The sequence below is a fragment of the Artibeus jamaicensis genome, unplaced genomic scaffold (assembly GCF_021234435.1).
Source record: "Artibeus jamaicensis isolate MK-2021 breed Jamaican fruit bat unplaced genomic scaffold, CSHL_Jam_final contig_241, whole genome shotgun sequence".
NCBI classification, from domain to species: Eukaryota; Metazoa; Chordata; class Mammalia; order Chiroptera; family Phyllostomidae; genus Artibeus; species Artibeus jamaicensis.
The window spans coordinates 7,678,317-7,822,495 of record NW_026521509.1 but is presented as its reverse complement, the minus strand read 5'-3'; the positions used below and the strand labels follow the sequence as shown (position 1 = coordinate 7,822,495).

The 144,179-nt window shown below is 36.5% G+C and overlaps 2 protein-coding genes and 1 pseudogene across 19 annotated transcripts; 2 read left to right on the top strand and 1 right to left on the bottom strand.

Moving 5' to 3' along the window:
- The first annotated feature begins 47,795 nt into the window (after positions 1 to 47,795).
- Positions 47,796 to 70,200, top strand: P2RY10 (P2Y receptor family member 10). 3 transcript variants are annotated; one of them, XM_053662424.1, is made up of 3 exons: positions 47,796 to 47,884; positions 66,153 to 66,354; positions 66,862 to 70,200. In XM_053662424.1, exon 3 carries the CDS (start codon positions 66,911 to 66,913, stop codon positions 67,883 to 67,885), a length of 975 nt encoding a protein of 324 aa, XP_053518399.1. In that variant the 5' UTR covers positions 47,796 to 47,884; positions 66,153 to 66,354; positions 66,862 to 66,910; the 3' UTR covers positions 67,886 to 70,200. The 3 variants fall into 3 exon arrangements, with proteins under 3 accessions (XP_053518399.1, XP_036988107.1, XP_053518400.1); XM_037132212.2 differs by lacking the exon at positions 66,153 to 66,354 and having other exon boundaries at positions 47,800 to 47,884; positions 66,862 to 70,199; XM_053662425.1 differs by lacking the exons at positions 47,796 to 47,884; positions 66,153 to 66,354 and adding an exon at positions 59,537 to 59,594.
- Positions 47,796 to 104,485, top strand: LOC119039446 (putative P2Y purinoceptor 10). 16 transcript variants are annotated; one of them, XM_053662418.1, is made up of 7 exons: positions 47,796 to 47,884; positions 70,440 to 70,497; positions 83,291 to 83,334; positions 83,472 to 83,506; positions 90,816 to 90,941; positions 97,942 to 98,099; positions 100,263 to 104,485. In XM_053662418.1, exon 7 carries the CDS (start codon positions 100,315 to 100,317, stop codon positions 101,356 to 101,358), a length of 1,044 nt encoding a protein of 347 aa, XP_053518393.1. In that variant the 5' UTR covers positions 47,796 to 47,884; positions 70,440 to 70,497; positions 83,291 to 83,334; positions 83,472 to 83,506; positions 90,816 to 90,941; positions 97,942 to 98,099; positions 100,263 to 100,314; the 3' UTR covers positions 101,359 to 104,485. The 16 variants fall into 16 exon arrangements, with proteins under 16 accessions (XP_053518393.1, XP_053518388.1, XP_036988087.2 ...); XM_053662413.1 differs by lacking the exon at positions 90,816 to 90,941 and adding an exon at positions 84,716 to 85,960; XM_053662415.1 differs by lacking the exons at positions 47,796 to 47,884; positions 70,440 to 70,497; positions 83,291 to 83,334; positions 90,816 to 90,941 and adding exons at positions 84,716 to 84,900; positions 85,824 to 85,960 and having other exon boundaries at positions 83,346 to 83,506.
- LOC119039473 (SPARC-like protein 1) lies at positions 54,495 to 58,090 on the bottom strand (annotated as a pseudogene).
- Positions 104,486 to 144,179: the final 39,694 nt, after the last annotated feature.

Below are 144,179 nucleotides of genomic sequence, written 5' to 3'. Positions count from 1 at the left end.
CTGGATTTACCTCTGGTGATGCCAGGTAGTGTCCCAGTCTGGACTTAGGCAGCCTGTTTGTGACTACTAGGGATTCACCATCTGTGGCTGACTCCTTCAGTTGTTAATCTAGTCACTCTGTAATCAGCAATCAGGTAAATACCACGGGGTGAAGCAGAGTAATTCCTGTAGGTGCAGCTATCGCTTCCCCTCAAGCTGATGCCACTGGGGGGAGTGCCTTGCCTGAGCAAGTTGGCTCCTGCAGTATAGGGGATGACTCACCATCAGGATCCTGGTGGCTGTTCCCTCAGTTCTCTCCCCAAAGCCTCCATCCCTGGTCTCTCCTCAAGCATTTCTAGTCCACTCTGCTCCTCCTTTGCTGGAGCCCAGGATAAGTGACTACAAATTAAAATTTATGGGTTGTCCCTTTAAAAGGCTCTCTGTGTCTCCAGCCACCTGTCCCTGGCAGAGAGAAACCCTGCTGCTTTTCACAGCTGATGTTATCTGGGTACTTTTTGGGCTCTGGTGCTCTGTAGGCTGGGGAGCCCAGCTTGGGGTACAGACCCAATACTTCTCAGGGGGAAACCTGTAGTCCCTGAAATATCCCTCCAGCACTTCAGCTGCCACCTCTGAGAGCCCAGCCAGCCCTCTTGGGTCTTGTCTGCACTCTGTACCAGTCAAGTTGTGGTGAAGTTGTTTCTTCTGTCCATGGTCATAAGGCTTCTTTCCCACTCTTGTTCAGTTGTTTATTCTGGATTATTTTTCCACAGTTTAGTTATAATTCCAGATTGGTCCTGGGAGGAGGTTAATGTAGCTTCCACTCCTCTGACATCTTGCATCTCTCTATAATGTTTCTACTGAAACATATAATGGTATTTATGTTGTAGATTACAGTCCAGCCCCCCCCAGCTGCCTTGAACATTCTTTGTCATTACTTTATGCCAGGTTGAATAATATGTGTCTTGGAAAAGGTCTTCTTGTTTTGATATAATTAGGTGTTAGCTTCCTCTATTCTTAAGTATATTTTTCTCCATAGGCTTGGGATGTTTTTATCAATTCCTGTATCCTTCTCCATCTCTTCTTCTGGGATGCCTAATATTTTCATGTTGTTCTTTCTAATGGAGTCAGATAATTATCACAGAATTCTTTTTTAAAAAACTCTTAGTTCTCTCTCTTCCTTCCTCTTGGCCATTTCTACATTTCTTTCTTCAAACTATCTAATTCTCTCTTCCATCTGGTCTGTTTTGTTTCCAGTGCTTTCTAATGCATTTCTTATCCTATTTATTGACTTATTCATCTCCAGAAATTCTGTTTGATTCTTTTTTATTTTTTTTAAGATTTTATTTATTTATCTTCAGAGGGGAGGGGAAAGGAAGAAGAGAGGGAGAGAAACATCAATGTATGGATGCCTCTTGTGCATCCCCTGCTCAGAACTGGCCTGCAACCCAGGCATGTGCCCTGATTGAGAATCAAACTGTGATCTTCTGGTTCACAGGCCCGCGCTCAATCCACTGAGGTGCACTAGCCAGGGCATGATTCTTTTTTATAGTTTCAATCTCTTTGGTGAAGTACTCATTTTATTAAGTGACTTTATACCTGAACTCATTAAACTGCCTTTCTCAGGTCTCTTGTATCCTTTTATGCTTCTTCATAACTGCATTCTTAAATTCTCTGTCACTTAAATTGCAGTCTTCCATGACTTTCAGTTTGATTTCTGGAGACTTTTCATTTTGTGTCTGTGCTTCCATGTTTCCTTACTTGTTTGTGCCATTTGATGAAATTTTTTTTTGCCTGAACATTTGAGGTAGCAAACTCTTTTCTTATTTAGACACTATTTGCTCTGAACAATTCAGCAGGTAATAGGTAGGGTACTTTCTTTTATTTTCCAGTAGATGGTGTTATAGCACCAGTTTTTGTTTTCTCTTTTGTGTGCTATTTGCAACCCTGAGATTGTGGTACAGTGCCCTCACTTTGGTTAAAGTTTGTGGACATCCCCTCTGTAACTTGCTCATATCAGTTATGAGGAACCACCACTGTGGTTGAGAACAATAAAACATAAAACTCTGTTTCTAACAGAAGAGCTGAAAAAATCTAAAGCACAAAGGATTTTGTAAAGCAACCTGGTATGTGGGATGAGAGAGCAATATTGTTTAGTTAAAGAGGGCATATATCTCATAAACTTATTTTTGTCAGTCTGATTCTATAACATCTTACCCTGAAATGCTTTTCTCTGGCCTACCTAGGAACTTGATGGTAGTTTAGTGACCTCCTTATGACTTCTTCCTCTTCATGCTAGCTTTCGACTGGCCACTTGGCTGTGACCCTTCTGGAGAAATGATTCTCCTCACTGCCTAGCCTAGCACCTGACCTTCATTAAGCAGTCATTTATTGTTTGGAGTCTCTGCTGAGAAACTCTTCCACACTGGCCTGACATTTATTTGTACTTTGGAAAGCACCCAAAGGCTTAGCTCTGGGAGATGATCTTATAGTTCAGTATGCAAAACTCCTGTAAACTGTTTCTCTATTTTCCAGTGAACTGATTCTCCATTTCCAGCTACTGATTCATAGTGACATAACACTGCTAAATCTGCAGCCTTATTGTTCTCAGACTGGTCTCTGAGACTAAAGCCCAGTATATAACCAGTGTGAAAGAAAGAAATGTAATGCTACTAGACCAAAATAAAGACATAATGACTCAGGAGCCCTATTGTTTTCTCAGGCTGAGTATTCATAGCCTGCTTGGAGTTAGTAGGGTTTTCCTCTGTGTTAGAAAGATACAGCGGAAATGATTGTGACATTCAGTCCAGACTTTAAACTTCATAAGCTACCTGCTTTTGGCTACCATATGATGAATACAAGCATCATCACCAAAGCTTAAAAGAGGTCATGTAAGGGTATATAGCATCTGGTATGGGAACTAGGAATTTGTTAGCCAAACTCCCAACAGGATTTGTTCAGAGCCCTTTTCCAATGCTGATGTAATACTAAAGTTCTACAACTTTCTTTTCTGCAAGCCTACTGCAGAAATACTTCTCCAGTTCTGAGTCAAACAAAAAGTTTTTGTGCATATTAATCCATTCATATATACATTGTGTGTGTCAAGGAGAGAAGCCATTCTTATTAGTTCTAGAAAAAGATAAACTCTAGATTTCTGTTGGAGCTCCACATTATCAATACCATTAAGGATTTTGCAGTTTAAGAAACAACATGCATGTGAACTTTAATACAAAGCATGCTTGGAGAGGCCCATATTGGATTTATTAACCAGGTTTCTCAGGGTCAATTAATTATCCTGAAAAATTTAGGAATGCTTCACGAAAGAAATAGCCTTTGTTCTAGATTTTTAAATATGAGATTCAGATAAGCTCAAAATGAAAAAATGAAAAACAGACAGGAGGAAGAGCATTCAAAATTAAGGGGAAAGCATAACCTGAAAACTTAAAATATCATTCTTGCAAACAACTTTTCTATACCATAGTAACTGACTTTCAGGAAATTTGTATTTATGACTTGTAAAATACATCTCTGTGGGTCAGACTACCTGCTTTTTGTCTGAATTAAACATGGAACCCTTACCATATGTCCTTTGAACCAAGGTCCAGAGATATGATTGACTGTGTTCTATCATTGCAGAGGGAAAATTAGGCTAAGATGAAATTGGAAAGTTAGAACAGAGCAAGAATATGGAGGAAACTGAAGATCAACTTAGCATTGGATCTGAGTTAGCAGCAAATTAGAAACTACTAAAAGATTTTTTAAGTGGGGGAAAAACTCGATTAGGCTTGCATTAGAGGAAGATGAATTTGGTAGCATTGAAGGGGGAAAGCAAACATTTCCAGGGCAGTTGCAATATAAAGAAAGGAGAAGAAGGTGAACATATATTGTAATAGTAGAAATAGAGAAGAGATGAATCTGAGAGATATTTTGAAGATAAAGTCAACAGGACTTGGAGGTTGCTTTGGTATGATGAATAATAAAGCTGAAAGCATTAAAGACAGCTCTTGGATTTCTGATATGTATGGCTGGATGATCATAATGATTGTGATGTATTGTGAATCTATTATGTACCAGGTACATTCATTTTCCATAAGCTTTAAAGTAGATATTTATTTTCTTCTGTATATTACATATGAATAAACTGAGATTCAAAGAGGCTAAGTGATTTGCCCAAGTTTTGTATTCAGTAAAATTGGCTTATTTGTGTTCTGCATTCATTATTTTCAGTAATAATTTTTTTACAAAAGAAATATTTATGAAGTCCCTGGTAAATTTGAATGTTTGAAGAAAAAAGAGAAATAAAATTTTATGCAAAACTGACTTTTAGGAGAAATTGGTTTCCATATCTTTCAAGACTGATGAAAATGTATTTTTTATCCTCCCTAGATGACCACTTAAAAGTGTCCTTTGAATGTTGGAAAGCCTGCCTCTGAGCCAAAGATGTTTTTAGACATGTACATTCTAAATTTTTCTAAAAATTAATGGCATCTTCTTTGAAAGAACTGGGGTTTCAAGAAAATGGAAGAAACATGAGACACCCTGAGAAGAGACACATTGCCTTATTATAAGGCAGAAAGAGTCCCCTCAGACACAAACAGTTAAGAAAGAAATGCACAAAAGTTCTCTGGCTTGAAAAGTTCCTCTCAAGGGAGAGGAAGAGACAGTTTGAATTTATCTTCAGTAAATTTGCCAGTTGATCACCCCAAATTAACAGTTTCTTTTGAGCTCAGAGTTTCTATGAAATACATTTTTTATCAGTCTTTCCACCCTTGAACAGTTATACCCACAACCCAAGCCTACTAGATCAAAAACAAAGGTAGGGGAAGGATATTCATTTTTTTCAGAGATAATTATTTTTCTGAGCAGATGACAAATGAAAGTGTTAATTGGGTCCTAAACTGAAAATCCATTAACTTTATTTTAGGTTTAGACACCAAAAATTGAAGTGATTTTTTTCATTAATTAAACAACTATTTATCAATTATGTATTACATATCAGGCTAGATGCTGGATATAGCAAGGATAATATGGTTCCTGCTGTTCTGAAATTATCTGTGCATTACAGTGGTAAACACACAATAGCAAACAGATATTCACAAAATAGTAGTATAAGTATTGTACTAGGGAAGAGTCAAGCTGTCAGAGGGGCATAGAAATACATGTAATCAAGCCTAAGAACTGGAAAAAGATCTCTACTATAGCCAGAGATGAGAGTCCAAGATGGAAATTCATGAGAGATGAAACTGAACACAAAAGATTGGTGTAAGTCATGCAGGAACTTACAAACCATGTGAGGAAATATGTGTTTATCCTAAAAGCTACTGGGAACCACTGAAGGGTCAGGAGCGGGGGAGATAGTGAAAGGATCAGTCTTTTGTGATGGGGTTTCTCTGGAGCCAGTTCAGATGTGGTGAATGATGGCAACCTGACATAGAGTGGTGTTAGAGGGAATAGAGAAAAGTGGATAAATTTAAGAGACTTTTGGGGGGTATAATTATCAAAAATTGATGATTCATTGGGGAAAATAGAAAAATTAAGGATAATGTTCAGGTTTCTGGGTTGAGCAACCATATTGTATGATAGTGCCATTGATCACCAGAAGAAAATAGAGTTTGGAGAGGAGATCTTAAGTTCAACTTTGAACATACTGAATTTGAGTTTGTGTGAGATATTCAAGTAAAGTTGTTTAGCAGGCACTTGTGAAATATGAATTTGAAGTTTAGGAAAAAGCTTTTGGGTATATGAATTTGATAGTCCTTAGTGTATAATGAACATTTTATGTAGTAAAATATATACGTTAGTGTTCTCAGCATCTCTGGCTTTCTGTGTATAGTTGATTATATTTTAGAGACTCTCTCGTCTGTATAGAGTGGAAGGTGGGGAGAGAAGAAACCCGGCTCTTTCATTAATTCACATGGACAAATTACAACACTCTGGATATTTGTTTCTTTATCAGTAAACCAGAACAAACTAAAAGAAAAAGGCAGCTATTTCTAACTGTGCTTTCCACATGATCATGTAGTTGCTAGGTTCACATATATTAGATGTAAAGGGCTTAAAATTGTTGTTGGTGCTATGTCAGTAGTTTTGTTGAATTTGCCTGATGCTGTTAATTTGCCTGCTGCCTTAATTTAAGGTAGCAGCAGTTGTCCCAGGATTGTTTTGCAACAATGAACAACTATCTTGTTGAGCTTATTTGCATTCCTATACTCATAAACCCTTAAGTGAGCATTTTCTAAAAGTGGAAATGGGTCAATGGGTATATGCATTGAAAATGTTTCCAGATGTTGCCAAACTGCTTTTCAAAACATTGTCCAAATAGCTTATTCCCACATCCTCACCAACACTGGATGTTATCAATATGATCTTTGCTGATTTGATATTTTGCATATATATTAAAATTTCCATGAAATTCACCAACATTTCTGGGAATGAGGATAGAATTTTGCTGAAGTAGTGATTCTTTATTAAGAATGTGACTGGATAAAGTTTCAGTCCTGAAGCTTGAAAAGATCATATATTAGAAATGGCTGATTTTGGCCCTGGGTCATGTGGCTCAGTGGATTGAGTATGGGCCTGAAAACTAAAGGGTTGCTGCTACAATTCCCAGTCAGGGCACATGCCTGGGTTGCCAGCCAGGTCCCCAGTAGAAGGCGTGCAAGAGGCAACTTCACACTGATGTCTCTCTCTTTCTCTTTCTCCCTCTCTTCCCCCTCTCTAAAATTAATTTTTTTAAAAAGAAATAGCTGATTTGGGATATATTGAATATTTTAGTGTTAGTAATCTTTTTTCTTGAGTAACATTTCAGTACCTTAAAATAATATCTACATACAACTAAAGTGAAGTGGCAGCATTTTTGTCCTCTCTATGACTTCCAAAGATTCTGAATAAATGTGAAAATCTCCACATTTTCTGCATCAAACCTAATTCACATTAGGGTGATGAGATAAATGATTGAATTACTGGAAAACAATTGGAAGCTGCCAGATTCTATGCTAACTTCTTGAATCAGTAAGCATTTTTCTCCCCATGAGAATCTGGTATAAGTTACCCCACAGCTGTAAGAGATCTGATCAAGGAAAAGAACCAAAGATGATCTCAGCATAAGCATTACTGGCTTCCTGTTTCTGTATACTCTAAAATGTCATTAGGCTGAAATGCAAAGAGCTAGAGAAAACGCTTGGAATAAACCTGATTTCAGATTTACAAGCCAGACTGATTTTTGGCAGATTAATCACTTTGTAACTAAATTGCTTACTCTTGTTTATTATTTGGTTGCTAAGATGACTTGACCAGATCAACTGCTCTGGGATCTATACATATTTTTCTACAACCCAAAAAGATAAATAACAATTTCATATGACTTAATGTAAGTATGACCTTTAATAGGTTATAATGATCTAATACTTGTATGGAAGATCAGTGAAGTTTCTAGCAATAGCTAACTTCAATGCCTTGTTTTGCTCTCTTTCAAAGCCATTGCTTCACTAGTATTCTTGCCCTTTATTCTTGCAACAGTCTTTGGAGGCAAGCATTATTATCTGTATTTTACAGCAGAGGGGAACTGCAGCTCAGCTCATTTATCTCTTGTTCTTTCCCCTAGACAGAGAGAAGAAACCTTTGGTAAAACTAGGCTTAATGTAATTTGACTACAAAATAAGAAAGTATTATAGTACAATTACAAACACTTAAGGAACCCAAGTTCCTTAGGAGGAACTTGACTCCAGTTGACATCAAAAATATCCTTTAAGTTTGAAATAATAATAATAGAAAGTGATGATAATTTACTTTTACAAGTAAAAGTACTCTTATTAGAGACAACACACACATGGGTTGAACATGTAAAAATGGTGTATTCAAATATGTAAACAATAACAATACAGAAGTAAGTTAAACTATATTTTCAACATCCACTCAATGAAGTAAATTGAAAAATGTTGAATTCTGATTGCTGCTCAGGCAATTTTTTATTATTCTGTGAAAGTGTAAAGTAATTAAGTGGAACACAAAAGAATAAGAAAGATAGTGATTTGCTGCCAAAAGTTGATAGTGGATAATTGATAATCAACTTTTTGTTTTCTTCAACATCAAGCTGTTTCCTTCCTTCCTTCCTTCCTTCCTTCCTTCCTTCCTTCCTTCCTTCCTTCCTTCCTTCCTTCCTTCCTCTTTTTTCTTCCTTCCTTCCTTTTGTCTTCTTTCCTTCCTTCCTCCCTCTTTCTCTCTCTTTCTTTCTTTTTAAAAAAATTTTATTTATTTTTCTTTTTTTAAAAATATTTATTCATCTTTAAGAGGGGAAGGAGAGGGGGAGAGAAACATCAATGCATGGTTGCCTCTCATGCGTTCCCTGCTGGGAACTGGCCTGCAGGTAACTGGCCTGCAGGTAACTGGCCTGCAACCCAGGCATGTGCCCTGACTGGGAATCAAACCGTGATCGTCTGGTTCACAGGCTGCGCTTAATCCACTGAGCTACACCAGCCAGGGCTCTTTCTTTCTTTTGAGAGAGAGGGGAAGGGAGGGAGAAGGAGAGGGAAAAAAAACACCAGTGTGTGAGGAAAACATTGATTGGCTACTTCTTGCATGCCCCTAGCAGCAGACCTGGACTGCAACCCAGGCATGTGCCCTGACTGGGAATCAAACCGGGATCGTCTGGTTCACAGGGTGCGCTTACTCCACTGAGCTCCACCAGCCAGGGCTCTTTCTTTCTTTTTGAGAGAGAGGGGAAGGGAGGGAGAAGGAGAGGGAAAAAAAAACACCAGTGTGTGAGGAAAACATTGATTGGCTACTTCTTGCATGCCCCTAGCAGCAGACCTGGACTGCAACCCAGGCATGTGCCCTGACTGGGAATCAAACCGTGATCGTCTGGTTCACAGGCTGCGCTTAATCCACTGAGCTACACCAGCCAGGGCTCTTTCTTTCTTTTGAGAGAGAGGGGAAGGGAGGGAGAAGGAGAGGGAAAAAAAACACCAGTGTGTGAGGAAAACATTGATTGGCTACTTCTTGCATGCCCCTAGCAGCAGACCTGGACTGCAACCCAGGCATGTGCCCTGACTGGGAATTGGACAGGTGACCTTTTGGTTCAGAGGCCAGTGCCCAATCCATTGAGCCACACCAGCTAGGGCTGTTGCTTTTACTTTTGAGTAAACTAGTGGAAAAACATTTTCTTCATATATTTTCACCCATCACAGCAAAAAGTATCTATGTTAAGTAAGTCTATTCTAGAAACAGCAAAAACTTAAACCTCAAATCGATAAGGAGGTTAACATTGGTATTGTTCTCAGAAACAGAAAAGCATTCCCTGGCATCCTGGAGCTGAACTGGTACTCTCATCTAGAGCATATGTTGCTTTTATAATAAATAATGTCATAGAACACTGATATACATAAGGCCACTCTCACCAAAATGGACCAAGTCAAAAACATGACCACTTCATAATGATGTCTATACACAAAAAAAAATGACAGCATTGTCCGAGACACAAAATACCAAATATTCCCCCATCTCAGTGATATGAGACTAATGTTCCTTTACCAATTACACATTTAGTCTCACTCTTGTCTTTTTAATTCTAGATAAGATTTATTAAGACACCTAAACATATAAATGATGGATGCATCACTTTCTGACATCATCCAGTCCAAAGAGAAGCCCTGTTTCCTTAAAATATCACCAAAATCTTCTAACACCATCCCAAACTTTATAAGTCCTTTCTAAATAGCCTCTTACTGAGACACCATGTAGTGCCCTGTGATGCTTGTTCTCTTTTGCTGTACCTAGTAATAAACTCAAACTCTTTAACTGCAGGTGTATTCTTACCTTTCTTTGACTGAAGGAAATGGATAGAAGTAAATGTACTGAGTTTCAGTTAAAGTCCTCACTGACTTAGACTAGGACCCTCAAATCTAATGCACATATCTGAGACCCATTGTGTCTCTGCCTATTCAATAGCCACCAGCCCTTAGCTAAGAGGTAAGTTCATGCTGAATTGAGTTCTGATATCTTCTTGGGTCTTTTCAGTATTGAGTTTATATTATATTCCTAGAAATGAGGTCCCTTGGAATGTTTATGGTAATCTCATCAGATTTGTATTGTTCCTTGGTGAAATCGTTTTCTAGTTTTCTGACATCTACTTTTATGGCCTGTTTATTTGTCTACTATCTTGAGTGTTGTCTCTAAGTGGAAAAGTCCATGTGGATGGTTGATGGGTATGTTCTATAAGTTCATTCTTAAGTTGGCCCCAGGAGCTCAGGAATTCAGAATGTCTCCTCAAAATGGTATTCTTTGGACAAATTTTGCCTCAAGACTATGTATTAGTTTTTTTTAATTGTTGTTCAAGTACAGTTGTCTCCATTTTGCCCCACTACAGCCTGCCACCCCACCCATCCCAACCTCCTACCCTCAATTCTATCCCCTTTGGCTGTGTCCATGTGTCCTTTATACATGTTCCTTGATGACTCTTCCCCTTATTTCTCTCATTATCTTCCTCCCCCACCACTCTGGTTACTGCCACTTTGTTCTTCATTTCATTGTCTCTGGTTATATTTTGCTTGCTTGTTTGTTTTATTGATTAGGTGAGATCGTATGTTATTTGTCTTTCACTGCCTGGCTTATTTCACTTAGCATAATGCTCTCTAGTTCCACCCATGCTGTTGCAAAGGGTAGGAGTTCCTTCTTTCAGCTGCATAGTATTCCATTGTGTAAATGTACCATAGTTTTTTTGATCCATTTATTTACTCATGGGCACTAAGGTTGTTTCCAGCACTTGTCTATTGTAAATTGTGCTGCTGTGAACATTGGGGTGCATAGGTTCTTTTGAATTGGTGTTTCAGGATTCTTATGTAGTTTTTTACAAAAAACAAATGTAACAAATTATGGCAAACTTATCAGCTTAAAACAATACTCATTTATTACCTCACAACTTTGATCAGTCAGAAGTCTGAGAATGCTGAAACCAGGTTCTCTGCTTCAGGGTTACATCAAGCTGTAATCCAAATGTCAGCCAGGGCTGTGATCTTACCAGAGGCTCAACTGAGGAAAGATTGCCTTCAGGTTGTTGGCAGAATCTATCTCCTTGCATTTGAAGGACTGAAGTCTTTGTTTGTTTGATATTTTTCTGCCTGTTGGCCTGAGGTTCTTTGAGACTACCTTGCTATATGGACCTCTTATTTCATCGAGCCTGAAAGGAGAGTTTCTCACTTGGGGAAGGACCCAGATGGCTTTTTAAGAGCTTTCAACTGCTTAAGAAAGTCTAGCCAAAGTAATCCCTATTGATTAACTCAAAATGAGCTGATTTGAGACTTTAATTACATCTTCCAAAGCCCTTTAGTTATATTAGATGCTATTGACTAGATGCAGGTAACAAATTCACTCACACTTAAGGGGAAATCATTGGGTGTCATCTTAGGTTCTGTCCACCAGTCACCATTACAAAATTATTATTTTTAATATATATATATTTTTAGAGAGAGGGGAAAGGGGAGAGAAAGAGAAGGAGAGAAACATCAATGTGTGAGAGAACCATCAATTGGTTGCCTCTCACAAACCCCAACCAGGGACCCAGCCCACAACCCAGGCATGTGCACTGAGGGGGAATCCAACCACAATCTTTCAATTCACAGGCTGGCACTCAGTTCACTGAGCCACACCCACCAGGGCTCAAAATTCTTTATGAACCTCTTCCTTAGTCTTGTCTTGGAGTCCCTGAGAACTGCTTTGCAGTTTCACCAGTCCAGAATCAGGAGGATTTGTCTAGCTCCTAATTGGTGATGACTGTGCTTTAGCCAAGTTTTGAAGACATGAAATTCCCCAAACATCACCTTGTAGACTGTCCGGTTCTCATCAGGTCTTCTCAGTCTACAAGTTTGCCTCTTATAGGTTAAACACCTTTTCCCTTCATGTTTTCTATTGATAATGCTACTGTGTAAGCTTACCTGGCCCAATTTTACCAGAGATGATGTGGAATTTTATGAGCCATTTTCGGGAAATTTTATTTTATTTTTTATTCTCATTTGAAGATATATTTATTTGAGAGAGAGAGAGAGAGATGCAAGGGAAACATTGACTGGTTGCCTCTCAAAGGAGGTGTCCCTACTGGGGATTGAACCTGCAACCCAGGCATATGTCCTGAATGGAAATCAAACCCTCAACCTTTTGGTGTAGGGGACAATGCTCCAACCAACTGAGCCTCCCAGCCAGGGATTTTTTTAATTAAAAAGATTTTTTTTTTGCTTTCTATAGAATTTCTGGCTGATATTTTTTCCTTATTTAAAATACCACTCCACTGACTTCTGGATGCCATGGTTTCTGGTGAAATGTCAGGTTTTAATTTTATTAATGGTCCTTAACACCTGAGATACTGCTTCTCTTGCTACTTTCAAGATTCTCTGTTTTTGGCTTTTGGTAGTTTGATTATGTTGTGTCTAGGTATGGATCTTTTTGAATGTATGACATTTAGAGTGTATTGAGCTTCTTGGGTATATGGATTAATTTTTTACCAGTTTAATATTTTCATCCAATTAATGTTTTCAGCATTTGTTCTTTGAATATTTTGTCTGCCTCCTAATCTCCTTCCCTCTGAAACTCTCATTATGTGTCCATTTGTATTTCTGATGATGTCCCAAGTATCCTAACTGTTCGTTTTTCTTCATTCTTATTTAAGTCTGGTTTTCAGAACAGAAAATTTCCAATTGTTCAGTCTTCAAGTTTACATTTTTCTCTTTTACCTGCATTATTTTTCTCCTTTGTATTTCTAGTAAAGTTTATTTCAGTTTTTTTTGTGCTTTTCAACTTCTGAATTTTTGTTTGGCTTTATTTTTTTTATATCTCTATTGATATGCTTTAGTGAGGCACAATTTTCACACTTTTCTTTATTTTTTTAAGGACAGAGAAACTGCATTTTGGTTAGATTTATTGTAATATAATTAAAGCACATGCAAATTGATATATAATAGGAATCTATTTTTAAATTTATTGGTGTGACATTGGTTAATAAAATTATATAGGTTTCAATTGTGCAATTCCATGATAAATCATCTGTATATTATGTTGTGTGCCAACAACCTAAAGTCAAATATTCTTTTGTCACCATATATTTGACCACCTTTACCCTGTAATGTCCCATACCCCACTTCTTTCTGGTAACTACAATACTGATTGTGTCCATGAGTTTTTATTTGTTTGTTTTTCTTGTTCATTTGTTGCTTTCAGATTTATACCCCACATATGAATGAAAGCATATAGTTCTTAACCTTTTCTGACTTATTTTGCTTAGAATGATATTTTCAATATCCATTCATGTTGTCAGAAATGACAGTATTTCATATTAATTATGTATTGAACCACACTTTAGTTGTTCCCCTGTCTTGGCAACCATGAATAAACATGGGAGTGCATACATATTTGTAAATAAATGTTTTCAAATTTCTTGGATAGATACCCAGAAGATAGGTTGCTGGGTCATGTAGTAACTTTATATTTAATATTTTGAGAAGCCTCCATAATGTTTCTCATAGTGGCTGTATCAGTTTACATTCCCACCAGCAGTGAATGAGGGTTCCTTTATTTCCACAACCTCTCCAACACTTATTACTTGTCTTGTTGATAATAGGCATTCTAACAGGTGTGAGGTGGTATTTCATTGTATGTTTTGATTTACATTTCCCCTATAGCTAGGGAAGGGAAGCATCTTTTTATATATTTGTTATTTCCATTTGTATTTCTTCTTGGGAGAAGAATCCAGGTTCTCTGCCCATTTTTCAATTGGATTGTTTATTTCTTTGGTGTTTAGTTGTATGAGTATATATATATCTATATATATATCTATATATATAAACTCACATATAAACTATATATATATGGGGATTTTCATATATATATATATGTATATATAAATAATGTGAATGATATTAACCCCTGTTGGAGCTGTTGTTTGTAATATCTTATACCATTCTGTTTGTTGCTTTTGTGCTTTGGTGGTGGTTTCTTTTGCTGTGCAGAAACTTTTTAGCTTGCTATAGACCAGTTTATTTGTTTTGCCTTTAATTCCTGTGCCTTTGGGGACAAATTAAAAAATGTTCTGTAAGATCATGGTCCCTATGTTTAGTACCTATGTTTTCTTCTACATAATTTATTGTTTTTGTTCTTATATTTAGGTCTTTGATTCATTTGGAGATAATATTTGTATATGGGGACCAACAGTACTTTAGTTTTATTCTTTTGCATGTGTCTTTTCAGTTTTCCCAGAAACATTTTTTGAAGAGACTTTCTTTTCTCCATTGTGTGTTTTTGGCTCTTTGTTGAAAATTATTTGCCCATATACAATGTGTCTGTTTTTCTTTCAGTACCATGGTGTTTTGATTATTGTTGCTCTGTAGTATAATTTTAAGTCTTGGAGTATAATACCTCCTGCTTCATTCATTTTTTTTCAGAGATGCTTTTGCTATTTGGGTTTTTTTGTGATTCTATACAAATATGATGATTAAAAATTATTTCTTTAAAATATGTCACTGGAATTTTCATGGGGATTGGATTAAATCGTATATTGCTTTTGGTAATATGGCCATTTTAATTATGTTGATTTTTTTAAATGTTTTTTCTACGTTGATTCTTTGAATCTATGAATGTGGGATATCTTCCCATTTCTTTGTGTCTTTCCCAATGTCTTTTAATGATAATTTATAGTTTTTAGTGTACATGTCCTTCACATCCCTTGTTAGGGTTAATCCTAGGTATTTTATTCTTTGATGGCAATTGCAAAAGGAATTTTATTTTATTTTTCACAATTTTATTGTCATTATATAGGAATGCAGTGGTTTTTGTACATTGATTATTTTTATGCTGCAACTTTATTTGTTTATTTTTTCAAGTAGTTTTGGTGAAATCCTTAGGGTTTTATATATAAATAATTTCATTTGCAAAAATGACAGTTTTATTCCTTCATTCCCTATTTGTATGCCTTATTTCTTTGTCTTGCCTAATTGCTCTGGCTAGGACTCCCAGCACTATGCTGAATAATAGTGGTGAGAGTGGGCATCCTTCCTTCATTCCTGATCTTAGTGGAAAAGCTTTCAGTATTTCACTGTTGAGTATAATATTAGCTGAGTGTTTGTCATCTGTGGCCTTTACTATCTGGAGGTACTTTCTATACCAATTTTACTGAGTGTTTTAATCATAAACAGATGTTGTGTTTTATCAAATACATTTTGCTGCATGTATTGATAAGATTATGTGATTTTTATCCTTTATTTGGTTAACTTTGTGTGTTTCATTAATAGATTTGCATATGTGGAATCATTATTGTGTCCATGTAAGGTTCAATCATTATTGAACCCCACTTGATTGTGATATATTATTTTTAATGTATTGTATTTGATTTGCTAGTTTTGTTTAGTGTTTTTGCATCTGTATTCATCAGAGATATTGATCTGCAGTTTTCTTTGCTTGTGTTACCCTTGTGAGGTTTTGCTAACAAGGTTATGTTGCCCTCATAAAATATGTTAGAATGTATAGCCTCTTCTTCAATTTTTTGTAAAAATTTTAGAAGAATAAATATTAAGTCTTCTATGAATGTTTGGTAGAATTAACTAGGGAAGCCATCTGGTCCTGATCTTTTATTTTGGGGGAGGTTTTTGATGGTTGTTTGAATTTCATCACTATTATTTGGTCTATTTAGATTTTCCACTTCTTCATTATTCAGTCCAAGAAGGTTATATATTTCTAGGCACTTATCCATTTCTTCTAGCTTGTTAAATTTGGTGGCATATACTCTTCCATAGGATTCTTGTATGATCCTTTGTATTTCTGTGGTATGTGTGGTAACTTCTTTTATTTATGATTTTGTTTGAGTCTTATTTTTCCTTAGCTAGAGTTTTGCCAATTTTGTTAATCTTTTCAAAGAGTCAGCTCTTCATTGTATAAATTCTTTTGTGTAGACTTTTTGTACTCTATTTCATTTAATTCTGTTCTAAGTTTTATTTCTTTTTTTCTGCTGACTTTAACTACTTTTGTTCTTTATTTTCTAGATCTTCAAGATGCAATGTTAGGGTGTTTACTTGGGATTTTTCTTGTTTCTTGAGATAGGTCTGTAATGATAAAAACTTCCCTCTTATTACTGTTTTTGCTGCATCCCAGAAGTTTAGATGCACTTGATTTTCATTTTCACACATTTCTTTAGATTTTTGAATATGGTTTCTTTTAGTTCTTTTAATATACTTACAATAGTTGATTTAAGCTTTTTGTCTAGTATGTCTACTTTCTGGGATATATTAGGGAAGGTTTCTTTTGATTGTTTGATTTTTTTTCTGTGCATGTACCATGCTTTCTTGGTTATTTACTTTTCTAATATTTTGTGTTAGACACTAGATATTGAAAATAGTAATATGTAGTTATTCTAGAAATTATATTCTTTCTTTTCTTTGGCTTTGTTGTTATTACTAGTTGCTGTTTATTATTTTTGTTTGTTTAGTGACTTTTCTAAAATAATTCTATAAATTTTAATAAATTATGTGAATTCTTTCTTGCATGAGGCCACTGGAGTTGCTGTTTGGTTAGCCAAGTAATCATCTGGTTATTGAACAGAGATTAACTGAAACCAATATTTTGTGGAGGAACTCTGTGTATGTTGTGGCAATACTTAGCCAGACACTTTTAAATGTTCCCTAGTTTTCATTTCTTCCTAGTTCAGAGTTTTAAGTTTGGCCAGAAGTGAGGGCTTAGAGTTTTCTCAGGGTTTTTTAAATCATGTACACAGGTCTGGTTATGTACATTGCCCTATACATATGTGTGACCTTCTAGGTGTCTAAGAATATAATGAAGTGTTTCAAATCCCTTATTGGACTTACTATTCTATAGCTTTTCTTCTAAATATCTTGTTAGGTTATTGTCTGTGCCAACTGATATTTACCCCTTCAGAAATTGTTATCCTAAACAATTATTCCTAAGGTTTCTGAAAAATGCCCTAGCAGAATTGTTGCTCACACTGGGAAATTTCTGAGTTCAGTCAAACAAGCCCCGTTCATGGCATTTTCCAGGAAATGTCCAGATAGGTCCAATAATAACAATTCTCTGGGAATGAAACTTTGGAAGCCCTTGAACCTCATTTTGATTTCACTAGTGACTGCCAGGCTGCCACTGTGTTTCCAGGCTATTGGATTTCATGGCTACTGCAGATCTTGGGAAAAGGTTATGGAAATAGAGCAAGTTAGAACATTAGAAAGCTCGCTGTTCTTTCCAAGATTAAGCAATTTTTCTCTAATAAACATTCTCTGGATTGTTGAAAGACTTTAGTCTGTTTCCAGAGTAGTGAAAGTTGATTTTGACAATTTTCCCATTGTTCTTATGGATTTTACCAAGAAGAGGTACTTATTCTACCATTTTGAATCTATTATACTTAGAGTTTATTGAGCTTTTTGAATGTGTTCATTGTTTTTCATCAGGTTTAAGATATTTTCAGCCATTATTTCTTTAAATCAGAAACAAAGAAGAAAGAGAAGGGAACCAAACATATTTAATGTTTGTTTCTGATACTCCTATTATATGTCACACTCTTAATAACATACTATATTTTCCCATTCATTTATTCTCTTTTTTCTCTCTCTATTCTTCAGATTGCACGATCTCTATTTATCTATATTGTTTTACTTATTCCTTTTTTTGCTTTCTAATATCTACTTTTGAGCCTCTCTGGTGATTTCTTCTTTTTGTTTATTGTATGTTATCAGAAATTTTATTTTAAATATAATTTCAATAGTTTAATAATAATCTTTTAGTTGTTTGAATATACATGATCTGGCAGAAATAAGGCTTGCTTGAGTGTGTTTGGTAGTGTAATAATATGGGTGTAATAATTTATAGTTTAAATTTCAATATTTCACTTTAAATACCTTATGGTGTGCTTGAGTATGATATTGTTGCATTACAAAATTACATTTTATGATTTTGTAATAAAAAAGGGGCGTTTTTACCCTGGCTGGTACAGCTCAGTGGAGTGCTGACCTGTGAACCAAAGGGTCACTGGTTTGATTCCTAGTCAGGGCACATGCTTGGGCTGTGGGTCAGATCCCCACTTGTGGGCATGTGAGAGGCAACCACACACTGATTTTTCTCTTCCCCTCTTTCTTTCTCTGTTCCCTCATCTCCAAAAATAAATTTAAAAATCTTTTTAAAAGGGGTGGCATTATTTGTGCCAGTCCCTGTATTTATAATAGCTACTTTGAAACTTGTGGATATAAGTCCAACATCTTTACTCCCTCAAAGGTAATAGCTATTGCTTGCTTTTTTCTCTTATCTATGTGACAACCTTTGTCTTTCTTTGCATGTATCATATATTTTTTCTTAATATGGACAATTTAGATAATATGTTGCAGCAACTCTGACTAATAAATTGTCCTCCTTGGGTTTTGTTGTTTATTTTTTTTCTTAGTGACTTGGCTAGGTTAGTTCAATGAAGTATTTTTTTACTGAAATATGATGTCAAGTTTTCCCCTTAGAGGACACAATCTTAAGCATATATATACATCATCTTCCTTACCACTAGGATTGCTTTAGATGTTTACTCTAGAATATTGGAGGATATCTCATCAATCAAGAAATAGACTGGTAGTGGGCAGTTATTCACTGAGATTTGGAATACATTAAATATATCATGGAAATATATTATAGACAATGGGTCTTTGTGTTTATTAGGAGAGTACAGATTTTAATTCTTGAAGAGATTACAGAGGAGGAGTAAAAATAAAAGAGGCCTACTAATAGCATATTTTGAAATTGAGATTTGAAGCCTAAAGGAGGAAAAGAAGACAGCAATACATTTTTAAAAAGAGCGATTAAAGATGTATGGGAACCAATGTTAATAAATCAAAAAGGGCACTTCATAGAATGTGGAGAAAGACAACTAACATTTATTGCCAGTTTAAGGGCCTTTAAATGAACAATTGCATTGCATTACCATAAGTGTCCTAAAATGTAAATATGCTATATCCATTTTACAGATGAAGTCACTGAAGCTCAGGTAGGTAATGTAACTTGCCCAAGATAATCTGGACAATAAATGGTAAAATAAGGATTTGAACACAGATCTATCTGAACCTAGACCTAATTTCTTGTTGTGGTATCTTCACACTGAATAATCATGTCCAATGTCATAGAGTCAAAGAATAATGAATATTAAAGAAATGTCCATCAGAGGGGGTGATTATGATGCATTTGATAACTTTTTTCTTTTGACCAACTGGAGTACAGAAGAGGAAGTAGAAGAAAGATTTTAGAAATTTGATTTGGGACATGAGCACAAAGGTTGTTGGCATGAGGAAAAATGAGATTATTCAAGTGAGGTTAGCAGTATTTAATTGAAAGAACTTTGGAGCCACACTATCCTGAGTTCAAATACTGTCCTTACTGATGGGGGACTCAAATGTTGGAAAAACTTTAGTTTCAGGTAATAGCTAATAAGCTTAATAATCAATGCATGTAAACAACTATTGTTTCAAAAACTGAAAGTATGATCCACCCTAACCCCAGGAGACCATAAGCAGGTCAACCTTTGTGCCTCATGAGAACTGCAAGCCATCAAGATGGTATCTGAGCCATTGTGCTCCAGGGTGAGAAGCCCACCACCCAGGACACAGATGAAAGAATGCTGCAAATTTTATCTGATTAACATTTTCCCTGAATTCCAAACCCCTTACCTACACTTTTCTTCTCCTTATAAAAAGGGCAGTTTAAAATGGAATTTAAGAAGGTCTGTTAGGGTACAACCTCCCTGCCCCATTTTTTCAGGTCTCCAACCATCTGAATAAAGCACCCATAAAGATTCAATCCCTGACTCTCTTACTGAGTCTGATAGGTGACTGGCAGCATGAATGCCAGCTTTCCTGGTTTTATTACCAGTCATTTAAGTTTGAAACAATTAACTGACTTCATTAAATGTCAGTTTCCTCATAAATAAAATGTAAATCCTTATCTTGCAGGATACTTGTGAAGATTATAGATAATGGATGTAAAGTACTTTCTATACCCTAGGCACTTATTCCTTGAAGGGCTCGAGATAAGAGTTATGATATAAGGACTTCAGGTCAAGATGCCAGTGTAGGCATACATGGCCCACCTCTTTATACAACCACATCAAAATTACAACTAAAATATAGAACAACCTTCACTCAGAACTGTCAGAAATTGAGTTGAATGGAAGTCAGACATCAATGGAATTAAAGAAACCACATCCACCCAGACTTAGCTGGCAAGCTATTGCCATATTTGAGATTCCATCAACTTGGCTAACACCATTTTACCCACCTTGGACATCCCCAGAGACTCCACCCTACCCAATTTATGGGCCCACCCAAGCTACTTTTTTATATGAATGGCTGGTTTTGGCTCATGCTTCACAACTTCCTAAATATTATCAAATAAGCAATAGCTGGCCTTAGTGAGCCCCAGGCCTGGCACTAGCGACAGCCAGCCTAGATTCACAGCTTGGCTTTACCTGGGAATCTCCAAACCCAGCATAGGTAGCAGCCATCTCAGATTGCTTTATAGCTCAAGCAGGGTGTCCTTGGGCAAAACATAAGTGGGGGCTGACCATGGCCTGCACCACCTGGGAAACCCTAGGGCCAGCACATGCAGTGGATAGCTACAGACCACATTGGAGTACCACCACCCTGCCCCTGAAGAGCTGATCCTCTGCAGATGGTGGAGGTTGGTGGTCAGTGGTCACAGCCTGTCCTTGCAGCTGACTGGCCTGGGTAAATCCCTCCCATTAATCCGCCAACAGCAACCAAGCCTCAACTACAAGGAGAGGGCATACTCAGCCTACACAAAGAACATACCTTGGTAGGGGAGGCTGTGCCACTAGACCCTACAGGACACCTAATACATTAGGCCACATGGCCAAGACATGAAGTCAAAGAAGCTCTACTTAATACATAGAACCAAACACAGGGAGGCTGCCAAATGAGGAGACAAAGAAACATGGCCCAAATGAAAGAAAGAACAAAACTCCAGAAAATGAGCTAAACATAATAGAGATAGGCAATCTATCAGAGGCAGTTCAAAAACACTGGTTATAAGGATGCTCAAGGAATTTAGGGAGGATATCAACAGCATAAAAAAGATCCAGTCAGAAACTAAGGATACACTGATTGAAATAAAGAACAATTTACAGGGAAACAACAGTACAGTGGATGAAACTGAGAATCAGATCAATGATTTGGAACATAAGGAAGCAAAACAACCAATAAGAACAACAAGAAGAAAAAAGTACCCTCCAAAATGAGGAAAGTATAAGCAGCCTCTGGAACAACTTCAAGAAATCCAATACCCATATAATAGGGGTGCCAGAAGGAGAAGAGGAAAAACAAGAAATTGGAAGTCTATTTGAAAAAATAATGAATAAAACTTCCCTAATTTGTTGAAGGAAAAAGACATGTAAGTCCAGGAAGCACAAGATGAATGAAAAGAGGCACACTTAAAGACACATCATAATTAAAATGCCAAAGGTTAAATATAGTCTTAAAAGCAGCAAGAGAAAAGGAGACAGTTACCTATAAAGGAGTACCATTAAGACTATCAGCTGATTTCTCAAAAGAAACCTTACAGGCAAGAAGGGGATAGAAAGAAGTATTCAAAGTCATGAAAAGCAGGGACCTACAGCCAAGATTGCTCTATCCCAAAAAGCTATCATTTAGAATGGAAGGGCATATAAAGAGCTTCTCAGACAAAAAAAAACTAAAGGAGTTCATCATCACCAAACTATTATTTTATGAACTATTAATGGGATTCATTTAAGAAAAATAAATTCAAAAGTATGAACAATAAAATGGCAATATAAATATCTATGAACAAATGAATCTAAAAAAAAAAAACCGAACTAAGCAAACAAGAACAAAGAATCATGGATACAGAGAGCATTTTGATGGTTTCCAGGTAGGAGGGGGGTGTGGGAGAGTGGGTGAAGAGGTGAGGGGATTAAGAAGCAGAAATGGGTAGTTACAGAACAGCCATGAAAATGGAGTACAATATAGGAAATAGAGTAGCCAAAGAACTTTTACACAGGACCCGTGGACATGAACAATGGTGGCATTGCCTGAGGGAGTGGAGGGCTGGGTGGAAGGGGGCAAAAAGGGAAAATAAGGACAGCTGTAATAGCACAATCAATAAAATATAATTAAAAAAACAAAAAAGAGTTATGATGTGAAAGAAGCTGCTGTTGTAAGAGAACATAATCTGAAGGATTTGACCCAGTACATTTATTATTATTATTGCTATTAGTATTATTATTCCCAACCATGGTACTACACTTTTTTAAAGATCTCAAAGATCTTTCAAAGTCTAGTGAAAACTATGAATCTTCCCCTAGAAATTTTCATATACACACAAGCTTATATGGAGCACTTCAGTGCCTTCACTGGTACCATCAGTGTCAAAATAACTTACTAATGTTGAATGTTTAGTACATATCAGGTATTACTGTAATTGTTTCATATACATTAACTTGTGCTCATTCTAAGATGAATATTAAAGTCAGTGAGGTTAAGAAAGTTGCATAAGTTCACATAGGTAGCAAGTAGAAGGGCTAAGATTCAAATCCAGACCACTCTATTATGTTGCTTTATGTATGCATATGTTGAATATACCATGTATAAAATTATATGCTTTGCAGCACATTTCCAAAAGCAAACAATATAAACTACCTAAATATTCACCAATATAAGGAATTTTTTCTTTCTTATTCAGCCTTTTATTCTTTTTTTAAAATATATTTTATTGATTATGCCATTACAGTTGTTTTATTTCCCCCCTTCATTCCCCTCTACCCTGCACACCCCTCCCCCACCATTCCCCCCCGTTTTAGTTTATGACCATGTCTCAAGTTCTTTAGATTCTATATTTCCCCATACTATTCTTGCCCTCCCCCCTGTCTATTTTCTATCTACCATCTATGCTACTTATTTTCTGTAAGAAAATCCCCCTTCCCTTTTCTTCCCCCTTCTCCTCCTCCTACTCCCATGTTGCTAACCCTCCATGTGATCTCCATTTCTGTGGCTTTGCTCCTGATCTAGCTGTCCTCTTAATTTGCTTTTGTTTTAGGTGTGGTTGTTAATAACTGAGTTTGCTGTCCTTTCACTGTTCATCTTTTTTCTCTTCTTTTTCTTAGATAAGTCCCTTTAACATTTCATATAATAAGGGCTTGGTGATGATGAACTCCTTGAATTTGATCTTATCTGAGAAGCACTTTATCTGCCCTTCCATTCTAAATGAAAGTTTTGCTGGATAGATCAATCTTGGATGTAGGTCTTTGGATTTCATGGCTTGGAATACTTATTTCAGCCCCTTCTTGCCTATAAGGTCTCTTTTGAGAAATCAGCTGACAGTCTGATGGGAGCTCCTTTGTAGGTGACTGTCCCCTTATCTCTTGCTGCTTCTAGGATTCTCTCCTTCATTTTAATCTTGGCTAATGTAATTATGATGTGCCTTGGTGTGTTCCTTCTTAGGTCCAACTTCTTTGGGACTCTCTGAGCTTCCTGGATTTCCTGGAAGTCTATTTCCTTTGCCAGCTTGGGGAAATTCTTCTTTATTATTTGTTCAAATAAGTTTTCCACTTGTTGCTCCTCCTCTTCCCCTCCTGGTACCCCTATAATTTGGATGTTGGAATGTTTAAAGATGTCCTGGAGGTTCCTAAGCCTCTCCTCATTTTTTTGAATTCTTGTTTCTTCATATTTTTCTATTTGGTCATTTTTTTCTTCCTTCTGGTCCATTCCCTTGATTTGAGTTCCAGTTTCCTTTCCATCACTATTGGTTTCCTGTGCATTTCCCTTCACTTCAATTAGTTTAGCCTTCATTTGTTCCTCTAATTTGTGACTAAAATCAACCAGTTCTGTGAGCATCCTGATCACCAGTGTTTTGAACTGTGCATCTGATAGGGTGGCTATTTCTTGGTTGCTTAGAGTTATTGGCTCTGGGGCTTTGAGTTCCTCTTGAGCCATGTTTTGGTCTGTTTGTGCCTGTTATGTATGAGGAGCAGAGCCTTAGGTGTTCACCAGGGTGGTGCCACCCAGTTTGCTGGTTTGTGATGCTGTATGTGGGGGCGGTTTCAAAGAGGGGCAATGGCGGTCCCCTCTGCTGCTTCCTGCTTCTGGGGCCTGTGTAGTCTGTCTCATTGCTTGCTCTTGCTCCTTTGCTGGTTTATCTGTGTGGGAATATGTGACAATGATCAGCCTGCCACCTTGCGCCCTCACTGGGTCCGCCTGTCACCACCCCACACCTGGGATCCACCCATGGCTGCCTGAGCACCTGGTTCAGGGGATCTTTCCTGCTCAACCTCGCTCAGCTGCTGGCTCCACCCCTCTTACCAGTCTGGCTGAATGGTTCATTGTTTTCAGACTTCTGTATAGTTCAATTTTCTGAGGTTTGGCTGTGTTTTTGTTGCTAAGATGTTGTTTTTAAACTTGGTTGTGCAAGAAGGCACAATATTTCCACCTACACCTCTATCTTGGCAGAAGTCCCAATATAAGGAAATTAAATAAATTGTTAGACATTAATTTAAAACTGTCAAATATAATTGGCACCTTCTTATTTTTACAGATAGGCAATTGCATATAAGATATTATATTGTGAAAAATCAAAATTCATATCAATTTGCATTACTTGCTACTTTCTTGTATTAAAAATAAGAGAGAAAAGATAGATATGAATGTGCTTGTTTGTGCATAGAGTATTTATCAAAGCATAGATAAGAACATATGTACAGTGTTTGCCTTTGAAGGAGGGAAACTGGGTAACTCTGATCTCAGTCTGCATTGTATTCCACTAATAAATTTGTACATCCCTAATCTCTCAAATCCAATTTTTAATTTCTTAAAAGCAATGATTTATCTTGTTCATCACCAAATTTACCTAAGCACAGCTTAACACAGTGTGTTGCAATTAATAAATGCTCAATTAATATTAGCTAAGATTAAACTGACCTAGACTGAAATAAATATAGGGAAAGTAATCACAAGGGAGAAAGCAAAGAGAACACCAGGGTATATCTGAAGACAGACAAAAGGGTGCTACAGAGAACATATCTTTTTTACATTAATGTTAGAATAATGAAATATAATACATAGTATATGGTTATTTTCAGCATGAGAGATTATGTAGCTCTGTCTGTAGTATTTGGTCACAACATATTTCCTGAACTTTTTAACAATGCCTATGTGGTTACCTATATAACATAATTACCTACCCACAGTTATATAGATCCCTGGGTGCCCTGAGACACTTTTAGTGGACCCTCAAGATCAAAAAAAGTTTTACAAAAAAATCTAGGACATTATTTGCCTTTGCACTAAATTGACATTTGGTACAAAAAATTTGTATTAAGTCAAATCAAGGCAGTTTTATCAAACCAATACTATTCTTAACTGCCATATATTCTTAGGTAAAGAAAATATATTTCATTTAAGGGTGTCCTTAATGAAATAATAAAAAATTATTAATTTTTTAAAATCTTGATCCTTGAGTACACATCTTTTTAATATTCTATGTGAAAAAACGGGAGGTATACAGAATGTACTTCTGCTGCACATGAAAATATAATGGTTGTCTCAAAAAAAGAAGCCCAAGTAAAGGCGCTTAAGATTTGTTTTTAACTAAATATACAAGAGAGTTTTTTCACTGAATGCCATTTTTACATGAAAAAATAGACTAAAAGAAAGTTATGGTTGTTCATACATCACGTGTTAGGACAGAAAATAAGTTATAATAAATTTAAGAATATTGAAAGCATGTCAAGCAACTCCTCTGATCACAGTGGTATGAAACAAGAAATCAATCACGAGAAAAAAAACTGAAGCAGCAGCCTGAGGGGAAATAACAGTCCTGACCCCAGGAGGGACTCTGCCCTGGCACTGCAGAGCTTAAGCATGACTGCTAACTGCAGAATGACTAGATTAACAAACAGAGGAGTCAACCACAGACAGAAGATCCCTGGAAGTCTTGAACAGGCTGCCAAAGGCCAGATGGGGGTCATCATCTGACACCACCAGAGATGGATCCAGAAAGAAAAAATAGTGGTAAATACTGAGGCTACTAAGACGAAATCCACTGAGGTCTTCTCCACAATTTGTGATTCTTTCTTTCCTGCATAACTTTTTAACATTCATTTTATGTCCATCAAATTTGTGCAGATTAAGTCACTAGATTTTATACTATAGTTTACTTCAATTCACATATTTTGCGTCTCCATTCTCTTACCACATTTCACCTTTTTCTTTCCTCTCATTATTTTCATTTTAAATTTTGTTTTCTTGCTACAACTTATTTCCATTCTGCACTCTTATTATTTCTCCCTAATCCATTCTCACAAAACCAATTTTCTTGTCATGGTCATCTAACATCTTTTTCCCCCACTTAAAAAATATTTTATTTATTTATTTTTAGAGAGAGGGGATGGGAAGGAGATAGAGAGGGAGAGAAATATCAATGTGTGGCTGCCTCTCATGTGTCCCCCACTGGGGACCTGGCCTGCAACCCAGGCATGCGCCCTGACTGGGAATTGAACCTGCAACCCTTTGCTTCACAGTCCTGCACTCAATCCACTGAGCTACACCAGCCAGGGATTCCCCTGCTCTTAAAATACATTCTCACCCCACCTGCTAGTTGGTTGCGGATAGGGTAGTTGTTGCATTTTTTCCAATTTTATCTCTAGATCTTCACTAATTTTGTATTTCAAATCTCTAATTTTACCAGTCCCCTCTCCTACAATTTGTCTCAATTTTTTAAATTTTCCCTGTTTTTTCATTTTCTTCTTCTTTTTCATCCTGCCCTTTTATTTTTCTTTATTCTCTTATTTTAATTTTTTTTGTCTCAAATTTTAATTTTTTTCTGTCTTAGCTTGGTTTTTGTTCCTCACTCTAGTGTTACCTGTCAATCATTTCAAAAGCACTTCCCAATCCTCTAGACATCTCTTAAGCTTTCCTTTTCTTTCTTTCTTTCTTTCTTTCTTTCTTTCTTTCTTTCTTTCTTTCTTTCTTTCTTTCTTTCTTTCTTTCTTTCTTATTTCTCTTTCTTTTTCACTCTTATTTCCATCCCATCTGTATTAATTTTAGCTCATTTGTTGTTGATAGTGCTGTGGTGGATCTTTCTCTCCAATTTGGCTCCTATATTTTTATTATTTATTTACTTTTTTTCTTCCTTTTTCTTTTTCTTTCTCTCACTTTATTTTCTTTTAATTGCTGTTTAAACCTAATAATATGTGCTTCCCTTCTCTTGCTCCATTCTGCCTTCTTCATTCCCTTTTTTATTCATGATGTAAATTTTATTTTCTCCCTTCACATTGCTCCAAATTCCAACACCTATTATTGTTCATCCCTCTAACCTCAAAATCATTTTTCCATCAGTAGGTCATCTCATATTCACTCTCCTTTCTTATCATAGTCTTAATTTCTTTAAACCCTTATTAATAGTGGTTCATTTGCTGTTGATAGTGGGGTTGCAGGTGGGAGTTATTTTTGCATGGCATGTTTGTTTTCTGGGCTGTGGAGTTTTGTTCCACCAGCACCTGCACAAAAGTATACAAGACATGGTGGGTGGGGTAACCCTCAGTCGACCAGCTGGAGGGAAGGACCAAGCAAAGAATGACCCAACGACAATAAAAATCCAGTTGCATCCAGAGAGCTAGCATAAATGACACAAAGGGCATCCCAAGATTATCAAAGTTAGGAGATCAAGGAGACTGTATCACTGAATCTCACATGTGTCCTACCATAGAAATTCACACCACAAACTCAGGGAGTCAAAACAGATCAATTTAAAAAGCATAAGAGAACAAGAAGAGTCTCATAAATAATGGGAAGACAAAGAAAGAACCCCCAATTGAAAGGAAAGGAGGAATCCTCAGAAAGAGTGCTAAATGAAATAGAGGCAAGTAAACTATCAGACACTGAGTTCAAAACAATGGTTATAAGGAAGCTCAGTGTGCTCAGGGAGAACTACAAAGAACTACAGGGAAGCTATAAGGAACTTACAGCAAACTATATCAGCATGAAAAAGGACATAGAAACAATCAACAAGAACCAAGAGGAGATGAAGAATACAATTTCTGAATTGAAGACTATAGTAGAAGGAATCAAAAGCAGGTTAGATGAAGCAGAAGATAGAATCAGTGAGCTGGAGAAAAAGGTAGAAAAAAAAGTCCCAGAAGGAGCAAGAAAAGGAAAAAAGACTAAAAAAGAACAAAGAATGGTAAAGGGAAATACAGGACAACATGAAACATAATGTTTATATAATAGGGTTACCAGAAGGGGAAGAAGAGGAGCAAGGGATAGAAAACCTGTTTGAAAAAGTAATGACAGAAAGCTTCCCTAATTTGATGAGAGAAAAAGATATACAAGTCCAGGAAGCAGAGGGGGTCCCAATCTAGAAGAATCCAAAGAGGCCCACTCCAAGACACATTATAATTTAAATGGTAAGATTCAAAGACAAAGAGAGAATATTAAAGGTAGCAAGGGAGAAACAGAAGGGAGCCCTGATAAGGCCAGCAGCTGACTTCTTAACAGAAACGTTACAAGCCAGAAAAGAATGGGAAGACATATTCCAAGTAATGAAAAGCAAAGGCCTGCAACCAAGACTACTCTACCATGGAAAGGGAAGTGAAGGATAAAAGAATACACCTCCACCTAGTTAACACTGCAATATATGCTAAAGGGACTGCTTTAAGAAGATGAAGGAAAAGAGTTACAGAGAGAAAGGAACACAGCTACAAAGGGAAAAAATGGCATAGAATAAGTACCTATCAATAATAACCTTAAATGTAAATAGATTAAATGCTGCAATAAAAAGACACAGGGTAGTCGAAAGGATAAGAAAAAATGACTAGAATATATGCTGCTTACCTACTGAAGGGAAATGCAGGACAAAAAGACCACAGAACAAAATACCTATACAGACTGAATATGAAAGGTTGGAAAAAATATTCCAAGCAAATGGACAGGAAAAAACACAAAGTTAGGAGAGTAATACTTATATTAGACAAAATAGATTTCAGAACAAAGCCATAAAAAGAAACACAGATGGACACTTCATAATTCTCAAGGTAAGAATCCATCAGGAACACATAAATATTCTAAACATACATGCACACAACATAGGAGTACCCAAATATATAAGGAGAATCTTGGAGAACTTCAAGAAAGATATCAACAGCAACACAATTATACTAAGATTTTAACACCCCACTGTTAACAATAGACAGATCTTCCAAGCAAAGAATCAACAAGGATATTGTGGAATTGAATAACACATTAGATTAAATGGACTTAACTGATGTATATAGAAACTTTCATCCCAAAGAAGCAAAATATACATTCTTTTCAAGTATGCATAAAACATTTTCAGAGACAGACCACATGACAGTACACAAAACAAGCCTCAACAAATTCAAGAAAATTGAAATCATATCAAAAATTTTCTTAGACCACAAGGGCTTGAAACTAGAAACCAACCACAAAGGAAAAACTGAAGAACATTCAAACTCATGGAAACCAAATAGGATGTTATTAAACAATGAATGAGTTAACAATGAGATCCAGGAAGAAATAAAAAAGTTTCTTGAAACAAATAACAATGAATATACAAGAGCCCAAAACCTATGGGGCACAGTGAAGGCAGTCCTGAGAGGGAAATTCAGAGCAATACAGACCTACCTAAACAAGATAGAAACATTTCAAATAAACAACTTAACCCTACAAGAACTGGAAGAGCAACAAAGCCCAGAGTGAGTAGAAGAAAGGAAATAACCAAGATCAAAGTAGAATTAAACAACATCCAGACTAAAAGAGCAATTCAAAGAATCTGCTTCTCTGAAAATATAAACAAAATTCAGAAGCCTTTAACCAGACCCATCAAGAAAAAGAGAGGGAGGACCCAAATAAATAAAAATCAGAGATGAAAGAAGAGAAATTACAACAGAAATTACAGAAATACAAAGGATTGTAAGAAGTTACTATGAACAACTATATGCCATGAATTTTGACAAACTGAGTGAAATGGAAAAAATTTCAGAAACATATAATCCTTCAAAATTGAGTTGGGAATAAGCTGAAAGCCTGAATAGACCAATAACAGGTAGTGAAATGAAAGAAGTAATCAAAAACTACTGGCACACAAAACCTCTGGGTTGGACAGCTTCACAGGTGAATTTCACCAAACATTGAGGGAAGAGCTAACCCCCATCCTTCTCATACTATTCCAAAAAGTTCAAGAAGATGGAAGACTCCCAAACTCTTTTTATGAGGCCAGCATCACCCTAATTCCAAAATAAACACACACACACACACACAATAAAAACTACAGGCCAATATTGCTAATGAAGATAGACACTAAAATCCTCAACAAAATATTGGCAAACTGGATCCAGCAATACATTAAAAAGCTCATACACCATACTCAAGTGGGATTCCTCACAGGGATGCAAGGATGGTACAATATATGCAAACCAATAAACATAATACATAACATAAACAAAAGTAAAGACAAAAATCACATGATAATATCAATAGATGAAGAAAAAGCATTTGATAAGGTACAGCACTCATTTATAATAAAAACACTCAGCAAAGTCAGAGTAGAGGAAGCATACTTCAGCATAATAAAGACCATATATAAGAAACCTACATTCAACATCATACTCAACAGTCAAAAATTAAAAGCTTTCCCACTAAGATCAGGAACAAGACAGGTATGTCTTCTTTCACCACTTCTATTTAACATAGTGCTGGAAGTTCTAGCCGCAGCAATCAGACAAGAAAAAGAAATAGAAGGCATCCAAATTGGAAAGGAGGAAGTACAACTGTCATTGTTTGTAGATGATATGATAGTGTACATAGAATATCCTATAGACTCCAGTAAAAAACTACTTGAGCTAATAAGTGAATTTGGCAAAGCAGCAGTATACAAACTCAATATACAGAAATTGAAGGTGTATTTGTACACCAACAATGAAGTACCAGAAAGAGATATCAGAAAAAAAAATCCATTTGCTATAGCAACAAGAAAAATAAAATACCTAGGAATAAATGTAACCAAGGAGGTAAAATACCTGTACTCAGAAAACTATACAACACTGAAGAAGGAAATTAAGGAAGACACAAATAAATGGAAGCATGTACTATGATCATGGTTTGGAAGAATTAACATAATAAAAATGTCCATGCTACCCAAAGCAAGCTTTGGATTCAATGCAATTCCTATTAAAATGCCATTGACATATTTTGAGGTTATAGAACAAACATTTCAAAAATTTATGTGGAACCATTAATGATCCTAAATTGCTGCAGAAATTTTGAGAAAGAAGAACAAAGTACAAGGGGTCACAATACCTGACATGAAATTATATTACCAGGCCATTGTCTTCAAAACAGTTTGGTACTGGCATAAGAACAGACACTGAAGAAGAAAATTAAAGAAGACACAAAGAAGTGGAAGCATGATAATAGAACACAATAGAGAGCCCAGAAATAAACCGAAGTCTCCGTGGTCAATTAATATTCAAAAAAGGGGGCAGAAGCATAACATGGAGTAAAAATTGCCTCTCCAATAAATGGTATTGGGAGTTATGGTTACCTACATACAAAAAAGTGAAGCTCGACCACCAACTTACATCATACACAAAAATAAACTCAAGGTGGACAAAAGACTTAAATGTAAGTCATGACACCGTAAAAGCCCTAGAGGAGAACATAGGCAAGAAATTTCAGATGTCTCATGCAGCAATATTTTCACTGACATGTCTTTTAGGGCAAGGGACATAATGGGAAGAATAAACAAATGGGACTATATTAAATTAAAGAGCTTATGCATGGCTCAGAAAAATATCAACAAAATGAAAAGGGAACCAACCACACGGGGAAACATATTTGTGAATAATTCCTTGGAAAAAGTTTTGATATCCAAAATATATAAAGAACTCACACAACTCAACACTGGGAAGACAAGCAATCCAATTATAAAATGGGCAAAGATCTTAAACAGACACTTCTCCAAGGTGGGCATACAGAGGGCCCAGAGACATGTAAAATGATGCTCAGCATTACTAGCCATCAGAGAGATGCGAATTAAAGCCACAATGAGATACCACTTCACACCAGTTCAGAATGGCCATCATAACCAAATCAACAAACAGTAAGTGCTAGCGAGGCTGTGGAGAAAAGGAAACCCTAGTACGTTGTTGGTGGAACTCAGACTGGTACAACCACTGTGAAAAACAGTATGAAATTTCCTCAAAAAACTAAAAATGAAACTGCCCACTTACCTGGCAATTCCACTGCTGGGATTGTACCCTAAGAATCCAGAAACACTTATTCAAAGGAACCTATGCACCCCAATGTTCATAGCAGCACAATTTACAATAGCTGAGTCCTCGAAGCAATCTAATTGCCCATCAGTAAATGAATGGATCAACAAACAAACAAACAAACAAACAAAATTGGTGGTACAAAAAATACTATGGAATACTACACAGCAGAAAGAAAAAAGGAACTCCTAACCTTTGTGACAGCATGGATGGAACTGGAGAGCATTATGCTAAGTGAAATAAGCCAGGCAGTGATAGATAAATACCATATGTTCTCATCTATAAGTGGAACCTAATCAACAAAACAAACAAGTGAGCAAAATATATCCAGAGACATTGAAATAAAGAACAAACTGACAGTAACCAGAGGGGAGAGGGAGGGGATAATAGGAGAAAGGAAAGGGTAGTCAAGGAACTTGTATAATGGATTTATGGACAAAGCCAAAGAGGGGTAGGATTGAGGGTGGGAGGTGGGAGTCAGTGGGGTGGAGGAGAGCGGTAGTGAGGAAAATGGAGGCAACTGTTCTTGAACAACAATTTAAAAAAAAGAAAAACAACTGACAAGTATTTCTCATCCATGTTAAAATTTTAGTTTTCAAGTTAAAATCAGATCTTTGGACAACCTGCATATATCATCATGTGCTGCACAACTTCCTATTTAGTACACACCTCTCTACTGAAACCAGTGGTTACAATAACAAATGTGATGCATTTTTTACAAGATTATTACCAGCCCAAAAGGTAGCCATTTTATTTGTGGAAAAAACCTCTTCCCCCAAAGAGGTTTTCTGTTTGCCTTTATTTATGACCTTGCCTAAGGTTTTTTTAAAAAAATATCTTCATGAAGGGGAACAGCTTGGATAACCCAAAATATGTTAATGCATTAGATCCGGCCACTTGAGATTCATTTGGGTTCACTAGAAGCAATGAACATAGAAGCCAATGCAAGGTAACATTATAGAATGTTGTTTTCAACATTTGTGACAATTTGTTGTAACTGAGATCCTAAGAAAAACTGTAAAAAGACAATATTTTGCATGAGTATTTCACATATACACCTCACAGGGTATTTGCATTTTCAGAGGAGAATCTTTGAAGATTGGCTTGTGGAGGGGGCCGGGGGATATTTTAAGGAGAATGAGATAATGCTGGCCTGAACCTGTAGTTGTGTTGTTTTGATCAGGGGTAGAGCTGCTGCCCTCACCTCTCCCCTCAACTCAAATGGTACCTGCAATCCTCCTTGAAGTCTTTCTATGAGTGATAATGACCATTAATACAATGATTTTATTGACAGAAGTATTTTTAACTAGAACTCTATTGAAGGAAATTCATGTACAGTGATGCTTATGTTAAAATTATGGCACAGGCTTCAGCAAGATTCTGAAATATCTTTCTATATATTTACAAGCAAATCATGCTTGGTATGAGTGTAATATTGAGCTTATAACACTTAGAAATTATAATTGTTATGGTATAATATTGCAGAATATTTGATTAGCATGAAAATTTTATTCCACAGCCATACCAGCCAAGAGTTTACATTATACACTTACTGTAAGAAACACAATATATTCTTCCTAGATTTTGTTAATGGTTTATAAACATTCTTCCTAAAAGTATGTGTTTTAAAAAATGTTTTTCAGTGTGTGACTGTTTTGACTATAAAACATGTTTGTTTTTTCTCCCATTTTAATATATTTATTTAAAAAATTTTCAATTAGTTAACTTTGAGTATTATTATTTTTTTGTGTTACTGCTGTTCTATTTTAGTTTTCCCAATTTTATCCCATTGTTCTCTACAGCCTTGCTCACTTCCTGACTCCCACAGTCAATCCCTACCCTGTTGTCCATGTCCATAGGTCCTCTGTACATGTTCACCTTCTTTCCTTGCTTATCCATTTTCTCCCTCCCCTCTGATCACTGTTTGTTTCCATGTCTCTGGTTATATTTTGCTTGCTTGTTTGTTTTGCTGATTAGGTTTCACATATACGTGAGATTTTATGGTATTTGTCTCTCACTGCCTGGTTTGTTTTGTTTACCATAATGCTTTCCAGTCCCATCCATACTGTTGCAATGGTAAGTTTCCTTCTTTCTTTCTGCTGCATAGTGTTCCATTGTGTAAATATACCCCAGTGTGGTTTTTTTTTTATTTTATTATTTTTTATTTAATTTTTTTCTTTTTTTCAACTACAGTATTCTGTCTTTTACTCCCATCCCAGCCCACGCCCCCTGTGCCCCCCACCTCCCTCCCATTTCCACCCCCCCTTAGTTGTTGTCCATGTGTCCTTTATACTAGTTCCTGTAAATCCTTCCCCCTTTCCCCTGGAAATTCCCTCCCCTTTCCCCTTCGGTCGCTGTCCCCCGTTCTCTATCTCAATGTCATTGTTTTTATTTTGCTTGCTTGTTTGTTTTGTTGTTTAGCTTCCTGTTAAAGGTGAGATCATATGGTATTTGTCTTTCACTGCCTGGCTTATTTCACTCAGCATAATGCTTTCCAGTTCCATCCATGCTGTTGCAAAGGGTAGTAGTTTCTTCTTTCTCCCTGCTGCATAGAATTCCATTGTGTATATGTACCATAATTTTTTGATCCATTCATTTACTGACAGGTACCTAGGTTGTTTTCAGCTCTTGGCTATTGTAAATTGTGCTTCTATGAACATTGGGGTGCATAGGTTCTTTTGGATTGGTGTTTTAGGGTTCTTAGGATATAGTCCCAGCAATGGAATTGCTGGGTCATAAGGCAGGCCAATTTTTAGTTTTCTTAGAAAATTCCATACTGTTTTCCATAGTGGTTGTACCAGTCTGCATTCCCACCAACAGTGAACTAGAGATGCCTTTTCCACAAGCATCTCCAACATTTGTTGTTTGTTGCTTTGTTTATGATAAGCACTCTGACTGGCGTAAACTGGCATCTCATTGTGGTTTTAATTTGCATCTCTCTGATAGCTAGTGATATTGAGCATCTTTTCATGTGTCTCTGGATCCTCTATGTCCTCCTTGGAGAAGTGTCTGCTCAAGTCCTTTGCCCATTTTTTAATTGGGTTAGATGTCTTCTTAGAGTGGTGTCGTGTGAGTTCTTTGTATATTTTGGAGATTAAACCCTTGTCTGAGGTATCATTGTCAATTATGTTTTCCCATACAGTTGGTTGTCTTTTTATTTTAATACTATTTTCTTTAGCCATGCAGAAGCTTTTTATTTTGATGAGATCCCATTTGTTTATTCTTTCCTTTACATTCCTTACTCTAGGGGACATATCAGTAAAGAAATCGCTGCGTGAAATATCTGAGATTTTCTTGCCAATGTTCTCCTCTAGGACTTTAATGGTGTTATGACTTACATTTAAGTCTTTTATCCACCTTGAATTTATTTTGGTGTATGGTGTAAGTCAGTGCTCAAGTTTCATTTTTTTGCACGTAGCTGTCCAGTTCTCCCAATACTATTTGTTGAAGAGGCTATCTTTACTCCATTTTATGTTACTGCCCACTTTGTCGAATATTAATTGCTGTAGAGAGCTGGGTTGATTTCTGGGCTCTCTGTTCTGTTCCATTGGTCTATGTGCCTCTTTTTATGCCAGTACCATGCTGTTTTGATTACAGTGGCCTTGTAACACAATTTGATATTAGGTATTGTGATTCCTCCTACTTTGTTCTTCTTTCTCAAAATAGCAGCTGCTATTCGGGCTCATTTATGATTCCATATAAATTTGTGAAGTGTTTGTTCTATGTCTGTGAAATATGTCATTGGTACTTTAATAGGTATTGCATTGAATCTGTAAATTGCTTTGGGTAGTATGGACATTTTGATGATGTTAATTTTCCCAATCCATGAACACGGTGTATGTTTCCATTTGTTTGTGTCTTCCTTGGTTTCTTTCTTCTGTGTTGTGTAGTTTTCTGAGCACTGGTCTTTTACCTCCTGGGTTAGGTTTATTTCCAGATATTTTATTTTTGTTTTTGTTATATCGAATGGTATTTTTTTCTTGATTTCTGCTTCTGCTGATTCATTGTTAGTATACAAAAATGCCTTGATTTCTGGATATTGACTTTGTAACCAGCTGTTTTATCAAATTCATTTATTAGTTCGAGCAGTTTTTGAGTAGAGCCTATAGGATTTTCCATGTACACTATCATGTCATCTGCAAACAATGACAGTTTTGTTTCCTCCTTTCCTATTTGGATGCCTTTTATTTCCTTTTCTTGTCTGATCACTGTGCCCAAAACTTCTAATACTATATTGAATATAAGTGGTGAAAGTGGACATCCTTGTCTTGTCCCTGATCTTAATAAAAAAGGTTTTATTTTTTGCCCATTGAGTATGATGTTGGCTATAGGTCTCTCATAAATGGCCTTTATTATATTGAGGAATGCTCCCTTTATTCCTACTTTGCTGAGTGTTTTTATCATAAATGTGTGTTGTACCTTATCAAAAGCTTTTTCCACGTCTATTGATATGATCATGTGGTTTTTGTCTTTGCTTTTGTTTATGTGATGTATTACATTTACTGATTTGCGAATATTGAACCATCCTTGAATCCCTGGGATGAATCCCACTTGGTCAGGGTGTATAATCTTTTGGGTATATTGTTGGATGCGATTTGCCAATATTTTGTTGAGGATTTTAGCATCTATGTTCATCAGCAATACTGGCCTGAAGTTTTCTTTCTTTGTTGTGTGTCTATCTGGTTTTGGAATTAGGATGATGCTGGCTTGATAAAAAGAGTTTGGGAGTTTTCCATCCTTTTGGATTTTTTGGAGTAGTCTTTGAAGAATAGGGGTTAGCTCTTTCTTAAATGCTTTGTAGAATTCTCCTGTGAAACCATCTGGTCCAGGGCATGTGTGTGATGGGAGTTTTTTAATTACTGCTTCAATTTCTTTTGCTGTTATTCATCTCTTCAGGTTTTCTGCTTCTTTTTCACTGAGTTTTGGAAGATTGTATTTTTCTAGAAATGTGTCCATTTCCCCTAGGTTTTCAAATTTCTTGGCATACAGTTCTTCATAGTAATTTCTTACAATCCCTTCTATTTCTGTGGTATTAGTTGTAATCTCTCCTCTTTCACTTCTGATTGTGTTTATTTGTGTCCACTCTCTTCTTTTCTTGATGAGCCTACTTAAAGGCTTGTCTATTTTGTTTATCTTTTCAAAGAACCAACTCCTGGATTCATTGATCCTTAGAATTGTGCTTTTAGTCTCTATGTCATTTAGTTCTGCTCTGATCTTAATTATTTCCTTCCTTCTACTTGCTCTGGGCTGTTTTTTTGTTGTTGTTCCTCGAGTTCTTGTAGGCATAGGGTTAGGTTGTTTGTTTGAGCTGTTTCTATCTTCTTTAGGTAGGCCTGTATTGCTATAAACTTCCCTCTCAGGACTGCCTTCATTGTGTCCCATAAGTTTTGAGTTGTTGTGAGTTCGTTTTCATTTGTTCCCAGAAACGTTTTGATTTCTTCCCTAATTTCATTCTTGACCCATTCATTGTTTAATAGCATACCATTCAGTTTCCATGATTTTGGGTGTTTTGGGTTTTTTCCTTTGGGGTTGGTTTCCAATTTCAGTCCCTTGTGATCACAGGAAATGCTTGGTATGATTTCAATTTTCCTGAATTTGTTGATGCTCGTTTGTGTCCTATCATGTGTTCTATCTTTGAGAATGTTCTATGTGCATTTGAAAAAAATGTATATTTAGCTTCTTTGGGATGAAGGGCTCTATATATATCAGTTAAGTCCATTTCATCTAGGGTGTTGTTTAATGCCCCAATATCTTTGTTGATATTTTGTTTGGAAGATCTGTCCATTTTTGATAGTGGGGTGTTTAAATCCCCTACTATAATTGTGTTTGTGTCAATATCGTTCTTGAAATCCTCTAAGAGTTTCTTTATATATTTGTGTGCTCCTATGTTGGCCGCATATATATTTACGATGTTAATGTCCTGTTGGTGGATTCTTCCCTTGAGTATCATGAAGTGACCTTCTGGGTCTCTCTTTATGGCCCTTTTTTTGAAGTCTATTTTGTCTGATATGAGAATTGCTACCCCAGCTTTTTTTGTCCATTTTTTTGGAAAATTTGTTTCCAGCCCTTCACTTTAAGTCTGTGATGGTCTTTTGTCCTGAGGTGGGTCTCTTGTAGGCAGCATATGTGTGGGTCATGCTTTCTTATCCATGCAGCTATTCTGTGTCTTTTGATTGGAGCATTTAATCCATTTACGTTTAAGGTTATTATTGATAGGTACTTATTCATTGCCATTTTTGTGCCTGTGTTCCTCTCTGTCTCTCTCTTTTCCTTCCTTTCCTTAAAGCAGTCCTTTTAGTATTTCTTGTAGGGCTGGTTTGGTGGAGGCATATTCTTTTAGACTTCTTTTGTCTTGGAAGCTCTTTATTTGGCCATCTATCTTGATTGAGAGCCTTGCTGGGTAAAGTAGCCTTGGTTGTAGGCCTCTGGTTCTCATTACTTGGAATATTTCTTGCCATTCTCTTCTTGCTTATAGTGTTTCCATTGAGAAGTGAGTAGCTAACCTTATTGGGGCTCCCTTGTATGTTATTTCTTTTTTCTGCCTTGCTGCCTTTAAGATTTTCTCTTTGTCTTGGAATTTTGCCATTTTGATGATGATGTGTCTTGGAGTGGGCCTCTTTGGGTTCCTCTTTGTTTGGGATTCTCTGTGATTACCGGATTTGTGTGACTTTTTCTCTCATCAAATTAGGGAAGTTTTCTCTCATTACTTTTTCAAATACATTTTCTATCCCTTGTTCTTCTTCTCCTTTTGTTATTCCTATTATTCGGATATTATATGTTTTATATTGTCTTGCATTTCTGTTAATCCCCCTTCATTCTTTCTGAGCCTCGTTTCCCTTTCCTGCTCTTTCTGTGAGATGTTTTCTACTTTGTCCTCCAACTCACTAATCTGATCTTCTGTGTCATCGACTCTACTTTTAATACTTTCTACTGTGTTCTTCAATTCAGAAATTGTATTCTTCATTTCTTCTTGTCCCTTACTAATAGTTTCCATTTCCTTTTTCATGTTGATATGGTTGTGGTGAGATCGTTGTAGCTCCCCTGTAGTTTCTGGTAGCTCATTGTGAGCTCTTTGAACTTCCCGATAACCAGTGCTTTGAATTCAATATGTGATAGTTGACTTGCCTCTATTTCATCTAACATTCTTTCCGAGGGTTCTTCCTTTCCTTTCATTTGGGGATTGTTTCTTTGTCTTCTCATTGTTTGTGAGACTCTTCTTGTTAGCCTCAGCTTCTTAGATTGATCTGTTCTGACTCTCTGCATTTATGGTGTGAACTTCTGTGATGGAATGCCTGCGAAATTCAGTGGTGCAGTCTCTTTCGGTTATCCTGTTGTTCTCTGCTTCCACCTACTCAAATATGTAGCAACTTGTGGCTTCTCTCCTACAGCAAAGTGAAATTTTTCTCTGACTCTACTGTTGGGAAGCCTCTTCTATGGGTCCAGCTTTGGCTTTTCGTATTTTCAAGTTGTTTGTGTCTCATCTGTTTCCTCCGTGACCGTCAAGATTTCTGGTCCCTTATTTTCATATATGCTGAGCAACTACTGGCTGCCTGGCTTCTCCTCCGCCAATCGGACAGGATTCTTTCCCTTGTGTACAAGGACCTGGAATCTGCTCCATCCTACTCTGTCACCATCTTGCCTCCAGTCTATACCAGTTTTTTTATCCACTCATTGACCGATGGGCACTGAGGCTGTTTCCAGCACTTGGCTGTTGTAAATAATTTTCCTATGAATGTTGGGGTTACATAGGTTCTTATGTGATGCATTGTTGATTTTGTAGAGTAAATTATATCAATAGTTACATAACTCAACTAATGAATATTTGCCAAAAGACTAGTACATATTGTTACAAATAATGCATGGCTAAAATATCCATTTAACGTACAAGATAAATCAATGAATTTTAATGAAATTGAATATGAAAAGTTCCTTGATATGCTTTCATAATCCACGTTGCTGTTATCCTTTAAAAAGCTACTCGTCTAGTTTTAGTGTTGAATGAAAGAAAAATACAAACACATATAAAAATCTTATTAAAATGCTCCTTATTTATATATCTATGTAACCATGCAAAGCCAGATATTGTCTCCAACATTGAACTAAAACAGTATATGAATACAGATTGAATATAAAAACAGATATGAGAATACAAATATCTTCTATCAAGCAAGACATTTAAGAGGCATGCAGAAATGTAAAACAATGTCATTCTTCTCAGTATATTTATAAGTTAACTACATATGTTATTTATATTACCGTATAATGGGTTTATTATTATTTTAAATGGATTAATATATTAACATCTTAAACATCAGTTTCAATGTCTAATGTGGTAAATACTGATGGATACAACCCATGTAAATGAAAGCTCTCAGGATCTTAAATAACTTTTTAGTGTGTACAGGGGTCTGAGACCAAAAAAGCTTGATAACTGTTAATTTGAGAAATTTGATTAATAGCTAATTTGTCAAGTGTTGGTTTGAAGGAGCTTTTGCTCCTTGTCATTGCCTGAATGTTCAGACACTGGGAATATATTTGGTTGTGTTTGCTGTGCTCAGTTCCTAAACCCATTCTGTCTTAGTATTAAAAATTCACCTAGATCACATTCTTATGTGACTACAGAAACCCAGAAAGTCTGAGAAAGCACCATATGCCTTCAAGAGAAAGTTGAACAAAATGGCTACAGTGGAAGACAGGGCACAGTTATTGTCTTCTATCACACCATTTTCCTAACAATTAGTTTTAGTGACATGTATGAAGTTAGTAAATATCATAGCAAAGAGCCCAGAATTAGAAGCTGAGACAAGATATAACTTTTCCTCATCCTTTGTCTTCTTGCTCATTGTGAATAGTTTTGACTATATAGAAACTGTTGCCATTGCAAATAAGATTCTTCTATGGAGTTACAAGAAAAGCATTTTGGGGACTCATCCATACGATGGTGAGAGCAATAGTGGCAAGATTTGATGGAGCAAAAACAAAGGACTGCTCCTAAGTGCCTGATGTGTCTTGGACAATCAGGTAGCTAGCTTCATCTTGTTGCAGTAGAAGTACAGCACTTGGGCCTGTACTTCAGTATGTACTTCAGCCTGTGTGGCTGCCAGGTGCACAGGGCTGCCACAAAAAAGGGAGAGTGCAAACAAATGAGCTCCAGACCTTTGTTAAGCTTTGATTATATCTCCTTGGGTTTGGGAAGGGGTAAGCTTTTCTTCAACTAACCAGTCATCTTCCTAATCCTTTGGGGGTTGTGCTGATACTTCCCCCTAACCAAAACCTTTCCTGGATCTTCCAGGATTTTGTGCTCTTATCCTTATCTGTTTTTTCCCCCAGATTTTCCCAGGCTAGACTCCTCCCCTTCATGGTCACCATTTTGTCTCCTACTGTGCATGCCTTAGCAGAAGGATCTTCTTTTGTACCATCTTGGCTTTTACTGTACATGTGCCCTGAGAAGGAATTTCTCCCCTACTCTTTTGCCCTCCTTCCAGTAATCCTTGTCAAGAAGCTGGTTGGGCTCTGGGAAGATTGGAAAGCCAGTCCTTCCTACCTAATGTGGGGATTTGAAGAGAGGGATGCCATTTCCTTGGCACGGCAGTGTGGCTATCCCCCGGAGTGTCTAGAAGCTGTCCCTTCCTAGTTAATCAGGCTTAATGTTTCATTCCATTTGCTCTGTTTGTTAATAACTAACTACTTATTGTAACAAAATCAAATAAATCACCAAGAATTAGGGGGAGTCCATCATTTATGTTAATTTACAACATTTATGTATGTGCAACCAGTTGTTTAGCTAAAGGAACCCTCTTCGTATGGAAATTCTCTGAAGTGAATTTCTTTAGAAATTCACATCCTGTGAGAAGAAACCATTTCCCTTTTCAATAGGTTCCTCACAGAGGGTCTTAATAAGTTGCCCTGTGCTGATATCCATCTTTAAAACAAAACTTGGGTTCACTAAAATGAACCCTTTTTCCAGCTACATTGTATTTTTTCATTGAAGGAAAATACTTCAGTGTATGATTCAAAAAAGTTTTAATATGCAAAAATTAAACTCCTTAAAGAGTGATTTATTCCTACTTGTGAAGATTCATTTCCACTTTCATTCTACTTATTGCACTGTTAAGTGCTCTTTTGAGAAAAATAATTCTTTTGCAATTATCTTTTACCTTGATTTTTATCACCACTACTTTAATCTATGCTCTTTCATCTTAAATTTAAATTACTGGTGTATTGTCCAGTAGGGCCCTTCACCTCCTGTACTGTCCTTTTTCCAATTCATTCTGTGTACCTTTGTCTCAGCAATTTTTCAGGGAGTAGTAGAAAAAAGATTGAGCTCTGGAAACAGACAGACTTTGTCTGAATCTTGCCTCTCCCACTTACATGTATGACCTTAGGGAAGTTAATTAACCTCTCTGTGCTTTGATTCACTCATGGATAACATAGGAAATAATATTAGCCTCTACTCCATAGGATTGTTCTGAGGATTAAATGAGATGTTGTGTGTAAATTGCCTAGAATTATGCCTAGTACATACAGAATACTAAGTTAAAAAAAGATTTTATCTCCTTTACTCAGCTATGTTTAAAACCCTTTGAAGACTTCCCATATCCTATGGCTTCTATATTCTAAGATTTTCTTTGTATGGTTCTACCTTCCAAGCTTTTTTCATTTTCCCTAACATGCCCCATGCTTTAGTCAAAAGTTTGTCCTCATTTTCACACAAAGAATATATGTTTACTCTTCATTCACTTCTTTGGGAAAATTCTTTCTTTCTTCTGAAAAGCCTTGCCTTCTCTCCTCTCTTTAAATCAGTATATGCCAAATTTCAGATAGTCAAATGGCCCTCCATATTTTTTACTGTCTGCTTATTTTCTATACATGTATTTGTGTGTGTTTGTTAAATAACACATTTTAAAGTTTAGCTACCTACTGTAGCCTAATCATATGTAATATTTTTTATAAAATAAAAATTTTTGAAGTGCTAATTATACTATATTTTAAAGCCTTAAAACAAGACTATAACTTGAAAAAAATTGACATTATTCTTTGTACTACCAAAAATAACATTGCATGTTTCCAGTGGGACATGTTCTGCTCATTGGGAACCCTGCTTAAACTAAACTTGTCTATTGAGCAAGGACCACCCAACCTTCTCCAAAATGCCCCACTCCCAATGAACTCACCTTCTTAACTTTCACACAACTTAATAATAAATCATATACTATGCTTGTTTTCTAATTATTTTATGAGTGATCTACTGGTCACTTAAAGTGGACTCTGGAAGGATAGGGAACATATTTTATGTTTCTGATTCCACCCTTCCCACTCAGCATCCAAAAAAATTGCTCATTGTTGTAGCTCCTTAAGTATGTTGAATGATTAATTCCAAACAAAGTGCAGGAATACTCTGTGGATATAAAATGAGATTTGGAAAACTCCTGAAGACAGTTTATCTAAAGCAATTAATATTCACCACTTCTAATGCAAAAGGAATTGAGGTCACGGTTCATTCTTTCTTTTCTTCCCACTTTTTTCCTACTATTGTTCCAGAAAAAATTGAAGGTGATGGTTTGTAAGGATTTATACTATAATGAGGTAATACAAATAAGTAGTAAAGTGGAAAATAATAAATAAAAAGTGGTCAAGAACATAAAAATAGAACCATGAAATAGAATAATAAAAAAGCACATCATGTTCTCATGATCCATATATGTCCCAAATGACAGTATGTCATCTTTACTTATGTTTGAGTAGTACTCCATTGTATATATGTACCACATATTATGCAAAATAAGTCAGGCAGAAAAAGTTAAGAACCATTTAATTTCACTTGTATGAGTGACATAAAGCTAAAAGCAACAAATGAAAAACAAGACAAAGAAATAAGAACTCATAGACACACACAACAGTATGGTGATTATAAGAGGAAAGAGGGAGTGTAGGGTGGGGGGATGTAGAAGATGGTAGAGGGGTGATAAATGGTGTTGGGAGAAGACTTGATTTTGTGTGGTGAACATGCAATGCCATATACAGATGGTATATTATAGATTGTACACTTGAAACCTGTATAATTTATTAACTAATGCTCACCTCAATAATTTTAATTTAAAAAAATTTAAAAGTACACCATAGACAGATCTCCAAACTTCGTACCAATATAATAAGTTAGTTCCAGATTTTTCAGCAGACCATGTAAAAAAACATGTGATATAATTATCAGTGTGCATAAAAACCAAATTAAGCAAGTAACTTAGGAAAAATCTAGTTCTTTTTAATAGTAAAATCAGGTGGTACTTGAGTCCTCCAAAAAAAGCAGTATATTTTATTTATTTTCTTAAAGTGGTGTATTTTAATGAGTAATGTCCTCAATAGTAGCTATCATGCCTTATCTACTGCTACTATTAGACAAAATTTAAAATCCTTTAAAGCACCAGTTTATAAACTTGCCCCAGCCTGCGTAATATATGATGCACCAATTAAAGTAATCCTTGAGGGAATACAGAGAGAAGTAAAGAGTTCAGAACTATGGTCAAAATGGAATAACTGTACTATTTTTTAGGTGTATGACTGAATATTTATTACTTGCTTTGAGGTGATAATGATTCCTAGATTATCAGTCATACTCCTTAGTAGACTCTCTTCTGAAAGTCAATTGAAGATAATTATTAAATTACCAGCTTTTTTTTGTTTGTCCACAGTTTTGCTAGTTTTAATTAACATTCAAAACTTAACCTGATTTGAAACTTCCTTTACCCAAATTGGTTCACTGACCTCTGAGCTACTTTTGCTTCCCTTTTTTTGGCCAATGAAAAGAGAAGACGATTGCGTGCAAGAGAGAAATGAGGTAAGCAAGCAGGCTTTCTTCTTAGCAATATTAAAGTGTCTGTGAAATGAAGGTAGGAGGTAATGACAATAGCTGATTCTCAGGACAGCATTCCTTTTCTCTTTCTCTCCCAGGGTTTGGCTTTAAAGCTCAACAGGTCTGGAATTTTCTTTGTCCAGAGTAGGATCATACCCTAGGAAAACTGGCTCATGCTACTCAAACTCACAAGGGATGGATTTGTACCAAAAAGCCGATTTAATAATTTATAGTAAGTAACAGAACTGCCAAATGGACTAAAATGTGTGTTGGCCTGTCAGTATATTCTCCCTTAAGTAGGGATGCCAAGACAAAATATTAAATTAACAACAGACTGGAACAGATAAATATATGAAATCAGAACTAAGAAGGGGATTGTAAGGTCAAGCATGTTTTATTTGTATACCCTGTCTCTTTACCAGTCCTCACAAGGCCATGGCCTTTTCATCAATCAGTTCAGTCTTTTAGTCTCTAGGGCTGACAGAGTTTCTTTTCCCTCTCTTAATGCCCTTGAAACTTGTAGTAGACACTTCTGAGTACTGGGTATGGCTCCATCTAGTTCTTGAATGGTGCTGGGTTTTTTAAAAGATTTTATTTATTTATTTTTAGAGAGAGGGAAAGTGTGGAAGAAAGAGAGGGAGGGAAACATTGATGTGTGAAAGAAATAGCAATCAGTTGCCTCTCAAACGCCCCAACTGGGGACCTGGCCAGTAACCCAGGCATGTGCCCTGACTGTGAATCAAACCAGCAGTCTTTCAGCTTGCAGGACGTCACCCAACCCACTGAGCCACACCAGTTAGGGCAGGGTGTGGTTTTATAAGGAGGGCTTGTTGCAGGCCCAGGTTTCCCTATTACAAAAAACATTGTCCTCCATTTCCTTCTTTATTCAGTCTTATCAATAAATCCAAACGCTCCTGTTTGACCTAACTCAAAATATGCAAAGTACTTTTTTCCCTGTCTTTTGCTATGGCAATTACCCAGGAGGCTCTTTGCAGTCCCAGGCTGTGGTTTCTGTGTGTGGTTCCCTTACATGCCCCCAGACGTTCATGCTGCTTTTCAAGCCTTGTTTCTCAGAACTATACTCAGACTTGGCTGACACTATAGTCCCTAAGAGTATGATCTTCCTTTATTTGCGTAGTTATAAAATCCCCTTAGGCATTATACATAAAGACAAATGTCTTGGTAATCTGTAGGGAGACTATCCAATCAACATTGTTCATTTATTTATTCATGCATTATTTAAACATTTACTTTTTTCTTTCATCCCTTCACTTATTCAACAAACATTGATGAAAGTGCCTTGTGCTACACTCGTTGGGAAACAGAGGTAAGTCAGACATGATATTTGCCCTCGAGAAGTTTTCAGTATACTAAGGGGGTAAGAAATATATAAAAATAACTAAAATGCACATTAAATTATAAACGTTGAGGTAAGCTGAGAGAAATGTACTCCAGTTGGAGGGAACAGATTAAACAAATGTAGTCCTACTGTTTATCAGGTAGGGGCCTGGCCATGAGCGGGTGTGCCCAGGGCCAGCTGTAGTATGTGGGTTCTTGACTTTGTGTAGGAAATATTTCACAATACCAGTCCAGATGACGATGAGGGTATGTTTCTTAAAGCTGGGGACAGTGAAACAAGGAAGGGCTTACATAGAAGAAGGAACAGAAGTCCTAAGCTGGGCTGCCTTCACTCACTGGAAAGTGAGAGAAAAGGGGGCCCTGGGGACAGGTTCAGGGGATTAGCCTGGGACTAACTGCCACTGCCCATTACCTTGGCATTTAGGAGGAAACACTTGCCTGTGAGGAAAGAAGTGGGGGATGAAGAAGGGAACAGTGCAGACTGTTCCCCAGATGGAGAGTGTGTGGGTACAAGATGTGTCCTTTTTCTTGAGGTTTTTATCCCTTTCTTGCAGGCAGGAATCTTAGGGGAGGGTTTCAGTAGAATATTCTTTAGTTCTCCAGGTGTGCCCTTCCAGGGTCATGGTCTGCTCTGATTGGTGAGTGAGAGGGCTGTGTGGGGAGGTTCTTTAGTCATTGTAGCTGGTCCTGGTATGGCCCACCTAATTTTGCTGCTTTTCTGGGCCTGAAGCTGAAACACAAATGACACTTAAATGTTATTTGAAGGGGGGTGACCTTCTGTACCTGGCTGTAAATTGCTTGGCCAGTCTCAGTTTCCCTATTCTACTTGCCAAGAAATTTTCCTAGCTTCTTACTATAGTGTCTCACCACTGCTATTTGTTTTGACTTGTATTCTTGAGATTTCTTTACTCTCTGCCCCTCCCACTTGAAGGAATTGCAGCTTTCTTGTTTTTAGGTAAACTCCCTTCAGATTTTGCCTCAAAATTGCATCTTTCCATGGAGTCTACTGGAATCTAGTGAGAAAGAGAAGCATGTGGGTTGTGGTGGAAGGAGATAATGTAAGGAACAGTGAGAAAGGCTGATACAAAGATATTGTTTGATTTTACACAGGCTTTTGCTCCATTCTCTTTGAATTTCTTTGCACCAATCAAATAAAAATGAACCAAACCTTTAGTAGCGTCATCTGCTCAAGGGACTTACCTTCTTGTCTGTGCAAATAAGGTTTCTGTGGTAAGGCACAAAATTCAGTCAACTTCCGCTTTTAACAACAAATTTGTCAGTTATCAGCAGGATCCGTGTGACCCAGAGTTATATTTTTTCACCCCCAGCTCTCTGCAAAGAAACAAGAGTGCTAAACCCAGCAAGTCTCCAGGGTAAGTTACAGTGTAGTATCTGGGAATTGGTGGTTTTGTGAAGACTGGTGGGGGCATGATGATCCAGGACAGCAGCAAATGAGGGACCATTGTCCAAATTAGCATTGGTCTCTGGTTTCTCATTTTAGACTTCTTACAGCAAAAGTGATGATGATTTCCCTTGAGAGTACAAAGTTTGAGTTAATGCCATCAGTTCCCACCATAACACAGGAGCATGGAGCCTGTGATGCTTCTCAGTCTTTGCTGAGGGCTCTTTCTTTATCAGCCTAGGAGTATGGCACAAGTGGTAAGAAAGAGTGTGTTCAGTGGGACTATTATGAGAACTTGACATATTCAGCAAGAAAAAGAGGATTGAAGTCTGTGCTCTATTTTATTTATCTAGTTGCATAATGAAAGAAAGTTTTTATGTATAAGCCCCTTGCTTTGGTAAGTTTAGCTTTCATAGATACAACAACATATAGTAAGTTCTATCAAAAGAGAAGGAAAGAACTGGAGATCATAGATTTGGACGCTGAAAAAGCTCTTAGAGATCCAGATCCCTCACAATACAGATGGGAAAACTGAGAGACAGTCAAGGCACTTAGGATAACTTAGCTAGTTAGTGACAGAGCTGGAACTAGAACCTGTGTCTTCTAAATCATGCTTCCTTCCCCTATAGCAGCCTGTATCTCCAAAAGAATACTATAAATGTATTTGTAACTATATTGGATTTTGGGTCAGGAAAGAAGAAAATATTTCTGTTGATAAGCTCTGGAAAAATGATTTCAGAATACGTTCAGAGGCAGTTCTTAATCTTTTGAAAGGTGATTTTTGACTCAAGTTCAGCTCTACTGGATAACAGAACCCAAAAGAGAAGCACCTCTAAGTAATTATTTTCATTGCTCTGACTGCTAGCAGCCTCTCTGGTTCTGACCTAAGATGACTGAGTCAAAAAGAAATTGCCAGCTTCAATGTTCTTAAAGGTGGATTTTGCCATAACAGTTGGTACCAGGATCACTCTAAATAAAATGGTAACAAGCTTTATTGTGCTTTTTGGGGGTAGGGAAAGAGTAGTTTCAGTATCAAGGATCCTGAAAGTGGGGATTTTTTTATTTTGGTTGTTCAAATGGATGGGGGGTAATGACCATTTCTATTATTTTAGTTTATATCTTAGTAATTGTGATCCAGTAAAATTATCTAGTCCCATTAGCTAAAGGGACTAATTATCTAGTACTTTTAGCATATCACCTCTCACTGCAAAAAAGAGGTGATATGCTGCTATACTGAGGCAGGAAATGGCCTAAAGTATACAAATAATCAGGTTATGCATTGAAGGAAATTGTCTTTGCAGTGTATCCTGTTGGATACAACTCTCTTTGGTTAAAAATAGTTCCTTTTTGGGTTCATTTAGGAAAGTTGTTGAGTTCAAGTTGTACAGTCTCAAATTCTGGCATTGGTTTAGCATAAGATGTCAAAACAGTTGGCATTCTTCTGGGGGGCTCTTCATAACCATTTTTGTCTAAGCTAAGTTAATTGTTGCCATAAGAGGCAGTGGAGTCTATATAGCCCTATGTCACAGCTAGCAAAGAGAACACATGTCTCTAGCAAAGAGAACACATGTATCTGTTGTGAAACCACCCTTTTTAAAAGTTTTAATAATCAGGGAAATGACTAGCACGTAGTTTATGCTTTATTAAAAATATGGTAAAAATCTACTTACACTTATCAAGGATTTTGCAGGACATTTTCATCTAGTTTGGTTCATATGCATGTATTATAACTAGAGTGATGTAGTAGATGGATCAATATACAAGGAGTCAACAAGTCTTGGTTCTAACTCAAGTTCTGCCAGTGACTCGCTGTGTGGCCTTGAGAAGATTGCTTTGTTTTTCTGAATCCCAATATTCTAACCTATAATTATTAAGGAGGAAAGCTTGGAATTTAATTTCCTTCCTGGTAATACAATGATTTGATTCTGGGTCCCAGGGCACCTGAATAGGGCTATCATGAAGTGGTAAATAATGGGGCCATGGCATGGAAATCTAACTAGGGGGAACCTTCAGGCAATATAGTCTATATCTCAAGGTGAACCCAGTAACTTTTGCCAAGGGCCATTATACTTTTTCAGAATCATGTTACCATGAGAGCTTAAACTTTTAGACCTTAGGTAAGTGTTTTGCAAGTAAATTCCTTTTTCTAAAAGTGGCAAAAAACACAACAAATGAAGGAAATCTGAAATCTTATTTCCACAATGACAATGTATCTCAATCAGTATTTTTCAGTCTTTTAAAATCAAAGTTCCCTTTGAAAACAAAGAAAGATCTCACTACAAAAACTCCTAGAAAAACCTACTCCATCACATTAAAGTTTTCCAAGTACTGCATACATAACAGCCAAAAATATTTTGTAAATGTGTACTTTTTTCAGTTTGCGTTACAGTAAAATGATTTTGATTTCCAGATATATTTAGTATAATAAGAGTCGGTGGGTAGGCCCAGAGAGAGCAATGGGGCAAAAATTGGGACAACTGTAATTGAACAACAATAAAAAGAGGGAAAAAATCTTTTCTTTTTCAGGTAACACATGTTTCCTATTATTAAACACTAAGAATTATGGCTTTAGTTCTGCAGGCTATTTCTCACAACTCTACTTTTTGGGGAATTTTTAAAACCCAGGAAAGTACAGAATTCAGCCAAAGGCCCATGGAGATTATTCTCTGTACAAGTAAAGGTCTACAGCATACCAGACATGAAACTAGGTACTTTCTGCACATTTCCCTTTTAATCTTTACAGCAATTTATGTTGCAGACAGTATTATCCTAATTTTATAAATGAGGAAACTGAAGCCCAGAGATAGGAAGTGAGTTGTTTCAGGCTAGAGAGCTGATAACTGAATCAAGATACTGACTCAGGTCTTCCCAAAGAACATAATTTTTTCTTCCCTGAAAATACTGCCACAATTGCAGAAAGGACATCTAATTATGCCTTTAAAAATAATTTAGAAAATCTAATAAAGATTCATTTAGGCAAGATCAATTCAAACTTTGAGATATTACCTTGTCAATAGTCTGTCTTAATTTATTCCTAGGATAAAAATAATTTTCACTTCCTCTAATTCACAGAAAAATATGTAGACTTTCATAATATATCCAAATGTTCATAAAATAATTAGAGTTCATTTTAATTAATTCAGGAAACATCAGAGTTTCACATTTCAGTTGCTCTTCTTTGGCTATGGTTGTGAGCAATTGAATGAAGGATACCATGTTCGTGAGGATCAGACTGGCTTGGGCAATTCATGTGAGATTTTTTTTTGGTTCAGAGAAGAAGAAAAAGATAAAAAATGAAGGTAAAGCAATTTAGGTTCTGAAAGGGCCTGTAAATGTTGTCCTCTAGGGATTGGATAGGTCCCTCATCATCAACTTTTCCCTGTTTAATTTTCCCTTCTTGCAAAAAGACAAGCTCACGTACTGGCAGTATCATCAAATAAAATAAGAGAATTGAAATTGATAAACATGTTCATTTAATGATATTAGTGACTTGAGAAAGGATGAAGAAAGGGCAAAATGAGAGGGTAACAATTTGTGAAGTTTTACTAGAAAAAGAACAGTCACCTTGATGCCAGAAGCCTAGGTTCCATCCTCCTTACTGTCACTTGCTAACCTTATGTCTTCAGGTAAATTCAGTTCTTTGCAACACAGTTTTCTGATTTGCAAAATGGGTATGATATTGTTTGACTTAGTTGCTTATAATATATACTTTTAATAATAATTATCAGCAATTATAGATGTAATAATAACTTTGTAAAGTATACATCGTCAAGTTGATTGATATAGTGGTGGCTGCATTAATGATGGCATTGTGCTGGTAGTATCAGTGTCAGGGGTAGAGAGAAGCCATGTCTTCAAAGTCATGACAAATTAGAACTTGGTGCGCTTTAAAGACCATCCAGTTCAAAAATAAATGAACAAGCAAAATTGAAACAGACTCATTTACATGAGAGTGCACTGGTGGTTGCCAAAGGTAGGGGTGTTGGGGGACTGAGTGAAAGAGGTGAAGGGATTGGGAAGTACAAATTGGCAGTTACAGAATATTCATGAGGATGTAAAGTACAGCAGTAATACTGTAACCACTATTTACAGTGCCAGGTGAGTACTTGAAATACTGGAAGTTACAGGCTTTGAATCTCTTAGGTGTCCATATTTATTAGACTTCAATCTTATTATCCTTGCCTTGCCCCTATTTTCCTCAGTTAACAGAGGGAGAAAGGCTATGGTTTTTGCTCTGGATAGTAACTCATGAGAGAAACACTGGAAGTAACACTGCTGAAGGCTTCAATATTGTGTCTATTCTCCATGCTCTTATCTATACAAATCAGTGCATATGAACGAGCCCATAATTCTATCTAACTCCACTAAGCAAAATGAAGAATATAAAAGTCTAAGACACAGAGACTTCCCTCAGAGACATTCTTATTGTGCAGCCTGTCCGTTCACTAAGAGTACAAGGAAGAAAGAAGTAAGAATAGGGTTGCCAAATATAAGAAAAAGATGAGAATTAAGATGGGACCTTGAGAGAGGAGTAAAGTATTGACTTCTAAAATGGGATTCAAGGAGAAAGGAGTTTCATAAAATTTTAGTCATAACTTTATGACAGTTTTCATTATTAGGAACATCCTTATGAAGTGTTTACAGGAACAATTATAAAGGACATATGGACAATAACAAAGGGGCTGGAAACAGGGGAGGGAGGTGGAGAGGGCTGGGGTGGTGGGGAAGAGTAGGGGGGAAAGGCAAAAAACTGTACTTGAACAACAATAAAAGGAAATATTTATTGAAAATAATCTTATTAGCTTAAAAATGTAGCTGATTTTCTGCTCTGATTATTAGATTAGAATACCGTGCTTCTCTTTAGGGCTTAACTCCTGCCACCAAAATCCTTTTTCAAGAGAGAAAGTATCCCTCCTGATGGTCCTGATATTTGTTGTAGTCAGTGTGTACCCTGGACAGAGCAGTGCACAATGAAGAAACCAAAAAACATTTACTTTTATAAGGAAGATATTTGTCTTTCACTGACTGGTGTATTGCACTTAGCATAATATTCTCCAGTTCCATCCATGTCCTCATGAAGGGTAGGAGTGCCTTCTTTCTCTCTCCTGCATAGTATTCCATTGTGTAAATGCTCCACAGTTTTTTGATCCACTCATCTACTGATGGGCACATAGGTTGTTTCATGCACTTGGCTATTGTGGGGAGGGGTATAATATTGGAAAGAAGGAAAGGGACTATATAAGGAACATGTATGAATGACCCACAGATATGGACAACAGTGTGGGAATTAACTGTGGGAGCAGGGGGGTGTGGGATGGGCAGAGGAAGGCAAAGTGGAAAAGGTTGGAACAACTGTAATAGAATAACAATAAAAATGATTTAATATAAAGATGATATTGCAGGCGTTGGCAGCTCTTCTCTCATCTCTGTCTTAGGTTGTACACAAATACAGAGCTAGGGTCTGAAGTATATACTAAAAATGGCATTTTCACAGGTTATAACTTTGTCTGGCATATTTTCTATGTGGTCTTGGTTAGCTAAGTTGTTAATGCAATATCATTGAGGCTAAATCCTTGGGATTAAGCCCTACCTGAGCCAGTTAACATCAATTATTTTGAGTGTATTCTATGTTTTGTTTTTTTCTAAAGTGAGGGAGAAAGAAAGTGATAAAGAAATTTAAAGCATGGCACCTGAGTTCATAAGCTCACAGTCCAATGTGGAGAGGCCTATAAATAGTTAACAATATATGAGTTATCTTAAGACAGAATATTTGTTCAGTTAAAGATATTAACTGAATATGTGCCAGTCATCCTGCTAGGTTCTGGAGACTTCAAGATGAGTAAGACATTTTTCTACATGGAAAAATTTCATATAATGCAGTGAGTGTATTGTTAGAAGCAATTCCTGTGGTTACATGATAGCCCAGATTTGCATTTGTGATACATTATTCTGGTAGCAGGTCAGGGATGAGAAAGGTGTTCCCTTTGCAGAAAAACAACAATAAAAATAAGGGGTTGAGATGATTTGGGAAATAATAATGTCAATAGTACTCTGAGACCTTAGGCTGTACTGGTTTCTACTCATGAGATATATCTGAGACCTGACCTATGATTTCTAAATTAATAATTTTGGACTTCTTTTAGGCTTCTATGGGCATGACCTTCTGAGATCTTTATGGATTTTTATTAGGGTATTAAGGCAATCAAAAATAATATACACTCACAACAAAAGAGCATTATTCCATTTTCTTGATATGCAGATGATATTATGGACAAAATAAATGTATCTCATAAGTGGTACAGTATAATGAGTTAATTCCTGTTCACAAAGAGCATACAGTATTTTGCATATATTCACTTAACTTTACAGTTTTATTTCCAAAGTTAGTGAGTGTTAAATGCCAGGTGCATATACAGTTATCAAGCAATTACCCTCATTATCTTCTCAGAGATGCAAACACTTTGATAATTATATATCTACAAGTATCACGGCTGCATGTATTTCAGAATTGGCCAGAACAAAGGAGGATATTGGAAAGTTTGAGATATTTCAGATATTAATTCAAAGCAGGAGATTTTAATCTATGTCTTGTTAAATACCAAGCAGTGGCCCCACTCCTTCAGGGTGATGTGCTTATCCTTGTTAGGGTAACACTCATCAAAGAAGCAAGTTGTGCAGTGTTCTGTGGGCCCCACAGACAGTTGCAAAGGAGCAGTCTTGGAATGTGTCAAGTCTCTGTCTATAGGATGTTGGTCAAATTCACCAAACTGCCAGTTCACAGGATACACATACATGTGGTATTTTTTCTTAAAGTCATTTAAGAGAAGGTTAATGAAATGATCTCTAGCAAAGAGTCTTTTCATCCAGATACATTGTCTTGACTTCATTTCTCTGCTTTGCATTTAAATATGCAGGGTTGTTCACAGTTAGGTTCATAAAGTTGCAGGAGGATATTCTTGAGCCTGTATTTCATCCTTAGAGGAAACAGTCACCTCAAAGTTCATGCAAGCAGGAAAGATTTGCAGGCTCCAAAATAATTCAGCTGCAGTAGATGCCCCTTTTTGGTCCCATACAGTCTGCACTTAGTAGCAAACACATGATAGGTGCTCGCATAGGTCTGACTGTCAGTGCCACAAACTTAGTCAAGGAGTTTTTTAGGACATGTCATTGGATCTTGGCAAACACAGTGGGGTTTTCCCTGTTGGTCAGCCTTACACATATGTCCTCTTTTACAGTGTAAGTTTATGCAAGAACAAACATTGCACACCCTCATGTTGTCTTCTCTTGAACTTTCATCTCCGTTTGGTGAGCTCTCTGCTTTTTTGACCCCTTGGGATTCTGTAGGATCAATGGTATCTAAAAATTTCATTCTTTTTTAAAATATATTTTATTGATTATGCCATTACAGTTGTTCTATTTCCCCCATTCATTCCCCTCCACCCTGCATACCCCCTCCCCCATCATTCCCCCCTTTAGTTTATGACCACTTGTCTCAAGTTCTTTAGATTCTGTATCTCCCCTACTATTCTTGCCTCACCCATCTATTTTCTACCTACCATCTATGCAACTTATTTTCTGTACCTTCTCCCCCCTTCTCCTCCTCCCACTCCCCTGTTGCTAACCCTCCATGTGATCTTCATTTCTATGGTTCTGCTCCTGATCTAGCTATCCTCCTAGTTTGCTTTTGTTTTAGGTGTGGTTGTTAATAACTGTGAGTTTGCTGTTCTTTCACTGTTCATCTTTATCTTCTTTTTCTTAGGTAAGTTCCTTTAACATTTCATATAATAAGCGCATGGTGATGATGAACTCCTTGAATTTGATCTTATCTGAAGAGCACTTTTATCTGCCCTTCCATTCTAAATTAAAGCTTTGCTGGGTAGAGCAATCTTGGTTGTAGGTCTTTGGATTTCATGACTTGGAATACTTCTTTCCAGCCCCTTCTTGCCTGTAAGGTCTCTTTTGAGAAATCCACTGACAGTCTGATGGGAACTCCTTTGTAGGTGACTGTCCCCTTATCTCTTGCTGCTTCCAGGATTCTCTCCTTCATTTGAATCTTGGCTAATATAATTATGATGTGCCTTGGTGTGTTCCTTCTTGGGTCCAACTTCTTTGGGACTCTCTGAACTTCCTGGATTTCCTGGAAGTCTATTTCCTTTGCCAGATTGGGGAAGTTGTCCTTTATTATTTGTTCAAATAAGTTTTCCAGTCATGGCTGTTCCTCTTCCCCTTCTGGTACCCCTATAATTCGGATGTTGGAACATTTAAAGATGTCCTGGAGGTTCCTAAGCCTCTCCTCATTTTTTTGAATTCTTGTTTCTACATTCTTTTCTGTTTGGTCATTTTTTTACTCCTTCTGGTCCACTTCTTTGATCTGAGTCCCATTTTCCTTTCCATTACTATTGGTTTCCTGTGCATTTCCATTCATTTCAATTAGTTTAGCCTTCATATGTTCCTCTAATTTGTGACTAAAGTCAACCAGTTCTGTGAGCATCCTGATCACTAGTGTTTTGAACTGTGCATCTGAAAGTTTGGCTATTTCTTCATTGCTTAGATTTATCGGCTCTGGGGCTCTAAGTTATTCTTGAGCCATGTTTTGATCTGTTTGTGCCTGTTAGGTATGAGGAGCAGAGCCTTAGTTGTTCACCAGGGCGGGGCCACCCAGATCACTGGTTTGTGACACTGTAGGTGGGGGCGGGGTCAGAGAGGGACAATGGTGGTCCCCTCTGCCACTTCCTGCCACTGGGGCCTGCACGGTCTGTCTCAATGCTCCCTCCTTCACCAGATAATCGGTTTGGCTGAAGGGTTCATTGTTGTCAGACTTCCGTGAAGTTCAATTTTCTGTGGTTTTGGCTGTGTTTTTGTTCCTGAAACTTTGTTGTTTTTAAACTTGGTTGTGGGAGGAGGCACAGTGCTTCCACCTACACCTCCATCTTGGCAGATGTCCCCAAATTTCATTCTTATGTGCTGTTTTTCTTTGCCTTTCATATTTGATGTAATAGTAATTGGAATTTGCTCTTTTAGCCTCCTAGAGGCCTCACCTTTGGATGAAATGGTCATCATTTGCACTGTGTCTGAGGCAGTATCACCATCATCAGTAGGATCTATGAGAAAAGCCTTAGAAACAGTTTTTTTTTCTCCATTTCCTCAGGGTTGCTGATGACTTCAAGGCCAGATTCTCCCTCTTGTTTCTGCCATTTAATATTTTGATTGTTCTTACTGATATTTGATGGATTTTCGTCTTCTATTTCTTCATTAGAGTTATCCTGTTCTTGTTCTATGTGACCCCTACTCAAATTCATCTTTCTGTATTTTTCTTACTTGAGGTGGTTGATTGGACTCTTCCAAAATATCAGATTGGGTACTATTTTCTTCCTGTTTGCTTAAAATATTCCTCAGGAAATTCTTTCTCCCTTTGTTGGTTATCACTGTTGGTACCAACTTCACCTTTTTTCTTTTTCTCCTTCTTGTTCTCCATTGGGAATGTTTGGGTCTTGCTCTTGGTTTCCTTGATCACTTATGTCTTTGCCAAGTTTGCTGCTTCTGTTCACCTTGAAGATGTGAATCATTTATAGGGTGTTTTTGGTTTTCTTCTGTGTTTGTGATACTTTCTTGTTGGTCAGAATGTACAGTGGAACTAACATCAGAGCAAGGGAATCAATGTTCTCTGGGAGGTGTTTCTTTTCAGGCTCACTTATAACTTGGTCCAATGTACATTCAGTTGGTGTATACTCCAAATTCTCACTTAAGTCATTTTTGGCTTCCTTTTGATATTGCAATCTCAGCTCTCGGCTATAACTCTGGTCCTGATCTGACTGATCATGGTTTTCCTCCTTTGACTTTTGTACTGAAGATTTTTCAGCATTATACTTATAACGGGTTCCTACCGATGTTATAGTTTCCTTTTCATTTTCTGTACCTTCAACCCTTAAAATGGGCACTTTAGTGTCATCAGGTGTTACTAACATTTCAGCTTATTGGACAGAACTCAAGGAATCAGAAGTTGGTTGGGAATGATCAGATGTAAACTTTGCATTTGTCCTGGGCTCCAGCAGAGGGAAGATAGAGTGCAATAGAATCCTATGAGGAGAGACTAAGATTTGTTACTCTGGGGAGAAAGCTGAAGACACAGCTTCCAGGATACCTGTTCTGAGTCTCTCTCCCACACCATAGACACCATATTTCTTGGGTGGTGCACTCAAACATGACTTTTATAAGTTGAAAAGGGTAGGTACAGGGAATGTTGATGATAATAGCCTAACTAGAAGATAATTTTTTTAGGGAAACAGCAGGCACCAGAAGTTTATTAGTTGACATATGAGAGTTTGCATTTTTGCATAATGCTCCCACACAGGGACTTTAAAATATTCTGTATGTAAGTCAATTCAATTATAATATTTTTCTTTGAGTGCTTAGTAAGTAGCATCCAATGTCTTGGGTATAATGGTAATGAATAAAACAGAGCTTGTTATGGCACTAATGGAGCTAACAGCATAGTTAGAGAATTAGCTAATAAACATGTAAGAAGTCTAAATTACAAATGTTGATGCTATGAAGAGAAAGAACAGAGAATATGAGAATACGAAATGATGTGTAGGATTACTGAGATAGGACAGACTGTGAAAGTCTCTTTGACATGAAAACTGAGATCAAAAGGAGTCAGACATGTGAAGATCTAAAGGAAGAGAATTTCTGATAGAAGAAAGTACATATGCAGAGAACTTAGGAACCAAAGCTTGGCTTTTTCTAACATGTGAAAGCATCTCAGTGTAGTTAAAATATAGAGAATAAGGAATAGAATAGCATGAGGTAATTAAGTATGGCCTTAAGGTTGCAGTGAGAAGTTTGACCTTAATGCAATAGAGAACAAGCAAAAGTTTTTAGGCAGAAGAATAATATAGTATTTCAAAGAAAAATTCCTTGGGCCATAGTCTCAAAAAGATAAGGAGAAGTCAAGAAATGACATAGTCCCTGCCATCAAGGAATGTAAAATCTAATTAAAGAAAAACCTGTTAACACAATTTCAGTAAGTGCAGTAGGCACCATAACAAAGACATGAGAGTATGGAGACAAAAATGGGTTCCAGTGCTAATATACCATCACTACAATATGCAAATTTTGTGACTTTAGTGTACCTTATTTAACCTCTCTTGGTCTCAGTTTCCTCATTTTTTGGTATTTATTTATTTATTTATTTATTTATTTATTGTTGTACAAGTACAGTTGTCTCCATTTTCACCCCACCATACCCCCAAGTTTTCTCATTTTTGATATGGAAATAATAATAGGGCTTCTATGAGGATTAATTTGGTAATATGCAAAGAGTGCTTAGGCTATAAGTAAACAGCAGCCCTCAATAAATGGTAGTCATAATTAATGTTACTGTTAGATACAGTTATGGGGAGTGGGCTACAAGGGGCAAGACTGGGGACCAGGGAGTCCACTAAGATGTCTGTTATAATAGGCAAGAGGAATGATGACAGAGGCCTGGATTAAGATGACTATAGCAAAAGTGCATATGGAATGAAGATGGATTTGAGAACTTTTAGGGGGGAGAATCACCTGGTTTCTGATTGGATGTGGGTAAATATAATGACTGAGCTTGTTTTAATCCCCAGTTTCCAGCCTGAATATGTGTGAAGAGAGTTATGGCATGGACTGAGAAAGGGAACTCAGACTTAAGAGTGAGTCACCAATCTCACACCTAATTCTAAAATAGGAAATGAAAGCATACCTAGATTTTTTAGACATATTTTTTATAAGGGGAGATTTGTTTTAGATATATTTTCAAAGGGACAGAGATTGGCAACACACTGGGCAAAAAATCAACCAGAAACAGTCAATAATAGAGCCAGAGCCAAGGAGAGATAGGGGCAGGAGCAGAGGCAGAGATAGAGACAAAGCATACACTCCAATTTAGTCCTTCCATTCAGCATATTCCTGTTAATGGTTTAGGTTGTTCTCCTTTCTTAACTTTCAGAACTGTCACAGATTGTCCACAGGAAACTAATGTTTCTTCTCTGAAAGCTTATATTTCTGCCCTACACAAAGTAAATTTCATCAGCATCTCCCTACCATGGAGATTTTACATTTAGTTGCCACTGAAGAAATTTGGGAAGAAAAACCTCCTTATTTGCCTTTTAGTCTGGAGAAGAGAAAAGATTTTTGAAAGCAGGGTATGCAAATCTCTAAACTCACTATAAACTGAATTGCAGAGGTATAAAGACCTATAGAACCAAGGTGTGAACTTGACCTCTAGCTTGCTGTTCTGACCTAATAGAGCTTAGTTATTTAACATAAGAGTGTGAACAAAACATGCACCTTTAGTAAGTGAAACTTACTACACCACTGAAGCAGAAACAAACACCCAGGTCCATAAATTGCGGAAGTGGAGGGGTGATTTGGGTGTGTGCAAGAGGTTTTTATTTCTTGAAATTGAAATGCACTTTGTGCATCTTTCCTTGTTTTATCACACATATGAATAGATGATAGATGAGAGGAGAAATACTGCCAATACTAAAGTCCAAGTGGGCAGTGAGGAGGGATCGGTGACATGTGTGGGGACAAGTTTTTAGTTATATCCTGATGGACTAACTAGAGTAATAGATAAGATAAGAAGGTTGTCTATAGGATTAGAAATGTCCTGCCATAATGTGCCCTCTGAAGGAACATTATGAACCCCATGTATCATGATGAACCCCATCCTATTAAATAGTCCCTTCTAAGCAGGGAGAGGCAAGTGGAGTGGTGAAAATAACATAGACTTTGGATCAAGTCATGTATAATAATAAATTTCACTTTTACCATTTTCTAGCTTTGTTACCTCAGGCAATTTACTGAATCTCTCTGAACCTTAGTTTCCTCATCTGCACTATGAGAGTGATAATAGGACCTACCTCTTAGGATGGTTGTAAGAATTAAATTAGATAATGCATATAAAAATCCCATTGCAGATTCTGGAGTGCATCATTGATAGCCAAAACATGAAAAGTATTTCCTGTTTTTTCACCTGTGAACACCTCTCCACCCTTTCTAAGTCATAGACTTAGAAAATATATAACATTCATAATCAAAAGACTGCATGACTTTGTAGAACATATCACAGATTGGCCAAGTGGGGAGAATGGAATAAGGGGCAGAAAAGTGAAAGTACTATTTAGAGTAATGGTAGCTCATAATGTTGGCTCTCATTTATCTGTGAACTAATCACATGGGATTCTATTTTTTTATCCTATTTCCTGAAGTAGGACTTAAAAAATATTGAAAGTCATTCTGCTACTTATAAAGAGAAAAATAAAATCAAACCTCTCCTTTGTTTTTTATGGCACCTTAATTTAATTTTTTAATTACAATGAATATTCAGCATTATTTTACATAAGTTTCAGGTGCACAGCATAATGGTTAGACATATAAATAATTTATAAAATGATTCTCCCAATAAGTCTAGTACCCACCTAGCATCATATATAATTAATACAATATTACTGATTGACTATATTCCCTATGGTATAATCTCATGATTATTTTTAAAAATATTTTTAATTTATTTATATTTAGAGGGGAAGGGAAGGAGAGAGGGAGAGAAATATCAATGTATGGTTGCCTCTCGTGCACCCCCTGCTGGGAACTGGCCTGCAGCCCAGGCATGTGCCCTGACTGGGAATTGAACCGTGATCCTCTGGTTTGTAGGACTGCATTCAATCCACTGAGCTACACCAGCCAGGCCATGATTATTTTATAACTACCCTAAAGATTTCACCAAAAACACTATTAGAACTGACAAAGGAATTCAGTAAAGTAGCAGGATACAAAATTAATATTCATAAATTAGTTGTATTTTTATACTACAATAATGAACTATCAGAAAAAAATTGGGAAAGCAATCTCACTCACAATTACATGAAATTGCTTAAATCTAAAAAATAGATTTTAACCAAGAGGGTAAAAGTCATGTATTGGAAAATTATGACACATTGAAGAAAGAAATTGAGAAGACACAAATGAATGGAAGAATATATTTTGCTCATGGATAGGAAAAATTAACATTGTTAAAATGTCCATGCTTCCAAGAGCAATCTACAGATTTAATGCATTCCATATCAAAATACCAATTATATTTTTCACAGAATACAACAAATCATTCTAAAATTTATATGTAACTATAAAAGACCCCAAATAGCCACAGCAATCTTGAGAAAGAACACAGTTAGAGTTATCAGGCTACCTGACATCACATTATACTACAAGGCCATAGTAATCAAAATGTCATGGTACTGGCATGAAAACAGGGACATCTATCAATAGAACTGAATAGACAGCCCCAAATAAACCTATGCATGCCTAGATAGATGGTCAATTAGTATTTAACAAAGGAAGCAAGAACATACAATGAGGTAAGGACAGTAATGACTATATATGGTGCCAGATGGGTACAAGATATATCAAGATGTTATAGAATGCCTAATCACTGAGGTGTACACTTGAAACTAGTATAATATTTATGTTAACTGTAATTAAAAACTAAAAGTGATTAAAATAAACATTAAAAAAGAAAACTGTTTTTAGGAAAACTGGACATATACATTAAAAAACTAAACCACCTTCTTACAACATAGACAAGAATAAACTCAAAATAGATGGAAAACTTAGATGTATGACCCAAAACCATAAAACTCCTAGATGAGAACTTAAGCAATAAACTCTTTGACATTGCTCTTTGTAATATTCTTTCTGATATATCTCCTTGGGCAAGGGAAGCAAAAGGAAAAAATAAATGTGATTACACCTAACTAAAAATTTTTGCACTGCAAAGGAGACCATCAATAAAACTAAAGCACAACCTACTAAATAAGAGAATACATTCACCAATGATACATTCATTAAGGGTTAATATAAAAAATTTATAAGTAACACACACAACTCAACACCAAAAAACCCCAGATAATCTAATTAAATAATGCCCAGAGAACCTGAATAGACACTTCTCCAAAGAAGACATACAGATGGCCAATAGACATAAGAAAAGATGCCCAGTGTCACTAATCATCACAGGAATGCAAATTAAAACAACAATGAGATATTACCTCACACCTGTCAGATTGGCTACCATCAATAAATCAACATTAACAAGTGTTGGCAAGGATGTGGAGAAAAGGGAACCCTCAGTTACTCCTGATGGGAATTCAGACTGGTGCAGCAGCTATGAAAAAAAGTATAAAGGGTCCTCAAAAACCGCCCTAGTGAACACCTAAGGCTCCGCTCCTCATACTTAACTGCAGGGAACTTGAGGGGAACATGCAAGAAGCAATCACACAGTGATGTTTCTCTCCCTTTCTCCCTTTCTTCCCCTCTCTCTAAAAAAAAACCTGTTTAAAAAGAAGTACAAACTGATAGTTACGAAACAGTCATGGGGTTGTAAAGTACAGCATAGGAAATATAACCAATAATATTGCAATAATATTGTATGGTGGCAGAAATATCGGGGTCAAATCAAAAAGGTTTGCACAGCAAAGGGAGCAATCAACAAAATGAAAAGACAACCTACCAGTTGGGAGAAGATATTCATCAATGATAAATCTGATAAAGAATATGCAAAATTTATAAAGAACTCTAATAAACTTAACACCAAACCAAATAGACCAATAAACAATCTATTTCACAAGTGAGCAGAGGATGTGGCAGACATTTGTCCACTCCTTTTGTATTTTAAATTTAAAATAATCAAAACTAGGACTTCTGCCAAGATGGAGGCATAAGTGGAGACGCCGTGCTTTTTCACACAACCAAGTTTAGAGACAACAAAATATTATCAACAGAAAACATAGCCAGAACACAGAAATATGAACTTTTCGGAAGTCTGATAACAACGAATGCTTCAGCATGACCAGTAAGAGGGGCAAAACCAGCAGCTGGCGGAGTGGGGTTGCACAGGAAAACTCAGTTAGATGGACTCAGGCGCATGGATCCCAGGTGTGGGGTTGCAAAGGGTGGACCCAGTGAGTGACCCAGTGAGCAACCCGTGGATCCAGCGAGGGCGCTGGGCGGCATGTTGACTGTGGTGCCATATTCCTGCGCAGATAGACCAGCAAGGGAGTGGGCAGTGAGACGGGACCAAGCGGGCCCCAGCAGGCCCCAGTGGCAGGCGGCAGCAGAGAGGGCCGCCATTTCTCTGCTCTGACTCCGCCCCCACATACTGTGTCACAACCCAGCAACCTCACCCTGGTGGCCCTGTCCTGCCCCTAAGGCTCCACTCCTCATACTTAACGGGCTCGAACAGACCAAAAATGGTTCAAGAAGATCTCAAAGCCCCAGAGTCCATAACTCTAAGTGATGAAGAAATAGCTAAACTTTCAGATGCACAGTTCAAAACACTGGTCATCAGGATGCTCACAGAACTGGTTGATTTTAGTCACAAATTAGAGGAACATATGAAGGCTAAACTGATTGAAATGAAGGGAATTGCACAGGAAACCAATAGTGATGAAAAGAAAACTGGGTCTCAAATCAAGGGAGCAGACCAGAAGAAGGAAGAAATGATCGAACAGGAAAGGATGAAGAAACAAGAATTCAAAAAAATGAGGAGAGGCTTAGAAACCTCCAGGACATCATTAAACGCTCCAACATCCAAATGATAGGGGTACCAGAAGGGGGAAAGGAACAGCCAGAGTGGAAAATTTATTTGAACAAATAATAAAGGAGAATTTCCCCAATCTGGCAAAGGAAATAGACTTCCAGGAAATACAGGAAGCTCAGAGAGTCCCAAAGAAGTTGGACCTAAGAAGAAACACAACAAGGCACATCATATGTACATTAGCCAAGATTCAAATGAAGGAGAGAATCCTAGAAGCAGCAAGAAATAAGGGGACAGTCACCTACAAAGGAGTTCCCATCAGACTGTCAGTGGATTTCTCAAAAGAGACCTTAGTCAAGAAGGGGCTGGAAAGAGGTATTCTAAGTCATGAAATCCAAAGACCTACAACCAAGATTACTCTATCCAGCAAAACTTTCATTTAGAATGGAAGGACAGATAAAGTGCTTCTCAAATAAGGTCAAATTCAAGGAGTTCATCATCACCAAGCCCTTATTATATGAAATGTTAAAGGGACTTATCTAAGAAAAAGATAGAAAATATGAACAGTGAAAGGACAGCAAACGCACAGTTATTAACAACCACATTTAAAACAAAAGCAAACTAAAAGGACAGCTAGATCAGGAGTGGAAACATAGAAATGAAGATCTCATGGAGGGTTAGCAACAGGGAAGTGGGAGAAGGAGAAGGGGGGAGAAGGTACAGAAAATAAGTAGCATAGACAGTAGGTAGAAAATAGATGGGGGGGGCAAGAATAGTATGGGAAATACAGAATCTAAAGAACTTGAGATACATGAACATGAACTAAAGGGGGGGAATGGTGGGGGAGGGGGATTGCAGGGTGGAGGGGAATGAAGGGGGGAATAGAACAACTGTAATGGCATAATCAATAAAATAAAAATTAAAAAAAGATTACCATAAAAAATCAAAACTAAATAAAAATAATAGCAAAAATCTTTACTCCACCCAAGCAATAACCTCACTGCATTATTTCTTCCACTTTTAGTTTTTAATGTAATAAACATTCTTCTGATATGGAAAGAAGCTATATTTGAAAAATTTATCTTTGGGTGAAAAAGAATTGATGAAGAGAAGAATGTGTATAAAAATTAGGCACCTTGTCCTTCAGAGATGTGAAGTCCCAGATCTCTGTTCAGTGGCTTCATAGCCATAATAGATTCCTCTCTGGGCCTTGCATCTTCTACCCGTATTACATGTAGAGTGAATTAAATAATTTTGAAAGCTTCTCTCTAGCCTAAATTCAACAAGAAAGCAAAAGTAAAAATAATGAGTTTGTTGCTTTTATGCCATGCTTATTTGCAGACAGCCTGTATAAACCCAAAAACTAGACCTTGAGAAGCCCTAAATATTGTTCTATATTCCTCAGGCTCTATGTGAAATACATAATAAAAAACCATAATAAATCATAAAATAACATTGAAGAAGTCCAAAAGTCTTTTATTCCTTATGATGACTAATTTAATGGAAAAAACCCACATAAAATCTTAAATTGTTTCTAAGAAATGGTATTGTGGCCTGTTTTGCTGGTATCCTAATAAATGTTTACCATGACTGTTGGATAATCTGTCATGTCTGTGATGTCATACCAGTACAGAATTCCCCTTAGATGGAAAATTACTCTTCTCTCTTCCAGATCACATAAGTGGAAATATCCAAGTTCAGCTTATACATTCATATATTGCTGAAATTTTCCATGTAAATTTGGAATGAGACCTAAGCCAAGAGAGAGGCATAAAGTGCACCAGAACCACAGGCTATTGTGATAGAATAATGAGGAGGTAACATCCACACACCTTGAAAATGAGACGGCATACTGGCAATGCAGGGTAAAAGAGGTAGGGCCATTTTACAAGTTGTGGGGTGCTAGATGGGAAGACAGGACCCAATGGGCAAGGTAGCAGATAAAGTAGAGAAAAAAGGACATAAAATGTGAGGATAAATTTCTATCATTGCAACTGAGAGTGACTGAACAGTGTTCACTTTAACCAAGGGTTGGGGCAAGACAAATCTGGACACGAAAGAAATAGATTCAAATGCTACACCATTTTTTGCTGTGGTGGGGACAAGAGCCCACATGTTTCAGGACACTGTTGCCTGCAAAAGACAATTTTCACTATCTGGGATGGCAGTTTGGGGACAATTTCATGTCCCCAAACCTAAATGATTCATTAGGTGATTTTAGATAAGTAGTATATTTTCTGTGAGCAATTGTTTCTTCATCTGCAAACAGGTTCCTTCTAATTATAATGTTATGTTTCTTTTCAAGTATAAACAGGAATGTGGGTGTTGGCTGAAGAACTGGTTAACCATTATATACCTTTTTTTCTCTTTGCTTTGGGCAGGGATCATAACTCTACGGCTTACCTTAATGAATATACTGAAATATTCAAGATGCCTAACACTTCTAACAGTGCCTGCAATGACACTCCTTTGCAATTTCAGCACACCCTGTATGCAACCACCTACATTACCATTTTCATCCCTGGTCTTCTGGCCAATACCGCAGCCTTGTGGGTTCTGTGGCGCTTCATCAGCAAGAAAAATAAAGCCATCATTTTCATGATCAACCTCTCTGTGGCTGACCTTGCTCATGTGCTGTCTTTACCCCTCCGGATTTACTACTACATCAACCACCATTGGCCTTTCCAGACACCCCTTTGCCTGCTGTGCTTCTACCTGAAGTATCTCAACATGTATGCCAGCATTTGCTTCCTGACCTGCATCAGCCTTCAGAGGTGCTTCTTTCTTCTCAAGCCCTTCAGGGCCAGAGACTGGAAGCGTAGGTACGATGTGGGCATCAGTGCTGCCATCTGGGTCACCGTGAGTACTGCCTGTTTGCCATTTCCCATCCTGAGAAGTGCTACATTATCCAAGAAGAATGAATCATGCTTTGCTGATCTTGGATACAAGCAAATGAATGCTGTGGCTTTGGTTGGAATGATTACACTTGCTGAACTGGCAGGATTTGTGATCCCAGTCGTTATCATTGCATGGTGTACCTGGAAAACTACCATGTTCTTGAGACAACCACCAAAGACTTTCCAGGGAATCAGTGAGAGACAGAAAGCACTGCGGATGATTTACATGTGTGCCGCAGTGTTCTTTATATGCTTCACGCCCTATCATATTAACTTTTTTTTTTACACCATGGTACAGGAAAAAATAATTGACAGTTGTTCCATTGTCAAAAGCACACAGTATTTTCACCCTTTTTCTCTATGCCTTGCAAGTCTCTCCTGTCTTTTAAATCCAATTATCTATTACTTTATGGCCTCAGAATTTCGTGACCAACTATCCCTTCATGGCAGCTCTCTGACCCGATCTCGCCTCATGAGCAAGGAAAGTGGTTCATCAATGATGGCCTAAAAATAAAATAACTTTTATATTGCAACTTTGTTTAACATGTTTCCCCCTTTTTTTGCAAATACTGAGAGACCAGTCAAGTAATTTCTTTAATTGATCTCTGGGAACAACAGAAATAAACGTCCTCTTATGTAATAGTTGTGGTCATAGGGGTGTGATGGTGGAGGCTATATGTGAAAATTGTGGGAGAGAAAAGGAAAATTGGATTTGCCTGTTCCCTCTTTGAAATTCAAGGCACTTTCAAGTTTTTACAGATGTTTTAAACCAAAGCAAGTGGGAAATTTTATCTGAAACATTTTTTTCAGTAAATGATTGTTAATGAGATACAATAAGTGAATAATTTCCATATGTAAAAGTAAATCTTTTTAAAAGAAGACATTTACTTGTGAATGAGAGTAAAAATATCCTCTTTCTAAGAAATAAATGCACAGGCATGAGGTAGTGAAGAATGAGGCAATGTGTACATAAATGTCAGGACCACAAACCTATTTGATTAAATGGCACAGGAATTTGTTCATTCACTGAAAATGTCTTAGATGCCTATTGTATTTTAGTTTGCCACTTTTAAGGTGCTTTCCACATATAGAATCTCATCAGGGCCTTCTAATAAACTTGTGAAAATTTCCAATATAAATAAATACGTAGAACTTCAGGGATGTGAAGAAACTTGTCTGGGGGATAAACAGTGGTGAGTCAAAATGTATCCTGTATACATCCCATATCTTTAAGTTATTCACTCTGCTTGTTTTGTTACTTTTACTAGGTCAGTAATAAACTAGACTTAAATGGTGATGACACAGACTAAAGCTAAGAAACATGAAACCACAACCATTTTTTGCAAAATTTACCTGAGATTATCTGAAAAGTCTTGGGTTGTAAGGGTAAGAGTCAGGCTTCAGGCTGCAAGGTATCAAATGATAAATAGATATTGTTCTGATACTGTCTTGATCTACAGAGTCCTCATGATCAGGGATATAGGAAATGTAAATATGGAATTGCATTAGAAACAGAAGATATTCTTACATCATGAATGAATGGGAGAAAAGTGTGTGCCATCCTTCTGGAAATCATATCTTCAGTTTTCTCAAGGTTATAGCTATTGTTTTAGAGCCATCATATAGGATTTAAATATAAGCAATCCTTAGCTTCTCAGGTTGGCATTTATGAAGCTCAATGCATCCTTCTAATCTTTTATGCTTGCAATTTAAATAGCATGTCAGACATTTAGTGTGTGGAGTGATAGTCCTCAGAATATCAATTTGAACAGACTGGCTACAGAAGAGGATAAGGGGACAACTAAACAAGGAGGAATTTTAAAAAACAACAAGGTTTCTATGGTGGGCTTTTCTAATTACAAAGTAATGAAACTGGTTTTCTTGTGCTTTATTAATTGGCATCTGATGGCACAGCCTAAAGAGGGTTTCCAGTTGTGCCTGGAGAATAGCAGCATTATCAGAATGAATGCATAAACATTCCCACTGTAAGGTGATGATTTTGAAAGAAACCCATTTGGAACCACAACATCCTGCTATATCTGTAAAGAAAAGGAACCTCAGTTCTAAATAGCCACATTTGATATTCCCTCTTTCAAGTTATTGACAAGAGGCAGTGCTTCAAACACAAGATTTGTGGATTAGTAGTGAAATTAAATTTTTTGCCTTTCATTTGTCCACCATTAAAGTGAAATCTTTGGGCTTTTTCTGACATGTGTGTCCCTATTGTAGTGAGAAAATGATAAGATCAAAGCAATAAATAGTTGTTTCTTGAGTTTTAAAGGTTAGGATGCCTTATACAGGGTGGGGAAAAAGTAAATGTATGGTTGTTCATAGGTAAAAATGATACAATGATTAATAAATAATAATACAAGAACAAACTCTGTGTTTCGCGTACTCACTATGGTAAACCTACTTTTGCCCAACTTATAATACCAGCAGAAAAGGTGACAATGCTTCAAATTATGAGATAACAATTCAAGATATCAGTGAAATTGATTGAAGGTATTGTAATGAACAACAGTTTGAAGTTGTCCCTGTGCTTATCATGGGGACAAGATGTAAGACAAAGATATCAGTAACACATATGTCCTTGAGTCAACTTTTCAAAATGTCACCAAACCGCCTGACATTGCTTCCAAATCCCTGCAAAACATCACTCCAAATCCACTTAGAATCCATTCAGAATCTCACATTCTTGATGAAACCATTCTTTAATTGGTTTAAAATTAAACCATTCTTTAATTACCCAATGATTTTGGTTCAAAAAAAGAGAGAGAAGGGCTTTGAGGACTATAAAAACTTTGTACAACAATTTATATTAACTTAAATGCAGTTTATATGTGATTGGTTATGCTGTTTACCTTTAGAAAGCTTTAAATTCTAGCACAGAGTTTAAATACAACATTTATTATAGATGAAATAAATTATGCTTAAGGAGTATGTGGTTATTTTTATAAAAATATTAATCATTTTGCTGTTATGTAAAAATTTAACTGCCTTATTATAAAATTGCTTTTATAACAAAATCATCTTCTCCTAATATTCTTTTTCATATTTTCCAGAATTATAACTCACCATAAAAGTAAGATTGCTCCTTAAGCCACATTCCTCTTTTAAGTAGTAAGTAGTTTGGTTATTATATTAATTCTTTATAGCTAATACTGTGCCTTTAAGTACACTACAAATGTAACATGTAATTACATGTACGTGTATACTATTATACATTAAGGCTTTTAAAGAATTAATTCATCTTCCAAAGTTTCAAATTTACTAGCAAGGAATAATTAAGGTACATTGGTTCTCTGACGTTTTAATGATAAACCACAATTTTGTTTTTGGGAACAAAAATTATTTTCACTTTTCATATATTACTTTGTTTAGGAAAATTATATGTGTGGAATTTTAATATACAGAATATGATAGAGTAGGAAGAGAACAATTGGTTTACAGAAGATGAATTTCAAATTGGCTAATAAGGAAAAAGAGAAGCAAAGTATCAGGGGCTGTTAGCATAGGCTAGCAGATATTCTGATCTTCTGGAGTTGGGGGGTACATTTTCATGAGCTGAGAAATTGCATTTGAATTGGGTCTTGGATAATGGAAAAGTTTTCAAGTTGTTGCTAAATGTAGAGAAAGAGTATGCATTATTATTGGAAACCCTCTAGAGGCAACGGTAGAAAGAAAATACAGTGAGGAGTTGAATAGTACAAAATACTATCATTTGGCTATAAATATGCCGGCAAGCAGTAATCAATGAAGCTGATTTAGAGGTATGGTTTAGAGGTAAAATTTAGAGGTATGGTTTTTGTTCAAAACGGTGATGTAGGAATATCCTGACCTCACCTTCTTCCATAACACATTGAATCTATAGCTCTATATGAAACAATATCCTTTGGGGAAATAAACCCTAAAACCTGGTGGAGCAACCCCTTCACAGCAGAAATGAGAGAGAAACTATATCAAAGCCTTGAAGAAAGGGTTAGATACTAAGTCATCATAAACCCCAACCCTAGGTGAGGCAACCCACAATTGGAAGGGAGCTCAAAACCTGGAGCTTCAATTTAAGACTCAAAAGGTTTGTATACCTCATTAGGCACCCCATCATTTAAGAGTGGCAGTTGAGAGACAAGCCCCCAAATGTATGACTTTGAAGAGCAACAGGGCTCATGCTCAAAACACCTGGTGGGCTGTGGCAAACTATGAAACAGGTGTTAAAGAGCTCACGTGCTGACTTGTCTGTTGCAGAGCCTGGCACAAAAGCAAGTGTTTGAAGAGCACCTACACTTTCTGTGAAAAAGACTCATTGGCTAATTTTAAAGCATTGGTCTGAGGAGAGGAGGCTGCAGGGATGGTCTCCAGGAATAGAGGCTAGTGAATGCGAACCTGCTACTCTCCTTCTGTCCTGCTAAAGCCAGTGGGCACCATCATTTTTCCTTTTTTCTTTCCCTCTTTCTTCAATTCTTCTTTTAAACCTTTTTTTCTTTATCATCTGAAAGAGAGCTTTGGCATATGTCTGTTGCCCTTATTTTTATATCCGGTGACCCAATTTTTGAGGCTGTCACACCAAGCATGTCCTTTGATTTCCTGGCTCTGGCAGCCAGGGAGGCTTATGTTTCTGGAGCACATGAAACTAACAGAGAGAGAGAGAGAGGGAGAGAGAGAGAGTTCTTGGCAGACTACCACTTCCAGGGTACTGTCCAGATAGCAGACTGAAATACCCTCCCAATCTATCTGAGAAAGAGCTGTATTTACTTGAGCAGGAGCTTTGGCCTGGGGGCTCTATGGAGGGTCTCTTAGGGAAGGAGGCCACTGAATGCAATTGTGCTCTCCCTTGGCCTTATTCCAGCTCACCAGTATCTTACAGAAAGGAGCTTATGCCCTTCTCTGGTACCCTGACTTTTGTAGCTCTTGCCAGAGGACACTTCTACTTTGGCTGTATTGGACAGTGGGGCTTACACTCATGGGTCCTATAGGACAATAATTAATAGAGACATAAGTGTTAAATAGCTATCATACCAGGGCACAGTGAAAGGTAACAGACCCAGGAGCTCAGTCTTTCTGTGAAAGTGGACTAATGTGCTTATCATCGTAGTCATAGCCTGACTGGCAGGCTTCTAATTAAACACAAAAATGAAGGCTGACTGTTAACCTTTCCTGATACCTCAGAGGGTGGGCACTATCTTGACTCAGTCTCTGTCAGACTCCAGAGCACCACCATCTCTCAGAGGGGAACCCTTATATGTCACTGATGCTGCAGTTTTTAATCCTGGTATGTACCTTGTTTTTTTGTGGCTGCCGCCTAGTAGATACTAATTGATGACCTTGTAATGGGTGTGGAACAAAGTTCAGAACAGGGTGTAGGTGAGAAGCCTCAACACCCCCACAAGCCTGGCTTGGGGCCTAGGAAGAGTGGTAGCACAGTGATTAAGAGTTACTTTGCACATAAATAACAGTTGGCTAGTACTATAGAAATGATTATAGCTTGCCTATCCTGCTGAGGCCAGGAAGATGGGCATGACTTGAACTGTGATGTAGCCAGGAGGTGGTTCCCTGGTTGCTATGCCAGCGCAAGAGCAGGAAGGAGGTTTCCCTATGTCATGGGGCCACACCTTCCCAGACTAACAATGGCAGCCAGAGAAAGGCCAAAGAGACCAGAGAATGGGCAGATGTAGTTGATTGTGTGAGGAGATGGAAATGGGATTACAGAAGAAGTGCCAGGGTTTAAACGAGGCATGGGAGCTATATTCCTCCTAGCCACGTGGCTTGGGAAGAAGGGCTCTTGGCCATGCAGGGAGTGGTAGTGAGGGAAAAGACATACTGTCTATAGTAAGGGATTTTTGTCATGTGGTTTGAAAGGCAGTAGTGGATCATGCCTGCTCTAGCCGACTCAGGAGCTGCAACGGAATTCCTCATAAGATCCTGTCCTGCTACACCCGGATTTTACCTGAACTATTAAGAACTGTGCCTTTCCTGAGTTTCACCATCATCTAGAGTAACAAGGCACATTCTTTTCTGGACTATTATATAGAGACTGATACCAAACATATTCCAGATCTTGCACAGATAAAGCTGTGGGAAACTTCTGGGGATACTTATAGCCTGTTGGGGAGCATGGGAAGTGCTGGGTTTTGTGGGAAAGGAGGGCTACAAGCTGAGATGCTCTAGATTCTTCCAAGACTGGAATGTTGTAAATAGAGACCTACTCCCTCCAGCATTAATTGTTGTGTCATTCATCAAGACACCATGTGGATGGGCCCTGGTCTACTCGGCAACAACCTGGCTCTGGTGGACAGGATAGCTCTTATTCCTGGGTCTCATGGGACTGTAACAATAAAAGAAGCAGTTCTTGGAAAGTGACCAATCCCTTTGACACTGAACAGACAATAGTCTAAAATACACACCCAACCTTTCTGTAATAGAGGCCTACTTACTTATCCTGTAGCTTCAGACTTAGAGGCATGCTTCAGGTTTGACATACATCTAGAGGCTATAAACATGCTCTCAGGGAATATACTGAAAGAATGCCATCTCTGTGTTCTCCCTCTATCTTACTCATCACCCAGAAAGAAGTTTATATATTTATGTGGAGCTCCAATATTTGCACCTGCCAACTAAAGGACACCTCCACAAAACCTAGCTCTGGTAGCTGATGGAATTTATCGTTTAAGTTCTACAGGGCTCTGTATATTTGCATTCTTTAAAAATTGCTGGCTGAGGCTCTGATTTCCAATCAGCCTGGATCTAGTTGCTGATGAGATCCTCCCCTTTGGGATACAGGTCTTGGAATACCATCAACTACTGGGAGCTATTAAAAATAAAATAAGGTGCTTGACAATCACAAAGGTTTCACAGACAACCAAGAACTAGTACAGGGTTAAACAGTAAGGGTCATCTTCAGCACAAAGCCAAGCCTTCAAGACTGTGAGAGGTGGCCAGGCCATTTCATCTAATACCTGGAAAAAAAACAGAGAGTCAAGCAAAATTAAGAAACAAAGAAACATGTTACAAATAAAACAACACTATAAAACCTCAGAAAAACTTCAATAAAATGGGGATAATAAATTTAACTGATAAAAATTTCAAAGTAATGGTCACGAAGATGCCCATTGAACTCAGAAGAAATTAAGTGGATGAATACAGTGAAAATGTCAAGAAAGAAATAGAAAATATAAAAAACTATCAAACAAAAGTTATGCAGCTGAAGAATACAATAACTGAAGTGGAAAAACATGGTAGAGGAGTTCAATAATAAACTACATGAAGCAGAAGAGTGGATTAGTAAACTCAAAGTTAGGGCAGAAGGACTATCACCCAATCAGAACAGCAAAAAAGAAAATTTAAAGTAAGTGAAAATAACTTATGCAATTTATGAAACAAAATCACACTAACTAACATTCATGTTATAGGAATCCCAGAAAGAGAGAAAAATGCAGAAAATTTATTGGAATAAATAATGGCTGAAAACTTCCCTGAGGAAAGAAACAGACATATAGACCCAGGAAACCCAGAGTGTTCTAAAACAAATGAATTTAAACAGACTCATACTAAGACATTAAAATGAAAGTGTTAAAATTTAAACACATGGGAAAATGTTGAAACAAGCAATATGAAATCGCTTTTTACATACAAGGAAACCCCCATAACACTGTAGGCAGATTTTTCAGCAGAAACTTTGCAGGCAAAAAAGGAGTGGCACAATACATTCAAAGTACTGAAAGAAAAAAAATTCCAACCAGAAATACTCTGCCTGGCAAATTTGTCATTCAGAGTTAAAGAAGAGATACAGAGTTTTACAAAGAAGCAAAACCCTGGACTTCCGCCAAGATGGAGGCATAGGTGGAGACACAGGGCTTTCTCACACAACCAAGTTTAGAGACAACTAAATATTAGCAATAGAAAACATAGTCAGAACACAGAAAATTGAACTTTTCAGAAGTCTGATAACAACAAATTCTTCAGCCTGACCAGTAAGAGAGGCAAAACCAGCAGCTGGCAGAGCGGGGCTGCATGGAAAACTCGGTCAGATGAACTCAGGCGCACGGAATCCAGGCGCAGGGTTGGACCAGGTGGGCAACTCAGAGAGAGACCACGGGGAAACAGCGAGGGAGCAGGGCTACGGGTTGACTGTGGTCGCGCATTTGTGCGTGGATAGACAAGCAAGGGAGTGGGTGATTGGACGGGAGCCAGCAGGCCTCAGTGGCGAGTGGCAGTGGAGGGCGCTGCCATTTCCCCGCTCTGACCACGCCCCCACACACAGCTTCACAACCCAGCGACCTGGGAGTCCAAGGCTCCGCTCCTCGTACTTAACTGGGCCCAAACAGACCAAAAATGGCTCAAGAAGTTCTCAAAGCCCCAGAGCCTATACATCTAAGTGATGAAGAAATAGCAAAAACTCTCAGATGCACAGTCTAAAACACTGGTGATCAGGATCCTCACAGAACTGGTTGATTATAGCCACAAATTAGAGAAACATATGAAGGCAAAACTAATTGAAATGAATGGAATTGCACAGGACACCAATAGTGATGGAAAGGAAACTGGGACTCAAATCAATGGAGTGGACCAGAAGAAAGCAAATAATGGCCAAACAGAAAAGAGTCAAGAAGCAAGAATTCAAAAACATGAGGAGAGGCTAAGGAACCTCCAGGACATCTTTAAACGCTCCAACATCCGAATTATAGGGGTACCAGAAGGGGAAGAGGGACAGCCAAGAGTGGAAAATTTATTTGAACAAATAATAAAGGAGAATTTCCCCAATCTGGCAAAGGAAATAGACTTCCAGGAAATACAGGAAGCTCAGAGAGTACCAAAGAAGTTGGACCCAAGATGAAACACACCAAGGAACATCATAATTATATTAGCCAAGATTAAAATGAAGGAGAGAATCCTAGAAGCAGCAAGAGATAAGGGGACAGTCACCTACAAAGGAGTTCCCATCAGACTGTCAGTGGATTTCTCAAAAGAGACCTTACAGTCAAGAAGGGGCTGGAAAGAGGTATTCCAAGTCATGAAATCCAAAGACCTACAACCAAGATTGCTCTACCCAGCAAAGTTTTCATTTAGAATGGAAGGACAGATAAAGTGCTTCTCAGATAAGATCAAATTCAAGGAGTTCATCATCACCAAGCCCTTACTGTATGAAATGTTAAAGGGACTTATCTAAGAAAAAGAAGTTAAAAAAACATGAACAGCAAAAAGACAGCAAACTCACAGTTATTAACAACCACACGTAAAACAAAAGCAAACTAAAAGGACAGCTAGATCAGGAGTGGAAACATAGAAATGAAGATCACATGGAGGGTGAGCAACAGGGGAGTGGGAGGAGGAGAAGGGGGGTGAAGGTACAGAGAATAAGTAGCATAGACAGTAGATAGAAAAGAGATGGGGGGCAAGAATAATATGGGAAATATAGAATATAAAGAACTTGAGACACATGATCATAAACTAAAGGGGGGGTAATGGTGGGGAGAGGAGGTAGGGTGGAGGGGAATGAAGGGGAGGAAGAGAACAACTGTAATGGCATAATCAATAAAAAATAAATTAAAAATAAAAAAAGAAGCAAAACCCAAAGGAAGTAGAAAAATAACTACTAGAATTAAAGGATGCACATGATAAAAAGGTAAAAAAATGTGACATTAAAAATATAAGATGTGGGGGAAAGAATATAAGTGTGTAGCTGTAGAATTCATTTAAACAAGTTATAAACTTTATACTGTTTTATTTTTTCTCTTATTGAATTTATTGGGGTGACACTGGTTAACAAAATTATATAGGTTTCAGGTGTGCAATTCCACAAAACATTATCTGTACACTGTATGGTGTGTTCACCACCCCAAGTATATTCCCCCTCTATCATCATTTATCCCCTCTTTACCCTCCTTTATGTCCCCCATCCTCCTCCCCTGGCAATCAGCTATTGTCTAAAATAGACTGTTTTGTTGATAAATGTAAGCTGTTACAAGTAAACTCATAGTAACCACAAAGCAAAAAATTATAGTAGATACACAAAAGATAATGAAGAAGGAATCTAAGCATACCACTAAAGAAAATAAATAAACCATAAAGAGAACAGCAGAAGAATAAAGGAACAGAGAAACTCCAAAATGGCCAGAAAACAACAATATGGCAAGAAATATCTATCTATCAAGAATTACTTGAGCCCTGGCTGGTGTAGCTCAGTGGATTGAGTGTGGGCCTGGGAACCAAACAACTGCATTTCAATTCCCAGTCAGGCCACATGCCTGGGTTGCAGGCCAGTTCCCATCAGGGGACACACGAGAGGCAACCATACATTGATATTTCTCACCCTCTTTTCTTTCCTTCCCCCCTAAAGATAAATAAATAAAATCTTATAAAAAGAATTACTTGAAATGGAAATAGACTAAATTCTCCTATCAAAGCACACAGAGTGATTAAATGGATAAAAAAAACACCCATCTATATGCTGCATACAAGAAACTTCAGACATAAGGAGACATACAGATGGAAAGTGAAGGGATTAAGAAAAATGGACATGGAAACAAAAGAAAATTGGGGTAGTTCTATTTATGTCAGACAAAATAAACTTTAATGCAAAAATGTAATAAAAGGCAAAGAAGGGCATTATATAATAATAAAGGGATCAATCCAATAAGAAGACTTAATACATGTAAATATTTTTGTACCCTATTTAGGAGTACCTAAATATACAAAACAAATTCTAACAAAACTAAATGAAAAAATAGAGACCATTACAATAATAGGGAATCTGAATACCTCACTTACATCAATGAATAGTTCTTGCAGACAGAAAATCAATAAGGAGGAAGATGGAGGCGTAGGTGGAAGCACTGCGCCTTCTCCCACAACTAAGTTTAAAAACAACAAAGTTTTGGCAACAAAAACACAGCCAAACCACAGAAAATTGAACTACATGGAAGTCCAACAACAACGAACCCTTCAGCCAAACCGGTAACAGGGGCAGAGTCAGCAGCAGAGCAGGGTCAGGCAGGAAAGGCCCACAGGACAGACCTGGGCGCACAACCCAGGTACACCAGCAGCCGTGGGCGGATCCCAGGTGTGGAGAAGTGGGCAGACCCACTAAGGGCGCAAGGCGTTGGACCCACTGAGGGCTGATAGTGGTCACACATTCACGTGCAGATAAACCGGTGAAGGAGCTAGCAGTGAGATGGACCACGCAGCCCCAGTGGCAGGAAGCAGCAGAGGGAACTGCCATAGTCCCTCTCTGACCCGCCACCACATACAGCGTCACAAACCAATGACCTGAGTGGCCCTCTATGACCACGCCCCCACGTACTGTGTCACAAACCAGTGACCTGGGTGGCCCCACCCTGGTAAACAACTAAGGCTCAGCTCCTCATCCATAACAGGCACAAACAGATCAAAACATGGCTCAAGAACTCAGAGCCCCAGAGCCGATAAATCTAAGCAATGAAGAAATAGCTAAACTTTCAGATGCACAGTTCAAAACACTGGTGATCAGGATGCTTACAGAACTGGTTGATTTTAGTCACAAATTAGGGGAACATATGAAGGGTAAACTAATTGAAATGAATGGAAATACACAGGAAACCAATAGTAATGGAAAGGAAACTGGGACTCAAATCAATGGAGTGGACCAGAAGAAAGCAAATAATGGCCAAACAGAAAAGAGTCAAGAAGCAAGAATTCAAAGAAATGAGGAGACCCTTAGGAACCCCCAGGACATCTTTAAACGCTCCAACATCCTAATTATAGGGGTACCAGAAGGGGGAAAGGCACAGCCACCAGTGGAAAACTTATTTGAACAAATAATAAAGGAGAATTTCCCCAATCTGGCAAAGGAAATAGACTTCCAGGAAATCCAGGAAGCTCAGAGAGTCCCAAAGAAGTTGGACCCGAGAAGAAACACACCAAGGAACATCATAATTATATTAGCCAAGATTAAAATGAAGGAGAGAATCCTAGAAGCAGCAAGAGATAAGGGGACAGTCACCTACAAAGGAGTTCCCATCAGACTGTCAGTGGATTTCTCAAAAGAGACCTTACAGTCAAGAAGGGGCTGAAAAGAAGTATTCCAAGTCATGAAATTCAAAGACCTACAACCAAGATTGATCTATCCAGCAAAGCTTTCTTTTAGAATGGAAGGGCAGATAAAGTGCTTCTCAGATAAAATCAAATTCAAAGAGTTCATCATCACCAAGCCCTTACTATATGAAATGTTAAAGGGGCTTATCTAAGAGAAAGAAGATATAAAACATGAACAGGGAAAGGACAGCAAACTCATAGTTATCAACAACCACACCTAAAAAAAAGCAAATTAAGAGGACAGCTAGATCAGGAGTGAACCATAGAAATGAAGATCACATGGAAGGTTAGCAACAGGGGAGAGGGAGAAGGAGAAGGGGGGAAAAGGTACAGAAAATAAGTAGGATAGACGGTAGGTAGAAAATAGATGGGGGGGTAAGAATAGTAGGGGAAATACAGAATCTAAAGAACTTGAGACACGTGTTCATGAACTAAAGGAAGGGGATGATGGGGGAGGGGGTCTGCAGGGTGGAGGGAAATGAGGGGGGAAATAGAACAAATGTAATGGCATAATTAATAAAATATATTAAAAAAGAAAATCAATAAGGAAAGAATACTTAAAGCACAAGGATAGATACACATAGCATTTCATCCAAAACCAACATAGTATACCTTCTTCATTTTTCTTAATGCATATGGAGCATTCCCCAAAATAAATCATATTAGGCCAAAAATCTTAACAATATTTTAAAATTAAAATCATATCAAGTATCTTTTCAGACAACAATAGTATAAAAGTATAAATCAATTAAAAGAAGAAAACTAAAAACTTCACAAATGTGTAAAGACTTTAAAATATACTACTGGGCCATGGCCAGGCAGCTAGCTCACTTAGAGAGTCATCCTGATATGCCATGGTTGCAGATTTGACCTCCAGTAAGGGCACATGCAATAATGTACCAATGAATCTTGGCCATTTCAAAAGTGAAACTGGCCTGGCTGGTGTAGCTCAGTGGACTGAGCACTAGCCTACGAAGCAAAGGGTTGCCAGTTTTATTCCCAGTCAGGGCACATGCTTGGGTTGTAGGCCAGGTCCCCAGTAGGAGTCCCATGAGAGGCAACCTCATATTGATGTTTCTCTTCCTCTTTTTCTCCCTCCCTTCCCCTCTTTCTAAAAATAAATAAATAAAATCTTAAAAAATAAAAGTGAAACTGGACCACCAACTTACACCATACACAAGAATAAACTCAAATTGCATAAAAGGTTTAAATTTAAGTTTTGAAACCATAAAAATCCTACAAGAAAACATATGCAGTAAAAACTCAGATATCTCTTATTGCAATAGTTTTTTCTGATATGTCTCCTAGGGAAAGGGAAACAAAGAGAAAAAATAAATGAATGGGACTATATTAAACTAAAAAGCTGCACAGAAAAACAAACCATCACAAAATCAAAAGGAAACCCACTGTATCGGAGAACATGTTTACCACTTATACATCTGATGAGGGGTTAATTTCCAAAATTTATAAAGATATATACAAGTCAACACCAGGAAGTCAAACAGTCTAATTAAAAAATGAGCAAAGAATCTGAACAGACACTTTTCCAAAGAGGACATACAGAGGGCCCAGAGACATATGAAAACATGTTCTATGTCACTAATTATCAGAGAAATGCAAATTAAAGCCACAATGAAATATCACTTCACACCTGCCAGAATGGCCATCATTACGAAATAAAAAAAAAACAGTGCTGGTGAGGATGTGGAGAAAAGGGAACCCTGGTGCACTGTTGGTGGGAATGCAGACTGGTGCAGCTGTTACAGAAAATAACTCAGCCACTTTTGGGTGTACAAAGCGGAAGTTTATTTTCTGCGCGGACCCATAGGAGTCAATCTCCAAATTCCGGGCCCCGATCAGTCAGGAACAATTGTCTATATAGGGTGAGGGGCAGTCTGCCACTCTGACCATTACTTCTGGCGAGAGAGCAAGAAAGAGGAACTGCTGATAAGAGTTAATACAAATTTCTTTGTTCTTGCTCCACAGTTACTTAGTTACTTGCTCTCCCTAATCTTGTTGACTCAGCTGTGAGCCCCCCTCCTGGACAGGCCATTAGCCATTACATTCATACATTCATCTTATTGATTCACAGGCTAGCTCCCCTCCTGGGCAGGCCACTACACAGCCACTGTGGAAAGCAGTATGCAGTTACATCAAAAAATTAAAAATGGAACTGCCTTATGACCCAGCGATCCCACTGCTGGGAATATATTTGAAGGAACCTGAATCATATGCACCCCTATGTTCATTGCACCCTTATGTTCATTGCAGAGTTATTTACAATAGCAAAGATTTGGAAGCAACCCAATTGCCCTTCAGTAGATAAGTGGATAAAAAGGCTGTGGTCCATTTACACAATGGGATACTACATGACTGTAAAAAAGAAGGAAATCTTACCTTTCATTATAGCTTGGATGGACCTGGAGAGCATTATGCTAAGGCAAATAAGCTAGTCAGAGAAAGATAATTACCATGCAATTTCAGTTATATATGAAGTCTAATGGACCAAATGAACAAACGAACAAAATAGAAACTGACTCATAAATACAGAAAACAGACTGCCAGCTGTGGGAGAGGAAGAGGGTTGGGGGGCTGAATGGAAAAGATTAAGGGATTAAGCAAAAAGCAAAACCTCATACACACAGACCACAGTATGGTGATTACCAGTGGGAAAGGGGGTGGGGGGTAAAAGAGGGTAAGCAGGGACAAATGGTGATGTAAGGAGACTTGAATTTGGGTTGTGAACACACAACACAATATATAGATGATGTATTGTGGAATTGTACAACTGAAATGGATAGGGGACTCGAGTTGGAAAATTTTAGTTTAAGGTAAAAAGTTATAAGCTAAGCAAGCAATGTATATATTAAAACTTTTGTTTCAAAAACTACAGATAAGGCCTGTCCTGGCTCCTAGGAAAACAGCTGACCTCCAGGGGTACTGCTAAAGATTACCACCTGGGGAAAAGTGGAGGCATACAGGCCATTGTGTTCCAGAGAGAGACAGATGACCACACTGCCCTGGGAACAGCTCACTGCCCAGGACAGGAATATTGCAGTTTCTTCTACCTGACCCTCCCTGAATTTCAAAACCCCTCACCGCACCTTGTTTATCCCCTGGTATACAAAGTCTGGCCTGGATAGAAGAGGGTCTGTTAGAGTATGAACCTGCCATCTTCTCAGATCTCTGGCCATCTGAATAAAGCACCCATAAAGATTCAATCGCTGTCATTGCTTATTGGGTTTGGTAGTGACAGGCAGCCAGAATGCTGGTGTCTTTTCCAGTTTCAAAACCTATATAATTTTATTAAGGAACTTCACTCCAATACATTCAATGAAAATGTTTTTTTTTAAAAGATGTGAATTCCTCTGCAAGACTGTGAAGCAGGAGGAAGTCACAGTAAAAAACAAAACACTTGGATAGACAATGGGGAATAATAAAAAGCAATATTTAATGTTCTCTGTTTTAAAATGATCAACGTTTTAAAAACATTATATTTTAAAGATATTACAACTTATTTTTATTTCATTTTGAAACAAAAAGTAAAATTCCAACAGTTAACTGGGTTTTTATAGTTTAAACTTTCAGAATAAACTGAGAAAACTATGGTAATGCATGGCAAATTAAAGTCATATACTCTGTTCCTGATTGAAGTGTACAACTCATGGAAACTCTGAATTTATCAAAGCCAAAATTTCAATTTTCTTTGCCCACAATATCCTCTAAGGGAAATGCCTTTCTAAACAACTGAATGATGCTGACGAACAGTTCTACTTCTCATTAGAGGTAAACGATTTTTTTGTTTTGTTTTGTTTTACTCAATAAACTACGTTATTTCCTCTTGTAGCTGTACCAGCCTGCAGTTCTCTACCGGATATCTGGGTAGAAAGGGTAAGGTTCTTGGCTTTCTCTTCATGCATTAAAAAATAGAACTTAAAAATCCCTCTGAATTGAAAACGACAATGTGAGTTTCTGCTGCCTCCACTGAAAATGTAATCCTGACCCTGCTAATATCTTACTTTTTAAAGGATGCATTGTTATGAAGAATGGAGACTACAGTGAGGTAATATCTATTTATAAGTTTAAACGGTTAAATGTTCACTGAAACTGCTGCATGTTTTGTATAAGGAAATGTGGCTGTCTAGAGGGAAAGCTCCTTTCTCTACAATGTAGTATACAATGGACATAAACCAGGAATCCAGACTTAAATTAAACATTGCTCCTAACAAATTGATGTTAAAAGTAGGATAGTGGTTGATTAAACAAATTTCTGGTAGTGTGAGCAGTGGAGGAGGAAAACTTAAAAATTTAAATCCAGGGTTTTGTCAACCAAATTAAGCAGCATAAAAATGGTAAATACATTTAAATGCCTAAATCTTTTCATAAGCTGAGACTTGACATGTTTCTTTTGATTGGGACATTTTCCATGCATGCATTCTGGGGTGGGACTTGAGAGCTTGAAATAGCACAAAAGGATTTTATCAAGCCCAAGAATCTAGCACAGCTGTCAAATCTCAGAGGGGCAGATTCTCAATTTATGATAAACATTTCTTTGGATGTATTTTTAATTTGACAACATGGGAAATATTTTAAGAAGTAGATCCAAATGTATGCTGTCTTTGTTAGAAGGAATTTCCTCCATTTTCCTTACTTGAAATGATAAAATAGGTGCTGCCTTTTTAAAAAAAGTCTGGTAGTTTCACACTTGGAGTTTTATTATTAAATATGTAAGATTATTTAGAAGTGTAAAAATTATGTACATCCTAGAGAAGTTAGTGCAAGTCATTCAAGATATCAGTGAGATCTATTCATATTCATATCTTCAGCATATTTTGTATATATTGAATTCCTCCAGATTAAACAGTTGGAGATACTAAATTCTCTTTTAGTAAAGTTGACTCAATAATGATTTTTACAGTGAAATATAAGGATAAAGACTTTATTTTACTACTGGATTTATTTTCCAGAAACAAAATGTAACTAACAGCTGTATTCTACATGAGCATGACTCACAGGATGGCACTAAGTGCATATTATGGTTGCCAAGTGGCAGCATAATGTTGGATATTGAAAGCAGCTCTGCTTAATCTTTTTGACCACAAGTATAGGTGGGGCTTTTCCTCCAACGAAACAGTTCCGAAGTGGTTGAGACTTGGTACAGTGTATGAAACCCAGGCAGGCAAGGCAGCTGCAGGACTTTGGGAACCTCCAGAAGAGCTGAGGTCAGCAGTTTTCCTTGGACTGATCTTCCCCTGAAATTGTGTTTTGGCAGGAATATGAAGACAGGACCTCCTCAGCAGACTTGGAAACTCTGGATTGAGTTTTTTCACCCCAATCTGCTCCCCTTCCCTCAATTACCTAGCGAGTTAACTTGAGTTAACTGATTATTTAACCAGCTTCTGAGGCTGGGTTGGAAGAGGGAGGAAATTGATCATCTCTGTATCTCTAATACCAAAGGTTAATCTAAAGCTCATTCTTAGTAGGGACTTGGTATTTACTAAATTGTTAGTGTCCTAGGGGAACAGAGGGTTTGCTGTTAGCTGACTTTACTGAAGTATTGCTTACTGCAGCTGTGAATGTGAGTGTCCTACATGACTGAGAAATTATTCACTACAGCTTGAGACAGTTTTCCAATTGGCCAAAATTATTGCTTAAGATTGGGAAATAATACTTGTATATAATTTAGGAGGGTAGTAAATGATAACATACTACTAGAATCAGATTTACAAATTAGCCACAGTTTAGCATTTTATTTTAAGACTAGGAGAAGGCATCCCCAACCTATATGTCTCCTAGATTTAACTGTGTGTCTGCCTCCAACCAGAAGTGAAAGTACTAGTAACGTATTACTAGAAATTATTTACTCTTTCTCTAACCTCCTATCTTTTGAACTATAAATGTTCCTGGGAGTGGTAAAGGCTAAGCTACAAACAATTCAGCAAATGAGTTTCTGAGTTTGATTTATCAGCCAGCTGCTAGATTTTTGTAAGCAAGGAAGGCTGGCACTTCAGAAGGTACTAGGTTATTGAGAAGAGGACAATGGGAGGAAAGGGAAGACAATAAAGGGTAATGGAAAGGGAAGTTTGCTGACTTCATACACCATGACTACTTATTAACCAGAAGTGTAAAATGCATATGTTCCATACCTAGCCAACAACTTATGAACGTAACTATGAACAGCCCAAAGAGTGAGCAGTGCCAATCATGGGGTTAACTTTTCTGGCTTTAGACTAGAGCAATGTGGCTGCATCTCTGCAGGCTGTAGGGTTGGTTCGGATTTACCATCAAATTTCCTGAATGTCTTGCCTGAGAGTTGGCTCTGATGGAAGATTCAGTTCAATGGCTGCAGAATAAGCACTTTTTTTTACCCACCCCCCCAGAGGCTTCTGAAGGATTTTTAATTGTGTTTGCCAAAGCCAGAGAGCAATTTGTATGTCAAACAAAACCAAGCAGAAACCTATTTCTTAATTGTGAATCAACATTCATGAGAATGAATAGCCTGGAAAGTTCAAATCTGGTAAGTCATAAGATGATTTTCATCAAAGCATGCTATATATGAAAAAATGAGTTCTTTTTTTAATCAGTTTCCTCATGCAGCTAGCCAATTATATTTCAGCACATTTCAAGAGGAAGTCTTTTAAAAAAACTTTTTGTTCTGAAATATTTTTATATTCATAAGAAGTTATAAAAATAGTATAGAGCATCTGTGTTTACCCTTTATCCAGCTTTCCCTAATGATAAGATCCTTTGAAACTATAGTACATTATCAAAAGCACAAAACTGACATTGAAATAATACTAAGTAAACTACAGATTTTATTTAGGTTCCGACAATTTTTACATGCACTAATTTGTCTGTATGTATAATTCAATGACATTTTATAACATGTATATATTTGTGTAACCACCACCAAAATCAACATTCAAAATTAGAGCCCATGACCCACAACAACAATAAAATACCTTTGTGCTACATCTTTACTTTACAATTCCTCCCATCCCTAACACTCTGGCAATTACTGATATGTTGTTTTCCATCTCTATAATTCTGTTATTTTGAGGATATTACATAAATGTTACCTTTTCAGATTGGCTTATTAAAATTAGTATAATGTTCTTGAGACCTGTGTAAGTCATTGTGCATGTCAATAGTTGGTTCATTTTTATTGCTGAGTGCTACTCCATTTTCCAGATGTACCACAGTTTTTAAAATTTATTTACCCACTGAAGGATATTTTTCCATCTTTAGGATATTAAAAATAATGTTGCTATGAAAATTAATGTACAAGTTTTTGTGTGAAAAGTCATGCTTTGATTTCTCTTTAGTAGCTACCAGAGTGGACTATCTAGCTTATACAGTAAGTGGATATTTACTTTTATATAAAAACTGCCAAAGCAATTTTCAGAGTAGTTGTACCATTTACCATTCCTAACAACAATCATGAGAGATCCAGTTGTTAATTCTAGTCAGCACTTATTCTCAGTATTTGTTAATGATATACATTCTAATATGTATGTGTGGTATTTCACTGTAGTTTCAAATCACATTTTTCTATAAGCTGGTGATGTTGAATATATTTTAATATGCTCATCAGTGAATTATCTATGTCCTTTGCCAATTTTTACACTTGATCTTAGCCAAAAGGCTGAGAAGTGATCCTTTGCCAATTTTTAAATTGGGTTCTTTGTTTTCTTACAGTTGACTTTTGAAAGTTTTTTATATAAATGAAAGTCCTTTTTGGATATGTGGCTTGCAAGAATTTTCTCTAAGTCTGTGGTTGGTATTTTTATTCTCTTAAGAAGGTCTTCTATAAAACAAGGTTTTAATTTTTAATGAAGGTCAACATGTTGATTTTGTTTATTTTTGGGGGTCATTCTTTTGGTGGCATATCTAAGAACATTTTACCAAGTCCTAAATCCTGAAGACCTTCCATGTTTCATCTAAAAGTTTTATAGATTTTACATTGGACATAAGGTCAATTTTGAGTTAATTTTTATATAGGATATGAGGTTTAGCTCAATATGACTTTATTTTTGGTTATAGAAGGATTCCAATTGTACCAACATCATTTGTTGACAAACTATTCTTTCTTTATGGAATTTTGAATCTTTATAAAAATATCAGTCTGCTTTGTAAAAATATCAGTGTGGATCTATTTCTTAATTTTCTATTGTTTCCTTAATCTATATATCTCATCCTCTACCAATACTACATAGTCTTGATTATTTTCACCATATGGTAAGTCTTAAAATTAGGTAACATGATTGTTCCAAATTCAGTTTTGTTTTTCATAATTGTTTTCGCTCCTTTGTTTTTTTCCACATAAATGTCAGAATAAGACTGTTTATATGTACAAGAATACATGCTAGAATATACTTCAATATGTAGAATGTATCTCAGATATATAACAAGCCCATAGCTAAAATCATAGTCGATGGTGAAAGATGCAAAGTTTTGTCTCTAAGATCATGAACAAGACAAGAGTGGACGCTCTCACAACTCCTATTCTTTATAGTGCAGATGTCCTTGCCCAGAGCAATAAAGCAAGAAAAAGAAATAAGAGGCATACAAGTAGGAATATAAGTGGGAAATTTTCTCCGTTTGCATATGACATAATCTTATATAGAGAATATCCTAAAGATTTCACCAATAAACTGTTAGAATTAATCAAAACAGTTACTAAAGTTGTACAATACAGATGGGCAAACAAAATATTGTGATTCTATACACTTGCAATAAATTATCTGAAATAGAAATAAAGAAAATATATCTGAAATAGAAATAAAGAAAATAATCTCATTTACATTAGCAAAAATATTAAAAACAGGAATAAATTTAACCAAGGAGGTGAAAGATCTATGTACCAACACTATGAGATTTTGATGAAAGTGAAGAAAACACAAACACATGAAAAGATCTGATGTTCATAAATTAAAAGAGTTAATATTATTAGGTTTATTATAATGTTTATAATTACCAAAATTATCTATATATTCAATGCAATCTCTATCAAAATTCCAAATGCATTTTTCACAGAAATACAAAAAATATTGAAAATTCATAGAGAACAAAAGACTCCAAACAGCTAAAGCAATCCTATGAAAGAAGAACAAACCTGGAGGCATGGAAACTTTCTGATTTAAAACATGGAAATAAAGAACAAAGTGACAGTGAGCAGAGGGGAGGGGGAAAGGGACAATGCAGAAAGAAGGAGAAGAGTCAAGTTAAGGAACATGTAAAAAGCACCCATGGACAAAGGCAATGAGGGTAGGGTTGAATGTGGAAGGTGGAGTGGGTGAGGCAGGGGAGACTAATGGGGGAAAATGGGGACAACTGTAATTGAACAAAAATAAAAGACTAAAAAACAAACAAAAACACAATATTTCCATGCAATATTAATCAAGCAATATGGTACTGGTGTAAAAACTGATACATAGACCAATGGACTAAATCAAGAGCCAAGTAATAATTCTATGTATTTACAGGCACCTAATATTTTTGTTAAGTATATTTTATTGATTATGGTATTACAGTTGACCCATTTTTCCCCTTTGCCTCTTCCTGACTGGTACCCCTATTCTCTCCAGCAATCCCCACCCTTAGCTCAATGGGTTGTACGTATAAGTTCTTCGGCTTTTCTATTTCATATACTACTCTTAACCTCCCCCTGTCTATTTTGTACCTAGCATTTATGCTTCTTATTCTCTGTACATTTTGCCCCATTCTCCCCTCTCCCCTGTACTGATAACCTTCCTTGTGATCTCCATTTCTGATTCTGTTCCTGTTCTACTTGCTTACTTAGTTTGTTTTTTAGATTCAACTGTTGATAGTTGTCAATATATTGCCATTTTAACGTTCATATTTGTATTATTTTCTTTTTCCTAGATAAGTTTCTTTCACATTTCATAGAATAAGGGCTTGATGATGATGGACTCCTTTAATTTGACCTTATCTGGGAAGCACTTTATCTGCCCTTTCATTCTAAATGATAGTTTTTCTGGGTAGAGTGATCTTAGATGTAGGTCCTTGCTTTTCATCACTTTCAGTATTTCTTGCCTGCAAGGTTTTTCTTGAGAAATCAGCTGACAATCTTATGGGAACTCCTCTGTAGGTAACTCTCTGCTTTTCTCTTGATGCTTTTAAGATTCTCTCCTTATCTTTAAACTTCAGCTTTTTAATTATGATGTATCTTGGTGTTGCCCTCTTTGGGTTTAACTCCTTTGAGACTCTCTGAGCATCCTGGACTTGTATATCTATTTCCTTCACCAAATTAAGGAAGTTTTCTTTCATTATTTTTTCAAATAAGTTTTCAATTTCTTGCTCTTCCTCTTCTCTCTCTGACACCCATATGGTTTACATATTGGAGTTCTTAAACTTGTCCCAGAGATTCCTAAGCTTCTTCTTTCTGTTCCAGGGGAATGTTTATTTCTTCTTTTTGTTCTAAATAATTGATTTGAACCTGGCTTCTTTCTGTTCATTGTTGGTTCTATATGTATTTCTCTTTATTTCACTTTGTGTAGCCTTCACTTCTTCCTTTATTTTGTGGCTGTACTTAGTCATTTCTCTGATCATCCTGATCACCAGTGTTTTGAACTCTGCATCTGACAGGTTGGCTATCTCCATGTCACTTAGCTCTTTTTCTGGTGTTTTGTTCTGTTCTTTCATTTAGGCCATATATTTTTGTCTCCTCAATTTGGCAGCCTCCTTGTGTTTCTACATATTATGTAGAACTGCTTTGACTCCCTGTGTTGGTGCACTTGTTACATTGTAAGGGACAGAGCCTTAGTTATTTGACAGGGCAAGGCAACCTGCTTTGCTGCTTTATGGCACTGTCTGTGGGGCATAAGTCAAAGAGAAAACAATGCCACTTGCTTGGCTCTCGCCTCATTTCCAATCACTTCCCCCAATTCCTTTAAGTGATTGGTGCCCTTCTAGCTGCTGCCCTGGTGCTGACTCCCCAAGTGAATGTTTTGTGTATGTTCTAGGACCCTGTGGGCCTTTAAACAGACTCTCCTGGGAGAGTGGCAATTTCTTCTGCCACCCCAACCCCCACTGTTCTTTATAGCCAGAAGTTATGAGGCTTTATTTACTGGTGCCACAAACTTAGACTGTGTGGTCTGGCCTGGGGCTAGGATCAATTACTCCTTTGCTGTCCCTCCTTTTTCTTATCTGCCTCACGTGAATGTGGGGCCATCTTTCTCACCAGCCACTGTCACCACTGCCTTGCCATGACGTACTGAATTCTCTCTGCCCTGGCTGCCTATCTCCACCTCTCTTACCAGCCTGGATGAATGATTTTTCTTTAAATCCTTGGTTGTCAGATTTCCGTACAGTTAAATTTTCTGGAAGTTCTGATTATTTTTTCTTTCTAGATTGGTTGTTATCCTTCTTAAGGTTATGGGAGGAGGTGAAGCATGTCTACCTATGCCTCCATCTTGGCTGGAAGTCACAGTAACCTACTGTTTGAGAAGAGACCAAGAATACCCATTAACTGAAAGGTAGTCTTTTCAACATATGGTGCTTGTGTATTTACAATTGTTAAATCTTGAATAATGACCCTCTTTGTCTCTTTATATATATATTTTACTTAAAGTCTGTTTTGTCTGATACAGGTATAGCTATCCCTGCTTTTTCTTGTTTTCCATTTGCATGCAATATCTTTTTCTCTTTTTTCACTTTGTGCCTATGTGTGTTCTTACATCTGAGGTGAATTTCCTTTAGGCAGCATATAGTTGGGTATTGTTTCTTAATCTCTTGAACAAGCCTATGCTTTTTGGTAAGATAATTTAATGCATTTATATTTATAGAGATTATCGATAGGCATGGAATTATAAATCCTATGTTAATTGTTGCTGTGGTCTAGTTACTTTGTCTCTTTCTTCCTTTTTTTCTTTTGTCCTTTGTAAATTAGTGATTTGCAATAGTGGTATGTTTTGATTTCTTTCTTTTTACTTTTTGTATATTTGCTGTACATTTTTGCTTTGTGGTTATCATGAGGCTTACATACAACATCTTATAGATGTAACAGTCTGTTTTGGGCTGATAATAACTAAACTTAGATTGTGTACAAAAAACCATATTCTATTACTCCCTTATCACATATTTATTGTTTGTTATCATAATTTACCACTTTTTATATCATATATCCATTAACAAATTATTTTATTTACACTTATTTGTAATACTTTTGTTTTTAAAACTTATACTGTAGTTAAGTGATTAACACAATATCATACTATAGTACTGGAGTATTGTGAATTTGACTGTTTACTTACCTTTACCAGTATGTATTATAATTTCATGTTTTGTTCTTAGTTATAGTTTTATTTCAGCTTGAAGAATTACTTTCAGGATTTCCTATAAGAAAGTTCTAGTGGTGATGAACTCTCTCAGGTTTTGCTTGTTTTGGAAAGTCTTAACTCCCCTTAATTTCTATAAGACAATTTTGCCAGGCAATGTTTTCTTAATTGGCGGTTTTATATTCCAGCATGGTTTCTTTCTTAAAAGGGTTTTGTTATATAAAAGAATTTTATTTTTGTACTGTTTTAGAATTTTTATTTGTGTTTGATTTATACTGCATTAGTATAATATTTCTCGGAAGAGATCTTTTGGGGTTCAAATTTTAGGGTGACCTATTAGCTTCTTGAACTCAATTTTCAAATTTCTTCTCACATATGTGAAATTCTCAGCCATCATTTCTTTAAATAAGCCTTCTGCAAAAGAGCAGAAAAACAATTCTCCTTCTTCCCCTTCTGTGATGACAACTTATGCATAGACTGTTTCTTTTAATGATATCACATAATTCACATAGGCATTTTTTACTCTTTTTATTTATTTTTGCTTCCTTCTCAGGATGATTTCAACTGTTGTTTCTTATGTATAATTTACAATTCTTTATTCTGATTGGTTATGCCTGATGTTGAAGCTCCCTATTGAATTCTTCAGTTTGGTAAATTCTTCAAATCTTGTATTTCTGTTTCATTTTTAAATTTTTTACTTTAATTTCTATGGGCCAAAGTATTTTTTAAAGTTTCATTTAGTGTTTTCTCTGTGTTCTTTTGTAGTTCACTAAATTTCTCTAAGAGGATTATTCTGAATTCTTTTTTATGAGTAGGCACTTACTTCATAGATTTCCATTTCCTTAGGGGAAGTCATTGATGTTTTAATTAGTTTCTTTTTGTGCAGTTATATTTCATTGATTATTCATGATCTTTGAGGATGTAGGCACCTTGTTCATTCTTCATAGATTGGCTTTGGGAGATAAATTTTTTTACCAACTGGCACATCCAGAGATAATAGTGGGCTGTCTGATGGTGTCCGTGGGTGGCACAGCTACTGGTGTTTTTGAGGATGCGATTCTTGTTATTGGGTCTGCAAGTAGTTAGGCTTGTTGTATGGATACATGGGAACAAGTCTTGTGACTGGGTCTGGGGGAAGGGCTTGGCTCTCCAGTCTGTAGTGATAGGCTTCAGCCCAGCATCTATGCAGGTAATCCTGGATCCTGGATCCTGGATACAATGGAATCAATTATTGCTAGGGCCCAGTGGGGTGGCCTCAGTATCTGAGTGTAGGGATCAGTCCAGTACCAAATGGGTTTTGGGGGGACTTATTGAGAACCTGGGTCATAGGATGCTCCATGGGTTATGGGAGCTGGCTGTTCCTGGGATGTAGTGGGAACCTGGATCCATGCCTCTGGTTTTATTTTGTTTATAAGGTTATCGTGTTCATTAGATTCCACATATGAGTGAGATCATATGGTATTGTCTCTCTCTGGCTTATTTTGCTCCTGCACTGTTGGTGGGAATACAGACTGATGCATCCACTGTGGAAAACATTATTGAATTTCCTCAAAAAATAAAAATGGTCATCTTTTTCCACATCTTACTAGCTTTTGTTGTTTGTTGATTTTTTGATAATAGCCAATTTGACAGGTGTGAGGTGACATCTCATTATGTTTTTATTTTTCATCTCTCTGATGGCTGGTGATGTTCAGCATTTTTTCATGTCTATTGGCCATCTGTATGTCCTGTTTGGAGAAGTGTCTTTTCAGACTGCCCATCTTTCAGTTGGATAGTTTGTCTTCCTGATGTTGAGTTGTGTAAGTTGTTTATGTATTTTGTAAATTAAACCTTTATCAGATGTATCATTTGCAAATATATTTAGCAATCCCACTTATGGCAATATATTGTAAAAATCCGGAAACACTAATCAGAAAAAAACATATGCACCTTTATGTTCACAGCAGCATTATATACAATAGCCAAAATTTGGAAGCAGCCCTAGTGTCCACCAATGTCCACCAGTGGGATTCTATGTGGCTGTAAAAAGGAAGGAACTCTTACCTTTTCCAACGGTATGGATGGACCTCCAGAATATTATGCTAAGCAAAATAAGCAAGTCAGAGAGAGACAATACCATATGATCTCATATATGTAACACATACACACAAACAAAAGCATGGTGATAGCCAGAGGGAAAGGCTATGGGGGATAAAAGGAAGTGGGCAAAGAGGGAGTAAGTGAGGACAGAATGAAACTTTGCTTGGGCTCATGGGTACACGATGCGGTGTGCAGATGCTGTTTTATTGAGTTATACACTTGAAACCCATATGGTTTTTCGAACTAGTGTCACTCCAATAAATTCGATTTTTAAAAAACTGATGAAAAATCTTAAAACAAATGTTTTTTTTTGCTTGGATTAAACTTAAGTATCTTTATTTTTCACAACAAAGGAGAACATTGAAATTCTGAGATGACATAGTTTACTTTTCTATAAAATATATTTTAGAAACATGGTTTATATAATCCATAAATCGGTGGTTATTCTGAAAGTTAATAACAATATTTATGTATATTTTATTTATATATTTTTCATTATGAATTATTTTACTGTATTTTTATTGTGATTTAGTACACTTATACTTCCCTTATTGAATCAGTTGAATATGAATGTTTCAGATAAGTTTATTAGGTTTTTCTCAAAGGTCAATTGTGGTAGAAAAAAGTATTAAAAGTCCAACTTTTTATTATAGCATTACAAGAACTGCAGATTTTAAAAAAAGAAATCCTTATTTTTTCCTAAAATCTAAACACAATGGAATATTTTTGTCTTTATTTTTGTTTTCTTTTATTATCATTTTTTTCCACATGGTCGACACAGGATAAATAATGGAATGAAGATAAATAGACCAGATTGTACTGTACAGTTACAAAAATTAGGTTACAAACTTTTTGTGTGAGTTTCCTCATTCAAGTTGGAAAGAATATGTTAGTTGTCTTAGTCTATTTGGTCTGCTATAACAAAAATACTATAGACTGAGTTGTTTTAATAAAATTTATTTCTCACAGTTCTGAAGGCTAAGTCTAAGATAAATATGCCATGAAATTTAGTGTCTGGTAAAAATCTACTTCCTGGCTCATAGACAGTGCTCTGTTCACTGGTGGAAGGAGCAAGGGAGCTTTCTGTGGTCTGATTTTTAGAAAAACACTAATCCCCTGATGACCTAATCACCTCCCAAAGACTCTAACTCAAAATACCATCGCAGTGGAATTATGTTTCAACACAAGAATTTGAGGGGAGCATAAAAATTCAAACATTCAGTCTATAGCATTAATTAAATAATTCACAGTATTTGTTAGGAGATAATACATGGTTTCTCAGATAACACACAATCCTTGCTGGTCTAAACAGTGCTTTAGGGAAGTGGTTTTCAACATATGGTCCCTGGATCACATGGGACTCTTAGAAGTATGATTTCTTGGGCCTTAACCTTGACCTACGAAATCAGAAACTCTAGGAGAGATAGCCGTCCAAATGTTTCTAAAGCATGCTCAAGTTGGAGAACCATTGTATTGAGGTGGGAATAATAAATTTTGTTTGGATTTATTTGTGTCTAGGTAGAGGAAGTTGCTTTGAGGTAGACCTTAAAGAATGAGTCAGAATACTTCTTCCTTCAGCTAAAAAGAACTTGTCATATTTGGAAAACCAATAGACCTGACATTGTGGTGTTATGGGGGAGAGTATCAACTTTGGAATTTCATATAGGATGCCTTCCTGATGATATTATACATCAAAAGCTGAGAAATTTCACTTTAAAGAGCTCACTGAAAGGAAATTAGTTCCTCAAATGTGCATTGAAGAATGTTTTTCAAGGCATTTTTTCTAAGAGTGAAAAAAATGACTATGAAGCTCAATGTGCACTAGAAAAATAAATTATGATATACAATGCTGGTAGAATTCTAAGGATGAATTAAAATGATTATTTAGATACCTATTGACAGGATACTATATTCATAATTATGATAAAATACAAACTGATTATAAAATGTATGTGAATATGAGTCAAGTTTAGTTAAAATATCTACACATGCTTTTATTTATAGATCTATTAGCTTAAAAAGAAAGTAGAGTGTTATCCACCAAAATGTTAGCAATGGAAATATTGGTGATACATATTTGGTTTGTTTTTACTTATCTCTATTTTCTAATGTGAAACTAACTCTATTCCTTGTGTGAAAAAATAATGAAGGTTTAGAAACAACCTAATCTATGACTTTTAAGCAGATTTTGCACAATCTTATCTTTAGGGACTAGGCATATTCATTCTGTTTTTAAAAACACTGTATTTTCCTGGAATATTTGGAAAGAACTAATCCTTCTTATTGTAACAGTTCACTGTCAAGGTTAGTATTCAAAATCTGGCATAGGTTTATTTCTGAAAGTTTGTATTATTATTATATAATTGCAAAAATATGGTTTTCATATTACAGTTTCTTGGAAAAATAAAAATTGCTCTGTGGTTTTGCCAGTAATTTTCTATGTGAATTTGGAAAATTTAATTCCCCTGTTTTTTGGCCTTTGTTTTCTCATCTGTATAAAGTTGCAAGATCAGATCCTGATGAACTTTAACAGCTCTAATATTCTAAGAATATGTAATAAATTTAGAAAACAACCTTAGAGAACTATATGAGAAAGTATGGAGGCTTAAAAAATATTCAAACTCTTTAAAATACCCTTTAAAGAGTTATTCTCCAGTAATTATACAGGAGATTGTTGATACTTCTCTCCTTTTGTATGGGTTCTCCCTTAATTAAATTTTAAAACAAATTATGTGTTAACTATCAAGATACTTGAATGTTGGTATACTTCTGACACCTGGTGGTCAAATCAAACATCACAGCTAAATTCTAATTCCCCAGACACTCATTCACTCCCTGTCAATGAGACTTTTCCCCCCTGATTTATCCATTCATCATGCATCCAATCATTCACTCAACAAATGCTTGGTGGATATCAGCTATGTTTAAGACACTTACTGTGAAGGAAAGGAAGAAGTAAAAATGACTTTTTGGTATGTATGAAATTGCAGGCTATTTTGGGCAACAGAATAGACTCCATGAAATTAGCAGTCAGGGAAGGCTTCTTGAAGAAAGTGAGCTTTGCCTTTCTTGGGGCTTTCTTTAGTTTCCCCATCTGTAAAATGGCGGTAATATTTTATTGTAGCATGGTATTGCTGTTTATGATTGACAGCCAGAGTGCGTATAAAGTACTTAGTATAGCACCTTGCCCAAAGTAGGCACTCACTAATTATTAGCTGTCATTATAACCAATCTAAAGATAATCAGGAATGACTTCATGTATACCAACTATTCTCTAAACTTTACTTCAAAATTAATTCAGGTTCAAGCTTAAATAGTTTTTTTCTTTAGATTGACTATGCTGAACATAAAATCGATTATTTTAGTTAGTTCAGTGTATAAACAAACCACAAAAGAGATATTTACAATTTGCTAGACAAACTGGTCAATTCAGCAAAATGGTCAACTCAGTTAAAATAAATTAAAAGCTGTTTAATTAAATGAGCTGATTGCTTCACTGCAATGAGATGTCAGTTAATAAATATAGTCTATTTGAAAATCCCATCTAGTCAGTGCAAAAGGATCAAAGTCTGTTTGGCATTATGTGAGGAGTGTGTGGGTTAACTTAATCTCAAAACTTTTTAAATTGCTTGTGCTTAGGGTTAAGGAGGCACTTTCTTAGACCCTATGTTGCTTTCAGTTGTTAAGGTTGAGTCTGTCTCATTTTCTCTTTAATTACATAAAATATGAAGCAAACGAACTGTCTTTGCAAGCAATAAAAAGTACAAGAAACCATTAAAAGCTCATTTATTCTTTATTTTTTCTACAACTAGACACTTAAGTTATATTTCCTAAAAATATCAAACTTTTGGGTAGTTAAACTGCCATTTTCAAGGTTAAAAGAAAGAGGAGTATAGTGGATTTTTGCCAAAAGCAATATGTTCTGATCCAAAAAAACAAAAACAAGAGCAAGGACCATACCATTTGAGAAATGAATGTCTTACCTGAATAAAAACAAGATTTGAGAGAGGAAAGGACTGCTGTCTTTAGATATTTGCAGATAGGCAGAATTAGGTTGAAATGACAGATTTTGATTCATTAGAGGAAATAACTTTATAACAACTACAACTATTAAAAATAGACATTTCTACAAAGAAGACATGCAGATGGTCAACAGACATGAAAAGATGCTCAGTATCACTAATCGTAACAAAAATGTAAATCAAAGCTACAATGAGATATCACCTCACACCTGTCAGAATGGCTATTTATCAAGAAGTCAACAAAAAACAAACATTGGTGAGTATGTGGAGAAAAGGGAACCCTTGTGCATTTTAAGTTGGGGCAGCCACTTTTAGAAAAAGTATGGAGGTTCTTAAAAATGTGGAGAAAAGGGAACCTTTGTGCACTGTTGGTTAGATTGTGAGTTGGGCCAGCCATTAATAGAAAAAAGTATGAAGGTTCTTAAAAATATTGAAGTGTTAAAAAATAACAAATCTATTTCTACGTATTTATTCAAAGAAATGAAAACAATAACTCAAAAAGTTATATGCACCTCGATGTTCATCTTAGCATTATTGACAATAGCCAAGATATGAAACAGCCTTGGTGTCCATTGCTTGATGAATAGTTAAAGAAAATAATATATATATATATTTTATATATATATATATATATATATATATATATATATATATATATATATACACACAGACACACATATACACAATGGAAAATACTCAGCCATAAAAAGAATGAAATCTTTCTATTTGCAACAATAGGGATGGATCTAAATGGTATTATGCTAAGTGAAGTAAGTCAAACAGAGAAAGACAAATACCATATGATTTCACTATGTGAAATCTAATGCACAAAATATAAACAGACTCATAGATACAGAGAATAGATTGATGATTGCCAGATGGCAGGAGGATAGGGAGTTGCTGGGTGAAAAAATAAAAAGATTAAGAAATACAAATTGGTAGTTACAAAATAGTCATGGGCTGTAAATTACAACATAGGGAATATAGTCAATAATATTGTAATAATTATCTATGGTGTGAGGAGTAGATTTATCAAGGTGCATAAATGTCTAATCACTATGTTGTACACTTGAAATTAGTATAATAATGTGTGCCAAGTATACTTTAAAATATTTTAAAAATGTAATCATCTACATTAATAAATTTTCACTGAACTTTTTCTGAAAGGTGAAGTAGAAATAGCTCCTTTTGTTGCATCTACCAGAAGATACCTTGTAGTACTTCCCATACTCTGGTAGTTTTCTTTCAAATGGTTGCAAGGATAGTCTCAATACATGTGAATGTATGAAGCTACTATAATTCTGTAAATAAACACAAATCATTAAAGTTACAGACGCCTCTAGAATCTGCCATGATTTATGAGCAGAACTAATTTTGTTCTCAGCTAAATTCTGAAAGAGGCAAAGGTAGTCTGAGTTTCACCATCTTTTCCAAGCCACTATCCCAAACCTGGTGACCTCCCAGCCATTACCCAGGCTCTTATCCTGTTTCATTTCCAAATGTTTATATACTTACCCCTAGGAATCCCCTAATCCCTGATAAGATTGAAGTGAAAATTTGATTACATTTTCTCTTGCCCAGAGTTGATGATAGGGAAATCAGCTAGATTTCAAATTTACAATAAAGATGGAGACAACAGAGAAGCTTAAAATGTGGAATTGCACAAGAATGTTAGAATGTATGTTTGGGGGCTATGTTTTTTTGTTTGTTTATTCTCTCTCTTTTTTTTATTGTTGTTCAAGTACAGTTGTTTCCATTTCCCTCCCACTACTCTACCCCACCCCACTGACCCTCACCTCCAACTCCTTTTGGTTTTGCCTATGGGTCCTTTATACATGTTCCTTGATGACCCTTCCCTTTCTATACCCCATTATCCCCCTCCCCCTCCCTTCTGATCACTGTCAGTCTGTTCTCAATTTCAATGTCTTTGGCTATACTTTGCTTGCTTGTTTGTTAAAGGTGAGATCATATGGTATTTGTCTCTCACTGCCTGGTTTATTTCACTTAGCATAATACTCTCCAAGTCCATCCATGCTGTTGTGAATGGTAGGAGATCCTTCTTTCTCTCCGCTGCACAGTATTCCATTGTGTAAATGTAGCACATTTTTTTGAGGGGGCTATGTTTTACTGAAGTCTTGTTTGTTGATTATCTCTACAAGTGTATTCTCTTGACTGCAAAAGAAAAATCCTGACTGAGGTTATTGCCTAAACAGTGGATTTTTTTGATTTTTGAAAATATTTTTCAAACTATTGTTATCCATTTGTAGATTGCCATGATATTTTTAGTTTACATAGAAAAGGCCATCTGAATTTATGAAGGTTCGTACTTGCATACGTCTTTAGTGGGGAGCAAATATACTTGTATATCCAACTATGGATTGACATGCCCTTGATGCTATCTTTACTCTGTTTTGTGCAGATATCATCACTCTGATAGCGCTTTCCTTAATAAAGGAACATAAATCCTCAAGATGAGAAGTAACAGCACAAACACTACAAGAGCAAAGTGCACTGATCTCCAAATGCCATTTCAGTACACCCTGTATGCAACCACCTACATTACCATTTTCATCCCTGGTCTTCTGGCCAATACCATAGCCTTGTGGGTTCTGTGGCGCTTCATCAGCAAGAAAAATAAAGCCATCATTTTCATGATCAACCTCTCTGTGGCTGACCTTGCTCATGTGCTGTCTTTACCCCTCCGGATTTACTACTACATCAATCGCCATTGGCCTTTCCAGACACCCCTTTGCCTGCTGTGCTTCTACCTGAAGTATCTCAACATGTATGCCAGCATTTGTTTCCTGACCTGCATCAGCCTTCAGAGGTGCTTCTTTCTTCTCAAGCCCTTCAGGGCCAAAGACTGGAAGCGTAGGTATGATGTGGGCATCAGTGCTGCTATCTGGGTCATTGTAGGCACTGCCTGTTTGCCACTTCCAATTCTAAGAAGTACTGGCTTAGCCAACAACACTGAGTTCTGCTTTGCAGATTTAAGGCTTCAACCCATTAGCATGGCTTCCTCCATTGCCATGGTAACTATAGCTGAACTTGGAGGGTTTGTGTTACCTGTTATAATTATTACTTATTGCACATGGAAAATGAGAAAATCTTTACAGGAAATCCAAGTTCCTCCTCAGAATACCAAAGAGAGAAAAAAGGCTTTGTGGATGGTTCTGATGTGTGCAGTGGTATTCATTGTGTGTTTTACACCTTACCACCTCAACTTCCCACTTTTTATGATGGTGAAGCAAGATGTGTTTTCAAACTGCTCCTTTATCAAGAGTACTCTATGTTTCCACATAATTTCCCTGTGTCTTGCAAATCTGAATTGTTGTCTTGATCCAGTTGTATATTATTTTATGACCTCAGAATTTCGTGATAGATTTTCAGAACATGGTGGTCTGGTTTTTCAGTCATGTGTGAGATGCAAGGACAGTGTTTTAGAAATCCATCACAGAAATGAGGATCTTCAAACTATCTCTCTTGAATTTTTGGATGATTCCAAGACAACATAATCAAATAATTAGTGGGAATGATCTATATGCTCTATCAATATAGCTATGTCACCTTCAACATGATTCTTTTTTTTTAAGATTTTATTTATTTATCTTTAGAGGGGAAGGGAAGGAGAGAGGGAGAGAAACATCAATGTATGGTTGCCTTTCATGCATCCCCTGCTGGGAATTGGCCTGCAGGGAACTGGTCTGCAACCCAGGCATGTGCCCTGACTGGGAATCGAACCGCGATTGTCTGGTTCGCAGGCCCGTGCTCAATCCACTGAGCTACACCAGCCAGGGCAACATGATTCTTAAAAAATGGTGCTGTTGACTGCTTTAGCAAAACATACCTCCTTTTCTTTCATTTTCAAAATTAGTCTTTTGAAAGAGCTATCCATGCCTCTATTTTATGTCCCAATGCAAACATATTGTTCTATGGAGAACATAGGAAAATACAGAAAACGTAGGAGCAGTGGAATGAATAATACATCTGTTCCTCTGTAATGGGTCCAGTCTTTTCACCTTCTTTTATAAAAATTGAAAACCAGTAGATACAGGTGAATTTTTGAAATGTTTTAAAATGTGCATGAGAGTGATATGATCCTAGCTTTATTTCAAAAATAACACATTACTTGAACAATGTAGACAAAAGAGGAAAGGTTTATTAAATTAATAGGACGTATGAGAACTCTTATTCTTGTAATTTAAAATATCTATGACACTTTTACTTTCTCCCCTTGGAGAAACAAATAATTCAGATTGATCCCAAATATCTAAAAAATATCAACAGATTCACACACAACACATACACCTTAAACACAAAATAAAATTGTGTTCTAACTTATTCCATAAAGTTTACTGTCAGGTTTTTCAATGAAAGCTCTTTGGTAGGGTGTCTCTGAGTATGTGTGTTGTCATGCATGATTTCACACATTGGTACTCATTCAGAAAATATTTTGTTTATTTGTTCATTTAAATCAATTGTGACATGGTCTACCTAGATTAATTTACCTCCATACAACCTCAGCCAAAATCTTGCTTGATAGATTTAAACAATGAAGAGTTACACACATGCATATAGTTTTCCAGATGGACCTCATTTCTCACAGGTAAAGATATATATAAGGAGAACATTGGTGAATTAAGTCCTACTATGAATGAAAAATAAAACATTATGTTAAAATTACTTTGGTTAAATAATTTTGTAACACAAATCACTCCCATTGGAAATTGTAAACAAAATTTCACGTAACAGTTTTTATTAAAATAGTATTTTAAAAGGCAGTGGTTAGTTTTGTAAAATTACAGTCATGCACTGACTAACAATGTTTCCTTTCAGTCAATGATGGACCAGATATAATGGTGTTCCCATAAAATTATAATGGGGTTGAAAAATTCTTATTGCCCAGTAATGTTGTAGCCATTATTATGTCATAGTGCAATGCATTACTCATATGTTTGTGGTAATGCTGGTGTAAACAAACCTATGTGCTTCTAGTCATATAAAAGTATAACACATATAATTATATACAGTTCAAAATGTTTGATAATGATGATAAATGACTATATTACTGATTTATGTATTCTCTATACTATTTTTATTATTGTTTTACAGTCTACTCTTTCTACTTATGAAAAAATGTTTACTATAAAACCGTATGCTGTTTTAGCTGGCAGCAAGCAGATAGATCTCATGTTTGCCATGTCTCTTGATTGCATTATTTTCTCTTGTACTTGATTTAATCATGTGTTGTTCTTTGTTGTGTTGTAATATGCTACATAGGCTTGTAATCTAGGAGTGAAAGGCTATACCATATAGTCTAGTTGGGTGGTAGGTTCTACCATCTAGGTTTGTGTCAGTGCTCTCTATGGTGTTCTCACAATGAGAAAACTGCCTAATGATGCATTTCTGAGAATATTTTCTTTATATGGTTGGAAATCACAAAACATTTTATTTGTGTGAATTTTTTTGTAATAATGATTGCCTATCAAAACAACAACAGGCAATGTTTACCACAGGGGGACTAAAGAAAACAGAAAAATTCAAGTTCTCTGAAGTTATTTAGGGATCTATATTTTAGACAGTTGTGTCCTATAGAAATGATTGTCTCTTCAAGTACCTAAATATTGAAAACACCATTTCATCTGGAAGTGTTTCTAAAATATACTATTTCCTACCCACTTAAACAGTTTGCTTTAAACAAGAGGACATGGTGTATGAAAGAACTATTCATCCAGATTCACAGGAGCAGAATCTTAATTTCGGGTCTTTCACTGATAAGTTATGTGACTTTGAGCAAGTTAGTACTTTTTGGTTTTCATTTTTAGTACTTGTTCATGAGGGAGCTGGACTAGATGTCTGTAATATGAGACAAACTTTTTAGAATGTGCTTTCTAAACTTCAAAGAACTTTATAAATAATTATTTTTGTTATTATTAGTATTAACATTGTTGTTATTATTTAAGAAGAACTTCAACTGTAATATTTAATGTAATCTTTTTAGCATGACTGAGGATCATTATAAACATCAATTATTGTATCATACACATTTGCTTCTCTCCAAGCTATTGAAATTTGTAGAATTGCTTGTACCTATACTAAATTGGCCCTATAAATTTTTAGTTCTTATATATTCAATTTTTAAGGGCTTATTTTCCCACCAATTTCAGGCTATCTATTCATACTTTTTGCCATTGTCAGTAGGACTCTCTAATAAAGTCCTTATAATTTTAATTAACACTTTCTAATAGTTTATAGCTTTGAAAGTACACTAATCATACTAGTTATAACAGAGTTTAAATTTAACAAAAATGAGTAAAATTCTGCTTATTTTATTTTATTTACAAAGGATGTGCATGGAAAAAGAACATCTCCTATGGAACAAAGTGTATGGGTTTTACTTGATGGACTTTATGACATCCATTTTGGCTATGCAGAACTATTTTACTTCCTTCCTGGTTCTGTCAGCTGTGTTTGGATAGCTGATGTTGCCAAATATTTGAGTTCCAGTTTGTTGAGATGTGACTAGATGTTTATGACATCAAAAGTTTCTTGGAATATAAATATCACCAGGTTTAAATCTATCTATCATCTATCTATCTATCTATCTATCTATCTATCTATCTATCTATCTATCTATCTATCTATCTATCTATCTAGATACACACACATATATATAATGTAATATATATACATATAAATATATATAATCTATATTATATAGAAAAACTTCCAAAGCCCTTACTTTTTTCTCTTGTGGAGAGTTTATATTTTCTACAATTGTCTTAATAAACTATCTGCCCTCTCTGATTAAGACCTCTTGGTAGAAATTCCCTATGTATTTTTAGTTTTATTTGAGATACATTAATTTTTTTGAAATTGGTCTATTGTTATCATGAGTAATAAAAATTATCCAAAATATTTGGAGAAGCATAAAAAGAGACTGGTTTACTAACTCTCTTCATGGTACCAAAATTCTCTGGACAGCACCAATTTGCTCCTCCTTCTAGAGGAGGGGTTGAGGTGCTACATGCACTCATATTGATCCAGTATTTCTGGATCCAGGCAATTGTCAGATGCATCTCTCCACTTCCTATTCCCCCAAATATGGAAGTGCAGGAGTCCTAACAATGGCAACCTTGAGTATGCAACTGTAACTGATTGATAATAATTAGATAGATGTGGGTTCTAGTGCTATCTGCCCTTTCTTAAGTTTATAACTTTAAGCAAGACCTTTTATCATTCTGAAGCTGTTTCCTGATCTGCAGTATTGGTGATAATAATCTATGCCTTTTCAGCTTCATAAGACTCTTGTAGAAAGATCCAATGACAATTATTTTTAAACTATAATGACTATTTAAACATAAGGACACAGGGAAAAAGTAATGTTCAGAAAAGAATCAGGTAAGGGAGATAAAGTGTCCCTCTCAAGCCTCAGCAGCACAGTAGGTATTATTAAAGGTTTTAAACAACGTGTTAGCATAAAAAATGTGAATGTTTGAACCAGTTCCCAGGGTTAAGCCAATACTGGCTGAGGCCCCTGAAGTTAACAGAAGGAGCCATTTACCTGGCACCTCAGCATGGGTTAGTTAGATTCAACCTTTCAGAGAAGTGAGTTAGGATTACAGGTAAGTATCTCTGAAGAAATCAAATACTAGAGATTGACAATAGTCTTAGGGAAACAATGAAGATAGAATAGGGTAAAGTAAGCATCTCCTATGAATAAATTCAGTAGATGAAAAGCATGGTCTCCAGAACCTTGGGAAGAAATGGACTTGAAATATACCTAGAGAAACCTACAGCTGTAAAGAGGAGGACTAAAGACAGGAAGGGGTTGCCTAGCAGCATTGTTTGGACATAGATACATCTGTTGTGAGGCATTTAAAGGTTCAAATAAGTTCATTTATTGCATATCTACAATCATTGATTTGGTTAAGCATATTAGATAATCAAATCTGCATAAATACAAATATACGAAAACTCGGTGTCTTAAAAAATGTTAAACATACACACTTCTGCCTTTGCTCACACTGTTTCTCTGTCATGTATGCCTTTGCTTTTCTTGTCTATCTAGCCTTACAATTTATTTAATATTCAGCTTAAAATTGTATACAGTAAAGACCTTAAGGGTGTCAATCAAGGGCAGTATAATATGTTGTGCTCTACAATATTGAAATTAAACCCAATTTCTTATATGGATGTTAAGACCTTGGTAGTTATTTTCTGTTGTTAGTTTAATTAAGGCTTGCATATTTCTCTCTGTGTAGGAGATTTCTTTTTTAATATAAACTGTAGTTAATCTAATTTTATCAGCATCATGCAAGTAGTGGATGCTCAATAAATGCTTGTTGCATGATTTAAAAGAAAATATGTAGTGATTAGTTAGATCTCCAAAAGAATAATTCCTATAAAGTTGACATCAGTAAATGCCACAAGTTTTATGCTCTTATTCTGTCTTTCTTTAATTGCCATAAATACCAGAAGCTCAGGGCCTGAGAAGAGATTATTTCTCCCAATTTTATTGAGAAATAACTAACAAATTGGATTATGTGTATTTAAATGATATAACATGATGATTTGAAAAACATATCTGATGCATATATGCCACTGGAGTCATTGTACCTTGGAAAGTAGTTGAATTTGTTGAATACAAATGAGACCAAAGTCTGGCTGGCTCTCAGTTAACTAAGTAACCATATTACAGTACACTCTGACTTTGTAGTTCTTTAAAATATGTCTACAAATATGTTTAATATGTTTATTAAATATTAAAAAATTAAAAAGGTTTTTGGAAGTTTGATTCCCTTTTGTTTTGATGTGTGCTTGTTGCTATTAACGATTCTGTATATCTTCTTTTCTCAGTAGGAAATTGGAGGTATGAAGGAGTGGGTACAAAATAATGATAACATCTCACAAGATCAGTTACTCCTTCCCTCTCTCATCAATAGTCCTAATTCTTTCTTTTATTTCCAATGGATTAAATAAGGTATTGATAAAATCAGATCTGTTGAGTCTCATCCAAATTTTTTATAGTGCTTGAAACCTTCTCCTGCTCTTGCTACCTCTCCAGCTTGGCATTCTGTAGTTGCTGTGTCTTCTCTGGGTCATCTTTCTTGGCCAGTGGTGGCTTTTCATTTAGATTCTCACAATATATCTGTGGGTTTGTCCCAACTGGAAGTCAGTGAAATTTACTGCCTTTACCATTTTTGAAACTGGGTTAATAGAAGCAACTCTGGGAAGGAGGAGAAGGCCATAAAAGAACACATCACCCTAGGACCAGAATGAGAGAGGAAATTTAACTTTTGTTATTGGTTACCACTAGTTTATATGCTAGTTGCATATGGACCTCAAATCATATTTAGTATCACTTCTTAGTTCCTTACCTCAATATATCTTCTGTGACATCCACTGCCAATGGATGCCATTCCTTTATGTGACTCCACCTACTTTCATTTATCCCCCCCCCGCCTCATTAGGTTTTTCACTCTTTCCCATGCATTTCCATTTATTTGCCTCCTGACTCCTCTTCCCAGGATACACCTTCCACTCCTCAGCTTAATACAATTCCAGCTTCCTTAACCTGACATCCCACCTGATTTGTGAATGTTCTTATCATACGTAATAATGTAAAGAATAATGATAAGAACAACTCTATTCTTATCATACTTAATAATGTCTCTTCTTTTTGTGGTCCTGCAGCACCAATTGGCCAGGCCATACCTATTATACTTGCATACCTGGCCTAGACTCCAAATTAGGAAGGACACTTAGAAATCGCTCCTATATAACAAGAGTTTAAGAGTGACAACCCAGGTGGAAAGAGTCAGAGACTGGAAGGGTTCCCCAAGATACCTGACATTTGCACAATCAAGAAAATGCTGTTTGTCAGTATTATAGAATGAAGAAATAAGAACTAATGAAGGGAGAAAACTGATAAACCTCCTCTCCCACCCCACCTCATACTATTTATTCATGTACCCACTGTCAAATGTCCTCATTTTCAGGAGAAGAAGCAGAGACAGCCAAACTATTGTCACAGTCTTATAGTAAGTGATCCCACAGTAAGTGGTGTTAGAATAGGGACTCAAATCCAGATATCTAGATTCCTAGACCTGTTCTCTTTCCCCTGGCTTATGGTACCTTTTGAGTTATTTATTCAACTTTATGCATATATTATTTGTATTTTGTTACTTAAATTCTGAGTTCCCTATTGGAAAGAACTGAGTCATATTCATTTCTACTTCTTACAACGTAGTTTACTACAGGACTTGGGCACCAGATAAATGGTCTATAAATAGTTGCTGGTTGGTTTATTTTACAAGCATTATTTTTTTTGTACCTTCTTGTGAATCGGCCTCATTCCCCCTCCCCACTGATATCAATGCATGTGGTCTCCATTTCTGTGATTCTGTCCCTATTTTAGTCAGTTTGCTTAGTTTGTCTTGTTATTTTTAGGTTGTTGATAGTTGTAAGTTTGCTAGCATTTTCCTGTTCATAGGTTCGATCTTTTTCTTGGATAAGTCCCATTATCATTTCATATAATAAAGGATTGATGATGATGAATTTATTTAGCTTTACCTTGTCTGAGAAGTATTTTATTTGCCCTTCCATTCTAAATGATAGCTTTGCTGGATACAGTAATCTTGGATGTAGGTCCTTGCCTTTCATGACTTGGAATACTTTCTAGCCCCTTCTTGCCTGCAAGGTTTCTTTTGAAAAATCAGCTGCTAGTCTTATGGGAACTCCTTTGTAGACAACTCTCTACTTTTCACTTCCTGCTTTTAAGATTCTCTCCTTATCTTTAATCTTGGGTAATGTAATTATGATGTGCCTTGGTGTGTGCCTCCTTGGATCCAACTTCTTTGGGACTCTCTGAGCTTCCTGGACTTCTTGAAAGTCTATTTTCTTTGCCAGATTAGAGAAGTTCTCTTTCATTATTTTTTTCAAATAAGTTTTCAATTTCTTGCTCTTTCTCTTCTCCTTCTGGCACCCCTATTTGGATGTTGGAATGTTTAAAATTGTCCCAGAGGTTCCTAGGCTTCTCCACATTTTTCTGAATTCTTGTTTCTTCATTTTGTTCTGCTTAACTGTTTATTTCTTCCTTCTGGTCCAAAGCATTGATTTGAGTCCTGGTGTCCTTCCCATCACTGTTGGCTCCCTGTACATTTTCCTTTATTTCACTTTTGATAGCTCTCACTTTTTCCTCTATTTTGTGACCATACTCAACCAATTCTGTGAGATCCTGATTACCAGTGTTTTGAACTGAGCTTCTGATAGGTTGGCTATCTCTTCATTGCTTAATTGTATTTTTTTCTGGAACTTTGGTCTGTTCTTTCATTTGGCCATTTTTTGTCTTGGCACACCTGTTACATAGTAAGGGGAGGAGTCTTAGATATTTGCCAGGTTGGGGCAATCCACCTTGCTGTGGTTGTGGTGCTGTATGTGGGGGAGGGATCTGAAATGGACCAATGCCACTTGTTCAGCTCTCTGCTGGCTTTCAGTCACTTCCTCCACTACCCAGTGGCACAAAGACACAAAGTAGACTAAGTGGTTGCAAGGGCTGGGGAGTGGGAGGAAGGGAGAATGACTGCTCAATAGGCATGGGTTTTGCCTATTGCCTATTGTACCCAGTTTACAAGCAAACTGGGCCCTTCTGGTGCTTATTCCCAGGTGAGTGGGTTTGTTTATGTTCTAGGACCCTGTGGGTCTCTCTAACAAACTCTCCTGTGAGGCTGGAAGTTTCTTCCACTGCCCCAATCCTCACAGGTATTTTCCGTCAGAGGTTTTGAAGCTTTATTCCTCTGGGCTGGAGCCCTTAGTTGTGGAGTCTGTCTTGTTTTCCAGTCACTCCTCCTGATTTATCCACATGCAAATGTGGGACTGCTGGCTCCTCCAGGTGCTGCAACCTTGCCCTGTCCACCAGCCGCTGCCTTGTTGGGAGTCCTCTCTGACTGGCTGCCTGTCTCTGCCATTCCTACTGGTCTGGATGAATGTTTTTTCTTTAACTCCTTGGTTGTTGGACTTCCATACAGTTTGATTTTCTGGCAGTTCTGTTTTCTTTTAAAAAATGGCTGTCCCTCTTTTGGTTGTGGGAGGAGGCACAGTGCGTCTACCTATGTCTCCATCTTACTTTTATTTTTTAATTGAAGTTTGGCCTCCCTAGGTCACATATTCTGATTTAAACAGCCTTGGTTAGAACCCAGTAATAGGGTTTAGTAAAAAGAAGTATTATATAATATAAAATGAATAATTTTAATATGTACAACTTGAAAGCATTTAGTGTATTTACAATATTGTGCAACCACTACTTCTATCTAGTTCTAAGATATTTTTATCACTCAAAAGGAAAATCCATGCGTATTGAGCAGTCATTCTCCCTTCCTCCCACTCCCCAGCCCTTGAAACCACTTAGTCTACTTTGTGTCTCTATGGATTTAACTATTATGGATATGTCATATAATTGGAATCATACAATATGTGACTTTTTGTGTCTGCCATAAGGTTTGCTATGTTAATTTATATTGTAGCATTTTATTCTTTTTTACATTTTTTATTCATTGATGTTGGAGAGTGAGTGGGAAAGAAAGAGAGATCTTCCACTTATTTATGCATTCATTGGTTGATTCTTGCATGTGCCCTGAACAAGCATATAGGGATGATGCTCTAACCACCTCAACTACACGGTACCTGGCCAAGGCTAGCATTTTATTCCTTTTAATGGTCAAATAATATTCCATTGTATGAATATACCCCCATAGATCATTTATTCATCAATTGATGACATTTAGGTGGTTTCTGTTTTGGGGCTATTGCGAATATGCTGCTGTGGGCACTTATGTATAAGTTTTTTGTTTGAACATCAATTTTCCATTTTGGTGGTATATAATAAAAGAAAAATTTCTAGGTCACATGAAATTCTATGTTAAACTATTTTGAGGAACAGTGAACCTATTTTTCTTAGTAACCACATTATTTTATTTTCCTACCAACAACCTATGAGGGTTTCTAATTCTCCCCGTCTTCCTCATCACATTTTAAAAATACAGTCATTTTAGTGGTTATCAAATAGCTTCTTATTGTGCTTTTGGTTTCCATTTCCCTAATACCTAATGGTATTGAGCATTATATTTCATGTCTTTATTTGCTATTTATATATCTACTTTGGAGAAATGTTTATTCAAATCCTTTGGTCACTTATTAATAGTTTCTTTGTTTGTTATTGAGATGTACAATTTCTTTCTGTATTCTACAGTGAAGTTCCTTACCATATATTATTTGTGAATACTTTATCCCATTCTTTAGGTGTTTTTTTCACTCTCTTGATGGTGTTCTTTTTTAAAAAAGATTTTATTATTTATTTTTAGACAGAGGGGGAGGGGAGGAAGAAGAGAGGGAGAGAAACATCAATGTGTGATTGCCTGTCACTCGCCCCTTACTGGGGACCTGGCCCACAACCTAGGTACGTGCCCTGATTGGGAATCAAACTGGCAACCTTCTGGTTTGCAGGCTGGTGCTCAATCCACTGAGCCACACCAGTCAGGGCAACGATGTTCTTTGTTGTACAAGAAATTTTAATTTTGGTGAAGTTCAATTTTTGTATTTTCTTTTGTTTCATAAGCTTTTGGTGTCATATATAAGAATCTGTTGTTAATTCTAATGTCATGAAGGTTTACCCTGTCCTTTCTTCTAAGAGGTTTAACTCTTACATTTAATTCTTTGTTCCATTTTGAATTAACTTTTGTATATGGCATAAGGTAGAAATTTAACTTCATTCTTTTTGCTTGTGGATAGCACATTTTCTAGAAACATTTGTTGAAGAGAGACTATTTCCCTCCTATTGAATGGTCTTGGAATTCTTGTCAAAAATCAATTGACCAGAGACACACAGTTTTACTTTTGAACTCTCAATTCCATGCCATCAATATATGTGTGTATCCTTATGCAAATACTACACTGTTTGGTGACTGTAGATTTGTCGTAAGTTTGGAAATTGATAAATGTGAGTCCTCTGAATTAGTTCTCCTTTTCAAGGTTGTTTTGAGTATTCAGTGCCCCTTACAAGACCATACACATTTTGGGACAAGGTTTTTCATTTCTATCTGAAAGATCATTGGGATTTTGATAGGAATTACATTGAATCTGTACATTGTTTTGGGCAAATTCTAACTTAATAATATTGTCTTCCAATCCACGAATGTAGGATATTTTTCTACTTCTTTATATCTTTCAAAAATTTAGCCATTTTTTAAATGTACAATTCTTAAACCTTTTTGGTTAAATGTATTCCAACAAACACCATATGATCTCACCTTTAACAGGAAGCTAAACAACAAAACAAACAAGCAAGCAAAATAAAAACACAGACACTGAAATAGAGAACAGGGGGACAGTGACCAAGGGGAGAGGGGAGTGAATTTCAGGAAAAAAGGGGAAGGATTTACAGGAACTAGTATAAAGGACACATAGACAGCAACTAAGGGGGGTGGAAATGGGAGGGAGGTGGGGAGCGTGGTGGGGAGTGGGCTGGGATGGGAGTAAAAGACAGAAAACTGTACTTGAAAAATACTTAAAAATAAAAAAAATTAAAAAATAAATGTATTTCTACAAATTTTATTATTTTAATGCTGTAATAAATGAAGTTGTTTTCTTAATTCCATTTTCAATTTGTTCACTGCTATTGTATAGAAATGCAATTGAGTTCTGCATGTTGATTTTGTATCCTGTGAATGTGGTCAGTTTGTTTATTAGACCTAATCATTTTGCCTTTGAATTCTTCAAGATATTTTTTATATAAGATCATGCCATCTAAGAATAGAGATAATTTTACTTCTTCCTTTCCAATTTGGTTGTCTCTTTTTATTCTTCTCTAATTTTTTTTGCTGACTAGAACTTCAAGTACAATGTTGAATAGAAGTGATAAAAGCAGGCACCCCTGGCTTGTTTCTGAATTTGAATGGAAATTTTTAGTGATTCACCTTTAAATTATAATGTTAACTCTGGGTTTTTCATACATATTCTTCCTCATGTTTAGGAAGTTCCCTTCTAGTCCTAATTTTTTGAGAGTTTTTATCACAAACATGTGTTGGTTTTTTTTTCAGATGCTTTTTCTGCATTATTTGTTATCATTTGTTTTTATTTTCTTCATTCTATATATGTGGTTTGTTACATTTACTGATTTTCTTATCTTGAACAAACCTTACATTTTAGGGCAAAATCTCACTGGTATAAGCCTCTTCATATGTTGGTGATTTTAGTTAGAATTTTGTGAAAGATTTTTGCATTTATATTCACAAAGGATAATAGTGTACAGATTTTTTTCTTGCGATTTCTTTTTCTGTCTTTTGTATCAACACAATAATGGCCTCAGACAATAAATTAAGAAGTGCTCTTTCCACTTCTATTTTTTTGGAATAAACTGAGAATGATAACTGTTAACTCTTTTTTAAAAATATTTTATTTATTTTAATTTTAGACAGAGGAGAAGGGAGGGAGAACGAGAGGGAGAGAAAAATCAATGTGTGGTTGCTTCCTGTCCACCCCCTACCAGGGACCTGGCCTGCAAACCAGGTGTGTATTCTTGACAGGGAATCCAACCGGTGGTCCTTTGGTTTGCAGGTCACCACTCAATCCACTGAGCCACACCAGCCAGGGCTGTTAACTCTTTTTTTAGATATTTGGTAGAATGTACCAATGAAGCCTTCTGGTCCTATGGTGTTTTTTGTTCTTGTTCTGTTTTGGTGTGAAGTTTTGATTACTATTTCTATCTTTTAATTTTTTTTTAAATCTGTTCATATTTTTCTTTCTTAGTCAGTTTTGACAGTTTTTGTGTTACTAGCAATTTGTGTGTTTCATTTATGTTATCTAATTTGTGTAGAATTGTTCATAGTATTCTCTGAAAGTCCTTTTTATTTCTATGAGGTCTTGATTCATGACACTACATTATTTTCTGATTTTAGTTTGGTTAATTACTCTCCTCCCTTGGTCAATCTAGCTAATGTTTTGTATATAAATTTAAGTTAATTACTTTCAATTAATAACTTATTCATTTATTTATTCATTGAATAAGTTATTATTTATATTTGAAGTAATTGCTGATCAGGAAGAAATTATTACTGTAATTTTGCTACTTTGTTTTTGATATATCTTATATCTTTTTTCTCACAATTCCTTTATTATTGCCTTCTTTGTGATTTTTTTTGTAGTTTGCTATTTTGATTGCCTTGTATATTTTTTTTGTTTTTTTTCCTTAGCACAGTCTGTCCTCACTTAACACCACTGATAGGTTCTGCAACTTAAAGGGAAATTATGTATAAGAAAAACAATTTTACCATAGAGTAATTGATACAAAAGAAAACTGAATTTCTATGGCACCTCTTCAATGTTTTAATGAAACATTATTATAATGCAGTAACCTTTAATAAAACAATGTTATTTGAGAACCTGCTATAGTTATTCTGGGGATTACAATGAACACTTTCACTTTATAACATTAAAGTTTGAATGAATATCAACTTATTGTCAATAATATGCAATAATTCTGCTACTTTGTTTCTCAATCCTCTTTGTACCTTCATTCATATAAATTTTTGTATGTTGAGTGCTCATTAGCATTAATTTTTAATTGTTGTTTTATGCATTTGTGTGTTAAATCATATAGAAAAAAGAGTTTCAAACCAATAATGTAATCATATTGGCTTTTATATTTGGCTATGTAATTATGCTTAACATTCATTGTTCTTTGTTTCTTGGTATGGTTTCCAATTATTGTAAAGTGCCCTTTCATTTCAGCCTTAACATGTCCCTTTAGAATTTCTTGTAGAAAAGGCCTACTGGTGACAACTTCTCTCAGCATTTGTTTATCTGGAAATGTCTTCATTAATTACTTCTTCATTTTTGAATAGTTTTGCCAGATATCAAATTTTTGGTTGACAATACTTTTCTTTCAACACTTAAGACATGTCATTTCACTGCCTTCTGTCCTCCATAGTTTCTGAGGAAAAATTGCCTATTAATCTTATTGAGACTGTCTTTTTTTAAAAAAATTATTTATTTTTAGAGAGGGGGGAAGTGAGGGAGAAAGAGAAGGAGAGAAATATCAATGTGTGGTTGCCTCTTGAGTGTCCCCTACTGGTGACCTGGTCTGCAACCCAGGCATGTACCCTGACTGGGAATCAAACCAGTGACCTTTTGGTTCACAGGCTGGCACTCAATCCACTGAGCCATACAAGCCAGGGCAAGAGACTTTCCTTTAAGTGATACATTATATCACTCTTGCTGCTTTCAAGATTCTGTCTTTGTATTTCAGCAATTTGACTATAATATGTCTCAGTGTGGATCTCTTTATATTTATACACCTTGGAATTTTTTGAGCTTCTAAGATGCATTGATTCAGGCATATTATCAAATTTGGGAAGTTTTAGTCATTATTTCTCCAAGTTATTTTTCTGTCTCTTTCTCTTTCTTCTTGCCCTATGGGACTTCCATTATGTGTATGTTGGTACAGGTGATGATCTCCTATTGGTCTTTCAAGAACTTTTCATGATTTTCTTTTTTTATTCCTGTAGATTGGATAGTCTAAATTGACCTACCTTTAGGTTCACTGATTCTTTCGTGTGCTTGAATCTGTTAAGCATTTCTAATAATATTTCTTATTTTAGCAGTCATATTTTTCATCTGAAAATTTTTGTGTCCAGTTTATAATTTATATCTCTTTATTGATATTCTCTCTTTGGAAGACAGTTTACCTTCTGGTTCTTTAGTTTCTTGCCCATCATTTTCTTGAACTATTTGAGTATGTTTAAGGTGGTTTGCAATAGTCTTTACCTATGAAATCCAGTGTCTTCCTCAAAGTCAAATACTGTTCATTTTTCTTTCATTATTTTCTGTAAATGTGTCTCAGTATGCTTTGTAATTTTTTGTTGAAAATTGAACATTTTAAATATTTTTTTCATTTTTTACTTTTTATAATAAATTTTATTTAGTTACTTTTCAAGTACATTTTTTTATCTATTTCTCCCATCCCCCCCCGCCCTGTCTCCCCCCTCCCTCCAATTTCCCCTCCCCCAGGCCTCATCCCTGTGTCTTTCATACTTGTTCCTCAAAATCCCTCCCCCTTTTTCCCCTTAAATTCCCTTCACTCTCCCCTCTGGTTGCTGCTCACTTGTTCTCTATTATAATCTGGATACTTATGGAAATCAGCTTATAGAAATAATATTCCCCCTCTCACCAGGATTTATTTTTCTTGCATATTATAGATTGTTGTTTTTTGTTTGGTTAGTGTATTTTTATCCACTTAGTAGCTGGGCATACTTTGCACCTTGGGATCAGCCTCACATGAAGGTTTCTGGTCTTCTCAGGTCTTTTTCTTAGTGTGCATCTTGTTGAGTACTACTTGGCTTTTCTGATTCTGCTATATACACAGCTGCTTTTGAATGTCTTCATTTCCCAAACATCTTCTCTTTGGGTCCTAGATGTTCCATTGGGTCTCCACTTAAAATCTATTGTCTCTGCCACCTGCAGTATATATAAAATACTCTTTAACTGAAGCTTTTCTGAGAAATGCCCTCTGCAACTCTCTAGGCTCCAAGCTTACTACCTAGGAATATAGTGTTCCTTTCAGTACTTTTTAAGTCACTAATTTGAACATTAGTTTTACATTGGTATTGGGATTTTGAGAATACAGACCACACCTTATTCTTTAAGTTGTGTTCTTAATTCACAACATACCTATCACATAGTAAATACTCAATAAATATTACTATTGTGATTTTAGTTATACAACACTGTCTCTCCAAAGTTCAATGATGAAACAAGTTTCCATAAACCTCATCTATTTTTATTATCAAATCTTCCATACCCATTTTTGTCATCTCCTCTTTATGTTTTAACTTCATTTAATGCTCATTTAACTTTATAACTTTGGAGATAAACTTAGAAGCTTTATGGTTGGAACACCATAACTGTTTTGATTGTGGTTAAGGTCATATCAAAAAATGAGTGAAAATAGCATTCCAACATATCACAAACTATGAATTGAGCAGATGGATTTCAGGTATATCTTAGAATGTTCTACGTGGATGTGTGTGTTTGTGTGTATAGTGGGTCATGGTGTCTATGTGCTTGTCATTCTTTCTTAGAATGACCAAATGAATAGCTAGCTGAAAGTTAGTTCTTGGTAGGTGAATGAGCAATGATACTGAGCAATTTTAAGTTTAATGTGCAATGTTTTAATGAGCAACTTTATTCTTATCCAGACCACTTGGGTTTATTTATTTTGCTTCAGAGTTCTATGTATATAAAAAAGTTTCATTACATTAAGAAAATAAGTGATAGTTAATTTCAATTGAACTACCTATACTTCTTTTGTCAACATAATTCTATATTAATCTGATATTCACATATATTTTTTAAAAAATAAATTCTGATTCTTTTCAGTTCTTGTGTCTGTGATGTAGCTATTTGGTGAGTGTATTTATCACACTTCTTACCCTCTTTAAAATTTTTGCTAGACATGGTGACCGTGACTTATCATTTAGTTTATTTTTCTCTAAATTTTCTTGTGCCTTACTTGTTAAGTTTTTAACTTTATGTTACTTCCACAAATGGAAAATCAGTATTTTCATAAAAATAGAAGGTAATATTAAAAATAAATGAAGTCAAATGAAAACATTGAAATTAAAATATTTTTTAGACACTGTGCCTGCTCAAGGCTCTGAGGCATAATCATGACTTATGATAAAATAGGAAATTATAAAGTGTTATGTAGACACTAAAGATTAAAGCCAGATACTTTATCTTTGATACCATCAGAAATATTGAAATAAAGTTGAGGAAGATATGCTTTCCTTACTCTGTGATTTATTATACTTAATACTGAGTTCATGACATAGCTAACAATTTTACATTTTAGTAAATGTTCCTGTAATTTATTCTGTAATTTGTGTTTAGCTCCAGAGTAGCATCTCCATGTTTTATGGGAGAGTACTAACAGAGAGAATCTATAGAGCATTGTTTTTGTTCTTTGAGACCCAAGCACACTAGTTGGGTTGAGGAGTACTCTATTTTACTGCTACCAAGAAATCACGGATAGGGTTACACAATTTCCTTCTTGCCTAGGGTTTCAATGTTAGGCTCAGTAAGTTGTCTGTTGTAAAGCACTTAGGACCTATGGCAGTAATTACTAGGATATATAACTAATGAAACATAATGAAAATAAGCACTATTTGCAAGGAAAGTTATTCTTGTTAAATCAAGGCTCAACTAATCCATTTTTGTTGGGAATTTTATCTGCAAAAAAACCTGATTCTTAAAAAGAATTATTTCTGTACAGACATAACCAAGAATTTTCCTAAGATTTGTTTTAGCTCTTTCATCTTCAATATTTAAAAATCATTGAAATCTAAATGCTTCAAAATCATGCATCACCATAAATGCTCTTGATATAATAATAATAACAATGACTTTGTCAATTACCTAATACATACCAAATACTTTTCATGTTTTTTTTATTTAATTATGTAACGACCTGATCTGAAAGGCTAAACAATATTTGAGTAGGTAATGATATTCTAACTGTGATTCAATGTTATAATAATTATAAGGTGATTGGTATCACCCCACCCTTACTAATAGGAATAGTGAGGCTCCATATCCATCCATGTTCTTACTACTGTAAACTCTACCACTAAAAATTTGGGAATCAGACACACCTATATCTAAACTTTAGCTTTACCACTTTCTGCTTGGATATCCTGGAAAATTAAGTTTTCTGAATTTACATTTTCTTCTAGGTAAAATACTCTGTCACAAAAATCGGTTCAGCTGAAATTGTGTGTTCTTGTATAATAGTAAGTAGTCAATAAGTGTAAGTGGATTTCCTTGTTTTCTCTTTGATTTCTAGGTGACTCTTCAATGCAATTAAAATAGATAAATTCTATTTGCATGTTTTCTGAGAAATGCTTTGGACTCAGTAAGAATATCTGAATGCCTACAGCACTTATAGCTAGATTCCTGCATCCGAGCACTTATTATAGTGTCAATGAAATGCTTCTGTCTGTGAATCATGACTAACCAAATAATTTTCATGCTCCTAGAGAGCAAGAATCATGTCTTATGCTTCTGTGAATTCTACTTGGAGCTTGATGCATGGTTGGGAATATAGCATAATGGTTAAAGGCAAAGGGTATGTAAAAGGTGCTGCTACTACCTCTATTGACTATATGAGCTTATTGTTTCTGATTCTGTTTCCTTATTTTTAAAATGGAGACCTCGTAATATATCCAAAGAAACCTGAAGCACTACTGGAGAGCATTATGCTAAGTGAAATAAGCCAGTCAGTGAAAGACAAATAGCATATGATCTCTAGCATAATTAGGTGGAACCTAATTAACAAAACAAATAACCAAGCAAAATATAACCAGACATTGAAATAAAGAACAAACTGACAGTAATCAGAGGGGAATGGGAAGGGTATAACGGGGGAAAGAAGGAACAGGTCATCAAAGAACATGTGTAAAAAGCCTGTGGGCAAAGCCAAGTGGAGAAGGATTGAGGGTTGAGGATTGGGGGTGGGTGTGAGTGAGGTGGGGGAGAGTGGGTGAAAGAAAATGGAGACAACTGTACCCAAACAATAAAAAATAAAAATAAATAAAAATACAAAACAAAACAAAAAAGAATACACGCACTTCTGTGTTCATTGCAGTATTATTTACAATGGCCAATGTCTTGAGTCAATCTAAGTGCCCATCAGTAGATAAGTGGATAAAAAAACTGTGGTACATTTACACAATGGAATACTACTCAGCCATAGGAAAAAAAAAAAGCAAATCTTACCTTTTGAAACAACATGGATGGACCTGAAGACTATTATGTTAAGTGAAATAAGCCAGTCAGAGAAAGACAAATGCCATATGATTTCACTCATATGTGGAATCTGCTGAACAAAATAAACTAATAAAAAATAGAAAGAGATGATAGAGAATAGACTGACAGCTGTCAGAGAGTAGGGGTTTGGGGACCTGGGTGAAAAGGATGAAGAAGATTAAGATATATCTATATTTATATGTCTACATCTCTCTCTATATAGATATATACAGGTAGATAAATATATAGACAACAAATGCTGATAGCCAGAGGGAAAAGGTGTGTGGATAGGAGAGGGTGGGAAAAAGAGGGGAAAATGGGGATGGAAGGAAATGTTGCTTAGGGTGATGGGTACACAATGCATTGTGCAGATGACATTTTATTGAGTTGTACACTTGAAACTTGTGTGGCTTTGCAAATCAATGTTCCCCTAAAAAGCTATTTAAGAAATAAAATAAATAAAATGTTGATGATAATGTAATATCCACCTCAAAAGTCAGATGACATAATGCACATATTTTATCAAGCACAGTGACCAATACATTATGATGAAGTTATTATAGAGTTCAGTTATTGATAAAGGGATGATTGATTAACTCAAACTTCCTAAGATTTTATTAACCCTATGAATGTTTTGAAGCAAAGAGATTTTATTTCTTTATATTTAATTATTATCAGTCCAATTATTAATAATTATTGCCATTACAACATTGTTAGAATGACAGCCAGTCTGTGAATACTTTATTTTGCATTATTTCAAATCTTTTGGCAGCAGGATGACTAGTATTTCACCTTTCTTACAATTAAGCCAGTGGCACTATATGGAAAAAGTTCCAAATCAATTATTTTGCTTGTTTCAGGTTATAGACTCATTGCTTGGCTGAGCAATAAATTTTGGTTGCTATTCATAAACCACTGGCAAAAACAGGATATAACATCACTTCCTTGGGTTTAAAACAAAAATCCCCTACAAGATTAACTAGTACAATGAAAGTAAGTATGTGAGATCAGACTCTTAGAACTCATTAGTATTTAGCTGTTAATGGAGGAAAGTACAGGTCTGTAACTTTATCAGGTAACATATTTATTACAGTCACGTTATGAAGAGATTAATCCAGATCTCTCAAGATTATCCTACGTGGGCTACTCAACCCTATTCAAAGTAAGACTTTGTCTCCACTTTTGATAGAGTGGATAAAGTGAATAGAGAAGGCAAAACAAATCCCCACTACATACATTAAAGCTTAAAATATGCAGGTTAGCATGCAGGCTACTGGGATGAAGACATGCTATACTATTTGGGGCCTGAAACTCCGCAAAGTGAGTCTTCTTGCTTTTTACCCATTTTGAGCACATTTCTTTGTTCAGCCATTTAGTTAACCAATAGGCCTTAATTGAGTTTATTATGGACTGTGTGTTCTTCAAGATCTACTTGCCATCTAATTAGGAAAGGGAGTATTCCCAGGAAAAATTAGTGAACACTACCAATATTGCATATGTAGATAAAATAATCCTAAGGTTTGGGAGACTGATAATCATTGGAAAATGATTATCATGACAATTATGATTTGGATAAGCAGAAGAACATATATTTTCCCATTTCACAGGCTACTTAGGTGTTCCTATTAGGATTAGTTGATCAATGTGTTGAGCATACACTAGATGTCATTTTACTGTTGTTTGTTTTCCCCAATGCCTCTTTATTTACATTGTATATGTACTATATGAATCTAAACATAGACATATAAAAATATTGTTTTGTAAGACACAAAGTTTAATGAACTAAAATTAATCTATGTTAAATTCCAAACATACAAAACTAAACAAAGAAACCTTGACCACTTTCTCCAAACCAATGAGTTTAATTTTTTATGCTTTAATCCTCGATATGGAACTCCTTGAAAACATTCTCTATAGCACTCATCACCACCTGCATTTATATCAGTCTCATCCTCAAGCACAGATGGGCACTCAACTAAACAATCTTCAACCTTGGCAAACAGCTTAAACACAGAAACAATTGCCTCTTTAATTTTGAAATTAGCAATAAATCGAGCACTCAGAGAGACCTGATTGCAATTTGAGAAGCTGCAACACTTCGAACTCTGTTTCCCAGAGGTTCAAGCCTGCAATTAGAGAACTCTGAGCAATCAACCAACTGAGCTCTCCCAGAGAGAATATGAGAGTTCAGCTCAAAGTATGAAACTCAGTAAGTGCTTACATATCAATTTTAAAACCTTGAAATTTCGAGGTTTCAAGTGCAGTAACTCAAAGAGAAATTTTATGTCTGCGTAAACAAGATAAACCAAGTAAATTCTATGATAATGGACTTTCTGTAAATTCCTAAAAATTGAGTTTAAGAAATTTAAGAAAAAATTATCCTAATGGTTACAGTCACCCTGAGAAGAATGTCATTTCCTTCAATTAGCCATTACATGACATTTTCGAAAAATAAAGTCAGCATATTTTCTCTGAGCTCCACCTCTCTTCCACAAAAAAAAACTACTCAGAAAATATGCATTTATATTAACTTTACTTTTGCCTGGATGCAAAAAGCCTCACATTTGAGGCACGTTACCTTCCTTGTCACTATAAGCCCGATTTCGAAAGGCTAGAGTTATATCTTTCCTCTGGTCAATGCTCCTGAAAACCATGCAAAAATATGGTTTTTCTTTTCCTTCAATTTTCAGAATTTTATCCTTTCTTCCCTGTTCTCATTAAGTTATTCTTGCCATGTTGTTCTTATTTTACTTCCTTAAGATGCTAATCACTTAAGAAAGTCTTGCCATCAAAGGGGATCGTCATTTACATATACAAACACATAATTTCTATTTTATATCTATTGTATCTAAGGTCTCTTGCTTCATTTGCACTGGGATGAAAGCTTTAAACAAAGGCATAGATGTGCGTGTGTGTGTGTGTGTGCGTGTGTGTGCATGTGTGTGTGTACATACCCGGGTGCATATAGACACACACACACACACACACAGAAAGTCTTACTTGGGTATATTCCAAGTACTTAAGGCAAATTGAAGAAATGCTTATTTTGGTATCTTTTTGGTGAATCTGGCCACACACCTTGGTAGTTCTAAAAGAGGTCTATATTGAAAAGAGTGAAACCCAAAATTTGTGGTTCCGAGAATTAAGGTTTCTTTTTATCATTCACTGAGTATGTGTTGAGATTTAAAAACAAAGCCCTTTGTTTTTTACTGGTACATTGGCTGGCTTTTCCAACTAAAAGGATTCCTCTGTCTGTTATCTCAGTAATGATTTGAGGTGTCAAATTTATCTGTGCTACCCTAGATGTACAGTATGGGTCAAAAGAATCCCTTTAAAACATTTTCTACAACAATAGTGACAATCTATTTTATTATCATTTGCAATCATGTTGAAAGCATTTACTATATATGGGGTACAGTAATGAATATGTTTAAATTTGCATTCACATCATTAACTAAGGTGAGCACACATACCTATGGAGTGAAAGTGGAACATTTGACAGATGAGAAAAAATTTCCAGAAAATCTCATTAATATTTTCCATTGCAGAAATTAAATGTGTTATATCTGAGATTATTGCACATAATTTAATAGCTTATCCCTTTACGTAAGATCTTTAATAAGACTTGTATTAGAATTAACTGTATGTATCATCTATAGTTTCTGCATTTACTCAATAGGCAAGATGCCAAAGCCACATACTTTGCTTTAAAGGAATGCTTGCTGTACAGTTGAAGCAAGAAGGTGCTGATCTATATGTGAGGTTTTCAGCTTCTAAAAAGTGTAAATACTGAAGTAAAAAGGAAGGACCTATGAGGACTTGCAAGAGTGGAAAAAGAAAGCAGCTCACAGCTGTGGGAGAAATGTACGGTTATGCATCAAGCTTGGAATTTCACAGCTCTGAGGCCAAATTTGGAGACTGGCCCCAGCTGGGTGATGGGAGTGGAACATGGTGAATGTATGCCTTGGGATATGTACTGCTAGAAAAATTTGCCCCAGGTGGGAAGCCTTTCCAAACAAAACCTACCCAAAGGACACAGATGAAAAAAAAAAACCCTCAAAGATTTAGTACACTTCAGAAAATTGTGTAAGTTGAAAGTGGCCTCAGAAATCATGTAATAGAATGCCTTATTTTTACAGAGGAATAAACAGGCCTAGGTGGATGGAGGTGTGGGTAACTGAATTCCTGAGAGAGCTGGGGAAAGAGCCCAGTTTAGCACTCCTTGTTTGTAGTTATTTCTATTCATCCTACATCAAAGGCATGTATAGCCTGGTAGCAAGAAAACAGCAGTCTGAGCAGATGCACTCTTCAGGAAAAGGGACACTCCATTAGAAAAAACTACTGTCAAATTTTAGCTGTATAGATTATCCACAAAATATGCTTTCTTACTTTTCAGTTGCCTGGAGAAACTGGAAAGTATGCATAAATTACATAGGTGTGCCTTCGTGCAGAGGGAAAGAATACAAATACCTAGGAGAAGAAAAGCGAGACTTCCATAACAAGGGGAACAGCAGTGTACAGCTGTGGGATAACAGAAGAATTACAAATCATGCTTGGAATTTCATAGCTTTGGATACAAATTTGCGAGCTGTATCCTATCCTGGGAACAGTGAACAGCACATGAAAAATGTACCCCTGTGTGCCTGAAGCACCAAGAAGCAGAGGGCTGTGAGGTTGGTTGGGGGACACCTTCCAAAAGCTAATAAATATCTGCCTCTTCAATGGTCAATATTCTACCAGTCTCAGTTAAAAATGTGCATTTTCTTGTAAATTTCCTGAAGATATAAAAATATAAAAGTCACAAGCAAGGGTGAATATACCTCTCGACATGCTTTTAGCACTTCAGTGAATCACTTCTTCCATCACTCCACTTACACTCTATATCCTCATCTTGCCCTTTCACAAATCAAATTTTCCTTTATCAGCCACTTACTCATTCAGCCCTTCTATAAAATCCCCAGAATTCCTAGGTAATTCTCAAATAATAGCTATAAGCTCCCAGATCAGAATTCCCATTCTTTCAGAGCAACTGATTATAATAATTTACAACAAGATTTGGATCACTGGACAAAACAAATGATACTCCTACAGCACTCTAACTGGCTTGCATCTTAAATGAGAAAATGTATTGATTTAAAGGAATGTCTCTTTAAGTGAAGAGTTGGCAAATAAGAAATGATAGTCACAGATTTCAACAATTTAGTGAAAACCATTAATCTTCACATCCAAAAAAAAAATGTAAACCCTCAAGATCAGGTTAACACAAAGTCCACAATCAGACACATAGTAAAATATTTGAAAGCCAAAGATAAAGAGAAAATGATGAAAGCAGCAAGTGAAAAGGAATCATGTATAGAGAGCCACAATAAAATTAACAACTGGCTCCACATGAAATACAATGAATGCCACAAAGCAGTGAGATGATCTAGTCAAAATGTTGATCCTTTGTATTTTGGTGATGTCTGTAGAAACTTCTCTTTTATTTCTGATTTTTTTTATTTCAGTCTTTTTTTTCCTTAGAGGATCTAGCCATAAATTTGTCAATTTTGCTAACTTTTTTAGCGAACTGGCTCTTTGTTGCATTAATACTTTAAATAGTCTTTTTTGTTCTCTATTTCATTAAATCCTGCTCTGATTTTTATTATTTATTTTCTTCTACTGACCATAAGCTTCTTTTGTTCTTTTTTTCTAGTTAAGATGTAATGTGAGAGTGTTTACTTAAGATTTCTCTTGTTTCTTGAGAAAGGCCTTAATGATATAAACTTACCTCTTATTGCTTTTGCTGCATCCCAAAAGCTTTGATATGTCATATTGCTATTTTTATTTCTCTCCATATGTATCTTGATTTCACCTTTTATTTCTTCTTTAACCCAGTAATTTTTTAGCAGCATGTTATTTAATCTCTATGCATTTTGTGGGTTTTTTTAAACTTCCTTTTTGCAGTTGATTTCTAATTTCTAGACATTTTTGTCAGAAAGTATGCTCGGTATGATTTTGTTGACAGTGGAAATGGGGTCCATCTGTGGTGTCACAAGAAAAGCATTTCCAGGGACCCATACAAGGAAAGATAATGGTGGAGTAGTAAGATTTATTGGGTAGAAATAAAACACTGTCCCCAGGTTCCTGATGTCTCATCTTCATCTGTCCCACTGTGGAAGAAATCTAGCCTTGTCTTTATCAAGCCCAGAAGTAGGGCTACAATCTAGAAATTCTGTGCTATTGGTTCATAGTCCAGTTTAGTCTTTGTCCCCATCTGGCTGGCTTAGCCTTTGTTCCCAGCTGTACTCTGGTCAGCACTGCATTTTATACCTAGTAGCCAGGCCTGCACTTGGAGCCCACTTGGCTGCTAGATGCACATGGCTGCCACTGAGAGAGAATGCACAAGTGCATGATTATGCATTACTGAACAAGAAGTGCTTGCTAGATTCTGATTATATTGTCTAGAGTTCGGGAAGGACCAGGTACTCTTTCAAACTAACCAATCAATTTTCCAATTGTTTGCTGGCTTGTGTTGGGCCTTCCTCCTAACCAATTCATTTCCTAGACCTTCTGGGTGTCTGCATCCCTTATCCAATCTGATTCTTATCCCAGGCTACACACTTTCACTTTTTGGTCATCATTTTGACTCCTACTATGTATGCCTCATAGTAGAAAAGTAGAAGGACCACCCCCTGTGTCATCTTGGCTTCTACTCTGCATGCACCCAGCATAGGAATTTCCCCTGCTATTTTATCCTTCCCCCTCACTAATCCCTGTTAATGGCCAGTAACAAATCCTTTTCGTCTACTTCAGGGATTGCATCTTTAAGGTGGAGGATGAAGCAGTCTCCTTGGCAGCCTATGAATGCTGCAGCTTCCTAGTGAAGCAGGATTATTGTCCGACTCATCTCCTTATTACGTTTATGTTTAATGTTTGATCCCCTTTGCTATCTTCCTTTATTTATAACAAACCAGCTACATACACTAACAATTTCAATTCTCTCAAATTTTTTGAGGATAGTTTTGTGTCCCAACATGTGATCTTAATGTTTATCCTTGAGAATGTTCCATGTGCACTGCAGAAGAATGTATAATCTGCTGTTCTTGGATGAAGGCTCTGTAAATGTCAATTATGTCCATTTGGTATAATGTGTCACTTAAGGCCAATATTTCTTTATTGATTTTCTGTTGGCATGATCTGTTTATAGTTGTAAATGGGGTATTTAAGTCCCCCGATATGATTGTGTTTTTGTCAGTTTCTCCCTTTTGTTCTGTTAGTACTTTATATATTTCAGTGCTCACTGGCTAGGTGCATATATATTGAGAAGTGTTAGGTCTCCTTAATGTAGTTTCCCCTTTATCATTATAAAATTGTCCATATTGTCTCTTGTTATATTTAAATCTATTTTATCAGATCTAAATATGGCTACACTTGCTTTTCTGTAGATGTCATTTGTTTGGAGAATCATTTTCTGCCCTTTTAATCTGAATCTGTATTTCTCTTTGCAGCTTAGATATCCTCTTAGTGTACCCTGAAGGCGATGTATGGTTGGGTTTTGTTTTTTAAACCAACGTACAGCTCTGTGCCTTTATATTGGTGAATTCAGCCCATTTAAATTTAGGGTAATTATTTATGCATGAGTATTTCCTATAGCCATTTTATTTTGTGTTTTCTGTTAGCTCTGTGCCTACATTAGTTCTTTTCCTTTGTGTTTCTGTTTTTTGTTTTTTTGTTTGGTGGTATTCCCTACTTTCCCTCTCTGTTTCTGCTTTTTTAGTTATGTGTCTCAGTTTTAGTATTTTTTGTGTGTGTGTGTGGTTACTATTAGATTTATTAAAAAGAAAGTTTCACACATACAGTAGCTCTTTTTCTTTTGAATGCATTTGATCTCCATCACCTCTTGCAAACTTAGAATTTATGACCTTCACTTTTATGTTTTGCTGTAACAAATTGTTTCCATTTACTATGTGAGTTTATTGGTGACCTTACCTGTAGTTTTCTGACTTTTTGTTATTTGTTTAGGGTGGAATAATCCCCTTGAGTATTTTCTGCAATGGGGTCTCCTAGTGATAAATTATCTCAGCTTGTATATGTCTCATAGAGCATTTATTTCTCCCTCATATCTAAATGATAACATTTCTGGATATATTATTCTTGGATAGTAATTCCTCTCTTTCAGTAGTTTGGATATTTGGTACTATTCCTGGCTTGTAGAGTTTCTGCTGAGAACTCTGATGAGAAAATAATGGGTTTTCCTTTATAGGTTACTTTTTCTTTTCCTTGGCTGTTGTGAGAATTCTTTCTTTGTCTAATATTTGACAGTTGTAATAAAATGTGCTTTGAAGAACGCCTTTTTGGATTGAAATTACTAGGAGTTTTGTTTGCTTAATGGATTTGAGGATCTAGCTCTTTCCATAGGTTTGGAAAATTCTCATCAACTATTTTCTGAATAGGCTCTCCATTACCCTCTCTCTTTATTCTTTTACTGGTATGCTTATTACTCTATATGGCACCAAATTCAAGAACCTAGAATAAATGGATAAGTTCTTAAAAAAACATAACCTTCCTAGACTTAATAATGAAGAATTAGAAAATCTAAATAGAGTAATCAATAGTGATAAAATTGAAACAACCATTAAATCCTCCAAAACAGTAAAAGTCCAGGACCACATGGATTCAGTAGTGAATTCTACTAAATATTCAAAGATTTGATACCTATTTTCAAACTCTTCCAAAAAATCGAGGAAGGCAAGATACTTCCTAACATATTTTATATGTCCAACATAACTGTGATACCAAAACCTAGCAAGGGTAACACAAAAAAAAGAAAGCTATAGACCAATACTTTGATGAATACAGATGAAAATGCTAAACAAAATAATGTCAAATTGAACACAACAAAAATTTTACAAAATAATACAGAATGGTCATCATACAGAATCACCTGAAATTTACATGAACAAAATTCACACAACTACAGCTATAAAGAAACCACAATGAGACTGTTAAGAGGGCTGGAGATGTAGAAGGGAGAAGTTCCACACCTACATAATGGCATATTAAAAATAGAGAGGAATATCTCACTTGTAGAGGTCCCCCTCAGAAGTAAGGGTTTCTATCCGTAAGATTAGATGAAAAAAAAATGGTACATTTACTCAATGGGATACTACAAAGCCATACAAAAGGAACTCTTACCTTTTTTAAAATATATTTTTTTATTTTATTGATTATGCCATTAAATTTGTTCTATTCCCCCCTCTGTTCCCCTCCACCCTGCACAACCCTCCCTTACCATTCCCCCTCTTTAGTTCATGAACACATGTCTCAAGTTCTTTAGATTCTATATTTCCCACACTATTCTTGCCCTCCCCCCATCTATTTTCTATCTACTGTCTATGCTACTTATTTTCTGTACCTTCTCCCCCCTTCTCCTTCTCCCACTCCCCTGTTGCTAACCCTCCATGTGATCTTCATTTCTATGGTTCACTCCTTATCTAGCTGTCCTCTTAATTTGCTTTTGTTTTAGGTGTGGTTGTTAATAACTGTGAGTTTGCTGCCCTTTCACTCTTCATCTTTTTTATCTTCTTTTTCTTAGGTAAGTCCCTTTAACGTTTCATATAATAAGGGCTTGGTGATGATGAACTCCTTCAATTTGGTCTTAACTGAGAAGCACTTTATCTGTCCTTCCATTCTAAATGAAAACTTTGCTGGATAGAGCAATCTTGGTTGTAGGTCTTTGGTTTTCATGACTTGGAATACTTCTTTCCAGCCCCTTCTTGCCTGTAAGGTCTCTTTTGAGAAATCCACTGACAGTCTGATGGGAACTCCTTTGTAGGTGACTGTCCCCTTATCTCTTGCTGCTTCTAGGATTCTCTCCTTCATTTTAATCTTGGCTAATGTAATGATGATGTGCCTTGGTGTGTTCCTTCTTGGGTCCACCTTCTTTGGGACTCTCTGAGCTTCCTGGATTTCCTGGAAGTCTATTTCCTTTACCAGAATGGGGAAGTTCTCTTTTATTATTTGTTCAAATAAGGTTTCCACTTGTGACTGTTCCTCTTCCCCTTCTGGTACCCCTATAATTTGGATGTTGGAGTGTTTAAAGATGTCCTGGAGGTTCCTAAGCCGCTCCTCATTTTTTTGAATTCTTGTTTCTTCATATTTTTCTGTTTGGTCATTTTTTCCTCAAATCAAGGGAGTAGACCAGAAAGAAGGAACTCTTACCTTTTGCAAAAGCATGAATGTAGCTGGAGATTATTATGCTAAGTGACAAAAGCCAAAAGGTGTAAGACAACTACCATAAGATCTTATATTTGGAATCTAATGAACAAAATAAACTGATGAAAAAATAGAAACAGAAGCCTGGATACATGTAACAGACAGAGAGCTATCAAATGGGGGGGTAAAGGAAGGACTGAATGAAAAAAGTGAAGGGATTAGCCAAAGTTCAAATATGCATAACCCATAGACACAGACAACAGTGTGGTGATGGCCTGAGGGAAGAGGGGATCAGAGCAGGGGAAGCTGGAAAAAAGGGGGTAAGGGGACATATATAATATAAACAATAAACATAAAGGAAAAACATCTAATCAGAAGAGCAAAAAATTTAAAAAATACAAAAAAACTGAGAAAATGTATGAAACCTCTGGAACAACTTTAAGCATACCAACATTCACATTCATGGGGGTGCCACAAGGAGACATGAGAGAGCAAGAAATCAAAACCCCATTTGAAAAAATAATGACAGAAAACTTCCCTAACTTGGTAAAGGAAATGGACATAAAATTCCAGGAAATTCAGAGAATCCCAAACAAGATGAATCCAGAGGCCAACACCAAGACATTACAATTAAATGCAAAAGATTAAAGAGAAAGAGAGAATGTTAAAAGCAGCAACAGAAAAAGCTGTTAGTTATGTACAAAAGAGTTTCCATAAGACTTTCAGCTGATTTCTTAATAGAAATTTGAAAGCCAGAAGGGAGTGGCAAGAAATATTCAAAGGGATGTAAAGCAAGGGCTTACAACCAAGATTACTGTACCCATTAAAGCTATCATTTAGAATGAAAGGACATATAAAGACTTTCCCAGACAGGAAAAAGCTAAAGGAGTTTATCACCACAAAACCAGTGTTAAATGAAATGTTAAAGGGTCTTCTTTAAGAATAATGAAAAAAGATTAAAAATATGAGTATTAAAATAGCAATAAATATATATCTATGGAAAATTATATCTAAAAAGTAAAGTACCAAACAAGCAGAACAGAAAATGACTCCTAGATACAAAACACATTTTGACAGTTGCTAAAGGAGAGATGACTTGGGGGGCTGAGTGAAAAATGTGAAGAAATTAAGAAATACAAATTTGTAGTTACAAAATAGTCATGGGGGTATAAAGTATAGGGAATATAATCAATAATATTCTGATAACTGTGTATGGTGTCAGATAGGTACAACATTTATTGGGATGATTACTTCCTAAGTTATATAATGTCTAATCACTGGGGTGAAACTAATATAATATTGTATGTCAAATGTAATTGAAAAATAAAAAGTAATTTAAAATAATAGTAATAATATCACAATCTAGTTGTGTTTATTCCAGGGCCACAAGAATTGTTTAACATATGCAAATTGATCAATGTAATTAAACACATTAACAAAATAAAGAATAAAAATCATACGAACTTATCAATAGATGCAGAAAAACTTTTCATAAGATACAACATCCATTTATAATTAAAACATTCAATAAAATAATTATAGAAACAATGTACCTCAATGAAATAATGTCCATATGTAACAAATACTCAGCAAATATCATAATGGTGATAAACTAAAAGATTTTCCTCTGAGATAAGGAACAAGGCAAGTATATCCACTCTTATTACTGTTATTAAACACAATTCTGAAGTCCTAGACAGAGCAATCACGCAGGAGAAAGAAATAAAAGGCATCCAAATTAGGAATAAAGAAGTAAATGTTTCAGTTTTGGCAAATAACATGATTCTTTACACAGACAGCCCTAAAGACTCCACCAAAAATTTTTAGAGAAATAATAAACAAATAAAGTTGCAGGATAGAAAATCAATGTACAAAAATCCACTGCATTCCTATATACCAACAATGAAATTTCAGAAAAAGAAATTAGAACACACAATTCTTTTTTGCAATTGCAACAGAAAACAAAATACCTATGAATAAACTTAACAAAGGATGTGGAGGACTAACATACTGAAAACTACAAAGCATTATTTAAAAAGCTTGGAAAACACTCCAGCTCTCCTTACCTCCCTCATGTTTGGGCTGGGGTGGGGAGAAAAGGCAGAAAACTGTAATTGAACAACAATAAAAAAAAGCTTGGAAAAGACACAATGAAATGGGGAGATATTTTGTGTTCATGGGTGGGAATAATCAACATAGTTAAAAGACCCATATTACCTAAAGCAATATATAGATTAATTAAATTCTCAATAAAATCCCAATGACATTTATTAAAGAAATAGAACAAAAAACCACCAGATTTGTATGGGACCACAAGAGACCCTGAATAGCCAAAATGATCCTAAGAAGAAAGAATGAAGCCAAAGTTATACTGCCTGATTTCAAATTATCCTACAGAGTGATGATAATCAAAACAGCATGATATTGGCAGAAAAACAAAGAGACCAATTGAGCAGAATTAAGAGCTCAGAAATAAACTCACATGTATATCAGCAAATAATTTTTGACAATGCCAAAACATACAGTGGGGGAAAAAGCCTCCAATAAATGATGCTGCAAAAATTGGAAAGTCACACACAAAAGAATGAAACTAGCCTAAGGTTTGTCCCCATGTACAAATATTAACTCAAAATTGATCAAAGACATAAATATAAAATCTGCAAAAATAAATACATAGAAGAAAACATAGATCCTAAACATGGACCTTGGTTTTACAGAAGATTTTATGAATTTGCCCCCAAAAGCAAGGGAAGTAGAGGCTAAAATAAATAAATGGGATTGTATCAAACTAAGAAGCTTCTGGATAGCAAAAGAAAACTCCAACAAAGCCATGATGCAACCAGCTTATTGGGAGAAGATATTTGCTAATAATAGCTCTGATAAGGGGTTAAAACCCAAAATATATAAAGAATTCATACTAGTCAACACCAAACAAACACTCCAATTAAAAAATGGGCAGAGAACCTGGACAGACACTTCTCCCAAGAAGATAAACAAGTGGCCAAAAGATATATGAGAACATTCTAAGGGAAGGAGCCTTAGGTATTCACCCAGGTGGAGCATCCCACTTCTCCACGTTGTGATGCTGTTATGTGGGGGAGGGGTCAGAGAGGGAACAAAACTGCTTGCCTGGCTCTCTGCTTTCAGCTATTTCCCCTGCTTCCCACAGGCAAATTGGGCCCTTCTGGTACTGATTCCTGGGTGGGTGGGCTTGTGTACATTCTAGGACCCCATGGGTCTCCCCAGTGAACTCTCCTGTGAGGCTGAGTTTCTCCCATCTCTGCAATTCCCACAGATTTTTATAGCCAGAGGTTTTGAGGCATTATGTCCCCATACTGGAACCCTAGGTTGCATGGGCTGTCTCACTCCCCAGTTGTTCCTCCTGGTTTATCTGCACAAGGATGTGGGACTGTGTGGTCTGCCAACTGCTGCCTCGCCTGCTCCAGTCCTCCAGCTGCCGCCTTGCTATGCATTCTCTCTGCCCCTGCTGACAGTCTACCAGTCTGGATGAATGTTTGTTCTTTAACTTCTTGGTTGTCAGACTTCCATACAGTTCAATTTTCTGGCAGTTCTGGTTGTGTTTTGTTTTTGAATTTGTTGTTGTCCTTTCTTTGGTTGTGTGAGGAGGCAAAGTGTGTCTACATATGCCTCCATCTTCGCCCAGGACAGAGCTGAATTATTCTTCTATAGATCATTGGATATAGAAGATGTGGTACACATATACAATGGAATACTACTCAGCTGTAAGAAAAGGTGAAATACTGTCATTTGAAACAACATGGACAGACTTTGAGACTATTAGGGTAGATAAAATAAGTTGGATGGAAAAAGTAACGTATGATTTTACTCATATGTGGAATATAATACTGAAAGTAACAAATGAACAAACAAGAGAAACAATGAAACAAACACTCATAGACACAGACAATAGTATGGTGGTTATCAGAGGGAAGGAAGTTGGACGATAGTAAAGGGTAAAGGGGGCAACTATATGGTGATGGAAGATAATTTAATTTTCAGTGGTGGGCACACACCGCAATACAAAATTCATGTATCACTGAAATGTACACTGGATACCTATGTGACCTTATTAACCAATGTCACCCCAATACATTTTTTTAAAAAAGAAAAATTAGAAAAAACCAAAGTATTGAAAAAAATTATCAACCAAGAATAATTGTTTTTGGTATCTCTCTGCCAGGAGTTTTGAACAATTCCAGGACAGATAAAGCACTGGATTTTACTTGTTTTTGAATCTCAGCACTAAACCCAGAGTCTTTCAACATAGAAATGCCCTGGAAATGTTTGTCCAGTAAAGAAGGTTAATAGTTATCCAGTGCCTGGCTCCAAGTAAGTAATAAATGGCCCATAAGCCAGCTCACCCCTGCTGTTGCTGTAAATAGACCAACCAGTTTACCTTTGATTTAAAAGTCTGGTCAGCTGACATCCTGAAGAGACCACCTTTCACAAGGAGCCCTTCACCCTCACTCTCCTACTGGCTTTCTATCAACACTGAGCTCTCAGCTGAGATCGTTGGGGTGCAGGGTTTCTAAGGACTGCTTGAGTTATTTGTTACCAATTTTCTGATTATAAATTAGTCTTAACCACCTGCAATGCTTCCTGAAATAATGTACACTGCTGATGATTCTATGGTAAACTACATCAACCTGTGGCCTGAAAATACCGTGATTTATCTGGCTGGTATTGGAAGACAGTGTTCTCTGCGGCTCCCAGCAATCAATGTCCTTGTCTCACTTACAAGAGTGTCTGCTCATTAGTATGACATCAGAAGTATGTCTCTGTCCTTAAGGTATACAGATGTTGAATCATTTTGTCATACACTTGAAACTAATATAATATTGTCTGTCAAATATACTTTAATCTTATAAAATGGGGAGGGAAAAAAGTACTTTAGCTTAATCATCCAGTTATTTCTTCTGTGTTAAAACAGAAAGCTAGTTTTCCAGGTGTGAGAAACAATTGATTATCAGATAAGAAGCAAACCATGTGATTTTCTTTTGCAGAAAAAGAAATACTTTAAAGTCATTAAATCCTTGAAAGAGGCAAACCTCTAGTGTATCTTCTTCCTTTTGTTCTTATAAGGGCATTGGCTACATAGGATTAAAGCCCCATTCTTTTTTTTAAATTTATTTAATTATTTTTCAAGTATAGGTTTCTGTCTTTTACTCCATCCCAGCCCACCGCCCAGTGCTCCCCACTTCCCTCCCATTTCCACCCCCCTTAGCTGTTGTCCATGTGTCCTTTATACTTGTTCCTCTAAATCCCCTCCTCCTTTCCCCCTGAAATTCCCTCCCCTCTCCTCTCTGGTCACTATCCCCCGTTCTCTATTTCAGTGTCTTTGTTTGTTACTTTGTTTAACTTTTTTTCTTCTTTTTTTAAATTTTATTGATTATGCTATTACATTTGTTCTATCCCCCCTCCATTCCCCTCCACCCTGCACAACCCTCCCCCACCATTTCCCCCCTTTAGTTCATGAACACATGTCTCAAGTTCTTTAGATTCTATATTTCCCACACTATTCTTGCCTTCCCCCCATCTATTTTCTATCTACTGTCTATGCTACTTATTTTCTGTACCTTCGCCCCCTTCTCCTTCTCCCACTCCCCTGCTGCTAACCCTCCATGTGATCTTCATTTCTATGGTTCACTCCTGATCTAGCTGTCCTCTTAATTTGCTTTTGTTTTAGGTGTGGTTGTTAATAACTGTGAGTTTGCTGTTCTTTCACTGTTCATCTTTTTTATCTTCTTTTTCTTAGGTAAGTCCCTTTAACGTTTCCTATAATAAGGGCTTGGTGATGATGAACTCCTTCAATTTGATCTTATCTGAGAAGCATTTTATCTGTCCTTCCATTCTAAATGAAAACTTTGCTGGATAGAGCAATCTTGGTTGTAGGTCTTTGGTTTTCATGACTTGGAATACTTCTTTCCAGCCCCTTCTTGCCTGTAAGGTCTCTTTTGAGAAATCCACTGACAGTCTGATGGGAACTCCTTTGTAGGTGACTGTCCCCTTATCTCTTGCTGCTTCTAGGATTCTCTCCTTCATTTTAATCTTGGCTAATGTAATGATGATGTGCCTTGGTGTGTTCCTTCTTGGGTCCACCTTCTTTGGGACTCTCTGAGCTTCCTGGATTTCCTGGAAGTCTATTTCCTTTGCCAGAATGGGGAAGTTCTCTTTTATTATTTGTTCAAATAAGGTTTCCACTTGTGACTGTTCCTCTTCCCCTTCTGGTACCCCTATAATTCGAATGTTGGAACGTTTAAAGATGTCCTGGAGGTTCCTAAGCCTCTCTTCATTCTTTTGAATTCTTGTTTCTTCATCCTTTTCTGCTTGGTCATTTTTTCCTGCCTCTGGTCTGCTCCCCTGATTTGAGTCCCAGTTTCCTTTCCATTATTATTGGTTTCCTGTGCATTACCATTCATTTCAATTAGTTTACCCTTCATATGTTCCTCTAATTTGTGACTAAAATCAACCAGTTCTGTGAGCATCCTGATCACCAGTGTTTTGAACTGTGCGTCTGAAAGTTTGACTATTTCTTCATTGCTTAGATTTATCGGCTCTGGGGCTCTGAGTTCTTGAGCCATGTTTTGATCTGTCTGCCCCTGTTATGTATAAGGAGAGGCGCCCTAGGTGTTCGCCAGGGCGGTGCTACCCAGGTCGCTGGTTTGTGACGCTATATATGGGGGCGGGGTCAGAGAGGGAGAAGTGGTCCTCTCGCTTAACCAGTCTGCCTCACCGCTGGCCCCCACTTGCTTATCCGAGCACAAATGTGTGAGCCCGCCACCCTGCGCTGGCTGCCGGGGCCTGCGCCGTGACTGACTGTAGACAGCCAGCCCCACCTCTGCCCGCACCTGGGATCCGCACTCTCGGCTGCCTGTGCACTGCCCAGGTCGGGGGATCTTTTTTGCCCAACTCACTCTGCTGCTGGCTTCGCCCCCTCACCAGTTTAGCTGAGCAGTTCATTGTTTTTGGACTCCGTATTTGATTTTCTGTGTGGTTTGGTTGCATTTATTGTTGTTAAAACTTTGTTATTTTTAGATTTGGTTGTGCGAGGATACAAAGTATTCCCACCTATGCCTCCATCTTGGTGGAAATCCCCTCTATGGTCCACTTTGTTTAACTTTTATCGCCCTCTGAGTCTTGGTTTAAGAAAACAATATGGTCACTTTGAGGATTAAGGATTTAACATATTAACTGTATGGAGGATGCAATTTATTTTATATAAATCCCCTTATGAATAGTCCAACTTCTGCTTTTGTACCTGTATAGTGACAGGAAACTCATTTGATTGTCTGGGCTGTCTTTTTTTAACTTTTGATATTAATAATTCTTGAATTTTTTTTCTTACATTTAGAAAGCATATGTCTCCTGGGAGTTTGTATCTATTGCTTCCAGTTCTCTTTTTAGGATTGTGTGTTTTGATCTATTCATGTAAAGGGTTTGGATCTGTAGGTGGTGCATAGTAATTACTGAGTAATATATTGCTATTATTTGAACAATTATAGTATAATAATAATAATAATGTAGTGTATAACAGCCACTAACTTATTTAAAGGTAGAGATCATGTGCTCCAAGATCTCAGATTTTCCACACTAAACATACTTAGTTTTTTCAATCATTTTATTTCCAACTCTTAAAAAATTTTAAATGTTCTCTTCTCATTGTATTCTGTCCTCAAGTATGATTGTGTAGTTTCATAAACTATAATAAGAACTGTCTGACTAGCTCATAATAGAATGTAACTATCACTTCCATCATTTTAGATAGTATATTTCCATCAATTCAGCCTACATTTTGTTAATGGTGATTATTACTCACTTTTTACTGACCCTGAGCTGTCAGCTGAAATTTCTCAGTCTTTTCTATATGTGATGTTGCTTAGCCACATTGCTCCTATTCTTTAAGTAGCTGATCATTTTTTCTTTTGAATATAAAAGTGAGGCAAGTGATTTTTACTATTTAAAACTCATCATATTAGAGCCAACCCTGTTTAAGATCCTCTTGAATGTAAAATGATGAATCTTTCCAAAGCTCTGACACAATTCCTAGCTTGCCATTAGGGATCTCATGCATCAAAGAGAAATCCTTAGTCAAAATTAAAAGAGATGTATGGTGTGATTGAGACATGATTCTGCCAGTTACATCTGTCTAAAGCTAGTTGCTTTAGCAACAATTGAAGTAAAATATATGTCTGAAATGATGTAAGGTGTCTGACATTATCATCATCCAAACCATCTATGTGCCCTTGAGCAATCCTCTCAAGTATATAAATCCCATGTTTCACTTTCTTCATGTGTAAGAAGAGTATAGTAATATCTGCTTTACTTACCTTGCAGGAATATTGGGAGTACAGCTTATCACTAATTGTGGAAAAGGCTACCTAAGAATGCAGCCAAACCAGAAAAAACAAGAGACAGGATATGAGAAGTAACATTTCAGCTTCCATTGTCTGAAAACCTAGATCCATTGATGTTTGAAGTCATAGCAATTTCAGGTACTTCAGTTAACACATGTTCATTTGTTTGTTTTCCCTAAATTTAGTTTGAATTGGGTTGTAGTCAATTGCATATGAATGAGTCCTGACCAAAACATCTGGGGTAGGGCAGAGGATGACTTCGTTAATGTGATGATAATCCATGAGGATTAAAACATCCAAACTTCCTCCCCTTGCTTAAGGACTGTAGAAGACAAAGAGAGAGGAAGCATAATGAGACACACGGGGAGGCTCCAAAATGGGGGGATGACTCAGATGTAATCTATTGGATATTTGATTAATTACTTGGAAGGGAGCATGGCCTTTTGGGATGAGGTACCAGAGACTCAGTTATACCATCCATAGCTGCAAGTAGAGCAACTTAGTTACTACTACATCACTTCAGTCTTGCTGGGCTAATAGAGAATTGTGTTGATGCTATCCCAGTTAGCAGTTCAGTTGGTGCTTATGATGAGCTGAAGATGTGACTTTTGTTTAATGACTGATGGCCAGGAGATTTTTTAGGGCACTGAAACTTTTGTATGATACACTAATGGTGCATACATGACTCTATACATTTGTCAAAACCCATAGGACTTTACAGCACAAAGAGTGAACCCTAACATACACATTAAAAAAATTATTTAGGAGATTAAGGGATCCCAGAATGGAACACCGACTATGGCAAATGAATGCCACTGTATTATAAATATATAATGAAAATTTATACATGTCACTGTGTAAAAAATATACATGTATTATATTTTAAAATAAGCTCAAAAGTGATGACAAGCAAAAATAAAAAAGCAATTGCTTATAAATGTTTTGGGGTACTTTTAATCTAATACAAATTAGAGATCAGATTAACATTAAAGAGTTTGTTCATTTGAAGATAAACTGATGAGCAAAACAGAGACATGGAAGTAGAGACATGGAAACAGGGAACAGACTGATGGCTGAAGAGGAAAGGTGGTAGGGGGAATGATGAGAAGAAGAAGAAGGGAGTGTTTAAAGAACATGTATGAATGATGCATGGACATGGACAACAGTGTGAGGATGGACAGTGGAAGGGGGGGATGGGATGGGCAGAAGAGGGCAAAGGGGGAAAATTGGGACAACTGTATTAGAATAAACAAGAATAAAAATTTTAAAAAGAGGTTTTTCACTTGTTGCTGAGTATAATTTCCAAAGTGAAACAATTGGGAAAATGTACTTAAAACATGTGGGCACATTCTTGATTACAATTTCATGAAATTTGCCCAGCCTAATTAAGAAGAAATATTGATAGTTTGTGTGGGTATGGATATTTTGCTCTTAATTTCAAATTATTTCAAATTAATTTCCTCTTCCCCAATCAAAATGAATTTCAGCAAACCCTTGATAATAGAAATGAGTGATGAAATCAATTTGGTCCAGTTCCCTTAAGGAAAAATTCTCCCCTATTGATCATTCTTGATTTTCTACTGTATATGAGTAATCTATGGACACTACACATATAAAATACTTCTCCTCCACATTCCTCTACCCCAAAAGAAGCATCTTCATAATCTACTGGCCTCTGCCTTTTAAAGTGAGAGTTGGGGTATAGGGCAGGAAAACAAGTATAGTGTGGCCTCCAGCTGGTCCCATTTCCTCAGTCTCCCAAGACTACTGTCTTTTTACAGAGTTCAGCACAAACACAGAGAATGGTGCCTATGAAATTCTTATACTTTACTCTGGTTGAAACATGTCTCCTCACCACTTTCACCTTTAATCCATTTTCATTCTTTATTTGCCCTCAACTATCAGCTTGCTTTTGTTCCTTCTACACCTAGAGTCCAGTGATCTATTTCCATTCTATTTACTCTGTTGTTAATTCATTTTTATCTCACTGTGCTCTTGAACCAGCAACAAGCATTACTGAGTAGGCAGGGTCCCACCCTAGTTTCTTCCATTTCCTGTTATGGTCAGTTCTCTATGGGAACATGCAGAAAGAAGCACAGACTATTACTAAAATAGGTATTCCAGTCTAAGGACTGCAGACATGACTTTAGAGTGTTTTACCTTTTGAATATTTATATTCTTAATTTATTTGGCCTAACAGTAAAATTTCAAAGAGTTTTATAATAACACCCATTCACTATGAAATTAAATGCTTTATGAGTGTACTAAGGGTGTCAATGTCAGTTTTAATTTTAAATTATTCTTTGAGTGACTCTTAGTTTCCAACTAAACCTAGCCCCCTTTGCATACTGTGATATAAAATAGTTGACCAAATCTTACCTCTCCTTGGAAGATATTGTATGTTGGGTCACTTAACACTCATTCCTGTTGTAGACTGCTCTGCCTGGTTTTAGGAATTGTATCTTGATCCCTTGTGGCTAAGGGCGAGGGTCAACCTTTGGAATGCGAGCCGCAGGAGACAAAGCCTGTCTCTGGTAGTAAAGGCTGCCTCAGTTTCCTCTCCCTGCCCCCAAAGCTTGGTCAGAAGTCAATGATGGGTAAGACCCCTCACAGTGGGGGGCAACCTAAGCCAGACTCAATCACTTGGGAGGCCTTCATAGAAGGACTGGGGGGGGAGCTTCAACAAAGAGCAATGGACTCTCGCCCCCTGGCTTTGACAAAGCCTGAGTCCCCATGTTCTCTGGAAGAAGCGCTTCCTGGCTCTAATCCCCTTAAACCTGAATACCTGTTGGGGAGGGGGTGCAGCTCCTTGCCTTGCTAGAGTGTGTGCTGGGGAAAAATCTGGCATCACAAAGACCTCCTGATAAACCTGTGAAATCTGCTCTGCTAAGAGTGCTTTCATTCATATGTTAAGGGTTCGAGCAGGAAACCTTAAAACTCTGTTCCTGACAGACTCTGAAGCCCTCAGATTTCTTTGAAATGTTATCTACTGTTTGATCCTTGCCACCCTGTATTCCTGTGTATTAGAACCCAATAAAAGGCCCTGGAGGAGGGTGCTCTTGGGGCCTTTTTTTCCTCGGAGAAACTGGCCACTACTGGCCTTTGTCTCCCCTGAGAAACTGGCCACAGCTTACTTCTCCTCCCCAAGCAGATCACATCATGTCTCGGCCATATTCACTTTCATCCATGGCACTCGGGAGGATTCTTGAGGAAGTCGCTCCCACACATTCCAGCCCCCTTCTAGTTTGGCTTCCTGTACTGCTTATTCTGGAAAACAAAAACCATGGATTTGGTATACAGGCCTGTGACTCAGGTTTAGTTAAGCAGATGAAACTAAATGATACTTAGAATCAGAAGAAAGCAGTATGTGAGGCTGCAGCCATATTAGGGAGTAGGTCTTCTGAAAATCTTATGCTAGAGGCATCTGATACTTTAGAGAATTTGAGCAAAGTACCACACCCAGTCCCTAATGTCATACATATGGAGTGGTAGATGGTAACCACACTGGTGTTTCTGTTAGAATGTGCTCATGGTATGACTAGGCATTACCAGTCATAGCTTGGCTGAATTGTCCCTGCTGTGTAGTATTTGTCTGGTTCTTTGTCAGTCCTGGAGATCCAGAGATTTATCTAATAATCCAATGGATCCTTTTCTGTTTAAATTAAGTATAGTTAATTTTAATTTTGTTTACTTAATGATTTTAGAGAGAGAGGAAGGGAGAGAGAGGACTGAAGTGACACAGAAACATTGATTTGCTGTTCCACTTATTTATGCATTCATTCTTGATTCTTTTATGTGCCATGACCTGAGATCGAACCCGAAACCTTGGGTTAGAGCCAGGAGAAGCACTTCCTGGCTCTAACCAGGAAGTAACCAGTTGGTTACTTGGTGTAACCAACTGTACTATCCAGCCAGGGCCAAGATTGTGTTACTCTCTTATCTTGTCTCTATTTTCTTTGATGTTCGTCGTGGGTGGGTAGAATAGAGGGTGCTCAGAATGTTGAATGCAGGCTTATGCTACTCTGCCCATTTCAGTAATGGGCAGAGTTTGCAGGATTGATCCCTGCACATATGTGAATCAACCAGTGAGCATGAATGGGTGGAGCAGCAAGTTGATGTTTCTCTTTCTTTCTCCCTTTCTCTCTCTTTGTAAAAAACAATTGATAAAAAATGTAAAAAAGAGAGATCATTCCTCTTTAGATTTAAAATAATTTCTACTGAGCTCATCCTGATTATACTATATTGCATGCTCTCTGGGCTTCAATTTTTTACCTGTAAATGAGGAAGTTGAACAGATCAGTGGTTTGTAGCCATTTGGGTAATCACTATCTAAAAACCCTCACTTGCTGTTCCCTTCCTGCCAGAATGCACTTCCTGACAGCAGATAATCTGAAGTGGCAATGCTCATTAGTCCAGGGGTGCTTAACATTTTTTGTCCCCAGCCACTTTCAATAATCAAATTACAATGTAGACTTTCTTCCCTCAAAAGTGTGCATATTACTGTATGCATAAAATATCATACATATTTCAGAGATTCCAGGACCTTCTGAAGTCCATGCATTGCTGACCAGTAAAAACTGATACACAGGAAGATGTCCTTTTATTTAAAAACTCTATGAGTCTATGCAGTCAGCATGTTTGGCCCAAAGCAAAGGTTTTGGTAGATAGTTTCTCAGTCTTTCCATTCTTCTTCATTCTTTTCTTGTTAATGAGAACTTCCAGGATCTCTACTAAGAGTAGATTTACCTGATAAACTTACACTAAGGAATTCGAGCCTATATATATTACCCTTCTTGAAGCAGCTTGCTTTTGCAAAAAGGACACTGAAGGGGAAGGACCAAAAAGAACACACCTGGAATACTGACTTTTCAAACCTGGTGTCAGGTATGTGAGTGGGCTTTTGGAGGATGTAGCACTTGCCTTGAGTATTATACTACTTGGAATAAGTGACCCTCTAGTTTGTTTTTGGAAAAGGGTATTTCCTTCTCTTTAGGGCTTTGTCCACACATATATATCTGCATAATGTGACCTTTGTGGGTTTTAGCTGAAACCCCTATCACCAAGACTTTTTTTTTAAATTTCTTTTTTTTAGACTTTATTTATTTATCTTTAGAGGGGAAGGGAAGGAGAGGAGAGATATATCAATGTATGGTTGCTTCTGGTACATCCCCTGCTGGGAACTGGCCCCTGCTGGGAACTGGCCTGCAACCCAGGCATGTGCCCTGACTGGGAATTGAACCGCGATACTCTGGTTTGCAGGCCTGCGCTCAGTCCACTGAGCTACGCCAGCCAGGGCACCAAGACTTTAATAAAGTATATACCTGCACTAAATGTTTATTGCTAATTATGATTTAAAATTGGTAGCAGTAAATCAGTAATAGTAAAACTGCTTCACATTATGCTGAGTGAAATAAGCTAGGTAGTGAAAGACAAATACCATATGATCTCACCTTTAACAGGAACCTAATCAACAAAACAAACAAGCAAGCAAAATATAACCAAAGACACTGAAATTAAGAACAGGCTGACAGGGACCAGAGGGGCAAGGGGAGGGGATTATAGGGGAAAAGGGTGAAGGGTTTCCCAGAACAATTATAAAGGACACATGGACAATAACAAGGGGGGTGGAAACAGGGGAGGGTGGTGGGGAGGGTTGGGGTAGTCAGGAGGGATGGGGGGAAAGCAGAAAACTGTACTTGAACAACAATAAAAAATGTTAAAAAACGCTGCAGCCTTAGATTTTGATCTGAGCACATAGATCCAAATAGCACCCCCTTTTCTCTATTCCTTTGAGTCCTATTTTTTATTGGGAAATCCAGTGGCCTTTATACTTACATTGTGACTTTTATATAATGTTCTCTGTACATTTTCAAAATAACAAGTTAGGCTTCCTTCAGGACCCAAACATG

Coding starts and splice junctions, on each gene's coding strand:
- P2RY10 (XM_053662424.1), top strand. CDS start 66,911: ATGCCTAACACTTCTAACAGTGCCTGCAATGACACTCCTTTGCAATTT.
- LOC119039446 (XM_037132192.2), top strand. CDS start 100,315: ATGAGAAGTAACAGCACAAACACTACAAGAGCAAAGTGCACTGATCTC.